General features: G+C 40.4%; 6 protein-coding genes across 8 annotated transcripts; 3 read left to right on the top strand and 3 right to left on the bottom strand.

The window, feature by feature from the left end:
* Nucleotides 1-58,646: 58,646 nt before the first annotated feature.
* On the bottom strand, nt 58,647-63,356 carry dsela (dermatan sulfate epimerase like a). Its single transcript, XM_058418759.1, has one exon. It carries the CDS (start codon nt 62,347-62,349, stop codon nt 58,714-58,716), a length of 3,636 nt encoding a protein of 1,211 aa, XP_058274742.1. The 5' UTR covers nt 62,350-63,356; the 3' UTR covers nt 58,647-58,713.
* A 522-nt stretch (nt 63,357-63,878) lies between these two features.
* tmx3a (thioredoxin related transmembrane protein 3a) lies at nt 63,879-77,429 on the bottom strand. The gene is made up of 16 exons (XM_058418064.1): nt 77,399-77,429; nt 77,207-77,261; nt 76,068-76,107; nt 75,845-75,968; nt 74,425-74,470; nt 73,227-73,307; nt 72,102-72,201; nt 70,490-70,567; nt 70,335-70,401; nt 68,092-68,190; nt 67,621-67,678; nt 67,470-67,523; nt 67,319-67,375; nt 65,529-65,658; nt 65,390-65,458; nt 63,879-65,278 (listed from the first exon to the last, which is right to left on the bottom strand). The coding sequence occupies exons 1-16, from the start codon at nt 77,427-77,429 to the stop codon at nt 65,084-65,086; spliced, it is 1,284 nt and encodes a 427-aa protein (XP_058274047.1). The 3' UTR covers nt 63,879-65,083.
* A 1,454-nt stretch (nt 77,430-78,883) lies between these two features.
* On the top strand, nt 78,884-104,105 carry tesk2 (testis associated actin remodelling kinase 2). The gene is made up of 11 exons (XM_058418187.1): nt 78,884-79,395; nt 85,097-85,404; nt 89,186-89,307; nt 92,562-92,610; nt 98,071-98,217; nt 99,019-99,101; nt 99,546-99,630; nt 99,715-99,798; nt 100,188-100,274; nt 100,764-100,902; nt 103,259-104,105. Exons 2-11 carry the CDS (start codon nt 85,180-85,182, stop codon nt 104,092-104,094), a joined length of 1,857 nt encoding a protein of 618 aa, XP_058274170.1. The 5' UTR covers nt 78,884-79,395; nt 85,097-85,179; the 3' UTR covers nt 104,095-104,105.
* On the bottom strand, nt 104,099-115,354 carry toe1 (target of EGR1, exonuclease). Its single transcript, XM_058418188.1, has 7 exons — nt 114,910-115,354; nt 114,776-114,816; nt 113,829-113,925; nt 113,578-113,736; nt 107,242-107,501; nt 106,567-106,729; nt 104,099-106,119 (listed from the first exon to the last, which is right to left on the bottom strand). The coding sequence occupies exons 1-7, from the start codon at nt 115,021-115,023 to the stop codon at nt 105,454-105,456; spliced, it is 1,500 nt and encodes a 499-aa protein (XP_058274171.1). The 5' UTR covers nt 115,024-115,354; the 3' UTR covers nt 104,099-105,453.
* Nucleotides 115,355-115,689: 335 nt separating this feature from the next.
* si:ch73-382f3.1 (uncharacterized protein LOC100151273 homolog) lies at nt 115,690-119,202 on the top strand. 2 transcript variants are annotated; one of them, XM_058418190.1, is made up of 4 exons: nt 115,690-116,266; nt 116,681-116,840; nt 117,027-117,196; nt 117,408-119,202. In XM_058418190.1, exons 1-4 carry the CDS (start codon nt 116,117-116,119, stop codon nt 117,780-117,782), a joined length of 855 nt encoding a protein of 284 aa, XP_058274173.1. In that variant the 5' UTR covers nt 115,690-116,116; the 3' UTR covers nt 117,783-119,202. The 2 variants fall into 2 exon arrangements, with proteins under 2 accessions (XP_058274173.1, XP_058274172.1); XM_058418189.1 differs by having other exon boundaries at nt 117,024-117,196.
* Nucleotides 119,203-131,485: 12,283 nt separating this feature from the next.
* selenop2 (selenoprotein P2) lies at nt 131,486-135,569 on the top strand. Of its 2 annotated transcripts, none has more exons than XM_058418192.1 (5): nt 131,486-131,625; nt 131,706-131,985; nt 132,963-133,088; nt 133,171-133,279; nt 133,357-135,569. In XM_058418192.1, the coding sequence occupies exons 2-5, from the start codon at nt 131,768-131,770 to the stop codon at nt 133,591-133,593; spliced, it is 690 nt and encodes a 229-aa protein (XP_058274175.1). In that variant the 5' UTR covers nt 131,486-131,625; nt 131,706-131,767; the 3' UTR covers nt 133,594-135,569. The 2 variants fall into 2 exon arrangements, with proteins under 2 accessions (XP_058274175.1, XP_058274174.1); XM_058418191.1 differs by having other exon boundaries at nt 132,876-133,088.
* The last annotated feature ends 8,610 nt before the right edge of the window (nt 135,570-144,179 follow it).

Raw genomic sequence — 144,179 nt, 5'->3', positions numbered from 1 at the left:
GTGGAATTAAAGAAATTGGATTAGAGAAAGTTAAGAAAGAGGGTGATCTGTTCCACCCTAAAAAAAAAATGTAATTCCAGGTTTAAGTGCCCTTGCTCGCCAAGGTCTTTCATCCCATTCTAACTTCATCCCCTGAGCTGCCTCCACTTTTGTCCCTCATGACAAAGTGAGGAGCAAGTCGTACCCATTCCAGACTCTGTCTACTCATCTGACAGGGTATTGCTCACACATTTAGTTCCTGGCAGCCCTGAAAGATTTATGATTCAGTCGACATCTTGCCTGACATAAAAGTGCTTGTGTTCACTTTTAATTATCAGGAGTCTTATTCCCCAGAGCCGAAAATCCGTGCCATTTGTTTAAGCTGAACATTACTGTTAATCACTGGACAACTGATTAATTTTCACAGCAAAGTTGTTCGCCGCCACTTGGATCCTGCTAAAAAAAAGCTCCTTGTAGCATTTATCTGAGCACTTTTGCGTCTGTACATGAAACTGTGTAGGCGTCTCAGGTGTTTACTGGGAAAAATTGGAGAGTGCGCCATGTAATGGCTTCTGAGAAGTATGGCCTAATCATGACGCGAACGTCCTGCTGGGCTACAAAGAGTGGGTTGACAACCTCAGCGGACCAAATGCTCGCCCCTGAGGGACGCCAGAAAGAATTTATAAATAGGCAGTCGGCACAGCATGGCTCTGTCTAACAAGTACTTCCGAGATGCTCTGACTGAATCACGGCCTGGAAAAAAAAAACATATACAGACCCGACATGGGGGACAATAAAAGCAATAAAATCAGCGTTAAATAATAGTGTTTCTGCTAGCATGAGGAATAGCATCGTGACTGCATTAGCGTGACAAGGGCACGGTGTACTTGATGCGAGTGTGTCGGTTTGCAATTAAGGTGGCTGAGCGGAACCTCAGCAAAAAGTTAGAGGAAATTATGCCCTAAAGAGGTTATGAATCATTCATACACACTGGCATCGCACTGAACCGCAATGACCCATCATGCTGCTGTCATTTTTGGCATTAAAAAAAAAAGAGGCCACAGGCAGAGTCTCAAGCTGATATGAACTGATAAGAACTAATAATAATACTTTTCCAAATGATATTCTGGAAATTAATGGATATGAGATTTAATCTTAAGGCGGCTAGATCCGTGTCACTGAGGCTTGAGGTCAGACGGATGGATTTCTTGTCCCCTCGCAGTTTTACATCAGACCATGTCTTTCCAATCTGATCTTTATCAGACAAGCAGTGATCACTCCACGTACCTCAGCTTTCCGGCAGCGTGTCACTGTTGAGCCGACAATGGAGTCGAGAGATACCGGGGAAATAAAGGAGAGAGAGCATTGTAGAGTGAGAATGAAGTGATTGATAGCTTTCTAAAGGACTGCCTGGAACCAATGCATGCTGCAGAACAGATTTCCAAAATCACACCACGCTCTCACGGCTATGACAGAAAGCACCCAGTGGTGATGTATTATTTTGCTGCAGGGGTTTTATGCGGAAACATATTCCGTGAATGTTCTTGTAATACACTACCCACTGTCAACTGACTGCCTAATGGTGTCAGGGCTCTTTCCTATAAAAATTAACCCCATCAGGCTGACATTGCTGTTGTAGTTAGTCTATCCCTGACTCTCTGTATGTTTCTGGGCAAATCTGGATATCTGGCTAGCAGGTTATTAATGTGGACCTCTGTTGCTTGCATAATCAAACCATCTTGTCATGCTGCCTGGTGGATTTGCCTATAGATCATGCCGATATCTCTCACCTGAAGTCTCTAGAAATTTGAAAACTCCAGATGTATATATTCTTTTGGCTCTCGTTGGGGACACACCATAAATCATAGGGTCATCTGTTTAGGCTGTTTGCGGCTTAAAAGCTTCAGAGCATAGCTAGAGATGGTTCCTGACAGTAGAGGTGCCCGTGAAACCGTTCAAATGTTTTAATTCTAAGGAGTCCAACCTTTTCACAAAACAATTCTGGCCGACCCACTCCTGGAGAAATTCTGACTAATCCTGCCCACTCGCACAGACGCACTTCATCATTTCAGCTTCTCCTGAAGGAAGAATCAATCCCGTAATCTCTCTAAAGAATTCTGCCCACTCCTGCCTGCTTCAGAACGAATTCCAACCAATTTTGCTCACTCCCTAACGAATTCTGACTAATCCCGCTAGCTTCTGCACACACTTATGACAAATCCCCCTGCTTTCTACAAACTAGTCATTCCAGTAGGAATTCTGACCAGTCTTGCTATTCCCCCAACACTTTTATCCAATCCTACCCACTTACAAAGAAATTCTGACCAATCCTGCCCACTCCTAAAGGAAACCCAAACAATGCATTGTGATCTTCAAGGAATTCCTATCACTCCCACCAACTTCCAAATGAATTCTAAATAAATCCTTCCTGCTCCTACAGGACCATTTTCACCTAATCCTAAATTAATTGTTTCCAAAGATGCCCAATCCCATTAACCTGAAGAAATTCAGAGTAATCCTGCTTGTTCCCATATGTATTCTGACCTAGCCAGATAGCGGTCACAAACACTCTTAATCCGGCTTGCATAAAAGATCGCTTAAAACATTTTTGATTGGTCCAGTGGGATTTCAGTCCCAGTGGACACCTATATCTCGCAACTAAGGCCTGATGAATTAATCATGTTTCACCCCTCTCCTTGTGGATTGCTGGTGGCTTGACCGTTCCCACTCTATCCGGAAGGAATTCTTACCAAAGCTTTCCATTTCCAAAGGAATTCTTACCATTGCTGCCTAAAGAAATTCAGACTAATCCAGAAGGAATTCCAACCAATACACCCCACTTCCGGTGGAATTCCAACCAATCCTGCTTGTTTCCAAATGAATTTGGACTAGCCCCATTGCTTACACTGCTGATACTTAACCAATCCTGCCTGCCCCTAGAAAAAAAACTGGCAGAATATTTTTGATTGGTCCTGTCAGATCCCCATCCCAATGGAAACCATTATCTCAGAGCTGCAGGATTCAGGGTTCGATCCTGAGGTCTGGTGACTGACTGTGTGGAATTATGTACATCTCCATTTGGGTTTCGTGTGGCTTGAGTGTATTCCAGTTTTCCACGGATAGGCTCTGGATCAGTTCCAATCAGTGAACCGGAAAAACAGTTACTGAAGAGCGATGAATAAATGCTTAATGTGGGGATGTAGAACAAAATAAACATCATTTAGACTTAATTTTGCACTATACTTAGGGGATAAACACTGATCTCGCCATTTTCACTTAACCAGTCTGGAGTTTGATGTAAATCATCTCCTTCAACTCAATTATTATAAAGGATTACCCGTGAAGTAGACACACCAAACTGGAAATGCTCTTCAGTCTAATTATCAGGTCATTGCATAGTAACACGGCTGATGAAACTCAAGCTCAGTGTCTCCGTAACGCAAGCTCAACGAAGTGACCTTTAATGGTTCTTGTTCAGATGCACATCATCAGCGAGCACTTTCACCACCAGACGGTTCCCGTCTGATGGCCGACGCCGAACGCCATCTCTGAGCTCGGACGGACGATTAAACAGTTTGCTAAACAATTCGAATTCATGGGCCATTAAAAATATGTGACCTACATACCCAAAGCCAAACTCACTCACAAGTCCTGATTATTATTTTATTTTCTTATGACTCTCAGCCAGTTTGTAAGAAACGCTTCATCTCTCTGCATGTTTAGATCTCTGATTCAACTATTCGCAGAGAAACTAAAGACTCTAGAGACACTTCCAGCCTTTTTTTCTCAGAGATGGTGAATATTTAGTGGCAACACTGGTTCATTTTTAATTAATGATCTGATCCAAGCTCCATAAATCACATGTGTGCCTTGCTAAATGGAACATATTCTTTATTAAATGTGGTTTAATGCATGCTGTGGTTTAATGTGTGGGACTGTAGTCATGCGTAGGATGGATTTCAGTACAGCGCATGGCCTTTTAATCACGTCTTAATCTGAATAGTAGTAAAGCTTTAGACTTGTTGGAGATGGAGTCAAATGTAGAAGTTTTATTCTATAAATAAGAGCGATAAAGGGTCTCTGTACTGTCTTTTGTTACTCTTTTTGAAATATTCCTTCTGTATTGAAAATGATGGTTGGAAAAAAGTTTTAAAGAGAGAACTCTAGGTTCGGTTTTCATTTGCCCCGCCCACTGACCAGGCCGGCTTGACACCTCCCTTAGCTCGTTAGGGCTTTTCACACTTTTCTTAACCCCTGGTAGAAGATCGTTTCATCCACACATGTAATTTAGAACCGAGGTTAGCGCTGGGTTTTTACCTGGGGTTGTGTAACAGGATCAGCACTGCTTTTTCAGTGCTAACCCCACATTATTATGGTGCCAAAACGTGTTCGCTGTGAAAAAATAAGGTGTTAGAATGTTACGGTTAGTTGCTTAGCAACAGACACACCATCAGAAACTCGACAGCGTGTGAAAACTTTATATCACATGAAAAACAGGACATTGCAACAAATACGGCTTGGTTGCTTGTGTCAAGCGGCAAATCACTGAACATCACGGACGTGCGTGCCGTAACAAGGGGGAAATATATGACAGGGAAAAACTGGATATCAACGAATGACCTTAGAAAGGCTAAAAAAGTTTTGTGTTTTTTCTATCACTGATGTGAAAGCATAAGACAAGCCTTTATTTAACACTTCAAGCACACTGGGTTTATCCAATCATGAATGTTGGTATGCAAATACGCGAATAAATTGAAGGCTATTCCGAGGTTTAGGAATGTATCGTGTGAAACATCAGATTAATTGTTAATCCCAGGTAAAGTATGAGCAGTGTGAAACCTCTAACAACACAACCCAGGATTCTGTCCATCCAGAGTTTACAATCACACAGGGAAATATATCAAGTGAGAACAGATTTACTGTGAGTGTGTATATATGAAGCTTTAATGTTAGCTACAATCTCTACAAACTAGCTAACTAGCCATGTAGCGGGTTAGTGTGTTAGTTTGTAATTGATGATTAATAATATTGTAGCTAGGGGGTTTTACTGTGTCTTTCGTCTTTTTATATATATTTTTATGGCCAAATATCTGACCATTATTCCCATCAATCTTGAATTTTGATGAAGAACCACGTGTGGGTGTAATGGTCAGATGTCCAAATGTTGTGTATCTCAGTCTGGAAATCCGTTTTATAAACTGCTTTGTGGTTTTCTGATTTATTTCCTCGCTTTTTTTTCCTCCTGTTACTGAAACTCCTTTCTCCATACACAGTATATTGCTAATAATATACAATCTCTAAAAATAGCACGCTAATAAACTAGAAACAGGGCATTTTTTTTTCTATAATCCTTCATCACCTGCATGAAAGTGATTTCCGAAGCTGTAGGAGGTAAAAGAAAAAAAAAGTTTCCAGTTCATATTTAATTTCCAAACACTTTTAAAGCATAACTATCACACGGCAGGGTTTTTAAAGTTTCTCAAGTGTAGGTGAGCTCATTCTCCTTCAGTGTTCAGACTTCACTGCTGCCATAGCAACAGGAAGCAATGTGCCCGGTGACGCCATTAACAGGTAACGGCTAATGCTTGATTAAAATTGATCATTTAAAGCCTATAATTTTGCAGAGGATGTAAATGACCGGCCATTTGCTCGTATCAAGATCCATTTCATGTAACATTATTGTTTTCTTTTTTCCCTCTTTTTGAAAACCAGCATGATTTTATGCTTGATTATTCACTTATTTGTCCAAATTCTTTAGTGATATACTGAAGATCTTGTCCGTAAGGACTATCTGGACCGAAATGGACGAAATCTGCTGTCTATTTTTGACACAGGTCATCATCTACTTTTAACTTCAGAGAAATCCTGGGATTTAGACGAAGAAAAAATTTTGTCCTGCACCTTTTGAATAGCACAATCAAGGAGGTTCACGTTTGTCTAACTCGTAACGAGCAAAATCAGAGACGGGCGGTAAAAAAAAACCCCTGAACCTTCTGAATAATATAATCAAGGGGATTCACACTCATCTGCATCCAACTGTCATGAGCACAGAGATGAATCTTCACGTTAATAAAACCAGAAAGGAGAAAAGTGGGGCCGAAAACAGAGCCTTGAGGGACACCGAGTGCAAAAATCTATATTTTTAATCAACAGGTGAGACAGTAAATTTCACTTTTAATAGAATCTTAAGCTTCATATTGCATCAGTGTGAGAAGTGTGTTTTGGGTTAGGGTTCATGTTTCTTTATAATTGACTAATAATTTTTTCCACACTGAACTGAAATTGTATGTGAAAACTATGAAATAAATGTGAGAAATATTCGGAAAATTGCCCACATAATTTCACAAAAAGTCATTATTTTAGTTCGAGCACTTCTTTTGGCAAAAAATTAATAAATACATTTATTTATTTATTTATTTATTTATACAGATTATGTTTGCATAATAATTTCTTTTTTTTTACATTAGAACAGACATTTTTGAGTGATAAATGTTTAGGTTTGTCAAAGTAGGAAATAATAAACACAATTAATAATAATAATAATAATAATAATAATAATAATAATAATAATAATAATAAATCTGTTTAAGCTTTTACATCCGAAAATGGGTGAAAATTAAAAAAAAATTCACATTTTTTATTTAAATTTTGCTTTAGCTATCACTGACTGACTCACATATAGATGTAAAAAAAAAAAAGTTCATTTTTTGTTTTGTAAAAATCTCATTGTTTGTCTCCTCATAATGGCTTTAAATCATTTTATGAAGCCATGAAGCAGCTTATTAAGGCCTCTTTTTATATATACACTGTGTTGAAGCTGTACTGGCATTTCTTCAAGCAGCTTTTGACGTTGGCTGCGAGAGCGACTGCGACGTCTGACTTAGACAAATCATCTAACAAGTAAGTTAGAAAGACGGCAAAAGAGTCTGCGCTGGAACAAGGGCTGAGAAATAAAGGAGACAGGCGTCGAGGGAAGTGTTATTCATCCCAAGTGAAAGGTATGCATAATTTACATAAATTTGCAATTTATAATTTATAAAGCCCAAAATTTCTGAAATAAAAATTCCTGCTCCATTGCTCACGAAAATGATCCTTAGTGCAGCGGGACGCATCTACAGGATCAGCAGCTTTACCAAGAAGCTTCACCGAAGTGCTGAAGATGTTTTTGTACACTGCAGTGGAAGATTGAAAATGGATGTGTTTAATGTTCGAGGAAAAAAAAAGAAAAGAGAAAATCACGTCTCCTCAGGTAGAGCTAGCGATTATTTCTCAGGCTGTGATCCCGTGCGGTGACGGCTGAGGGTGATATTAGACACGAGGCAAAAATCTAATATCTATCAATAGCTTGACGATGGAAGTATCAGAGTTAAGCAATTTGTTATATCACACACACACACACACGTCATCTACACAGCTGCATTCTTTGTTTTTGTTTTTCCATTTAATCTGTAACACTCCACCGTCTTCACGCTGTGTTTCCACAAACACACTCGTCTCACCTTTTGTGTAATTTGCGCTTTGTTTGGACAAATTTTGTGTGTTTCGTCTGTATTTAGTCTATTTTTAATTCCAAAGACAATTCAGATAAAAACAATAAGGGTGACAGATGAAAGAATCCACACCTGTGTCTGGCTTTCACATGGTGAGTGGTGGGCGTGTCCGTCTGTGTAATCACCTGATACTGAGACTGTCACTGTGTGAGTCTACAGTCTGTGCTGGAAAGAATTCAGCCTCACTTTATACTGTTCTGTGTGCTGGTGGTGATGTCAAGCTTGGTTTGAGAAAATAAACAATTTTCTGATTTTTGAGAGAAAATAATGTCATACAGATATAAGCTAAATATTGTACAAGTATGTCTTTTTATGGTGGGGCCACCATGTTTTTTTGGGTTGTCCATCCATCTGTCTGTCTATCCATCTATCTATCCGAGATTCTTGTTGTATATAAACAGGATGAAGGTCACAGTAAGGTTAAATCTATAATAGACATCCATCAATAACGTCCTTCCTGTTTGTCATACAGGGAGTGCAGTGAAGGCATTCATGTGTCCATCCATCCATCCATCCATCCATTCATCCATCCATACAAAGATACATATATGCATACATTCATCCAGCCATCTAACCATCCATCCATCCATCTAACCATCCATCCATCCGTCCTTTCATTCATATATGCATCCATCTCTCCTTTGATCCATCAATCAATCCATCCTTTCATCCATTCATTTATTCATCCATCTATCCAATCACTCACCGGTCCTTTCATGCATCCACACATCTATCTATCCATCTATGTGTCTGTCCGAGACTCATGATAGCACAATATCTTAACAACAAGTAACTTAACATCTGTAGAATTTCTACAGAATAATTCAGATGAACCAATTAGTTTATGAAGTTGGTCACTGCAAGGTTCCAGGAAATATCTGACCATCTTTTCTTCACTACCTTTCTTCCTGTATATTTCAGTATACTTTGTAGGGGTTTCTACCACACCGATTAGTAACAAGATGGACAAGCTAAGATGGCAGAGGCTAAACCTGTTGCAGGGGTTACTATGACTACGGCGATATACTACAATGGAGTAGAGACTTCTCTCGAAATGGAAATAATTACAAAAGATATCATTATAGTACAATAATTTTAGGCCACGCCCACATCTTAATACAGATACAGAATCAGATGTAGCTCTGATCTTAACAAACATGATTTGTAAAGATTTGCTAAGTGAATGTCTCGGCTACGCAGATGGTCATTAGCCTGCATCTTTCTCCAGAGTTTACTCATTATTAACGTCTCCATGTGTTCACACAATCCTCTGTCACGAGGGACAGATCATCTCTGAATAATTACAAAGGATTCGACAAACAAATGAGGGAATAATACGAAGCTGACAAGCGAATTTAAGGCACAACGGCCACACGCTTGCGTGCTACCTGTCTGTGGACAGTTTGATAATTGCAGTGGGAGGATGGATGATGAAAAGCACACTAAGGTTACGCCGTCCCTCTGGGCTTTAGGTAATTTGTGGCATTAATTAATGTTTTCTAGCGTTAATGTTAACTGTCAGAGAATTAATGGGAGACAGCTCTCTCGCTAATGAACGTCCGGGAAGAATGATGTCGCCCCTGGAAACACCTGCGAGGTTTTTGTTTTCGGCTGGGTTGCTGGACGGGGAAAATGGCGCCACGGTTTTTAAAGGAAGAGTATATCTGAGATACAGCTTTAATTAGCGTTTGGATTTTGCGAATGCATTTACGAAAGAAATTTATAATAGGTCATAAATATTTGGTATATTGTTAAGCAAACATTCATCAGCGAAACCAAACTTCTACGACAGTATTGTTTCCGGATCAGCAAGAAATGGAGTCTGGAGTCCACACCCACCTCCGACAGATTGCCTCAGGTTCGTGTGAGGCTTCAGCTTCACCTGGATTTAATTGCTCTTCCGCAGTCAGGTGGAGTTAAAGACAGCTCCGAGTTTGAAGCTCCAAGTGGGTCAGTGTGTGTTTTCTTCAGCGCCGAGCTGTAAATCACGCTACAGGCTCCACATCCGATAGCCCCATGAGCCCAGGCCTGTGATTTATTCGGATAATTCCAACTGAAGTAATAACAATAATAATAACACCGACATATTATTGGACGAAGACATTAAAGTGGGTCAGCTCTATAGGACCGATTCAAGCGCCAAACCCAGGAGAGCCTTCAGAGACCTCAGACAGAAGGAGCCTCATCCATCAAAACCGTCCTAATATATAAACCGCTGAAATTCAACACCTCCTCCCCCTGAATATTTTTTTAATAAATAAAGAATCTTTTGCTTTTAGATGATGGAATATTTATGATCAGCTTCATGAAACTTTATGTCTGTGAAAGGTTTTTATTTTTCCCACCACTTCTACCAGGACAATTAGGATTTTTTCCAGCAATTTAAAAATAAATAATAAAATAAAATAAAATAAAACATATTTTAAATGTTTATATATACATATATATAAAGATAGACATTATTATTATTATTATTATTATTATTGTTATTATTATTATTATTATTATTATTATTATTATTATTATTAAGTTATTATTATGCCTAAGAAAAAAAAATTAAAAGAAATAAAAATTAATTAAATAAATAAACAAAAAAGGAAAAGGAAATAAATGTTATATCAGTAAACAGTAAAGAACTATACAGTAAGTCAGGAAAAAAAAACTAAAACTAACTAAAAATAAAAACTTTAAAAATAAAAACGGAGAAAAAGAGAAAATTATGTATACGTGAATAATAATCATTGAAAAAATTACAGAGAGAAAAATTTCAAAAGAAAATCAGAAGAAAAAAATTTAATTAAAGATTAATTAAAATAAAAAAAGGAGAAGAAAAGAGAAATGTTATGCACATGGACTTAATACAATAAATTTGTTTAAGAGAATTTTTTTTATCTGAGAAAAATACGAAGAGAGAAAAACAATACAGGAAGTTGGGAAGGAAAAAATCAGTAGAATTTTTTTTAATTAAAAATAAAAACAAATGAAAACAGAGAAAATGAGAGGTAACAAGAAATTCTTTTCTTGTTTTAAAAAGAAAAAAAATCAAGAAAGGAAAGAAAATGATGAGAGAAAAAATAGAAATATATGACGTGTGTGTGTTACATGCTTTGTGCAAGCGTTCATATATATATATATATATATATATATATATATATATATATATATATATATATATATATAACTAATACACACTGACTTACTGAGACTGGAACGTGATATTTTTTAGGTGCAAAAAAAATTTTTTTAAAAATTTGATCATAAACAGGGCCGGAGTCAGATTTCAATTTTCCGCCAAGAACACTGAGACGTTCTGGACTCCTGCCGAACCATTTTTTTTTTTTTGCCCTTTACTGTACAAAACATCAGCATGGTTTTATATGCACATGAGATTACGCTGTGTCATCAATTATGGACGAGCGCTATTAGATTAACGTTCCCTTGATATGCGTTTTTTCTTCTATTATGAAGGTCAGAGTGGATGTGATGCTCTATTTGACAACTAGTGCAAGACATGCTTCCATCTGTGTGTGTGTGTGTGTGGATTCAAGCAGTGGAAGTAGGATAGCTCACAGGAGAGCGGTGTGTAAGAGACGACAAGCCCAGGAGAATTACAGGGTGCAACAAACAACTGACCCGAAGCGGCTAAATAAATGGAGGGAGAAATAAATGGAGCTCAAATCTCGGTGATCTCCGTCGAAAATATCGTCTCGAATCGTTTCTCTGTTCGGTCTCCGAGGTCCTCCGTTCACATCAAGGTCACGTATCGGAGCCGTATATGACTTTCCAGCATAGTTTTGTCTTTCACGTAGGTGTTAGGGACGGCTAATAAATCTCAGGGCCGTGAGGGAACAACAGTGAAGCGCTTCACAGATTTGACACGGAGCGTTCGCACAAACCGAATGATCAGTCACCTCCAGCCATGGCAAATCTCGAGAAAATGCAATTTCATAAGACAGTGATGAGGTGCACAATATAATATAATAAGGCACATACGCCGTTTTTCATTTTGTTCACCACCGCTTTTTTTTCTGTACAAAAGTCATTTGTGATGTGAATAAAGAAGGGAACGTTCATCTCTTTGCAGCTGTTTCCACATCAGGAGAGTAAAGCCGATAGATGGTTGACCCGTAACACAGTGATCATTAGAAACCGAATGAGGTCTCGGTGACTCCGCCATTCTGTCAAAAAGACGAGTGGAAAATTCGAGCGGGCGGGTCAGACCTGTCCCTTATGTCTCTCTGATATTATTTTATTTATTTATTTATTTATTTATTGTGGTAACGGTTTTAGCTTTTTGTTCGATTGTTTCATTTGATCGAGCTGTGAACCCGAATCATTGCTTTATTTCTGTATCATAAGAAATAAATAGGATGCTGCCCTGGAGTCGCCCTTTCTTTGAGTATCTATCTATCTATCTATCTATCTATCTATCTATCTATCTATCTATCTATCTATCTATCTATCTATCTATCTATCTATCTATCTTTACTCCAACTTGCCTTCTATACACCGATCAGGCATGACCATCTGCTTCATATTGTGTTGGTCCCCCTTTTGCTGCCAAAACAGCACTGACCCGTCGAGGCATGGACTCCACTAGATCCTGAAGATGTTAGCAGCAGATCCTTTAAGTCCTGTAAGTTGTGAGGTGAGGCCTCCATGGATCGGACTTGTTTGTCCAGCACATCCCACAGATGCTGGATTGGATTGAGATCTGGGGAATCTGGAGGCGGAGTCAACACCTCAAACTGGTTGTTGTGGTCATCAAACCATTCCTGAACCATTTCTGCTTTGTGGCACATTGCATTATCCTGCTGAAAGAGGCCACAGCCATCAGAGAATAACGTTTCCATGAAAGGGTGTAGATGGTCTGCAACAAAGCTTAGGTAGGTGGTACGTGTCAAAGTAACATCCACATGGATGGCAGGACACAAGGTTTCCCAGCAGAACATTGCCCAAAGCAGGACACTGCCTCCGCTGGCTCGCCATCTTCCCATAGTGCATCCTGGTGCCATGTGTTCCAAATCCGGTTCACCACTGTTCCTTCCTTGGACCACTTTTGATAGATACTGACCACTGCAGACCGGGAACACCCCACAAGAGCTGCAGTTTTGGAGATGCTCTGATCCAGTGGTCTAGCCATCACAATCTGGCCCTCGCTCAAAATCCTTACACTTGTCCATTTTTCCTGCTTCTAACATCAATTTTGAGGACCAAATGTTCACTTGCTGCCTAATATATCCCACCCACTAACCGGTGCCATGATGAGGAGATACTCAGTCTTATTCACTTCACCTGGCACTGGTCATAATGTTATGCCTGATTGGTGTAAGTAAATAATGAATAAAACAATAAAATCACATGCTGTAGTGTTTTATTCCTTTTATACCACTGCAACCTGGTAATGATGTAGCACAGTGGAAAGTCCGAAAACTTACTTCCTGTTCTAGCTTATGGTATAGCAGCTATAAACATTCTTTCTTTCGCCAGTATCTCTTTTTTCACTCTTGAAGTTAATAAACTGAAGAAATGCTGTGTGTCATGTTACTGAGAAATACCACAAGACTTTTATTTTATTTTATTTTGTTTTATTTTATTTTATTGTGCTAGAATCTCAAAACAAGTTCACGTGTTATAACACACATTCTCTCACAAAAATTGTTTTTAAAAAATGCAGGTTTTTACAGAGAAAGCTCGAAACACTGACACTGGAGACTCCTTCCATATGTTACATACAAATAAAAAATGTATAAAATATATTCTCTGCATTTCAGCCATGTTTATTTTAGGCATTATTATTATTATTATTATTATTATTATTATTATTATTATTATTATGTGTAAATTAAGTCAGACCTGATCAACAACCTCAGACCAATCAGAATCTAGCATAAAGAGCATGAAGAGCATCAGGTAAGGAGGATCATTTTTTATATTTAAAATGGAAACCCTGATTGAAGATGAAATGAATCGAGTGAATAAACTCCACCGAATTCACGAAATTAAACACAAAACGCAAATAAAAACCTGAAACAGGGACCAGCACTGACTCTGAGTCTGTTCCATGCTGATTGAAATTTTTAATTTTAAAGACGATATCAGAGCCGTGTTCCTCGTGCTGTAGCTCCAGTGGAACATAATTACCTTTTACACCCTACCTAGTGCACTTCAGTTCAGATCCAGCTATAGAAACAAACCTGGTGGAAAAACAAGACAAATTAAATACAGTAAAAGACCTTCTCTCTCTCTTGCTCTCTCTCTCTCTCTCAGTCTCTCTCCTGCTATCTCTCTCTTCCTCTCTTAGTCTCACTTTCTTTTCTCCCTCTCTCTCTCCTGCTCTCTCTCACTTTCGCCCTTACTCTCCTTCCCTCTCTTTCTGTCCATCCCTCTCTCTCTCTCTCTCTCTCTCTCTCTCAGTCTTGATTTGTCTCACTCTCACTTTCTTTTCTCTCTCTCCTGCTCTCTCTCTCTCTCTTTCTCTCTTACTCTCATTCCCTCTCTCTCTCTCTCTGTGTGTGTGTGTGTGTGTGTGTGTTTTACACTAAACTTGTGGATTGAGATGGATTTTGTTTACAGCTGAAAGGCAGATAGAGATGTGCCTCGGCTTTTTCAGTTCCGGTTCTCTCGCTCCTCGCTGTTGCATTTTTTTTCTCCAGAAAACTCGGGCAACAGCACGCATCGCTTTTGGTCTAACAGATAACGACAGCCTTTTTGCTGTTCAAGAGTTTGTTTTCGCTCTGCAGATCTGCTCTAATGATGTCACCTGCACTCACACACACACTCACACACCTTTACAGTGGGAGACAGTATGCCTTATATAGAGTTTCAGTGGGTTTTCAGAATTCAATACTTTACTCAAATTTATTTTGATATCGTTTTAAAATGATCAAGATCACTTTGTGAAATTCTTGGCAAATATTTACATCAATAATCAGTTTCTATTGTTTTAAAAGACAGAGGTAGAGTAACACCACTGCAAGGACATTAACTAGCATTAACTTCACTCTACAATTAGCCGCTAACATCGTTTACCTCTACATGAAACCATCAAGGAACTACAGGAACCAATTAAAGTATCTATTGAGTTAATGGTTTCTAGTTTTTTTTTCCCAATGAAAACTCCTTGGATGTTAAAGGTTCTTCATAGAAACATCTACATGACAAAGAACAACTAAGGACCCATTAAACCATTAAAACTTTAAACCATTAAACCATTAAAACTTTAAACCATTAAACCATTAAAACTTTTTATTTTTAAGAGAAAAAAATTCTGTCAAAAGAAGTGCTGAAATAATTAATAATTTATTCTTTTAAAAAAAAATATTTTTAAATATTTTATTATTGTATAATTTTATTTTTAAAATATTTTATTATTTTATTTTAATTCAATTTCTTCTTCTTTTTTAATTTTTAGAAATTCTCCATAATTGTTTCTCCAAGGGTTTTTCAAATCCCGAGGATGTCATCAATCACAGCGACGAAATTATTATCGACATGTCCACGATATCTTTCGCTTCATCCCTAGAAGCTCCACCCACTTAATACCACCTGACCCCTTTTCTACACTTTTCTGGAGACAAGCTTCACATCCTGAAGTGCTTATATTCATTGTAGTAGACTTTGTGTGATCTATGACACGATGTGAAAGATGTAGAGAGAGAAATGGGACTCGGCAAGTAAATTTGACTAGCAGAAAAAATAAATAAAATTTAAAAAGGCTGGTGAGGTGTGTGTGTGTGTGTGTGTGTGTGTGTGTAGAAGATATTTGCCTGTTAAAGCATTGTGAGAAGGAATATCACCCCAAAAATAATTCAAGACCGATTAGACATAGTGGAGAGCAGAAATAAATGATGTGTACAAACTGACTGAATAAACGTAGCGTAGCCTACATGCTGTCAGGACCGACAGCGAGGGGAAAGAGAACATGTCACCCAGATCAGATTATACACCCCTAATTACTCCTGTGAATTATAGAATTGTAACCGATTCGCAGTTTCTGACGAGCGGAGTTGTAAACTTTCCGAATGTTGTATGTAAGGTGACAGACATGGTCATGTGTTTGTCAGGTAAGGATGCGTATCTCTTTAAATTACAGCTCCACAGCTACTAAAACCCATCGATTTGATTTCGTATGTCGACCCACGCTGCTGTCAGGCGAAATGTAATTAACGTGGTTTTGTTGCTGCTGACTGCAGCCCATCCCTCTCGCAGTACAACTTTCACATTTATTTAATGAGCGTCCTCCTACATGACAGCTCGCCGTTGTGAGTTATGACCATGAGCTGCAGTCTTGTGGTTAAACTTTCACCGTGATATAATGACCACGCTCGCAAAAACATGACAGCTCTTGGCTCGTAATTAAAAGTCTGTGACTGGAGGAACGAGCAGGGCTGCAAACAATGCGAGGGGAAATGAGGCTGATGGAGCAGAGAGCCTGATCAGTGGAACCGTGTGGTACAGAGCGGGGTGTCGGGGGGTGATTATAATCAGGCACTTCTAGAGATTAGGAATTAGGAGTGGAGAGCTTTTTTCACTGATATGATGCAATACGAGTGTTGATACAGTGTGTAGTAATTGGTGTAATCAGTGAACTTGTGTTGTTACAGTAACCAGTGATTCTGCTCCATGGGATTCTAAATTGGACAAAATGTTCAATTTTAATCTGAAAAAGTCTTAGATCCTCTCCTTCTCTAGGATGTATGTATAGAGGACACACCTCATTTACTGGGATGTACAGGTAAAGAGGACACCCCTCCTTCACTGGGATGTACAGGTACAGAGGACACACCTCCTTTACTGGGATGTACAGGTACAGAGGACACCCCTCCTTCACTGGGATGTACAGGTACAGAGGACACACCTCCTTCACTGGGATGTACAGGTAAAGAGGACACGCATCCTTCACTGAGAGATACAGGTACAGAGGACACGCCTCCTTCACTGGGATGTACAGGTACAGAGGACACCCCTCCTTCACTGGGATGTACAGGTACAGAGGACACACCTCCTTTACTGCAATTAAATACAGATATAGAGGACATGCCTCCTTCATTGCAACCAAATATAGGTGTAGAGGACATGCCTCTTTTTACTGGGATGTACAGGTACAGAGGACACACCTCCTTCACTGGGATGTAAAGGTACAGAGGACACACCTCCTTCACTGCAACCAAATACAGGTATAGAGGACATGCCTCTTTTTGCTGGGATCTACAGTACAGAGGACACCCCTCCTTCACTGGGATGTACAGGTAAAGAGGACACACCTCCTTCACTGGGATGTACAGGTACAGAGGACCTACAGCCTTCAATGGGATGTATATGTATAAAGGACACACCTCCTTCACTAGGATGTATGGTACAGAGGACACCCCTCCTTCACTGGGATGTACAGGTACAGAGGACACACCTCCTTTACTGCAATTAAATACAGATATAGAGGACATGCCTCCTTCATTGCAACCAAATATAGGTGTAGAGGACATGCCTCTTTTTACTGGGATGTACAGTACAGAGGACAAGCCTCCTTCACTGGGATGTACAGGTAAAGAGGACACGCATCCTTCACTGGGATGTACAGGTAAAGAGGACACGCATCCTTCACTGGGATGTACAGGTAAAGAGGACACGCATCCTTCACTGGGATGTACAGGTAAAGAGGACACGCATCCTTCACTGGGATGTACAGGTAAAGAGGACACACCTCCTTCACTGGGATGTACAGGTAAAGAGGACACGCATCCTTCACTGAGAGATACAGGTACAGAGGACACGCCTCCTTCCCTGGAATGTAAAGGTACAGAGGACACGCCTCCTTCCCTGGAATATAAAGGTACAGAGGACACACCTCCTTCACTGGGATATAAAGGTACAGAGGACACACCTCCTTCACTGTGATGTAAAGGTACAGAGGACACACCTCCTTCACTGGGATATAAAGGTACAGAGGACACACCTCCTTCACTGGGATGTAAAGGTACAGAGGACACACCTCCTTCACTGGGATATAAAGGTACAGAGGACACATTTCCTTCACTTCAACCAAACACAGGTACAGAGAACACGCCTCCTTCACTGCAACTAATTACAAGTACAGAGTACACGCCTTCTTCACTGCAACTAATTACAAGTACAGAGTACACGCCTTCTTCACTGGGATGTACAGGTACAGAGGACACACCTCCTTCAGTAGGGCTCATGAGAACAAAGGCCAGAACTTCAAGAGGCCACGCCTTCTTTACTGGTTCTTACATGTACAGAGGACACACCTCCTTCACTGGGATATAAAGGTACAGAGGACACATTTCCTTCACTTCAGCCAAACACAGGTACAGAGAACACGCCTCCTTCACTGCAACTAATTACAAGTACAGAAGACATGCCTCCTTCACTGGGATGTACAGGTACAGAGGACACACCTTCTTTACTGGGACGTACAGGTACAGAGGACACGCCTCCTTCAATAGGGCTTATGAGAACAAAGACCACAACTTCAAGAGGCCACGCCCTCTTCTTTACTGGTTCTTACATGTACAGAAGACACACCTTCTTCACTGTAACCCTCACGTACAGAGGTCATGCCTCCTTCACTTCTTCTACACCATTACACACATCCTAAAATGCTAGAAGTAATTTCTTAAACAATTAAATTAAGACCACACCTCAAACTCCTCCTTAATCCCAGCCAACTCACTTTCCGCTCTCTGTGAAAAAGTTTTGGCACCTCCCCCTTACTCACCCTCAGTGCCGCTACAGCAAGTTTTCGATCATAAAAAAAGAAGCCACCCAGAACTCCAGCCCACGTTCTCAAAAGTTCTCCTCATATTTGCACAGTTCCACAGTCCCTCCACACACCGCTACTGAAGACATTATACACACTGTATATACCGGGTTTATTAGGTTTACAGCCGTGCCAACACTGCTAACAAGAAAATCCTAGCAGGCAGAGGAGAAAAAATAGAATTATACAGTAAAAAAAAAACACCTCAGCAATCTGGCTTTCTTTCAATAGCATGTAGACTAAGTGATCATGTGATACTAGCGCAGGATGTTTGCTCTGTTGGGTTGATTTCTGGGGGAATATGAGGGTAAATATGTTTTGCCAGATGCAGATGTGCATCAAGCAACAAGCAGAAAAAAAACTGATGAGATTTTGTTGGTGCCTCTGGGTTTAATGATCTAGAATCTATTAAAAAAATCCATTTTGAAGCAGAAGGACTTCAGACACTTCAGATCGACACTTTTCCTGCTTGAAAATGCATCTTATTAGACATATGGATCTTCACGATGAAATAACACGTGCTGTCAACATCTGTCACGTACGCACACGATGGAAACGTTAGCGCCGTTTCCCTGGTCTGGATATGCATTCCAATGAAAAAAATCCTGCAAAAGTAGCTGGTGTATTCCGGTCCTTTAAGCTGTCAGATCGCATAGATATGTCATTTTTCCATCTCTCCTTCAATCTGCCTTTTCTTTGTACCATGATAATCGAATCCAACTTTTGGGAGGCAGCCGTCATGTCGGTAATTACGCTGCAGTCTGGGTGTAATTAATTTTACTGGTCCAGTTAATCGATTCATGATGAAAAGGGAGATTAAGCAGATAATGTAAACCCCTCGCTCTTCCAGCCGCCTTCTCCTACGCTGTGGTATGTTAAATCTTTCTGGTCGATCAAAAAACACTGCAGTTTAAAAAAAGCCAGAAGCGAGATGACGGATGAATCAGGAGACGGTGCAAGAAACAGCTCAGGTACTCAGTCTAGTCTAAACATAAGTTGAAAAGTGTCAGCTTCAATACTGAGGTGTACAAGTGTGCAAAGGATACACTCCAGACCATCCAGGCTGAGATAAGAGGGGGAAAAAGAGGCAGGAACAAGGATAAAAGACATCAGGGGTGAACCTCAGGAGCTACAGGCCAAATTTCACATTGAGGGCTGAGTTGATGATTCAATCGTGTCTTTTTATCATATAAAATTTAAATGAATCCCATGTGTATATATATATATATATATATATATATATATATATATATATATATATATATATATATACACATGGGATTCATTTAAATTTTATATGATATAAGCCAAGCCAAGCATTCCATGTCAAGGGTCCTTACAGGAAGTTGCTAAACAAATACCTCTTTAGATAGAGTTTTGGGTCGAACCAATGTTTCATTTCTAAAAATTCTAGGGTTCTATAGAGGATACTTACGGTTAACTCAAATATATATATATATATATATATATATATATATATATTTGAGTTAACCGTAAGTATCCTCTATAGAACCCTAGAATTTTTAGAAATGAAACATTGGTTCGACCCAAAACTCTATCTAAAGAGGTATTTGTTTAGCAACTTCCTGTAAGGACCCTTGACATGGAATGCTTGGCTTGGGTCAATTCTTTGTAAGCAGCCGTACAGTTTACATAGCTTCGTATTGGGAATACTGGTAACATTTTTGGGAGCTGGAACGGATTACCTGCATCTACATTATTTCTTATGGGAACGTTCATTTCACAATACACAATTTCGCCTTAAGAACTCGCCTCCAGAATGAATTAAACTCATTTGCTGAGGTCCCACTATAATCAGTATTATACAACATGCAGGTTTGATCCATTCATATGATAAGACAAGAGCGCTTACAATTAGTAGAACTGCATCAAGAGTTTCACTCCTCATTTGGGATCGATTTATGAAGCCAAACTACAGAATTCATGATTTTTCTCCGATATTGGGTCTAAAGTGTCAGTAACAAGATATGAATTCATTTTACATGAGCAGTATCATACTAGCTATCATCAGCATTTCTCTGAACATCATGATATGTGATATTAAAGTTACCCCAGCTCTTGTATGATTTGTGTAATAATAGCTCTACACACCGTTTTTTTATAACAGCTACCATTATTAAGCTTCAGCTTGGTTTCTATCCGCCTGTGAATATAAATGTTCTTTATCCACCATGTGAAGGTCTCAATGCTTAGATGTTACTGCAAAACGAATCATAAATACACTCTGGTTTCTTTCATATCATGGTCTGAAAGCTTTTACTAACTGCCAAGTCCTTACTAATTGTCTCTAATATGATAAAATGGCAGTGAAACTTATCTCTGCCTCGGTGACACGGCACACTGAGCGGCGAGAAAGATAGCAGAATGGATCGAGCCGCAGCCTTTTATTGGCTTTTTATTAGGCTAGTAGAGGACAAGAAGAATCAGACGGGCTACAGTGTGTGTGTGTGTGTATGGGTGAATAAATCTACCCCGGTTCTAAAGATGAGAGGCAGCGTACCGAGTGCCTCCTGGCAGTTTTGTATTACCTGCTAAAATGAGCTGACATTTGCATTTGAAAACCTCCCCTCCTGCAAGGATACAATTAATTCTCGGACGCCTAATGCTATTTGCTCGCCAAATCTGTGACGCGTCGTGCTCAAGTTTCGGCCGCTCCGTCGAAGCACCTTTGGCAGGGGGAAAATATTTTGCTGCAAAAATATGTCAGGTTTCCTATTAAGTCAGTTTAGGTGAGAGCCGGAATGCGATATTGTCAGGCTCGTAGGACATGTCAAAGTCGCGGTGGATTCACGAGGAGGACGAGGATGAGGACGAGGAGGAGGAGGAGGAGGCGACGGCGGCGGCGGCGGCAGAGACGCTGGGCTCGATTTAGCCGCAGCAAAAATGTGATGAAATAGGAGTGACATGTCAGAAAGCTTGAGCGCTGTTGTAAACATCTGCTAGGAAACAATATAATGTCTTAACCAGCTTGTTTCCAGGAGCTCGGGAAAATAAAGTAAATAATATACGCAGGGCCGCACAGGGAGATGTTCCACTCTGATAAAGTGCAAACTCAGTCGAAAGGAAAGTTTTAAATGGTAACTAAAACCCGGGACAGGAAATGTAACACTGCGTTAAGGGTTTCGAAGCGACTGATTGCTGTCACACGTCAAACAAACAAACAAAAGTGTACGGATACTGTGTCAATAAATGCATGCATTTATCCAATCAGCCAATCACAACGCAGCAAAAAGAAAATTTCCGAAGTTTTTCCAATTTCAAAATTTCAGGAAAACTACAGTCTTTAAAAAGTTTGTTCAGGTTTACTGAGGGGTTTTTTTGTTTGTTTGTTTTTTTTTACCATATAACCATAAATATATTCTATAGAACCCTAGAAATTTTTTTTCACAAAAATCTAAAATATTACAAATAAATAATTTGTTCAAACCCAGAACTCTATCTGAAGAGATATTTGGTTGGTTCCTCTGGGAGAACCCTTCAGTGCTCCACTTTTAAAACCTTACAACAAAACCCTTTTCCTGCAAAAAGTAATCATCCAAACTGCAGTTTCGACCCTCTGGTATCCTTTTAGAACTCTGTAAGTCCAGCTCTATCTAAATGACCCTTAAGACAGAGTACACACCACTGAGAAACTCTATTCAAGAAAATCTATTCAAGGCTCTTCATCTGTAGAACATAAGATTTCAGTAACATAGTGTTCCTTATAGGACACTAAGAACCCTGATCTATCTAAAGAACTCATGGGGAACACACTTTTTATAAGAGTTTATATACATTATTAGAGAAAATAATTTCAGCTTAAAACTTTAAAGGGTTCTTTTTTTCCAGGGGAACACTTAAAGGTTCTACATCACAGGGTTTGAAAGCAATAAAAGGGTTCCTTATAGAACACTAGGAACCCTAATCTATGTGAAGAAATCTTAAAGAACACAATTTTTATGAGTGTACAAATATTATTAAAGGAAAATATGTTTAAGCTAGAACTCTTATCTGAGGAACGCTTAAAATTTCTATGTAGAACTTCAACAGAGGGATCTTGTATAAAAATGTGTTCCATTTAGATGCTAAGAACCCAACATATTTCCAGAACCCATATATTTTTTTCAATAAAAGTGGTGTATGTACATTATTAAAGAAAACAAAAGTTAAACCAAGAACTTAAAAGGGTCTGTTTTTTGGGGGAACCCTTAAATGTTCTATGTAAAACATTAACAATAAAATGTTCCTTATAGAAGGCTAATCTATCAAAATACCCCCTCCCTTTTTTTTTACATCTAAGCATATACACTATAGATAGGCAACCATTAGGGCAACCTAATGATGGACGGTTCTGCGAAGAACCTTTAAGATCCATGGAACGTTTTGATTGAACATGTTCTTTGTAGTAGAAAAATGTTCTTTAGACTATAAAAATTCTTTACACCACTAAGAAAAAACATCTTCATTTTTTTTAAAACCCTAAAATTTTACTGAAAGGTTCTTTCAGGAACCAAAAATGGTTCCTCTATGGCATCACTTCGAAACCCCTGTTTGGTTCTTCCTGGAACTTTTATTTTAAGAGAATGTGTGAAGAACCTTGTTAGAATCACTTTTGAAAGCTAGAAGCTGTTTAAATTCCAAGCATATACACTATAGATGGGCAAAAATTTTGGCACCCCTAACACTTGAAAGTTCTTTCACTGGTTCCTGAAGGAGAACTCGTCTTAAATATCCTTAAAACAAAGCTATCTGGTGAGATCCACTTTCGAAAGCATTGACCTTTATCCTGACCAACACACAAGTTAGAAGGAAAAATAAAAGTTCCGTTCCTTCGTTGCAGAACGTTATAAAGCAGGAACATCCCGCTGCTGGTTGTTTTTTGCTGCTTTACTGAATGAAAAACCAGGAACCTGCCTGAACCTCCAACTCCACCGAGATCAAACAGACGCGTTTTTTTTGTTCAAAGATCCAGCCGTCTGCTGGAGAAATATCGCTGATGCTTCATGTTCCTACGACGTCTTACGGAGGAAAAAAAAGGCCGGTGTCAGGGTGCTAAATAAAGTCGGCAGGAAGGGAACATGAAATTATGCGCCGTTTCTGATTTCGCAGCTGGCTGCATGTCAAAAACGTGTCAAGTCGATATTGATGCCCGCAACGGGAACCATAAATAGCGCTGAATATGAATTGCCTCCTGGCAGGATGAGGCTGCAAAAATCAAATCTACAGCAATCTGTGTGCTGGATTATGGACAGTAATACTGTGTGTGTGTGTGTGTGTGTGTGTGTGTGCACCATGTTGTCTGCTTCCATTAGACAGTATTCTATTATTGGCACGGTGTAGAGTAGAGCATCGATAAATCTCAGCGTCATCATCATGATGAAACAGCAGCATCATACTCCAGGTTAATCTTATGGGTTAGTGTTCTTCCTTTTGTGTGTGTGTGTGTGTGTGTGTGTGTGTGTGTTTGTGTGTGTTTTCCCGTTTGCTTTTTTTCTTTATCTTCTGCAGAACGGAGGAACACGTGGACCGAGAGCTAACAAGGCAGCAGACCCAGTAAACAACAGCGTCACGCACGAATAATTGAACTAATCCATTAAAATATGCAAATGACTTCGACCGGTTTTGCCCCAGCTGCTGGAAAAAGTCACGCACGTTTTCACACGTTTTCTGTTTTCCCTCGTCCTTCCGAGCGCTTATCCAAACAATACGTGACCTCGTGAAATTCACGTGAAAGTGTTTACGTTTTTAATAACCAGCAAAGTAAAAATACAACAATAAAAAGTGAAGAGAAAAAATATTGTTATATTTAAAGCAAAACAGATCCCAAAATCTAGAACCCTAATCTATCTAAAGAACCCTTAAGAAACCTGCTTTCTGATAGTGTTCACAGAAACCTGGAACTCAAGGTTCCAGGAACTCATCTAAAGGATTCTTTAATTAGTTCCTGTTGTCAGATGAATGTACCGTGTAGAACCCTGAAACAAGAAGTTCCTACCATGCACTCTTAAAAACAATGGTTCTTTATCACGGTGGATGATTCTATGAAGGACCTTTAACATCCGTAGAACGTTTCCATTGCACAAAAGGTTCTTTGTAGTAGAAAAAGGTTCTTTAGACTAAAAAATGTTCTTTATGGCACTAAGAAAAACAGGTTCTTTAAAAAACCATTTACTGTTTTGATTCTTGATTCTTGGCACCTTTATTTATAAGGGTGTAAAGGATCTAGTTAGAATCACTTTTGAAAGCTAGAACCCTAATCTATCCAAAGAACCCTTAAACCTTTGTATATACGCTAGCGAAAAAGTTTACACCTAAACCTGAAGTTTAAATTTCTCTTCGATTAGTACTTGTGATCAAATGACTGTTCTATATAGAACCCCAGAATGATTCCCTATAACTAGAACCATTTTAAAAAATCTAAAAACTTTATTTACCCGAAGAACCCTTGTGTATACAGTATTTAGGTTAAACCTGTTGAAAAAAAAAACTTTAATATGTTTTAAGTAATATGTAATAAGATTTGTTCATCTGGGTCAACCCTTAAAGGTTCTATGTAAGAACCCTTGTGTATACACAATGTTTAAAGTTACATCTTAATTTAAATATTAAAAGGTTCTTTGTTTGACACATCATGGATCTAGACTCCTCTGGGTTCTATATAGAACCCTACAACAGCTTGTTAAACTTTCCAGTTAGAACCACTTTAGAAAGCCAGACCTCTATAATTTTTTATTTGTTTAAACAGAACTAAAACAGTTTTTAAAGAAACTGGTTCTTTGGTTTGTATCTTCAGAACTAAAAGTTCTATGTGGAACCTTATATCAAAAGGGGTCCAGTTAGAACCACCTTTGAAAGCTGAGAACTCTTATCCATCCAAGAAACTTTGTGTAAGTTATATCTTAACATAAATATTAAAAGTTTCTTTGTTTGAGAAACATCATGGATCTAGACATTCCTGTGGGTGAGTGCTTGAGGGTTCTAACTTTAGGTTCCAGTTAAAACCACTTTAGAAAGCCAGATCTCTATCATTTTCTATTAGTTTTAACAGAACCAAAACATTTTTTAAAGGAACTAAATGGTTCTTTGGTTTGTTTCTTCAGCCTTAAAAGTTCTATGTAGAACCCTAAATCAAAAAGAGTCCAGTTAGAACCACCTTTGAAAGCTCAGAACTCTCATCTATCTAAAGAACCCTTGTGTAAGTTGAATCTTAACTTAAATATTAAAAGGTTCTTTGAGACACATCATGGATCTAGACATTCCTGTGGGCGAGTCCTTGAATGTTCTATATAGACCCCTACAACAGCTTGTTAAAGGTTCCAGTTAGAACCGCTTTAGAAAGCCAGTCATCTATAATTTTTTATTTATTTAAAGGAACTAAATGGTTCTTTGGTTTGTTTCTTCAGCCTTAAAGGTGCTATGCAGAAAGGTTCTATGTCAACCAGCGTGTTGACGACCAAAACGATCCTTTTTTTGTAAAAACTCACAACCTTTTGCTCCATTTTTTTCAGAAGCCATGTACTCTCAAGATAAGGCTTTTGTGTGGTTCTACTTTCCCACTCATATGTCTTACAGACATATAGATGCTGAAGAGAATGTAAAATATGCGCGCTGTCATCTCGCTTTGGTCTTCCTCGCTTTGAGAACCCGAGCTGCTATGCTGCTGCCTCTAATTCGGTTATCTCAGCTGGAGGCGATGACTCGGTGGTGGTAAAATATATGCACGGGTTCTCTCCCATATGCCGCTACGCTCACATCCCAGGGCCGTTTTGTACAATCCAGATTGACCGCTTTCACTTGTAGTCGCCGCTCGAGGCTCTGCGATTCTTTTCCCTTTCCTCTGATCGATGCTGAAGTGATGGGTTCCTTGTGCTGTTATTTTTTTTTTTAATCCGGCCACTGCTTCTCTTCTGCTCTTCTCTTTAAGATCAGATAATTTTCTCCCCCCTTCACGCTAGACTGCTGACTAGCTAACTTTCTGTCATGTAAATACTTTATACACTTCAAGGGGGACACGTCCTTATAATATAGAGCAGATGAAAGCTAATTGGAGAGATTAGCATGACCTCATTTGCATAATGCTAACTCACCCTTGCAGAATTTCATTAATTATTAGCGGTGTTAGCATTGCTACTAGGCTAACGTCCTTTGAGGGTGGACTGGGTGCAGAGATGCAGAGCCGGTTCTCACAAGAATTTTGTGGAACGATGGATAACTTTCATTTCATCCAAGTTATTTTTAGCCATTTCTGTTTACATGGTATGGGAGATCCCACCGCTTTTGCTGACAGAATTGTCACGACATATATTTTTTTGTGAAATAGATCTTTTGGTGCAAAACTTGCTCAAGAATAATAGTTATCTGTCCATGTTCGGTTTAGCAAGTTCTACAAAGTTCAGCAAGTTCCACAAGGTTTAGCAAGTTCTACAAGGCTCAACAAGTTCTGCAAGCTTTAGCAAGTTCCACAAGGTTTAGCAAGTTCTACAAGGTTCAACAAGTTCTGCAAGGTTTAGAAAGTTCTACAAAATTCAGCAAGTTCTACAAGGTCCAGCAAGTTCTACAAGGTACAGCAAGTTCTGCAAGGCTTAGCAAGTTCTACAAGGTTCAACAAGTTCTACAAAATTCAGCAAGTTCTACAAGGTCCAGCAAGTTCTACAAGGTACAGCAAGTTCTGCAAGGCTTAGCAAGTTCTACAAGGCTCAGCAAGATTCAGGAAGGTTCAGCAGGTTCTTTAAGGTGCAGCAAGTTCTGCAAGGTTCAGGAAGTTCTGCAAGGCTTAGCAGGTTCTACAAGGTTCAGCAAGTGATTCAAGGTTCAGCAAGTTCTGCAAGGTTCAGCAAGTTCCACAAGGTTTGGCAAGTTCTGAGATGCTTTTCTGCTCAGCCTGACTGTAAAGAGTCATTATTTGAGGTACTGTATCCTTCCTGATGGCTCAAAGGCTGTCCTCCTCTGAAGTTCTTCATCACACAAGACCACAGAACTGCCATTTGCTGGATGTTTTTTGTTTTCTGCACCAGACTGTTGATCAGGAGGTCATTGGTTCAAACTCCAGCACTACTAAGCTGCCACTGTTGGGGCCTTGAGCAACTCCCTCTACTCCAAGAAAGCTGTATCATGGCTGACCCTGTCCTCTGACCCTAACATCCTAGGAAAAGTATTTTACTATGATGTAATGTATACGTGACAATTAAAGGCTAGGTTTCGGTCTACTGACTGGAAGGTTGTGAGTTCAAATCCCAGTAGGGATAGGTCCTTAACCCTCATATGCTCAGTTGTATAAATGAGATCCATGTAAGTCACTCTGGATAAGGGCATCTGTCAAATACTGTAAATGTAAATCCAAGGAGCTTCTAAAATCTAAAAAAGACCCATCTCCTGCTATGTTATAGACAGGAAATCTATAACAACTTAAGACCTAGTGTTTAAGCTTAGACCCATCCTGTCAGACCCAGAACCTTTTTACAGCTCCTAATAAAGTTTGCAGCCATTGGTAGGTGGAGAGAAACACCATCCCCTGATGCTCCGACCCCACAGGTGCTCTGTTGGGTTAGAGGTCACTAAAGGACAGGCAGATATTGGAGGCTGATCTGTTCTGCAGCCTGTAAGCTCATTTACAGTCACTGCACAGTGGTGTAGTGTACTAACTCCAGAACATGTGACAACACTGGCACAGGACGGTCCAGCCTGCAGCATGCCAATGGCCTCTGCTTTGTTTTTAGTCTCACACGAGGAATTATGGGATGTGCAAAAAAAAAGTGTGGCTTTTGGCTTGCGGTGACCTTAATATTGACTGAGGGGCTTTTTAGAGGTGACTTTTTTAAAAAAACACAGGCTTCTATGATGATCCACTTCAACTGCTATCTCAAATCACATGCAGGTTTTATCAATCTTTATTATGGTATCTGAGATGTTTCAAGCTATTTATGTCAGAATATGGAACAGAATTCCTTCCAGAGCAGCCTAGTTTGGTCAGAACAAGCAGGAAGGGTAAGAATTCCTTAAAGAGTCAGCTGAGTTAGTCAGAATCTCTACTGGAGTATGTGGGATTGGTCAAAATTCCTTTTGAAGCATAGAGGATTCGTCAGAATGAGCTGGATTGGTCAGAACTTTTCTGAAAGTGATGTGGTAGGACAGGACTTTAGTAAAGTCAGAACTTTAGGAGTAAGTAGGATTATTCAGAATTTCCTTCGAAGCATAGAGGCTTGGTCAGAGCTCCTTGTGGAGGTAGCAGGATTGGTCAGAATTTATTTAGGAGCAGGTGGGATTGGAAAAAAAATTACTTCTGAAGCAAAATGTATTGGTCAGAGCTCCTTTTGGACCAGATGGAATTAGACAGAATTCCTTTTGGAGTTTCTCTCCAGAGAACTCCTTTTGGAGCAATTGGATTGGTCAGAATTTCTTTTGCAGCAGGCAAAATTGATAATAAATCCTTTCAGAGTAATTTGGATTTTTTTGTGGAGTGAGCAGGATTGGTCAGATTTTATTTATAGCTCCTTAATTGATCAGAATTCATTTAAGAGCCTGTGGGATTGGTCAGAAAGCAATTAGGAGTCAGTGGGATTGGTCAGAATTTATTTATGAGCCAGTGAGATTGGTCAGAATTCATTTAGAAGCCAGTGGGATTGGTCAGAATTCCTTTGGAGGTTTACAGGTTTCCTCAGAACTCCTTTTTGGGGCAAATAGGTCAAATAATTGGTCAGAACTACTTTGGTAGCAGACAAGATTTCTCAAAATTGGTATTTAAAAAAAAAACAGTCCTGCACTCACACCTAGTACAACATGGACACATGATTTGACACATATTCTGCTAACTACGCTAGCAGTCAGTCATGCAAGCAGCAGGCTAATAGAGCTTCATAACTAACCGCTTGTTTATAGCGAGAACTTTTTTCCAGCTAACTATTGGGCTGAACATGTATATTTCTGTTTGAAACATGGCAAATGATATCAGTAACAGCAGGCTAAAGTAAAAACTTTGAGGCCTTTGAGATAAAATGTTTGTGCTTCTCTGCAGGAGAGAAACAGGCCGTTTTTAGCAGAAGCTAGCGAACATGAACTGTTTGTGCATTTAAATCCACTGAATATCAAAAGTGTTTTATTCTGGAAAGACTGGAGTCTTGGGTTTTTGTATAGACATTTGCTTTAACACACACACACACACACACACACTTCATAACATTGTAAAGCACAAATAAAGCTGTTAAGATGTGACTGGTGTAGAATCGCAACCTAAATGGTGTATAATGATGCTGCCATTATGGTTACAGTTTCTACCGTTTTTCAGAGCATTTTTTACAAATTAGAGCAGCGACGCAGCACGAGTGCTGGACTTTTCGAACAATAAATCAGCGTTTCAGTGACACGCTGGCCGGTTACTTTGCCTTAATTACCGCGAGTGATTTATTGTAGGATCTGAATGCTATTTATAACGAAACTAAAAAGTGACTTTCTGTTTACCTTTAAAATCAGCATGCAGTCTTTTTCTGGGATGCTTAATTACACGTTACAGTAAAAACGGTAATCACAAACATGAAGTTGTCCATTTTACTTAATGAGCTCCTGGTACATTGTATGAATAATTCATAACGCCACTTTCTCTTTCTTTTTCTCCCTCTGAGGGATCTGTGGATAATTTAATTACTTTTTCGAAGACTCCAGACCCAAATAATGCAATTAGATTTCATAAAGCACTTGGAATGCTAAAACTGTCATGGAGTGTGTGTGTGTGTATGTGTGTGTGTGTCTAATACACGTCCAATCAGCATGATGGGAAACTTTGTTTCATTACATAATTAGAGAAATACACGGCGTACAATCGACTGACTTCCAGAGCAGGTGCGATAACGAGGTTCTTTAAGATAAAAGTACTGAAGAAAATAAAATTAAATCAAAATGAAAATTTATTGATGTCACTAATCCCAGTGGGTTTGTTAGCTATAGCACATTGTTACATCTACAGCTAATGAAATAATACATTATTTTTACCCCATAGATAAATAAACAAGATTCTGAATTAATTAAACACTTCCAGCTTCTCTGGTTTTCTCTCAGGAACATCTCAGGAGCTGGACTAGCTGCTCTAACTTGCCTCTAGCGGTGATGAGTGTCTGAATCACGTGTTACTCTGAGATGGTTTGGACATCCCTGACTGGGATAAAGTATTCACTATAAAATGGATTCCTTCATTATACTGACCACATAGTTCATAGAACATTTATGGAACCAAGAAATTCTTAGGAACTTTTCCAGGAACACAGGAACCTTCTCAAGAACCCAATGTTTTTTATTCTTTAGAAGACTCTTTTATCTAAAATACAATTAAAGCAAAGGAGAACAGTAAAAGTTGTGATACAATACAAGTCAGGGGATTAGTTAAGACTTTTCTGAAGTTGGATTCTGCTGTACGCAGTGAGATTGGACCTTACTTTGATGGCATTTGGTAGACATACTTATCCAGAGCAACTTACATTTTATCTCATTATATACGTAAGCGAATGAGAGTTAAGGGCCTTGCTCAGGTTCCCAGCAGTGGCAGCTTGGTGGACATGGAATTCATACCCACAACCTTCTTAACCACTAAGCTTCCACGTCCCTTCATTTGACCACTGAGAGACAAGCAGGTTGAAGGTTCTTGCTGAGTATGCACTTCCATGCGCCGGTTTGTTAACTGATCTCAGGCTGCGTCAAGCAAAATAAACCTCCAGGAGAGTGTTGAGGAAGTAAAGTGCTGTTCCAGATGAGGTCTTGTACTTGAGCATCAAGGCCTTCAATTTAATTGAAGCCAGTGACATGAAGAGGGGTGTGATGTGGGTTGAAAACAAGGTGTTCAGACGCTTTCTAGAATGTTCCAACAAACTGTAGGACGTGATTAACATTTCCAGGAGCTTTCTCAGGAACGCTGGCATGTTTTCAGCAAACCAAAATCCTGGAAGTCTGGGTCTGTATACCAATTAGATCATTTCAGAAACACTTTTATTTCCTGCTCCAAACTCAGCAAGTCATCAACAACAAGCTGACTAGCGTGTCATTTTTTAAATGCTTTTAGCTTTTTTATATCAGAGGTCCCACCTAAATGGAATCTACCAAGGATGCATTTGTACTTCTTCTGAAGAACCATGAACTTTCTCCTAACGCAGGAATCTTTCCTGAGGAACCACCGCTAATCATTTTTTTGCATCCTGACAGTTGGCTTTCCCTTGTTAGGATGTCCGTGCTAGCACACCGCACACCATTGTCCATGATGGATGTGTAGAATCGTAGGAGAAGACGAACTCTGAAGAATCTCAATTGTCTGAGGAAATAGAGTCTCTGATGTGCTTTCCTGATTCGATGGTCTGTGGTAATATGTCGTCGTAGTGAGCTACATTTCATTAGCCATGAGGACTAGCGCATCCTGGTTAACATAACGTGTTTACAGAAACAGGAGCAAAAGCAAAAGCGATGGTACGCTAGTGACACCATGCTAATGGATTCCACAGCAGATGGTCAGGACTGAAGTGAATACGTGTCGGCTAACTACGGCCTGTTATAATGTTCGCCGACGTGCTGCGGTATTATTAACACGATCACAGTGGCATCAGCTCGCACTGACTGACAGTAATGCAGGCTTTCAGCACCAGTTGTGACAGCCGTTTTTGACATGGGATAATTGTGTTAACTGCTGCTCAGAAATAAAATCAGGTGACGGACCGAATGTGAGCGAACGCGGTCAGTGAACCGTATTTAAAACGACAAGCGTTGTGTGTAAAGAACCGATCCTGAATATAGCTACAGCTCACCGGGTGTCAGCGGTACTCAGGTGTGAGTTTCAGATCATTAGCATATCCTTATAGGTGACAGTGGATGATCTTACTGGCTGAGGGGTCGAATAATGTTAAAAAGAGATGCAAAACAAATCAATCATCAATTTTTTTAAAAACTTGTGACACTGGCTTATGGTTCCGTTAAAGCTTTAATATTAACATAGCATGAGTATGTTTAAAATTGAATTATAAGTTACACGTATGAAGACTCAAGACAAAAAAGACAATAAAACTACATTTACCTAAATTAAAAATAAAAATAAATAGAACTAAAGTAGTTAAAAAATAACTAATAGATTAATGCTGTTTTTTTTGCACAAAAATGCTTGTTTTTTTTATTATTTTGCACCAAATAATAATAATAATAATAATAATAATAATAATAATAAATGGCAGTAATGGGATAAAATTAACAGAAACAACCCAAAAAAAATTATTAAATAAAGCCTTTCCATATGGAAAATTTTATTTAACATGATCTTAACATGAACAGTTTACAAAATGTACCATAACAAAGAAATTTGTATAATTGTTTTGTTTTCTTTCACATTTATTAAAGGAGTCTCCATTGTCAGTTTAAAAAAATAAATAAATAAATAAATAAAACTGAAAGGGAAAAATAATACTGAAAGAGGAAAAAAGCAAGCTAATAAATAAATTGTATTTTTGTTCCTTAGTTCTGATCCAGAAATAATCGGTTGCACCAAATGATCTAAGAATAATAATATTTATAAATGGGATTAAATTAACAGGAACAAAATTAATCCTTTCCAGGAGGAGAAGTTTATTTACATCCTCACGCTTATTGTTTCTACATTAACAGCTAATTCACAGCCCTGATGCTCCACATGAACAGATTACAAAACGTAGCATAACAAAGAAATGTGTATAATCGTTTCATTTTCTTTAAGGTTTATTGAAGGAGTCTCCAGTATCAGAGGTGTGTAACTATGAGTAGGATTTCCTCCAGTCTTTGAGAGAGAATAAAGAATAATGTAAATGGTCTTTTTCCTTCTGGTAAAGGAAAATGACTGTTTGTAGCTGCTATTACATCAGTGGAAACAGAAGCAAACTTTTGTTAGACAGCATTACATGTAACTGTAAATGGATAAAAAGTATAATGTGTTATATAATACATTTAATTGAGAAATTACTGTGGTGTAAAAAAAAAAAATAAAACCTTCCAGGTAACAGTAATCATGATTATTTTCCTATAAGAGAACAACAGAGTGTTTCTTCAGAATTCTTTATTCTGATTTGGAATAAAACTTCTTCCATCCTTTATTTATTTATTTATTTATTTCGAGCTCTTATTCCTCTTCCTGTGGTTTTGTTTATTTTTTTCCTTTCCTGCCTGTCTGCTTTAGCTGCGAGTCCGGATATCTGATGAGGACGTGGAGTTAAACCTGACTGTTCGCGCTCGATGTGAATTCGGCCTGCAGTTTTTTCGGATCAAGAAACCTGGACGAGTTTGCGTCCAACTGCCTCCGGCTCACGTTCTTTACATGACACTGGTCTTACGGCAGACTGAGAGAAGAAACGCTGATGCTTCAACAGCCTGCCAAGTTCACTTAAAAACTGCCCTGGATTCAGTACAGGGAAAAAAAACAAGTGAAGGCAGAAGTCTGAAGAGAAAGCGAAGAACTGCAGAGGAGTGGAGTAACGACGGAGAGGAAAAACAAGTGAGAGAGAGAGAAATGAGTGAGCAAGCCTCTGGCCGTATTGTAGCTCTTGCTGCCATCTCATGCTTCATTAGTTTTCAGCCATTATGAACAATATTTGTCATCCAGTTCGGCCCCCGGAGCTGTTAGTTTACAAGCCACCTGATAGGAATAAGTACACGACTTCACATGGAATTACACGTGTCTCATCCTCCGTTTTCACCAATTTTCCCATTCTCATTCCCGCCTTCTAACGCTTTGTTGGTTTTAGCGTTTTATCGACGTGTCCTGTGGCCATGATGCCGATTCGGAACGTTACAATGAACGACGTGAGCAGTTTCAAGAAGGAACTGCAGAGTGATTTCCTAAATGGAAAAGAAAGCGGAATTATCACTAATCACCATTTCATTTTCACTTAGGGTTACGAAGAGAGTCACGAGCGTCGAGGGGGCGTCGCCAGGATGACACGTGGGGGCGGGGTTTAAACAAGCAGTAAAAAACGACAGGATGTGAAGGTTAAGCTGTGATTGATTCATTTCCTGTAACGGTAACGCTCCTGTAGCTATACCTTTTAGATTACTTTGTACTTTTTATCTGTTTACGGTTACATTCAATGTTAAACCTTATCAATTACATCTCTTAATAATTCACACTCTGGATTTGTTTACATTTATATTTATGGTTAGTTACCACTACAGCACCTCATTCCTTATTCCATTTTCTTGTGTATTTTCTTTCACAGTTGGTGTTAAATTTACCTCAGCGCCAAAGCTAACAAATCGATAAAAAGCTAACAATGTAACTGTGTAAATCCATTAACACAAGATTTACATACAAGTTGTTTATCATGGAGTTTATCCTGAGTGTATATGTATATGAGAGAGGGATAAAAAAAACGCACACACAACAACAACACAGCCTCTCTTTACAAGACACACGTGTTCAGATATTTTTTATCCGTCACGGCTGCTGTAAGACGCCACGCCGCTCCTGTCAGGCCATCGCCACCGCCCTCCTGGAAGCCGTTCCATTTCATTTTCCTCCATCGAATGTGTAAAACAGAAGGAACTAAAAACAATTGATCAGCCTGAGCGTGATAACAGATGGTGGCCAACTGTTCTGCGTGAGTCTGATCAGTACGGGGCACGCAACAGATGATCAATAAGACAGAAAAGCTATTATTCCTTCAGATCGCAAGATTATCTACTTTCACGGTGTATATCTCGTCTCCTCTGCAAATTGATTGAGAAATCCAATTAAACCCGTCCCTTGGAGTTGTTTACGAGTTATGAAGATGTATCTGTTAGACTTTTTTTCCTTTCCCTCCTGGATTTATTCGCTTTTCCTCCGATACACCGACTCGCACACGGAGGTAACGTTATCAGCGGCAGCAGAAACGTCTTCCTGGAAAATAACATCCATGGTGGATCGATTCTGTTGAAGATGATTCTATAGGAAATGTAGCGTAATAACATCCTAACCTTGACACCGAGGAGTGTAACTGGATTTGGTTTATGAGGAGTTTTAAAAGGAGAAGGGAAATAAATTTATTTCTAAAAAGCATCGACACATGAATATTTGTAACCTTCAGGAGATATCGCCCAGGTCGGGGATCAAACCTGGAGCTGCGTGATAGGGTTAGAGTTAGTTTATCAGACCCACTTGCAAGATAAAAATATAAAAGCACTGCTTTATTAACAAAACTAAAACAGAACACTGCACAAACACGGCGTGAATAACGAAATAACACTGGAACCTGGAAACACAAGTGTCTAAACAAAAACAACAACAATGACTGACAGACAGATACACTTTATTGCCAAAAGTTTTGGGACGTCTGCCTTTACATGCACATGAATGTAATATGGAGTTGCCCTGCCCTTTGCAGCTATAACAGCTTCAACTCTTCTGGGAAGGCTTTCCACAAGGTTTAGGAGTGTGTTTATGGGAATTTTTGACCGATCCTCTAGAAGGACATTTGTGAGGTCAGGCACTGATGTTGGACGAGAAGGTCTGGCTCACAGTCTCCTCTCTAATTCATCCCAAAGGTGTCCTATGAGGTTGAGGTCAGGACTCAAATTTAGTATGAAATTGTCCAAAATGTCTAAAATTTTGTAAAATCTTGTCAGACGGAATTATCTTTTTTTTTTTTTGCTGTGTTCCATCTTTTTTACTCTGATCTAGTAATAAAAATACTTATTTCAATCTCACATGTGTTACCTTTATTTTGGTGCCAAAATTGTTCAAATACACCATGTAGTTTTTGAGTCTTAATCACATGAGGTCTAAATCAATTAAAAAAGTTTCACATTAAAGAGGGGGGGTGAATACTTATGCAATCACTTTTATTTAACTCTTTTTTTATTCGTTTTTCCAAACTGAACGTAAGAAGCCTACTGATGGCTTCTCCCATTCCGGTATTCCGTGTATATTTTGCGTAATCCCAGTTAAGCCCATTTCAGCTCCAGGTTGCACCACTGCGCGCCATGGGAAAAGGTCGAGGGGGTGAAAACTTATGCAAAGCACCGTATAGTGAATTTCCGCCCGTTTGCTGTAATCTCGTTCTCCGGCTAAGCTTCTCACACGTTCAAATTCCCGTCACAACCTTTTTGCAAATCGTAGCTCTGATTTTTCGGGTCTCGTAGGAAAGAAATTCGGCGTTTACAGGCTGCGAGAGATAAGAAACAATCCGAATTCCCAAACACGCTTTACAGATATAGAGGTTTAATATGCAGCGATGTTCTTTTTAATCCTCACACACACACACACACACACACACACAAACACACACGGCCGGTGCTCTCACCGTAGCACACTTTGAAACTCGATCAGCTCTGAATTTTCATCTCACTTTCTGAGTCATGACAGATTTTCACTCTGACGCTGAATTTAGCATTCGAGAGGTTATGCTACTTTGGAAGGAGATTAGCTTTTCCAATATACTCTTGGAAGATACATTTTGGAAATAAATATTAATAAAAAAAACAGACTTATGATATTTTGTGCTCATTTTAGCTTCGGTGTGTGAAAAGGGAAAAGCCTGGACTGGGATTTGCGTTGAACTGGAAAACTTCAGCATCAACACTGGACACTTTATATTCAGCTGAGAAACACAGTCTTTTAGACACTATTCCAAATCACACACCTAGATTAGCCAGCATTTAATATTTGCTACACTGATGTTTTCGTTTCCTTTGAGATTCGAAACCTGAAGAGAAATGAGACAGAAAACGACAGATAAATTTAATTATAGCTAATTCCCTTTAACCGTTATACCGCTTTCTACAACTTGGAGCGCTGCTGAGTTCTCTATATTAATTGGTTGATTCATGACATACAACAGCAGCTCCTTTTTGTTTCTACCGAAACAGCTAATTCACAAGGAGGCTTTTAAAAGTGCTGTTAGCAAAGAAAAAGCCTTTTACTGACTTCAGAACAGTCAGAGGTAAAGCCGGAATCTGAAGTTTTCCGTTGTCTTCAGGACAGAGCGGTTTACACTTTTTATTTAAGAAAGAAATAAACGAAAAGAAATAAGAGGCTGGTGATAGAGTGAGCTTTTTCTTTCACAAATGTTTCACAAGAATAAATGTAACTATAAACAAAAAGATTTTAAATTCTAAAAACAAGAAAATCATTGGCAAATTGGAAAAATGGAAAAAATAATAATAAATAATAATCTTTATAGATAGCAAATAATTAAATAGCTAACATATAAATGTCAAACAAACTCCAAAATACTTTTACCCTTTTGAGTTTGTGTATACTTTAAATTCACAAAAATCCTTGTGAATTAATAAAATAAATGCTAATGTTCCTCTGGTGGACAATCGCTAACAACAATGCTAACGCTAACTCTTCTTTACAAAGCATTCAATTTTAAATTAATTCCGAGAATTTACTGTCTCTTTAGTTTTAAAATAAAGTACATGTTCTTTCATGTTAACGACACAGGGTTAGGGTTAGCTTAGAATAGCATAACTGTTTTGCTGTGTTAGCATCCACCTTACTGTTGCTAGCTGGAGAAACATATGCTAAATAATATTAGCGGTTGATGTGAAATCTTGACATTCTGGTTGCTTTCTCATTCAAGGAAAGAAGAAAATGTTGGTGTTTTAACAAAAAGGCTCTAAACGGTATTTATGGACGGCTGGTATATTTAGCCGTGTAGCTTGTAGTTCGTTTAGCCTGAAGTAAAAATTGAAGCTAGGAGTAACTTGTAGCTTAGCTAACACTTTTAACTTTATTCTTTTCCCTGACCCCATCGACCGCAACCACAGATCCTGTTCTAAATCTCTGCGGTGTGTCAAGCTGCTGTAAGACGACACAACCTCTGTTTCCCAGACCTCCATGTCGAGCTGCGAGCTTCGGTGAGGAAATGGAGGAAAGAAGGGAAGCGCTTTATTCTCTCTGTTGCTGAGGAAAGTCACTGCGGGTGAGCGGGAGGAGACTTTGATCACGGAGAGAGTAGTTTAAAGCCATTAAACTACACCATTACTGCCCTGCTTTAGCAGAGTGGATGAAAAGTCCTGGCCGGATGGCCTGCAGGAGAGATCCTGGTGTTACCCAAAAAGCTTTCTAAGCTTTCAAAAGTGCTAAGCTTCATAATAACTGCTTCATGCGGCGAAAGAAACGGCGCCATACGGAGGCCTCGGCGTTGCATCTATATCGCAAAGAAGTTTTCAGTGACTTGTAACTTTTGTTATTGGAGCTTTAGGATGTTGTAACCGTCATACGTCGGAGCTGCAATGCATTCTGGGATCCTAACCATTCATCTATTTCTTTTTTTTTTCTGATGAAGCAGCATTGTTAGATTGCTAGCAATAACAACATCCTCCTCTGACATCCTCTGGTGCGACCCGTTTACTTCTTTCCTGCAGGAAGGATGAAAATACAGCCTCGCTTCAACACAACAGAAATATTTCAGCGGAATTGAATTGGCTTCAGGATAAACGCTCTCTTTAACGTTTACCGTGTAAAGATTTAGTGTTACGTCTCCGCAGTGTCCAATAAAAAGCAGAAAAATCTCAGCATTGTGGGTTTTCTCTCTCGTCTACGCTTGGCTAATGTTTATCGCTTGTCACGTTACAGACTCCTGCCACATGGCCCTCGTCCTGCAGACGTCTCACGCAAACCAGGAAAACGAGGAACACCGTGGACGTTTGGACAGATGCCGGAATCCGAGGAGACATTTTCAGCAAATCACCAGGGGAATATCAACGTTATGGCAGTGTGAAAGCGCTCTGTTATAACCAGCTGTAGGTTTGATGTGGCGGCAGAGCGGAATGCGACCGCTCGTACGCGTCGTCTCCCGTGATTGATGGCTAGCGGTGAGCAGAGCCAGTTATAAAGATTCCTCTTTCTTTCTTTTTGGAGCTGTTATTCTCTGGTGTTCTCTGTTTGCTCCCACTGATTTACCACCGCTGCTTCTTTCTCCTCGTTCATATCCAGCCGGCTCCAGCACAAACACTTATGATCCTGTCGAAATTACCCCGCGGTCGTCTTGCAAACAGTGCCACCTGTTACATCTTTGTCAAACGTCATTCTTTTCCCCCGAAACAGAGCCGTAATTTGCTTTCTCCGCACCCAATTTCTCCCTACTTGTGCTTAAATGCTATAATTTCACTTTTTCTTTTTACAAGTTTCAATTATTCACTCGTTCTCTCCAGGCATGGGCAAGAAGACTCTTTCAAAGAAAAGTTTCTCTCACAGATGTAGATGAGAGCGACGAGAGAGAGAGAGATGGATCAAAAGCACTGAACGTACAAATGTATTCATTAGGATGTTTAAAAGAGGGAAAAAAACGAATTCGATAAAGAGAGCGACTCTGGAATTAAATTCCTCTTGATTTTAAGCTGGGGAGAAATAAAACCTGATTGTACAAGAGCGCACCAGCTTTGAGACGTTTTGTGGATATTGGTGTAGAGCCTCTAGGCTGCAGCTCAGTGCTCAGCGAGTGTAAAATCCACAGCGAGACACTCGAACGCTGATCGGGAACATGGGTTCGAAGTTCGAAGGTTTTTGAGACCAGAAATGTGAGCTCAGTTTGAAGAAATTTCCCATTTCACTGCATTCAAAGTACTGTGAACTCGGATCGCGTGAAGACATGCAAGACCTTTTCAGAAAAAAAAACAAGATGGAGGAGTGTAGCGGTTTATATCACACAGTTTTGAAAGAAATTAAAATCAACACAGAAAGTGAAGCTACTGTCAGGAACTACTGGGACAATTCCCTGCCAGACCACTAGAGGGAGCACTGGCAGGTGTATTGCTATACCTTGTTGAATGTCATGTGTCTTGTCACCTGTTTTCAATTACTCTTAATGTGCTGGATTATTTCTACCTGCCCTTTGAAGTCTGTCTTTGTCAAGTCATCGTTCATCGTCACGTTCGGTTCCTTGGTTTTTATTTTCTGTATTCAGGTTGTGCCTTTGTTTTCAGTGATGCCTTCAGGTGTTTGTGTTTGGTTTATTTCATGTCATGTGGTTGTGTGTGACACAATCACATGATATTCACTAAGGTATAGCTATACACCTGCTAGCTCCCTCTGGTGGTCTAGCAGGGAATTGTCCCAATAATTCCTGACCGTGGTATCACTGCATGAGTTTCTAGTAGTGTTTTCTTCAGATCTATCAACACAGACTAAAACTGAAAAAGGCAAACAGAGAAAAATGAACAATCACTAAGTTAGCTGGTTACGTTCTTGCTAATAAGGATGAAATAAATTTTAAAAAACGTAAAACTTTGGCGTGTGATGTCGAATCTGGTTGCCTCCCATATTTGCAGCATTCTCTGAAGACATTTCTCTTTCAGACGTTCTCTCAGGTCAAGCACAGAGGTGTCAGTCGTGTATGCGGAAGAGGGTTGATTTCCTCCAGATGTGTTATGCAATCCTGTGAAGCAGCAGTTTGGAAGGATTTCAGAGGATGTAACATGCCTTTCAGTCTTCATAGGTCTCTACTGTTATATGATATATATGATATGAGCAGGCTGGTGGGTGGAAACCGACCAAACACGGGAGAAAATAGTCAGGACATGAAGTCTGGTTGCACCACATGACCTGTGAAGTGCGATGATTCAGAGAATAAAATGTAGGAAACAGTGTAAGAAAGCTGAGTGAATTTTAAACTGTAGTGTTAGCATGAGAAACCACCAATATGTCCTAAACAAATGTTTCACGTACTGAAGATTAAACTGCTGATTACTAAAAAACAATGATTAAACATATTAAATAAGTGAATTATGACTGCTCGCTAGGTCGCGCCACATGACAAACACAGCACATTTTTCATTCACAAGTTCCCCCCCACGATTGGCTACGAGTCCAAGAAAATCTCCAACAACAAGTAATTATTTATGCAGACTTTAATATCATTGGTTTTCTTTTAACGTTTTGAGGACACACTGAGCTCTTGGCACCCTGTTATGATTAAAGTTTTATAGCACATAGCGGATATTATCGCCGTTTTGGACTCTTGCGATAGTACCGATGTGCTAAAAGGCAGACAATGCGTTCACACACATCTGTTAGGAATTTAATAAGGATACAGGTTGTCCCAAAAAAATCCATCAAAGGATTGCGATCTCTAAAGTGGATTCAAAGATAAAAAATTATAATAATAATCCTAAATACTATGTAGAATTTAGAAATAATTTGACTTCATGGTTAAAACCTGTGTCACTTGTCGCCCTCACAGAGAGATCATGAGCTCAAAAGTTGAGGGTGCCAATATTTTTAACAACAATTCAGAAAAGTTTCACCACACAGGTTAAGTTATAAAAAATGAAATAAAACCCAAAATGAGTTGTCTGTTGTTCTATTGTTTATTTAGTGCACTAGGGCAAGGGTCCACCCTATGTATTGAGCAAATACAGTGAAGTGGCAGCCATCATGGATTTGACCCGAAGTTCAAGATGGCGGATTTTACATGAATCACAGGGAAGTATGAAATTGTGCTAAATATCAGTGACGAGAAAACATTACTGCAGCAAAGTAAATAAATAATATAAAACTTTAGATTTTTTTTTAAAAAGAGAAAAGAGGAACAAACTCAAGAAAAGCCATTTTAGCTGTTTTATATATTTTGTAAATCGTTAACTAGTAAAAATTTACAAAATTTCTAATGGGATCAGGATGAACGTATCGCTAAAGGGTATGACCAATCAATGACTTTTTCCAGCTCCGCCCACCAGGTACCTTTTGGTACATTAAAAAGAAAAAAAAGTAAAAAAATTTAATTTGGAAGTGTTAAAATTTAGCATAATGCTACCTTGCTGGCTAGCAGACGCTCGTTATTGACGTATCCTCTTGACACCAGCGTGAAACCTCTCCGAGGTCGATAGTGTCCGTGACAGGGGTCTTACTCGCTCCTTGTTTCTCTGTCGGCATTTCTGAGAGCCCTTTAAAAAAAAACGAAGAGTCTTCTCTCAGAGCAGGTAATCGTTACTAGATTGCAGAAGCCTGGTGCGAGTCTCAAGGGTCACGCCACTGCTATGGAGAGGGTGAAGGGAGGAAACCTTTGTCTGCTAGTTGATAGAAGCTCTGAAATGAGGTGAGGGATGAAGGGACCCTGATGAAAAATTAAAGAACAGCGAGCAGGCCGAGGAAACCGGAGATCATTTAAAGGGGCGATCGTCGTCTTAATTACAGCGCACTGCGGTTTCGGTTTCGTTTGGGGATAATTCTAGCGTGAGGTTGCATTCAATTTGTCTTCACTGTACTTGTGGAGTGGACTACGGCACCCCAGAGACACTGCTCGCCGCTTAATTAATGCTCAGGAGCACAACAACAATCATGCAAAACTGTAGCAAATATGTAATTCGTCATGTACAGTTCGAGTTTTAAGCTAACTAGCAACGTTTTTTTTTTGTGCTATGCCAAGATCAAGAGTCGGTATACTAAATGCTCCAGTAGTGCTCTTTTTTATTTTAGAGCATGATCTTCCAAAATGAAGTACCAATCCTTGTTTATCCACAAGCTCACACATCAGCCTTTAGCGAAATGACACACACACTGAAGTGTCCCTCTAGGCTCCTATTATGCTTTTAATAATTAATATTTACAGGATTGTTAATAATTAACAAGACCGCACTTTTTATCCCAGGATTAAAAACTTCTAGTGTTTCTTGGTGCATTTGGAGTCATTTCATACACAAAACCTCACAGAAACACTGGCTGGTTTTCCATTTCAAATAAAAACAATGCGTTGTCTCAGGTCCAGTCGTCCTCCCTGTCGAAACGTTAGCTTTAAAGTTGATTTAATACAAAGATTGGTCGATTTTGAGTCAAGTTACATGTACAACATTAAGCTGGAATGTACAACCAGCTCACAGCACAGATATTACGCAATAATTACACTGATTCCAGTCATAAAATCAAAATAAGTGTTTCAGAGGTATTTTGTACTTTTTAGACAACAAATTCTCTGGCAATCCTAAGCGAAATACTTTATATCTCAAGGAAAATGGTCCAAAGATTTTAATTAAATCCTCCCTAGAAATATGTGTCCTGGGTCTTGCTCTACAGTAGTAGCTTACAGTCAGTAGCAAACTCTGTGGTGTTATTTTGGCTTTCTTTCTTCTTGTACACATTATTCCATTTTTCTACCACTTGTTCGGGGAATAAAATGGTTTGTGTTTTGTTTACAAAGGAATTTGTACAAGTTGGGATTATTTTCTGAGGTAAAATTTCTTCATTTCAATGCTAGAATTTGTCACTTCCTCAGACAGATGAGGTTTAAAAATCAGTCTTTATTCTTCCTTGTTAATCTCTTCATATAAGTTCTTCATATTTAACTAGGTGGTTAAGCTACAGACTAGTTTGTTAAGATTTGGAGCTTATCTGGAGCTATATCTACACTAAATTGCCAAAAATTTTGGGACACACCTCCATATCATTGAGTTCAAGTGTTGTTTTTCAGGGGTTGGGCTCAGCCCCTTAGTTCCAGTGAAAGGAACTCTTAATGCTTCAGCTTCATACCAAAACATTTTGGACAATTACATGCTCCCAACTTTGTGGGAACAGTTTCTGGATGACCCCTTCCTGTTCCAACATGACTGCACACCAGTGTGGTTAGTTACCAAACAAACCAAAAAAGTGTGACTTTACCTCTTTACCACTTATACAATGTGCTCCGGTGTGAATTCAGAGCAGCAACTCGTACATTTTCTACACAACCTGAAAAAAAAACCCTCCATCATCTCCTGGTATATCGGTCCTTCAGATCCATGACTGAAAAAAAAACCCACCATCATTAAACATCATTAAAACTTCATCATCTATCAATATATCTATCTGTTTCTTATGTATTAAAATGATGATGTCATTAAAACTTCATCATCGTGTCTGGCTATCAAAGTTCCATCAAGGTTTTTGAGAAGGTCTTCAGAGGTGACCTTCCACTGATGGAGACATTGAAAGGATCCTGTTTTCAGGAAAGTTCCAGATCTTTCCATCCTGTCAAACATGAAAACGAATCTGAGATATTTTAAGTTACATTCATATGTTTCTCCAGGTACAAACCAGCGAAGTCCTGCTCTGAGGAAAGCACTGTCTGCCCTCTTCCACATACAGAGACCCGTGATTGGCTAGTGTCACTGTGATTGACAGGTAGAAAGAGAGAGATGGAGGGATTTCTCCTCCGACCTAGACAGCACATTTGATTGTGTACCCTGGGCTCCCGTTTACAGTTTGCTATGTCATTCTTTTATATCCGTTTATAGTTACGTTTAATGTTATAGAATGTGCGAAGTCTCCTTTAGCAGAAAATCACAGCATCAGGTCTAACTCTCTGACACTGGAGACTCCTTCCAAAGACACAAAATATAGCCTTCATGTTCAGATGTTGAACAATCAGCATAGAACTAAATGGTATTTAATTGGAGTTTGTTGCTATAGAAACAATAACCAATGAGAATGAATGTAAGACAAGAGCTGCTGTTCTAGAAACACCTTCCGACCAATCCGAATTGAGTTCCTGAGCTCTTAAGAGTTCTAAGCCAAATGAAGAGTAATTCTGAGTTATGGATGCTCTAACACTTTGCTTTGTGTAAGCTGTAAAACTGAGATTAACAGCTTTAGACAAAGTGGAACTGTTTTTGTTTTTTGTTTTTTCTCCAACTCCGCAAGCCCATCAAGGCGTAATCTAATAAGTAGCGGTTAGGCATGATTTGTATGGGACCCACTAAATGTCAGCATCCTAACAAAACCCCTCGTCTTCTCCGTCCCCGTGGACAGGTATCGAGGGAGGGATGGAGGGATGGATGGAGGGCGGTACAGAATCCGGCGTCGCTAAAGCAGCCTCTTTGCTGGAATTGATTAGCATTTAGATTGTATCGTCTCTGATTCGCAAGAGAGGAAGAGAGCAGCGATGGCACGAAAGCAAGCCGCTTTAGTAGCAAACGGTGGAAAATTGTACCTAAATGGATCCAATTGCCTGAAACCAGCTCTTGTTTTTCATCACATCAATTGTCCTTCGGCTATCGGAGAAGCGGCTGACGCCATTGTGAGAGGACCGATGAGAGATGAAAGGTCTCGCTGCCTCATTATGAGCTCCTTGATAAGACGTTTACATGCCCAGTCAGAGCACCTCGGATCTTTAATTCGGTCGCTAATTGTTATTAATTTCTCCGTCCTATTAAAGTGATAAAGCGGGGTCAGGCACTGATGCTAATTAGGATTAACCGGGGAATTTTCATTTAAAAAAAAAAAAAAGCTCCGGCATGTTCTTTGACTTTTAGAAGTCAGACATTTAAATAACGTTGAATATTAATGCTAGGTTGTGTTACAGTGTAAAAACTCCTCAAGGTTTCTGATTCGACATAACAGAGAATCTTTATACACAAACAAGAACAGATAAAAGTCCCCAAAATGACACATATTAGTGCTTGTGCAAAGTTTTTTGCTTTATTTTTGTTTAGAGAGCTGTGGAGAAGCCCTCCTGCCTGCTTCCTGCTCCATCCTGAGCTGTCTCCTCCATCATTTTTCCCGCCTGGAGCTCCGAGGTTCAGACGTTTTCTCTCATTGTTCGTTGTCTTTGTGTAGAATTACTCAGACTTTTATCCTGACCTCCTGAATAGTGGAATTTAGGGGAACTTCACTCTTATTAAAATACAACTGAAATGTACGTATCGTTTATTTCACACACACAACAGCATTGTTTAATTAACTTCTTGAATCCTCCATTCTGATTAGTCAGAAGTTTCAGCGTCTGTGCTTTCTGTTCCAGTCAGAGGGAAAGCTGTAACATGAATTTTTGTCATCAGGGGAAAGTATTCAGGTCTGAGGAAGACAAGCTTCTCTACAATGAAAAGAAAGAAAGACAGACAGACAGACAGAAAGAAAGAAAGAAAGAAAGACAGAGAGAAAGAAAGGAAGGAAGACAGACAGACATACATAGAGACAGACAGAAGAAATAAATAACGACAGACAGACAGAGAAAGAAAAAAGGAAGGACAGGCAGACAAAGAAAGAAAGAAAGACAGACAGACAGGCATACAGAAAGAAAGACAGACAGACAGACAGAAAGAAAGAAAGAAAGAAAGAAAGAAAGAAAGAAAGACAGACAGACAGACAGAAAGAAAGAAAGAAAGAAAGAAAGAAAGAAAGAAAGAAAGAAAGAAAGAAAGAAAGAAAGAAAGAAAGAAAGAAAGAAAGAAAGAAAGACAAAGAAGGAAGGAAAAAATGCAGAAAGAAAGCAAGAAAGAAAGACATGTTTTTAAAGCTTAGGTGCATTAAACTTTACAAGCACCACACTCCAGACCCTGAACGCCGCATCCCTCCATCCCTCCCTCCCTCCCTCCCTCCTCCATCAGACCTCAGTGGACTCCTTACTGTATTAAGCACAGCTCTCTCACGCTTCTATCAGCGTGCACTTTCCGAGGGCTTGACATTAAGAAGAATAAATGGCACCGGTCTCGCGACGCAACATAATTCATCAAAGTCTCCGCTACGAGTAAACTAATCACGCCGCCGACGTTTCGCACTCGGGGTGAATGTTCAAACACGAGCCCGGTTCCTCGCCCGCATTACAGGAACCTCCAGGGACGCAGGAGGTCTGGAACTAAACCAGGTTTAGATTCCCATCTGGACTGTCAAGATTAGGAAGAATTGGTGTAATAAAATTCAGAATGACTCATGCATATACAGAGCACAATTTACACACTGCAGGCCTGATACGGTTTATTTATTTTATTTTTTATTAAGATGGAAATCTCCATCTTGAGACACATGAAATATGTTTAGATTGAAATATCTGGGGTATTTGGTGCTAATTAAATAAGTAGTGTTAAATTTTTTTTTGTTGTTGTTCTCATGAGGTTGTGGGACTTCAGGTAGCTTTTTCCCTAACACTTACTTCATCATGGTGTTATAGAGAAATCCAACACAGAAGTCCCAGCTACATTATATTGCCAAAAGTTTTGGGACACCTCTCCAAATCACTGAATACAGGTGTTGTTTTTCAGGGGTTGGACTCGGCCCCTTGGTTCCAGTGAAAGGAACCTAAACCTTGTGGAAAGCCTTCCCAGAAGACTTGAAGCTGTTCTAGCTGCAAAGGGCAGGACAACCCCATCACTCACATAGACCAGATTCAGCTTTTCATGCTAATATCACTGTACTGTTTTTAACCGCTGGCTAGCTGAATCATAACCTGACTGTGCATGTAAAGGCAGATGTCCCAAAACTTTTGGCAATATAGTTTTTGCTATACAGGTTATGATTCAGCTAGTTAGCGGTTAAAACAGTACTGTGATATTAGCATGAAAAGCTGAATCTGGTCTATGTGGGTGATGTGTATAGATTAAAAGGACTAAAGCGCTGCTGCATCATTCTGTTTAGATAGAGAAGCAAAGGACTACATTGGACTAGCAGCTAATTGCAAGGCATTATGGGTGACGTAGAACACTGTTAAATGAAGTGAAAATAGAGAAATACGTTTAAACAACAAGAGAAGAAAGAAAACAAAATCAATCACAGACGCCATCGAAGATCACATGTTAAATTTAAAAAACAGCTTTCAGAAGACTTTATAATGCGCCGGCGTTAACACCTGAGGTGTAAAGTGATCTGAGGTGTGTGTGCTTCAGAGTCACACCTACTGTGTACCAGAAGGTGTTAATGTAACGCAGGTGAACTTACTGTGAACATTTGCACCAAAGAGCTTGATGAAGACATTAAAGAGCGCAGAAAGACAAATGTGCTCAAAACACAGCGTGGCAGACAGAAGGGACTGTTTTTGCACCAAAAAGAAGAAACATTGAAAATAATTTTTTTTATTGTATTTAAAAGATATATAAATAGTGAAGGTGGAAGGTGACAGGAAGGAGGCTAATGCTGTTAGTGATTAGCATGAAAAAACACGACATGACGAAATGTGGAAAAATGAATTTTATTTAAAATTTTTATTAATTTTATTTTAATTATTATTATTAATTTTTATTAATTATTATTATATTATTTTAATTTTTATTAAAAAAAAGTTTAATTTTATTAAACTTATATTATTATTAGAAAAGTCATAGACTAAAAAATGACTTAATATCGAAGTTATAGATATATAAAATATTTTATTTATAGGATAAACCGTGCTTCATGGAACGGTTGAAAAAAAATTCACACGCGATGTTAGAGCGCCCTCTGGTGGACACGAACTGTTTTAGCGGTTACAACTCAAAGTGAAGTAAATAATAATAATAATAATAATAATAATAATAATAATAATAATAATAAAATAAAATAAAATAACAAAGACAAAAAAAAGAATCCTGACCAAAAAAAAATTGTTTATATTTGTTTATACAAGAGACCAGGCTTTGTGTGTGTGTGTGTGTGTGTGTGTGTGTGTGTGTGCGCGCTTTGATGACACCTCATAACACCTCTCTTTAACCATATTCTCGTTATCGCAGCTTTAAATGCAAATGTCTGATCTTTCAGTAGGTTTTTTTTTAAACGGTTATATCCCAACTATAAACAAATCATCCCTTTGCAACCTGTTCGTCCATTTACTGACATATCTGCCGCCATTTTCTGTAGCACTTAAGCTAATTTATTGCAGGTGCAGCTATAGCTCTAGAGAAATATATTACAAAACCGCGCTGTCCTATAAACACACAAAGTACTGCAGCGTTCTGGAATAAACTCGAGCTGGAAATGCAAATGCAGATCACATCCTGCAGATGTACACAACTTCACTCAGTTCATTCAGTTGCACTGAACAACAGCTAGCGATCATCAGAATTTTAAATATATATATATGTGTGTGTGTGTGTGTGTGTGTGTGTATGTGTGGCCTTTCTGACTGTCAGGGTCCAGGGATAGAAATCACTACAGAATTATTGATAATTATTTATTATTTCTTACACCACAGCGTTCCGGTTGGTCAGAATGTGCTGAGTCACTTCTCTAACAGCGGACTAACATACATTACTGTTTCTATAGTAACGGCTCATTCACCTGGACTTGGACAGCAGACAGTACACATAAAAACTTCCTTCTTTTCTTTGTGGTCGCTCAAGTGGTTAAGGCTATGGGTTGTTGATCAGAAGGTCAAGGTTCCAGTCCCAGCACCACTAAGCTGCCACTGCTGTGCAATTGAGCAAGGCCCTTAACCTCTCTGCACCAGGGGGCGCTGTATCATAGCTGCCCCTGCGCTCTGACCCCAACTTCCTCAGCTGGGATATGTGAAGAAAAGAACTCCACTGTGCTATAATGTACATGTGATGATAATAAAGACTTATTCTTCATTCTTTAATTAAAAGTTTATACTAGAAACTATATTGCCAAAAGTTTTGGAACATCTGCCTTTCCATGCACATGAATGTAATATGGAGTTGTCCCGCCCCTTTGCAGCTATAACAGCTTCAACTCTTCTGGGAAGGCTTTCCACAAGGTTTAGGAGTGTGTTTATGGGAATTTTTGACCATTCCTCTAGAAGCATATTTGTGAGGTCAGGCACTGATGTTGGATGAGAAGGTCTGGCTCACAGTCTCCACTCTAATTCATCCCAAAGGTGTTCTATGGGGTTGAGGTCAGGACTCTGTGCAGGCCAGTCAAGTTCCTCCACACCAAACTCACTCATCCATGTCTTTATGGACCTTGCTTTGGTCACTGGTGTACAGTCATGTTGGAACAGGAAGGGGTCATCCCCAAACTGTTCCCACAAAGTTGGGAGCATGAAATTGTCCAAAATGTCTTGGTATGAAGCTGAAGCATTAAGAGTTCCTTTCACTGGAACTAAGGGGCCGAGCCCAACCCCTGAAAAACAACACCTGAATTTAATGATTTGGAGGGGTGTCCCAAAACTTTTGCCTATATAGCATAGTTGGGATTATTCACAGTAATTCGCTCCATCGTTGATTGTTTTCCTGTAACGTCTCGACACACACAGAGTTTTATTCCTTTTGTATCAACGTTAATATTTTATTCATACTACTTCAGATTTACTCAACGGTTATAAACTTTACCACAAATACCATTCCTTTATTTAACATTTACAGAAAAACATAAGGGCTGCTATAATATTCAGCATCAAAATAGTAAGCTAGTCATCAGCATGTTTTTAGGAATAATAATAATAATAATAATAACAATAATAACAATAATAATAAATATAGTTGCAAGCACCGATGATCGGGCCCAAGCAACGGCGCCATTGCCACCCAGGCGCACCAGACACAGTGAGCACAATGGGTACATGTATTTAAAGGGGAAATACCAAAAGGACAAGAGTGACAATTTGGGTCTAATGAAAGTGATCACAGCAATGTACACTGATGGCAAAAAGAAAACTGCCTCTCCGTCTAAACTACATAAGGGCAAAAGTGACAGTTTGGGTGTAATGAAACAGATCATAGCAATGTCCAGTGATGTCAAAAGGGACAATGACTCTCCCTCTAAACTATATTACTATATCAGTTTATATATATAGAGAGAGAGAGAGAGAGAGAGAGAGAGAGAGTCACCCAGAAAAAATGTCTACTTTTTCTTACATTTTCTTACAATACATTTGTTGGTTGACTCTGTATATATAAATTGTGAACATGAAGCCATATTTAAAAAAAAAATAAAAATAAAGGGGAAAGAGCCTCTAGTGGACATAGTCTAGTACTGCAGGAGTCAGGCCAAAACCATGTCTAGTCAGTGGACTGATAAATGTAAATTTTGTGGTGAGCCGTTTGAGCAACACAGAATCATGAAACTAGGCAAACTTACTCACAACCAGTTGTTCGTTTTATGTAAAATGTTTTGAAACATTAGGACTTTCCACTGTTAAGATATAAGAACATTAATTTTCTTCTATAATGTTCGTATTTAAATCCTCACCACAGCAACATCATTCACAATATCACAAATTCCTTCACAGTTTCACATCAGCCATGTCCTGACATTATTCTGACTGATTTTCATCCAAATCAGGTGAAAGGAAAGGGACAAAACATTAGATTTCTAAAAGTGACACACTTCCTGCTGCCAGTTGGTGGCGCTATGACTGAGACTCACAGTAGTCATGTCTGTGTGATCAGCTTTCTACTCTTAACATAAAGTTGTTGTTTGATGTACATCAGTCAATATACACCGAAGTTATTAGCCACTTCCTGTTTCCTTTTATTCGCCATAAGTTTAAGGGTTCCTATCAAGAATCCCTTCACAACTTTAGATCCTCAATGTCTTCAGATCATATTGGACCCTGTTTGATCAAAATCATATAAATCCCCTAGGAGGAGTATATCAAATTCCATTGGGTACGTTTTTCAAACATCCCAAAATAACTGACTTCCTGTTAAGCAGATCCCATGACAGGTGGATGAACATCATTTAGCTCAATGAGATCTAAATCTATACTGCGTGTCCTACATATACGTGCAAGTGAATATGAGCTCTGCAGCTATATTTCTGACAAAGTTCCAGGGGGCGCTGTGACAGCCCTGTGCCACGCCCGGGGACCAGCCACACTGGCCTCTCTCAGAAACATTTACACTCTATATGGGGAATATTTTGGAACATTAGGCCTCTCCACTCGTAAGATATGAGAAGATTCATTTTCTTCTATTATGTTCTCATGTATATCGTCACCATAGTAACACGATTCAAGATATCAAAAATTCCTTCACAGTTTCACATCAGCCATGTCCTGACATTATCCTGACTGATTTTGACCCAAATCAGGTGAAAGTAAGGGAGAAAATATTAGAGATTTCAAAAAGTGACACACTTCCTGCTGCCAGTTGGTGGCGCTATGACCAAGACTCACAGTTGTCATATCAGTGTGATCAGCTTTCAATGCTTAACATAATCCTAAGGTTTCATGTAGATCACTGAATGTATACAGAAGGTATTAGACACTTCCTGTTTTGTTTTATTCGCCATAAGTTTAAGGGTTTCTCACGGCTGAACCGTTTGAGATCAAAAATCCCTCATCAATTTACATTATCAGTGTCTTGAGATGATATTAGCCTGGGTTTGGTGGCGGTTGTATCAATGTCTTGAGATCATATTAGCCTGGGTTTGGTGGCGGTTGTATCAATGTCTTGAGATCATATTAGCCTGGGTTTGGTGGCGGTTGTATCAATGTCTTGAGATCATATTAGCCTGGGTTTGGTGGCGGTTGTATCAATGTCTTGAGATCATATTAGCCTGGGTTTGGTGGCGGTTGTATCAATGTCTTGAGATCATATTAGCCTGGGTTTGGTGGCGGTTGTACTAATTCCCTAGGAGGAGTATTTCAAATTCCATTGGGGCGTTTTGCAAACAACTCAAAATAACTGACTTCCTGTGGATTAGATTTAATGACATGCAGTGTGAAAGTTGTTCACCTCAATGAGATCTAAGTGTGTACCAAGTTTTACATGGATACGTGCAAGTGTGTATCAGCTATACAGCAAGATTTTCCAGGGGGCGCTGTGACGGGTGTGTGCCATGCCCAGGACCAAGCCACAGTGACCTCCTAATGGCCGCAGATTCCAACCTGTCTGACTTTCATGAGTTTTTGAGCATGTTAAGACCCCCCAAAAGTGCCCGGATGATTGAAAAAACAAAACAAAAAAAGAATAATCCTTAGAAGAACAAGGATTCACACTGCTAGTGCTTGGGCCCTAATAATGTGAAGTGTGCTGTGATGTGATGATTCCCATGGCATTGTAAAGATAATAAAATAAATAAATAAATAATTCTGTTATTTAATCATAATATATAAATTATTGTCACATCACTGAGCTCTAATAAAATCATCATTGATTTTCTGATTAAATATGAATTTTTTGAATATCAAAATGAATAGCATTTGTCAGAGATTTTCCATTTTTTTTCTCCTTGGTGCAGATCATTTTACTGAAGCTCGTGATTTCTCTCTGGATGATAATATTTTGTGGTTTATTAGAACCATGAAGATTTTTATTTTTGTTTTTTATAATACTATTATTTCTTATTCAACTTTTTATTATTTTGTTCATTTCTTAGATTCAAGAAACCAGTCATACAAACTAAAAACTAAAACAGCACACTAATAACTAGATATAATAATAATAATAATAATAATAATAATAATAATAATAATAATAAATAATAATAGTTTTGATAAAGCTACATTGTGATTTCCATCACTGTATCAATGTAAAAAAAATAAATAAAATAATATTATTTTATTAATTATTAATTCATTAATTATTATTATATAATAATATTAGTATTGTTATTGTTATTAACAATAATAATAATAATAATAATAATAATAATAGCGAAGTCTCAGGTCCAGCAGTGAGCAGCAGTGGGCTAAGAAGAGGGCTGAAACACGAGATTGTTAAAGGTCAGTGGAGAGAATGATGTGTGTGTGTGTGTGTGTGTGTGTGTGCAGTGTGTGTTAGCAGCAGTAATCTCAACATATTGAGATGTTCATCACAAAAAATAGCAAAACATCTCTTTATGCACATGATGATAGATTCAAAACGAATAGTGACCGATTCTCTCTGTAAACAAAAGCGCTTTCATCTTATTAGAGTACAATTTATTGCTTTAATAATCGTCTCAGAGGTTCTGCTGACGAACAACAAAAGTAGGTCATGGGATCGGTCTCTGAAGTGGCCGAGCTGAACACGTCGTGACTCGACGAGTCGCTCTCTCCTGACAAATAATCCTCTTATTCTAAAAGTACATTACTCTCTATCATTTCAGCGAAGAATAATGCCTTCTCTCCAGCTCAAAATGACACACAGCAAAATAGCACTCTCTACAGCTACAGCGGTGTCTTACACACACACAGAGAGGGAGAGAGAGAGAGAGAGAGAGGGAGAGAGGGAGGGAGGAAGAGAGAGAGAGAGGGAGGGAGTGAGAGAGAGAGAGAGAGAGAGGGAGGGAGGGAGAGAGGGAGAGAGGGAGGGAGGGAGAGAGAGAGAGAGAATAAGTGAGAGAGTGAGTGAGAGAGAGAAAGAGACACAGAGAGAGAGAGAGAGAGAGAGAGAGAGAGGAGTTGTTTTCTGCTCTGTTATATCCAGGCTTTTCCTCAGACAGCTGTTTCAATAAACACTCAGTGAAAACAGACGCACCAGAAATCGCTACATCTTGAAGTCCGGCCAGTTTTCTGCTCTCTGGCCAGTCGTTACAGCGGTTTGATTCTAAAACTGCTCCACAGAAATGTTTCTGAGTGCTTTACTTTCCACACAAACGACCACAATCCCTCACGTCAAGGCCGAGCTTCTTCTCTTTCTCCATTTTTCCCTCTCTGTAACGTGAGGCAGAACGAGCACAAAGGCAGTCGTGCAGCTGGAACACTTTGTCTCTGTTGGAACACTTTGTCTCTGTTGGAACACGTCGTCTCTGTCGGAACACTTCGTCTCTGTCGGAACACTTCGTCTCTGTCGGAACACGTCGTCTCTGTCGGAACACTTCGTCTCTGTCGGAACACGTCGTCTCTGTCGGAACACTTCGTCTCTGTCGGAACACGTCGTCTCTGTCGGAACACGTCGTCTCTGTCGGAACACGTCGTCTCTGTCGGAACACTTCGTCTCTGTCGGAACACTTCGTCTCTGTCGGAACACGTCGTCTCTGTCGGAACACTTCGTCCCTGTCGGAACACTTCGTCTCTGTCGGAACACTTCGTCTCTGTTGGAACACGTCGTCTCTGTCGGAACACTTCGTCTCTGTCGGAACACGTCGTCTCTGTCGGAACACTTCGTCCCTGTCGGAACACTTCGTCTCTGTCGGAACACTTCGTCTCTGTTGGAACACGTCGTCTCTGTCGGAACACGCCGATGGTTTTTTACTTACACAAATAGTTTTAAGTGAAAGTGCAGCAATTTGTTGAAATAAACCCTTAAGTAGATTAGATAGGTTTGCTGACCACGCGGCTAGTGTCCTTTTCTCAGACCAGGGTTTGAGAGTTAGCTATGTTAGTGCACTCGTTTCCATAGTAACAGTGATTATTTATTTGCAGGGAATTGCTTCATGTTATTTAATAAGGTTAATAAATGCCTTATTTTCGGCCAAATTTTCGGTAATACTTTTTTTTTTAGTCTCTGTTATACTTACTTGCAAGGGTTCCTTCAAACTTTATTTACTTTACCTGGGTTAAACACAATTTATTGATGTTGAATTAACCTTTTCTTCATGTTTAGTTTTACTTAATTTACACTATATTGCCAAAACTATTGGAACACCCAAAGTCATTGAGTTCAGGTGTTGTTTTTCAGGGGTTGGGCTCGGCCCCTTAGTTCCAGTGAAAGGAACTCTTAATGCTTCAGCTTCATACCAAGACATTTTGGACAATTTCATGCTCTTTGTGGGAACAGTTTGGGGATGACCCCTTCCTGTTCCAACATGACTGCACACCAGTGACCAAAGCAAGGTCCATAAAGACATGGATGAGTGAGTTTGGTGTGGAGGAACTTGACTGACCTGCACAGAATCCTGACCTCAACCCCATAAAACACCTTTGGGATGAATTATAGCAGAGACTGTGAGCCAGGCCTTCTCATCATTACAACATCGGTGTCTGACCTCACAAATGCACTTTTAGAGAGGAATGGTTAAAAATTCCCATAAATACATTGCCAATTCCACATGGAAATCCTTCCCAGAAGATTTGGGGCGGGACAATTCATGTGCAGGTAAGGCAGATGTCCCAGTTTTGGCCTGGCTTGCAGTCTCCTATCAAAAGTGATCCAAGGAAGGAACAGTGGTGAACCGGCGACAGGGTCACGGGTGGTCAAGGCTCACTGATGCATGTGGGGAGAGAAGGCTGGCCCGTGTGATCCGATCCAACAGACAAGCTACTGTTGCTCAAACTGCTGAAGAAGTTAATGCTGGTTCTGATAGAAAGGGGTCAGAATACACAGTGCACGACAAGTCAATGCTGTTTTGGCAGCAAAAGGGGGACCAACATAATATTAGGCAGGTGGTCATAATGTTATGCCTGATTGGTGCATACTGTAACAGCCACATAACTAGTATGCACTAACAAATAGTATATTCATATATTTGTTGACTATTCTAATTATAGCTACTATATTTCTGTTCAGCTTATTATATTTTTGTATATAGTTCAGCCTCTGTGTGTTGTTTTTCTTTTTGTATGTTTCCTTATATCAAGTCCTGTAAAACTTTCATTTCCTCTTTCCTTAAATCATTATGGATCTCATATTTTGGCTTTACAGCTGGAGAACTTTAAGTACTGTGTTATTTCAGAACAATCCGTCCCTTTTTTTTTATTAAAGTTCTGCCTTTCATAACAAGCAGAATCACTTGTGCGAGGGCTCTTCCTCTCCTGTTGAGCTGAGTGTGCAAGATTTATTTATGCCACGTGTGCAACAGTTAATGCTAATCTGATGACTGCCCTGTTATTAGCAAAACAACCAAAACACATATGTGGACATATTGGTTAATTAAACAAGTAAACTCATTATGCTACGGAATTTAGCTGCTAACATCATTACCCACAGTAAAGTCCACCATGCTAATCGTGAACGGTAATGAGCTAGCTTTCTTTTAACCTCAACGAACATTACATTACCTCGACTGACAACAAAAAACATTATGTTAGGTCGATTATCAAGAAAAAATAATAATGGCACAATGAGGACAAATGGTGGCATTGAGTTAAAAGTCATTTAGTTTGCATTTTTAAATCATTTCACAAGTGTACACTCTTACCTTTTCATAAGTGTGTGTTACATTACCTTTTTTGAGTGTGCTGTTAGAGGAAAATAATCACCTTGATGTAAACTGGAGCTCTGCTTCACCACAACACCACCATACAACTGATTACTGGCTTATAACATGACGTGAAGTGTTTTAATAATGATACTGATGATGCAGGAGCTTTATTACTAATCTCTGTTAATCAGCCAGCATGATAATAACTGTGACACAAGCCAGCTGATGCTAATAACTAGCCGTCTCGCTACAACCTGTCAGGATCGATACAGAGCATGCGTAGCAGCAGATTGATGTGATGACAGTGATGGGTGCGAGGCCTCGTTCTCGCCGTCAGGAGGAATTTAAATCGACTCCTGGAGGCTGTCTGATTCTGGAGTCATGTTACAGCTTATGTTAGAAAAATACAGCTATAGAGAAGTAGAACAGTGTGACGAGAACAGTGAGATAAAGTCTGAAGCACTTGCCTCATATTATTATTATTTTATTTATTTATTATTATTTATTATAATTAAATATTATTATAATTATTTTTTTATTTATTTATTATAGTTAAATATTATTATTATTAATATTATTATTATATTGTGAAGTCTGATGTGATGATACCCATAGTAAAGATAATAAAATTAATAAATGAATAAATATAAAAACATAAAATAAAAAATATAAATTAAGCTCATGATTTTCCTGTGTATGATCATATTTTGTGGTTTATTATTGTGCAATATTATATTATCTGTATAAAATATGTTTTAAATATGTTATGTAACATAAAATATGTTTTAGTTCCCTAGCCCCATTTTTGTACTTTAAATCTATATAGAACATTTTATTTATTTTTCATCTATATTTGATATTTTATTTATATTTTCAAATACATTTGTACTTATTTTTCATTTATATTTCATTTATGTTTGTGTTTCTTGTAATCTAAAGCAGTCTCTGGCAAAAGAATTTCCTTCAGTAATAATAAAGTTCTATCTTAACCACAAAGGTTTTTGTTCCTGTTTTTATTATTATTATTATTATTATTATTATTATTATTAATATTATCATTTTTTTTATTATTATTCCTGTTCACTTTTTTTATTTTGTTCATTTTTGAGATTGAAGTAACCAGTTAAATAGGCTAATAACTAAAACAACCTGCTAATATCAAGGTAATAATATCTAGATAATAATAATAATAATAATAATAATAATAATAATAGTTATGATAAGGCTAGGTTTTGATTTCCATCACTGTATCAATCAATGAATAAATGAATAATAATAATAATAATAATAATAATAATAATAATAATAATAATAATAATGGGCTAAGAAGATGACTGAGACGAGAGCAGTGAGAGATTGTTGTAAGTGAAAAAGTCTCATCGCTGTTCGGATATGTCCAAAACTCGGCTTTTTCCTCTCTAAATTCTTAAAATATCTTTCTGCATTTTAAAACTTTGTCCTGAACAAGAAATTTAATCTTAAAACAATTGTGCCTGAATTACTATCCTAAGGAAACTCAATAAGAGATTTCTCATAAACGGAGTGATGAAGCAACAAAAGGGTTTTTTCGCACAGTATTTCCTGGTACAGAACTTTTGTCCTCACTTGACCTGCTAAAAAGTTTGTTTTTAATCTCCAGTGGGGGGTCAAAGCTCCTACTGCTACGCTTATTTATATTAGTGAATGGAAAACAGTTTGCGAAATTAATCTTATTTGCACAAAAATGCCAAAAAGGATAAACACTTTTTCTTAAACATCCATTTTATAGAAACAATTCTGCATTTATACAAATAACAATTCCATTTATTTCATACAAACACATATCTGTTATACTCGAGTGTGTCCATGACAGTCCCACACACGTGTTCTATAAGTCTAATCTGATCAGGAGCCATATTTTCTTTCCACGCGTTAATTTTAGCAGGTGATATATCCCCTTCGTAGACGAGATGATACAGATTTGTGGATGTAGCGAACGCGAGCTGGTTTATAGCGGCCGGGGAGACGGGCACGCCGATAAACCTGTGTATCTTTTCTGCGGTTTCCTCAGGAAAGTTCACGATGTCCTCAAATTTCACCTGAAGGTAGGTGTGTGAGGGTAAGTCCATGCTCGCTTGGATGCTGGCAGAAGTGTGAGCGAGCCAGAGATGAGCTAGCAAGAGCACAGGGTTAGCATCTGGCTGAGCAAGGATCTCTCGCAGAGGCTGAAATGCAGCATGGAACTGTGTACAGGTCTGTCCAGCCCTGTCGCTACCCTGGTTCAGAATGTTCAGCAAGTGTTTTCTGATGTTTTTGCTGGCGTAAAGGCTCGGTTTGCTGTTATAGAGCATGAGATAGATCCACGCCCGGGGGTCACGCACTATTTGAACCGATCTTAAAGATCGCCCGATGACCTCTTGAACAAATGGGAGTTTTAAGGACCAGCTCCCGCTGCGAAGGTTCAGCACCGGGCAGGCGTTCGGAAAGTTCGACAAGTGTTGCCTTAACTCCTTGATGTACTCCACCTCCCTGGAGGTAGACCTCCTGTCTCCGATCTCGTTGGCCTCCATCAGGAGCTTCCGTCTCTTCCTCGTTCCCTGAGCGCTGGACTTTTTTCCCGCCTCGATACTGCTCTTGTAGATCTGAATGTTCTGCAGGTGCAGTTTGATGCTATGGACCATGGAATGGAACCATCCTTGAATGGCTCGAAACTTTCCATTTTGAGCATCCGCTCTGGACCACTCGCAAGCGTCCGCGAAAGAATCGGGTGCAAAGCTGGTCTCGGGAATGCGGAGGTACATGGAGGGAATGCTGAGATACACAAAGTCGGAACTGTTGTCAAAAAGGGGTTGAAGGATCTCGGCTCCGGAGCCGGGAAGGGAGGTGACGATTATGAACGGAAGGGTGTCCGGGGTGCGATCGAGAGGGAACGTGGATCGAGTGACCGCTTCCTCAGAGACACGGAGGTCCCTCCACATGATGCCGCACAGCACCTCCTGACAGCGATGTGACGTCACTAAGAGTTCCAGCACCCAGAAAAGCAGCACTGAAATGACGGTGCAGCGAATAAGTTTACGTGAAGAAATGTTAAACTTTCTTTTTATGGTCAAAACTGCGATGGCAAAACACAGAAACCACACTGCAACAACGTTGATCATGAAACCAAAGTTAAAGGTAGAGTCTTTTTTCACTTGGCTGGGTAAAATCTGAACTCCCTGACCAAAATGAATGATCCTGTGTTTATTTTCTGCTTTGGCGAACCCTGCAAAGCCTAAGTAGCTGTGTCTGGCACCGATATCTTTGTAGTTTGTTGCTATGGATACTGTTGTCTCAGTGTCATTAAGGGTAACTGACAGTTTCACTCCGTTTTTGCTATTGTCAACGAACCTGCAGTCCGATACTTTGACAAAAGGGCCATGCATTAGGTAAGCCACCCTGCTGAATACGCCTTCCATGGGAAAAGTAACGTTTATGAACTGTGTCCATCTCTTTTTGAACTCTGCGACCTGTTCTACTTCTTGTATCCTGCCGACGGGACTGACTCCCTGATTGTCAAACCAAAACATTTCATAATGAGCGTCCCATACGTCCATCAGAGCTCCACTGTACTTATTCAAAGACCTGTGGGGAACGTATCTCAGGTCGATGTCGAGATTGTGGAAAAAGGCACTAAATGACGTCAGAGGAGACTTTTCGTGCTTTTCAATGTGATCTAACACTAATAAAGTTTGGGAGTTGAGCAGAATCAGGGCTCGATAAACACTCTTCAGCATCATAGCAGACGAATAAGCTGACGAGGCTTCACCGCTAACAAACATAGTGTCCTGGTGTGAGGATGCGGCGATCACCTCACCAGCACTGTCTCCTACTTCCTTTTCTCCCCATTTTAGCCATTTGGAACATTCCCCTAGCTGCCCCTCCCATGGTGCGTTGCACTGGCTAGTCGGGGAAGGTGCAAATACCAGAACATTGTTAAGATAGCTGTATTTTGGTCCGTACAAAGCTTCGGAGACAAACACTTGTCCGTTTGGCGCAAAAGTGAATGAGTTTTGATCCGGGTGCTCGTGACCCGGGTTGAAGTTAGTCCAGCCGTCGATCCAGGAATAAGGCTTAGCATGAACAATGTCGTACACTGCTCGTCCACCTAACTTTCCAGATTTAAAAGACACAAAAGTATTGTCCTGCCCCGAGGGTAACCCTGCACCGTAGGTCACTACACCCCAGTTTGAAAAAACATGCATGTCCGGCTTCCCAAAATCAGGCGGTGGCTGAGGAGTGAGCTCAGCGTCATACCAGATAAACTCGGTGTGTAAAGTAGCCCAGCGCTGCGCCACAGACGGCATCATGGGTCCGTCCTTGGGCCGGGACTTCCTGATCTGCAGCGCCAGCCAGTTTCCAGAGCCGTTCCTGAGCACGAACGCATCCAGGAACACTAGCTGACTCTCCGGCCCATAGAACCAGTTGTAGTTGGAATCTGCGATGCCTACAGTTCTTTGAAAGCCAGGGAGCACGGTGGCATAGTAGAACATGAAGTGAGCTCTCAGCCAGTTGTTATTCTTGTTGTCAATTTCAAAATGACGTGACGCTAAGAAGACGTATTGAGTGATGGATTTGGCCGTGTAGCTTCCGTATGCCACGCCTTCATCCAGGGAACCGTCGACGATGTGGTTCAAGAGGAACATGGTCTTTTCCATGTAGTTCACTGCTACCTGCTTCCACATCATTGTCTCACGGTCTTTGTGGACACCGGTTACAATAGCTCCCGTAAGGATGGCTAGTATGTTTGTAGTCTGGTGGTTTTGTAGAAACTGACGGCCCCAGCCTCTATGTTTGGACAGTTCATAAAGTTCCGCCGTGACGGCACGTATCTTTTTAAGGTACCGAACTTTTCGCTGAGTGTCCAGATAGGTGTAGATAAAGTCATAAGCTGTAGCAAAGCCAGTAAGGGAATGGGATATTGGAACTTCATCATTTGGAGCGCTAGTCACCATCCAATTGGGATAATCAGCCATACGATCCATGTACTTAATTAAAAACTGGAACACGGCACTGTCTTCAGGTTGGAGTAGACAGTACAGCGCGAGCGGTGGAAGGTTGTTACCGTAAATCTCGTTCCATTTCTTTGCAAATTCCTCATGGTTCATGGGTGGCAGGTAGAGCGTCGGGCTTTCCAGCATGGTCATCACGGCATTCCGTATGACTTTAAATATGTGTCCATGTGTACTGGCAGCTTTCTTTTTTAGCCTTCGCACTTCTGTGAGGTCGAAATAAAGGTTGGGGTGGACGTTTGATGGCATGTGAAACCCTCGCTCTGTGGTGGCGTTGGTGCCCGTATGGAAATCCGCTCGCTCGTCGTGCTCGCTGACTGTGCCATATTTGCCTGAAGGGTCAAATATCCCAGAGAAGGAAAATCCCAGATTCACAAGACACAGCAGAAGCGCAGACTTCACTATGCATACGGCCATGATCTAAAAGACAGATGTGTTTGTTTTTTTTCTTTCTTTCTTTCTTTCTTTCTCTTTGAAAAACTCTCCTCCTTAACAAAAAAAAAACGTGCTTCTAAATTCTACTCACGTCTACAGCGGTTCTGAGAAATGAATCATGTGGAATTTCACATGGAGTGTCTGGGTTCTTGCCAAGTTCTTGATGCATTCCGTTTTTCTGAAGGAGGAAAAAGTTTTTTGTGGTCAAAAGACGACATGTCTAGGTAGACCGCCACCGAACCACGAGGTTTATGAAGATTTCCTTCATCGCAGATAATGAAATCATGACACAGTCCTGAACATTGTTTCTGAGAAGAGAGCTTCTGCAATACATGCATCATCCATGACTAAACATCCCCATGTTCTTTGCCTATCTCTCTTGTTGAATCCTTTTCGTCTGACACCACAAGTCTTTCACTTTCATTTGGCAATCTCTTCCACACCTTGCCTCCATGGAGTCCATCAAAACCTTGTTATTTCCCGTGCAAAGGATAAATAGACGCCGGTAAAGTTCCTTCTGAGAGATTTCACGTTGCTGTTTTGCGTCCACGGCTCTGTTGCCTAACACAGCTCTCTCTCTCTCTCTCTCTGATCACATCAGATGTCGGTTCTGCGCATGCGCGGCAACAAGTCCCTTTATTTCTGCGTAAAAACAAGCCGAGACAAATCTCTTTACCTCGATTTCCTGAGCCGCATTTTACACTCGTAACGTGCCAGGACACGATTATCAGCCTCAGGCGACAAAACAAGGGCAAACTCGCTCAATATGCGCCCTGACAGCAGAAAAGACGAACGATGGCGAGTTATGCCGAGCGATATCCGGAAGTTACGTACAGCCTAACTGTAGTACAATGCATCTATTATTAAAGGCGCGATTCCGGAAAAAAACAGCTTTTTATCAAATAAAATCGTTTGTTTAGTTTCTTGCCATTTTTAATATCAATTCCTTCTCCCGATATGGATTCTTTCTCCAAACTGTGCAGCTAATTTCCTGTCAATAGGTGGCGCGTGGATACCGGAAATGCAAAACACAAGTCCTCTTGACCTATACTATTCCTGATCGATTTTTTTATTCTTATATTTTAATAATTATAAATAACATCACACAAAATTGCAGCAGCATTTTTATTCATATCCAGGACAAGGAAGGTTTTTTTTTTGGTTATTTATTGATGCACTTGCTTGTTTATTTATCACAGTAGCTAATAGCCAATCAATGTAATAATCAATATTTTTGAATAAAATCTAAAGGTCATTTAAAGTTGACTTGACACACAGATTGACAAAAAAGATCATTTCACTATAAATTGTACATTACTAAGCTGAGTGCAAGGGATTGCACGAAATTAAAGAAGCCAAAGAAATGAAATGCGGTACGGTTTAGAGGCAGTGTCACTGAGGAAGAGACGGGAGTCAGAGCTGGAGGTAGCAGACCTGAAGATGTTGAGGTTCTCTTTGGGAGTGACACGGTTGGACAGGATTAGGAACAAGTACATCAGAGGGACAGCTCATGTTGGACGTTTGAGGGACAAAGTTAAGGAGGAGAGATTAAGATGGTTTGGACATGTTCAGAGGAGGGAGAGTGAGTATATTGGTAGGAGAATGTTGGACATGGAGCTGCCAGGCAGGAGGCAAAGAGGAAGGCCAAAGAGGAGGTATATGGATGGAATAAATGAGGATATGAAGCTAGTGGGTGCAAGTGTTGAGGATGCAGAAGATAGGGATAGGTGGAGAGAGATGATTCACTGTGGAGACCCCTGAAGGGAAAAGCCGAAAAGAAATTAAAGCAGTATTACTGAGTGTGTTTTCAGGCTTTACGAACAATTCTTCATTGTTACCAGCAACAGAATGCCATCGAATTAGATATTAAGAGAAAAAAAAATCAGTAATCGGAAATAAATTTGAAGCGCTTTAAATTCACGTGTTTCCATCCTCCTCAGACTGCAGTGTGTTTCGTACACTCTGTAATAATACGGTAGTTTGCGACACATACTATTTGTGTGCGTTATAAACAGTATAATAATACACTGTTTTTTTACAAGCCACATCAGAAAGTACAAATAATAACGTTACCCTCTAAAGTGGCTAGGAAATTAACCAGAGTTGTGACCAAAAAAAAAAAAAAAAGCACGACGGAACAGGAACCGAGTCATTTTGTGGTTTTTCTCCACGACATTAAGATGCAACTAAAAATGGATTTAAAAAAATGCATGACGCTTCATTCTGAAATAAAATATGCTAGCATTTGGCAAATTGCAGTGTTTTAGAGGAATAGAACATTTCAGTCTGTGCTGTAACAACAGAGGGATAGAAGTGATTCTGGGTCACTGCAGCAACCTTTCGTTCCTCGATTGTTTTCCCGTAGAGTCACGATGTTTTATTCCTTCAAGCATTAGAATTAAAAACTGAGACTTCCCTGAGAACCCTAGCATTCGTGCTGTTAGTCAGAACAGTGCTAGAAAATGCATTACGAATAATAAATTATGTGAGATTTTTTGTTTATTTATAAGTGGAACGTCTGAGTTTCCATGAATGATTAATTAATTTTCTCATAACGCAGTGCAGAGTGCAGAGTTGTCTGCTTTAACATGGTTAATGAGAGCAATTTGTCAGTTTGAGTTAATGTGTGTGTGTGTGTGTGTGTGTTAGAGCAGAAAAAAACAGTTAAAGTAATGGCAGTCGAGGACCAGGGCTAGGAGCCATGTTTGTGGTGGTGTTAATCTTTTTTCTTGGCTTCAGAGTGTTTCAGCGCTGCTCTTTTCCTGCGAGTGACCGCAGGACCAGCGCCATCGTCTGCTTTTTCATCATCCACTCGCTCAGCAGTACAGATTCCCACGACGATGAATCCAATCACCACCAGCGGCAAGGAAATAAGGAAACACGTACCGAAGGGAGCTGAGGCGAAACTCGTCTGAGTGAGAAAGAGATGACAAAAAAAAAAATATTTCTTCGATATTTGTTCAAGATGAGATGCTTCTTCACTTCACTTTACTTCACCTTCCCTGATCATGCAGCGCCTCACCTTTACAGCAGACGTCGCACGATAATAAAGCCTCTTTATCTGCCGCAGGAATCCGTTCCCTCCGAGTAACTGAAATGTAAACACACGGTTAAATACGAAGCCCAGAAACGATTTAAGGGAAGAGTGGATGTGATCTGACCTCAGATCTTCCAGTCAGGATGCTATCGAGGACCTGGACGAGATCTTCAATGGTCTCGATTGTAGATCCGGGTAGATAATATCCGTCGATGGACATGTTCATGACGATGAAAGAAGGCATTGGTAACTCGCTGAGGAAAGAAATAGATTGAACTGATATTGAAACAATTCTATTTTGAAAGGAAGATGAAACCTCAGCTACACAAAATCTAAAGAAAAAGGTTCACTTCCTTGCAATATGCTTCATGTGAGGAGAGACAGAGTCACCAGCCTGCTCATTGTCCTCCAAGATCATATCCTAAGTATTCAGAGAGTCTATGAGAAGGACAAGACCATCAACGTCTGATGGTCACCTCAGAAGCCATTAGCACCGATTTTGTTCTAAAAGCTCTCATTCCCCAAGGCCACCATCACATCCATGTGAGATATCGAGCAACCATCTGCTCTGAGAGAGACTGGCAGGTAAAGGTAGAGCTCAAGCTTCAAATAAACTTCTTTAGCCTCAGGAGCTACTACCTTGAGACCAGACATTATCCTGCTGTCTGCATCCACCAAACATGTGGAGCTTCAGCCTCTGAAAGAAAGCTTGCCAAGTACAGAGGTCTGCTCAGCGACTGCCAGTGGGCCGGCTGGAGGACGAGGTGCTTGCCAATAGAGGTTTGATGCCAGGGTTTTAGCCATTCGGACTCTGTCCAGAGCTCTCAGCGAGGGAGAAGCTAAGACACATCCATTGAGACAGTAGCTAAATAACCACCTGGAATCAAGCTGGAGTCTCAGCTTCAGCTGGGTCGCTCAGAGGAGGATGTATGACGACGTTGAAAGAGCTGAGGATTCTAGGAATGTCATGGATGATGTCCAGAAGCATCAGTGGATAAGATTTTTTGCACCATGTGTTCAGGACAGGACCAGGACCAGGGTCATTTCCTTATAAATATCTTTCATTCCCTTTCATTCAATGTTTTAGGAAATCACCCTCACTTCTGCACACATTTCAAAGTCAAAGTCAAGTCAAAAGTCAAAATTCATTGCTTCTTGTTAAAATACACTATATTACCAAAAGTTTTGGGACGTCTGCCTTTACATGCACATGAATGTAATATGGAGTTGTCCCACCCCTTTGCAGCTAAACCCCTTTGCAGCTTCAACTCTTCTGGGAAGGCTTTCCACAAGGTTTAGGGGTGTGTTTATGGGAATTTTTGACCGTTCCTCTAGAAGCGCATTTGTGAGGTCAGGCACTGATGTTGGACAAGAAGGCCTGGCTCACAGTCTCCGCTCTAATTCATCCCAAAGGTGTTCTATGGGGTTGAGGTCAGGACTCTGTGCAGGCCAGTCAAGTTCCTCCACACCAAACTCACTCATCCATGTCTTTATGGACCTTGTCACTGGTGTGCAGTCATGTTGGTACAGGAAGGGGTCATCCCCAAACTGTTCCCACAAAGATGGGAGCATGAAATTATCCAAAATGTCTTGGTATGAAGCTGAAGCATTAAGAGTTGCTTTCACTGGAACTAAGGGGCTGAGCCCAACCCCTGAAAAACAACACTGATTTGGAGGGGTGTCCCAAAACTTTTGGCAATATAGTGTACCTAGCTAATTATATTAAACATTAAATTATTATTATATTGATTTCAAACAACCTTCTGTTTAGCAATGTGTGTTGGGTAAATACTAAATTCTACACAAAAAATATCATTTCTTCTCTAATATCTAAAGTCACTCATATAAATTGCAGAATTCGCTACAGATCACAAAAAAGTCGTATTAATCCGCAGAGTAACTCGTCCTGCTCACTCCATTATGACGCCGTTGATGTAGTCGTTTCCATCCACGTAGCCAAACTGAAAGCTCCTGTAACACACACAGACGGACTATTTTAAATTACGGATTTTATATCCAAATCTTCCATTATCTCGGACATGAATTATTTTTCAGGGCTACTCACGTGCCGTACTGGTCTCTGTATTCCGTGGCCACCTTTTCCACAAGGTTCTTATACCTAAAGAGAGAAATAAACAGAGAATACGAGCAGGGTTTCAACACAGAGCGGGTCATGTATAATAGCGGAGGAATGTGGTCTGAGGTCAGAGTTTTACCGAATACTTTCTGCAGATGGGTTTTTCTCATCCACCACAGCAACAGCTATGAGTTTAGCTGTGAAGAACGATGAGACACAATAATGAAGAAGGTTAGAACTTTTAGTGTAGTGTATAAATGTAGTGTATAAATGAAGTAAAATTCCTGTGAGATACAGCTGACTGGATTCATACATCCAGATAACTGTAAATAACCAATGTCATGTTCACAGCAGAGCTAATTTGCAATTAGTACCGCCCACAAAACTAACTAAAAAGCTAACACTGACAAAATGACAACTAAACATTGACGTTAACTAACTCCTCCTTTTATTGGGTGCCATTACTTTTGCTTTGTCTTGTTTGTCGTACCAGTTTTGTCATTTTTCAGTCAGAGACTTTGTGTGCTTCGTTATGGATATTAAATATCCGCTGTTTCTCTTGTGAACACTGTGTCAGCATGCTGTTAGCTAAGTTAGCTTGGAATCATACCTCGCTCACCCATCTGATACAACGAGAAGCTGTCCATCAGGAAGTAACCAGGAAAACGCTCTCGGTCCACCCAGGAGGAAAGATTACCGTCACGAACCTCTGGATGAAAAAAAACCCGAATTCAGTATTGATCTAAATTTATAAACATGTCTGAACAATTTCAGCAACCTGAAAGGAGGCAAAAGTATAAAAAAAAAACCTGATATAATAACAGAAGACATTTGCATTCTGAAATTTAATTGGTTTAATTGATTTCTTTCAATAAAAATAATTAAAGCTAATTACTCCAAATTTTCCAACTCCACCATACAAAATATTTTTTGTACCTTTAATTCAAAAGTCAAAGTTTTATTATAAAGTTATTCAGTAACTCCCTGCTGTTTTTTCCATGATTATTATTATTATTTTTAGCTGATATCATGGCAGTAAATTCATCACAACTCCATCACTATAAACCGGTTGCCACATGTCGTGTCTGAAGATATCGCCGAGCAGGTCATCGGATACAATCTGCATCTTATCACACTCTCTTTTATTAGCAGCACTGCTGAAACTGCCATGGATTACGGCGGTGTGTTGAGTAAACAGCGTCTGGTGACTTTAACCGCACGCAAGCAGGATACTTCGCCAAAGTCAGTTGACCAAGAGGGTGGATGGTGGATCAGGACAGAAGCAACATTCATGAGGTTGAAGAGAGAAGAGCAACGTTTTGTATGTTTATTTTGACCTCTGTGGGAAAATAAACACTTCGGATGTTCCTCATATGGCAGTGAGTGGACATATATTTTTTAAAAATAAGAAATGAATCACTTCCTGGATAGAAATTTTCCAAAGCTTTAAAGGTAAGTATGTTTACATTTCTGGCATATGATAGTCTCTATTCTGAGTAACTTACAATTTATCTCGTTTCATACAATCGAGGGTTAAGGGCCTTGCTCAGGAGCCCAGTGGTGCCAGCTTGGTGAACCTGGGATTTAAACTCTCAACCTTCGGATCAGTCGTCTAACACTTTAACCACTAAACTACCACCTCCACCATTAAAAGAAAAACAGATAAATAAAATTTACACATGGATTTTTTAGTCGATTAACATGTTTTGCTGATTTATTTTATACAAGGAGTGAGCATTTCATGTCATTATTTGTTTATTTATTTTTATTTATTTATTTTATTTTGTATTTATATTTTTATCATTTTATTTATTTAATTTATCTTTTATTTTATTTATTTTAATTTTTTTTTTTACCCATTTTCACATTAGGCACATTCTGTGTGATTTTGTTTCACAATTTTTATTTACATGTTCATTTTATATTATTTTGGGTTTTTTCCTGATTTATGTTTTCTTGTTAATTTTTATTTTATTTTATTTTATTTTATTATTTTTAAATATTTTAAAATTTATTTCATGTATTTTTAGATTCACATCCGAATTTTTTTGGCATAAAGTTTCACAAATATTTCATGTTTACTTTCCTCTCCTGTAAACACTGTGATCACAGGATCGTCAGAATTTCATTTTGTAAATCACGTCTCACCTCACGTCGCGTGATCAGACGTGATGGACTGAGAGATCTATAAAGTGATTGTGTTTATGGGATAAAACGTGCGACAGATTGCTTAGGGACAAATTGTTGTTCTTGGATTAACATTAGAACGTTTGAAGCTAAAAAAATAATGATGTCAAATAAGTCCAACCGGTTCTTCAGGGCGTTCTTCTGCTTCTCTCTCCTGACTGCTGAAGTATTTGCTCTGCTAACATTCCTCAGTAAACACGAAGCGGCTGATAAATAATGTTGTGTCTCCGTAGAAAAGGCAAGTTAAATCTGACGCCGGCGATGGACGTCCTGACCATCCACGTAGTGACCAACTCGTCTGACACAACCGTGTTCCGCGTCCAGGTGCGGTGCTCCGATCACTTCCTGCTCAACTTCTGGCTCCACAAGATGTTCTATGATAACGGTGAGGTGCAGCAGACCAGCGTGGTGATGCAGGAGGACAGCGCCGGCATAGAGTTCGTCCTCAGGGTGCTCCATCGCTCCTCGCGTCTCCTGAACGACTACTACCTCAGCCCTTTCCTGGTGACCCTCTGCTTGGACGCTCTGGTTTTTCACTACCAGCTCCCTCCACAGCCGAACTGGGACGGAACCATCCGAGAGGCGCTGAGAGGAAACCGGTTACATCTGACACGTGACCACACGCTTCATTAAAACCTGTCTGTGACCATTTAAAGGAGTTCTCACCGTCGTAGATGTCATACGATCCGTCTTTAAACACCGCGATGGAGGGAACATCTTGCAGAGTGACCGCCTGAAATTAGAACATTTTCATTTCACTGGAACTCGACTCGGACTAAGAGCTTTATTTGGGATGGAAATGTGATGTTTTCATTTTTTACCTGAGGTAAAACGTCCACGGTGGCAGAGAAAAAATAGTTATAGATGATAAACTCAGATGCCACTTTATAAAACTGGCCCTGAAAAGGACAAAGAACAAACAAAATAAAAATTTCACCTTTTTTTGTTCAACTTTGACAGACAACCCATTGTTTTGTTTGTGTGTGTTTTCAAGTTTATTCTAATAATAAGCTAGAAATTGACACATATGGTCCTTATCTGTATCTATTAGCCTTTAACTTGACCCTGAATTCCAAATATGGTGCTTTATAAACATATTAATTATAATGTTCTAAACATTCCCGATGCTGTACAGTCATTTTTACGTCATTCTGTATTGTTGCTGAATATTACTAACATTAAATATTGTTAATATTATATAAGGCATGTTATTTGAAATCGTGAAGAATTTCTTACAAATAATTAAAATTGTTATTATTCTTACAATAATTAAATAGTTATAGAGAACCAGCAGCATCATGTAATATATATTACACCGATCAGCCATAACATTATAACCAGTGCCAGGTGAAGTGAATAAGACTGATGATCTCCTCATCATGGCACCTGTTAGTGGGTGGGATATATTAGGCAGCAAGTCAACATTTTGGCCTCAGAGTTGATGTGTTAGAAGCAGGAAAAATGGACAAGTGTAAGGATTTGAGCGAGTTTGACCAAGGGCCAAATTGTGATGGCTAGACCACTGGATCAGAGCATCTCCAAAACTGCAGCTCTTGTGGGGTGTTCCCGGTCTGCAGTGGTCAGTATCTATCAAAAGTGGTCCAAAGAAGGAACAGTGGTGAACTGGAGACAGGGTCATGGGCGGTCAAGGCTCACTGATGCACGTGGGGCGCGAAGGCTGACTCGTGTGATCCGATCCAACAGACAAGCTACTGTTGCTCAAATTACTAAACAACTTACTGCTGGTTCTGATAGAAAGGGGTCACAGTGCACGACTGGTCAGGGCTGTTTTGGCAGTAAAAAGGGGGACCAACACAATATTAGGCCAGTGGTCATAATGTTTTGCCTGATCGGTGTGTATTTGTATATATACACAATATTCAGTAAATGTTCCTCAGTGACTAAACAAACAGCATGTAAACGACTCAACTATGTGATGATGAAGCTACAACTCATATGAAGTTGAGTATTTTTCCATAGTGTTTAGTTTCTATACCACAGCAATTTCCCATCACTTCCAATTATACATTTACTCTAGAGAACAGAGATCCAGCAGCAGAAAGTGACTGTTACTTCTCCAGCCTCTCCTCTTTCTCTATTGTGTTATTTTTATACATAAATAAATAAATAAACCAGCGTTTATTATAAAGGTGCTCTACAAAATGACTCAGCAGTCCATTAAAGGCTTAATGAGGGATGAGGGACTCGTTCTGAAATCATTACTTACATCCAGTAACAACAATTATGCATTTTACTCAATTTAATCGCTTCCAACCGAATAATCAGGGCCGCTTTATGAGCTGGAGCTAATGGACACTTACATTTTTATTTCTTTAATATTGTTTGCTAAAGTCATTGTGACAGTTTTAGAAAGTCTAGATTATTTCTGGCATAATGTTTTTGTTTATTATAGACAAAAAACCATTTGCAGACCTTAAGCGGCGACCTCCCGCCGACATACAGAAAGAAAAGCTCATGGCGGCTCAGGGCATGCTGGAAGAGCCGGACGCTGCTCAGAGCCCGCACGAACGGACTGAATTGACCAGAAGCAGAGAAAGGACATACGTCAGTGTGTGTTACATTACACACATCAACCACAGACATCAATCTGAAAGAAATAATCTCAGAAGAAATATCAGAAGAAGTATAAGATTCTCCATGTCACTTCGTTACAGAAAAATAATCAAAGATTAAGCTTGAGATACTGATGATATTCTCCATTTCTATATTTCTAGCCATACGTCAGTGTTTAATCTTTTTACCTTACTTCTTGTCCTTGCTCACATTATAGCAGCTATAAACAGACTTTCCCTGGCCAGTGTCACTGTTTTTCTCTCATGAATAGAAAAAAAAAATCACAAAGCTTTACCTATGACACCAGAGACATACACAGATCAGGCATAACATTATGACCATTGAGAGGTGCCGTGAATAAGGTTGATGATCTCCTCATCATGGCACCTGTTAGTGGGTGGGATATATTAGGCAGCAAGTCAACATTTTGTCCTCAAAGTTGATGTTAGAAAAATGGACAAGCGTAAGGATTTGAGCGAGTTTGATGAAGGGCCAAATTGTGATGGCTAGACCACTGGATCAGAGCATCTCCAAAACTGCAGCTCTTGTGGGGTGTTCCCGGTCTGCAGTGGTCAGTATCTATCAAAACTGGTCCAAGGAAGGAACAGTGGTGAACCGGCGACAGGGTCATGGGCGGTCAAGGCTCACTGATGCACGTGGGGAGCGAAGTCTGGCCCGTGTGATCCGATCCAACAGACGAGCTACTGTTGCTGGTTCTGATAGAAAGGGGTCAGAATACACAGTGCAGGACGGGTCAGGGCTGTTTTTGCAGCAAAAGGGGGACCAACACAATATTAGGCCGGTGGTCATAATGTTATACCTGGTTGGTGTATTATTAGAGTTACTATCATAACTACTCTGGTGTCAGAGCTGCTGTTTAACAGGATGCCCCAAAATGTCTGGAAATAATCCTAATAAATAATAAAAGTACTACTACGATTTTTTTATTTATTTATTATTATGTTCATAGGTGTATAAATTTACCCAGATACTCTCTCGGTGAATTCAAGGATGGCGTCTTTTGTCCTCTGACCATTGTAGTGAAAATACTTATCACCTTTTATACTTGTGAAGAGAAAAAACAAACAGAAACACAAATATCTAACACAGTGGTGGAGAGATTACAGCATGTAATATTATCCTGCTACAGAAATAGCGTGCTCTGATTTGTAAATGATTTCTGCAATAACTGTGTAATGCGGATATTGCAGGAGGGTTCGGTATGCAAATGAGCCTGGGAGCGATCTGTAAACACGTTTCAACAATATTAAAAAAAGAAAAAAAAAAACACAGATAAGAGCTTCTGTGCTTTGGGACGAATTCAGCAGCTAATCGTTTCGCTCCAGATAACAAGCTGATGTTCTGCTTTTATTTATTAATTACAGGAGCAACACGCTGACTGTTTTCTCCGTTTCACAGCCCTGTACCGGAGGATTAGTTAACAATTTTCTGCTTTATATACATTTTTCCCCTCTAAAATACACTATATTGCCAAATGTTTTGGGACACCCCTTCAAATCATTGAATTCAGGTGTTTCAGGTTTTTCAGAGGTTGGACTCGGCCCCTTAGTTCCAGTGAAAGGAACTCTTAATGCTTCAGCTTCATACCAAGACATTTTGGACAATTTCATGCTTTGTGGGAACAGTTTGGGGATGACCCCTTCCTGTTCCAACATGACTGCACACCAGTGACCAAAGCAAGGTCCATAAAGACATGGATGAGTGAGTTTGGTGTGGAGGAACTTGACTGGCCTGCACAGAGTCCTGACCTCAACCCCACAGAACACCTTTGGGATTCCTCCACACCAAACTCACTCATCCATGTCTTTATGGACCTTGCTTTGGTCTCTGGTGTATATATCTCCAAACTGTTCCCACAAGGAGCATGAAATTGTCCAAAATGTCTTGGTATGAAGCTGAAGCATTAAGAGTTCCTTTCACTGGAACTAAGGGGCCGAGCCCAACCCCTGAAAAACAACACCTGAACTCAGTGATTTGGAGGGGTGTCCCAAAACTTTTGGCAATGTAGTGTATCTGCTGTTGAGAGTCTGGTGGTGAAAATACACAATGCAGTAATTATATGGAAATGACTCTCTGACAGATAGATATCTAAAGGATATCTGATCAGCTTTCAGGTGTCGATCATATCCTGGGTTATAATGAAGATTTTTCAGGCACTTACAAGATGATTGAAGGATATCCACGAATATTAAACTCAGTGACTGCATCTAAGAAAGAAAGACAGAAAGAAAGAAAGAAAGAAAGAAAGAAAGAAAGAAAGAAAGAAAGAAAGAAAGAAAGAAAGAAAGAAAGAAAGAAAGAAAGAAAGAAAGAAAGAAAGAAATTATGTTCAATCCGATCTAAAATGAGTCTGTCGGCTTTCAGTGTGTTTTAGTCGTGTGTTTTTCCCTCTGTTGGAGAACCTTACAGAGAATTTTACTGCTTGAAGATGAAATTTGAGCTGATTTTTAGATGAACAAGCACTTGGAGAACATCTCAGAGAGCAGAAATGGGTTTAATATCAACATTTACTTTGAAGATACAAACATTTCTGTGGGAAACAATTTCCATTTTTTGTTTTTTTGGGGGGAACTTTTCTATGAATATATCACCTATAGTAGGCTAAAAAACCAGAAATCCTTCTGAAACACTACAAATTCTTAAAGCCCCGAGTTTTTACTTTCATATGAGCTTCATATTAACCTCCACTGTGGAGTGGAACATGACAAAAACACTCAATCATCAACATGGACACGGAAGATTGCATGGAATTATTCTTCAGAGAATAAAACACTAGAAATGTACAAGAAAAAAATACAGATAGTTTCTAGTTGCTTTAATATCAAAATGTAATAATATAATATAATAATATTTAATCATATAATATTAATTAATAGGTTTAAATGTTAACTAATAAACGCAAAATAATATTTATTCATCCATTTATAAAAATACATTAAAGTCTAATAGCACTAAATGCACATATTATTCATTTCAGGGCCAGAAAACCGCAAATAGAAGCCTTTTATTGTAGATAAGAATTTCTTTTCTCAGTTATCTTTCTTCTTCTTTTTCTTCTTCTTCTTCCTATTATATTATATTATATTATATTATATTATATTATATTATATTATATTATATTATATTATATTATATTATATTATATTATATTATGTTATGTTATATTATATTATATTATATTATATTATATTATATTATATTATATTATATTATATTATATTATATTATATTATATTATATTATATTATCGTTTAAAGCTTCGAAATATCTTCTCAACGTTACACACAACAGACCGCAGCTTTAAAACAACCTCCAGGCCAGGATTTCAGCGTAAAGGAATAATTTAGTAAAATGCTGACCGTCCATCTGGCGCTTAATCAGAAGGAGCTTAGCGTGGAGCTGGAGGTTCAGACTTTTTTAATTTAGACTAATCTAATTATAGAGTACTCCATAGACTGGTGTGGAACAACGTGATTGGTCGGTTTAGACTGTGATGCGTCTGATGATGAGAAATAAGATCCCCTCATTAGCATATTATTGAGATGAAATGCTTTGATATTGATTTTTTTTGTTGTTCTCACCGGTGTAGACAGTGCTGTCCATTTTGCCCATGTTGACGTGAGAGCCTTGACTCTTCAGCTCGGACGCGACGTCGTACCATATCAGATCGAATGTCTTACAGTATTCACACCATGGAGCGTAAAACTGGAACACAGATCGAATCACATCGGATCAGATGATGTACATGCTGCATGTTATTGCATCAAGATATAAAGAGACAGAATTCGAAATGCTCTCACTCACTTGCACCATCCAGGGCTCGCTCTTACGCATCTCATTAAATCTGTAGAAAAAATAAAGAAGAGTAGAAAGATTTAGAAACATCCCAAAATATAGCCAAATGAGTTGGACGCACCTAGGTTCCAACAGGCAGGGGCCTTTCTGTGTGGAGTTTGCATGTTCTCCCCGTGCCTGTGTGGGTTTACTCCGGGTACTCTGGTTTCCTCCCACAGTCCAGAAACATGTACATTAGGTTGATTGGTGATTCTAAATTGCCCATAGGAGTGAGTGTGAGTGTGTGTGGATGTCTGTCTATATATGTGACCCTGTGATGGACTGGTGTCCTGTCCAGGGTGTACCCTTGCCTTTCGCCCAGTGTGTGCTGGGATAGGGTCCAGCAGACCCCCGTGACCCTAATTAGGAATAAAGCGGGTATAGAAGATGGATGGATGGAGTTGGACGCAGATTTTTTTCCAAAATAAAAGTTTTGTGTGAAAAATCAGACTCTGAGTTTCTCTTTCTTAGAGAGAGTATATTTTTCAGATTTCATTTTCATGAATTAAAATAATTAATTATTTACAGCACCAAGAGAAATGAGCACTGAAAGTTAAAATACAATAATAATAATAATAATAATAATAATAATAATAATAATAATGTTTGTATTATTATTATTATTATTATTATTATTATTATTATTATTATTATTTAAGTGTTCGTTTTAATTCATTTTAAATATTTCAAAATATAATAATACTCATCATAATTATGATACATTTTTATATCTGATGAATAAATATGATTATTATTAATATTATTATTTATGTACAATTATTATTTGCTATACATATGCATATATAATATAATTTGTAATATTAATAATGTAAATTAACTGTTTACTGGATAGATAAATACTGATTAATATAGATTTTATTTATTTACATATTACTTTTATTTATTTATTTTATTTATATTTATTTTTTATTTCTTTATACTATGTTGTATATGATATAGTAAGTGTTGTATTTGATGCTGCATTAATGTCCATGTGTGCCATTATTAATAATAATAAAAAGAAGAAGAAGAAGAAGAAGAAGAAGAAGAAGAGAGCTGCCATTCTCTAAAGAGTGATCTTTGTAGAAATGAGACAGATTTCAGCTCACCTGTCATCCAGCTCTTCAACATAAGCTGCTGCCAGAGTTATGCTCACCACCAGCACTGCAGGATCAATAAATCAAAATAAAGCAGCTGTCATTCCACAGTAAACACAACTGCAGTGATGGATTGAGACAGGTCGTGATAAACGGCTCTACACGGCTGCACAGCAATCCAATTCTGATTTAGATTTAGCCTACCTGAGAAGATGAAGTGTCTCGCCATCGCCATGATGATGAAATGTGGAGAAGAAGAAAGACGGAGTGAAGACGTGGACGTCTGGATTATTGGGCAGCACACTAGTGACCCAGTGACCAGATTATACCGGGGGATTAGAGACTGACCGGGAGGATGAGGCCTTGCTGGAAGCCTGTGTGTGTGTGTGTGTGTGTGTGTGCACTTTATCATAAATACTTTGAGACACTTTAAAAGCTGGGATGCTCATTTATTTTTTTGTTTGTCTGTATATTTATTATTATTATTATCATTGAAAGTTTATTAATTTATTAGTTAGTTATATTTTTTCTTTTTTATTCCTAATAACATATACTATATTCATATAAATTGATTGTTGGTTATTTACAATGTGTAATAATAATTATTTATTTGTTCAGTGTGTGTGAGTGTGTGTGTGTGAGAGAGAGAGAGAGACAGAGAGAGAGACAGAGAGAGAGAGAGACAGAGAGAAGGGGAAGGGGGAGAAAGAGACAGAGAGAGGGGAAGAGAAAGAGAGAGAGGTGGGACAGAGAGGGGGGCAGAGAGTGAGAAGGGAAGAGAGAAAGAGACGGGGGGGACAGAGAGAGAGAGAGAGAGAGAGAGAGAGAGAGAGAGAGAGAGATTTATATGTATAACTTTTTGTCCTCTTTCTTCAAATATTTCGTTCAGTTAAATAATGTTTTTTCACCAATAGATGGCGCTAACAACAAATTTTCACTATTTTCACTGTTCATCACTTGATAAAGTCAAAATGGCGTCCTAGTGCACTACATAGGGTGTAAACGCCGTTATTTAAAAAAACAAAGAAACCAGGTTTGTAGTGCAGTTCTGTAGGGTTCAGGGAGATATTTGGGATGTGGCCTTAATGTAGTGAATGTAGTCAAATCCCGCTTTAACTGTTACTGAAACACCAGACGTCCAACATATACACGTCTTAACCTCCTGTCACGTTGTGTTAATAACAAACCCGTTATAAATATTTTTTACTTTCTAATTCCACTATTTGCAGTTGTTCTAGCTGTCGGAATACGTACACGCATTACTATGTAAAATAAAAAAATTAAACATTTTGAAACCTAAAGATTTTTTAGTTTTAAACCTATTTAATATGCTAGTTTTGTGAGCTGTTTGCTAACGTTTAGCGAGGGGGGGATAAAAACTATGTAGGCATTTAATTGGTCAGATACAAAGGCAGGAAGCGTTTGATTGGCGGAAAACCTTTTATAAGGTAAACATCTTATTGACTATTGAATGAAGAATACGTCAATCAAAATTGCATCTTAGCTCTGATTGGTCTCACTGACTGTCAATCTGGACCTTGACGAAAACGCGAGTTCGTGTCGAGGGGGAGAGGCTGGGCGCATGTCAAACCCAGGTTCACGCGCTATTTAAGTACACTACTTAGGGTACGAAATAAAAGCTACGGCGGCGTACGTAGTGCACTTCATTTGAAATGTTTTAGCTATTTCGGACACAGCTAACGGAGAGCAGAGTGGTTGAAGTCTGGAATATACTTCGCTTGTGTTTTGACGCAGCTCAACTCGACAAACGGTTTTGGACGGTGGGATTTTAAGCGAGTTCTACGACGGATTTTTTTTTGGAAGATATAAACTATTATTAAAAAAGGAGGATTTGATTAGAAACGAACGGAACGCTCTGGGGAAAAGACACGTCGCGCCTTGTTTACTTTCTTGCTTCTACATTTAAAGTGTTTCTCCCATTGCCCCCCATTATTATTTATTTTTTTCCCCAAAATAGTAACGTTATGAGTCTATAAACGCCTTGAAAATATATTTTTTTTGCGTCTTTTAGTCCTGATGTTTTGAGGATGAGTGCTTGAAAACTTTCTAGCCCCTCGAAACTATATGAATATTTCGCTGTTTATGGATTTTTGGAGCTTTTATAATGTCGTCCCCTGAAGTGCAATGGCATTAAAGGAGTTGTTTGGATCGAGAACTTCTACTTCAACATAAACAACCAGGTAAGAGGAAAAGAGCTTTTGTTTTTTACGCAAAACGCGAGAAGAAAATAAAACAAAACACAATTATTAGCTTGAATTTGAGCATAGCGCGTGCCAGTAAATACGTGCGCGTGCAAGATGCCTCTGTGCTTGGACCATGAAGCTGCTGGACAAGCTGCACGCTGCTGGACTTTAGGTGTATGATTTAAAGCGTTATTTCTTTGCTTTGTTCGCTTGTTGCATGGCTCTGGTTGTCAGGGCTTGTTATTTGCAAACCTGTGTGCATTTGTCATGTGCACTTTGCATGCTCTGCAGACTGTGCGCGTGCATGCACCTGATGTCAGCCAGCTCTGCATCTTCTGCTCAGTGTCAGTGCCTCTGATAAAAGTAAAGCATACACGTTTAGATGTAATGTATCTACTGCTGAGGGTCATGTCTGTCATGTATAATGTTAGATCCTAAATTGGATCAGTCCCTGAATGGGTTGAGTGACGTGGAGATTTGATTTCGCTTGTCCAGTTCCCTCTGTGCACTGCTGGCTTGTTGAGTGTGTTGACTTGACTTGACTTTCAGAGGGACATATTGGACCTTTTTGCTCATTTGAGTTGGTCCTTTACTTGTTTGCTCTGGCCCTTTGAGGGTTCTCCTGGCTGTTTGTGTTGCAGGATGTTGATTGGCCTTGCAGAGTGTTGAGTTAGTAAGGGTTGAGTTAGCTTTGTGTGGGTTCCAGTGTTGTGGTTTTTTTGGTCTTCGCAATGTTAAGAGCTTCCTATTTTATTTGAGTTTGCTTTGTGTCAGCTTTTATAGGGTTTGGTTCAGTCTAGCTAGGTTAAGTTGGTTAAGTTCTTGGTGGGTTGAGTTAGGTTTCTTGGGTTGAGCTGAACTGATTCGAGTTGTCCTCTTGCGGGTTGAGTTGGCTTCTTGGGGGTTGAGCTGATTCTGAGAGGTCTTATTTGGTCTTTTGTGGCTTTTGTTGAATTTGAGTTGGCTTTGTGTCAGCTCTTATAGTGTTGAGTTGAAGTGTTTGGTTCAGTCTAGCTAGGTTAAGTTGGTTAAGCTCTTGGGGGGTTGAGTTTTTTGATGGTTGAGCTGGCCCTTGAAACAGAGTTGAGTTGTCCTCTTGCAGGTTCATTGGCTTCTTGGGGGATTAGTTGGCCATCTGTGTGTTGAGTTGACATATTTATCATAAGTTGACCCTTTGATACTTGAGTTGGTGCCGAGAGGGTTTAGTCGGCCACTTAGGGTTTAATTGGCATTTTTAAATGAACCCTTTAAGAGTTGAGTTGATTCTGAGAGGCCTTATTTGGTCTTTTGTGGCTTTTTTGCATATGACTTGGCTTTGTGTTAGCTTTTATAGTGTTGAGTTATGGTGGTTTAATCTAGGTACTGGTCGGTTTTGTTCTTGGTGGGTTGAGTTAGTTTTCTGAGGGTTGAGCTGGCCTTGAGACAGAGAGTTGAGTTAACTCTTTACTGTCCACGGTTTGCACTGTACATTGTTGAATTCGCCCTTTGAGGGGTTAGTTGGACTTTTGTGAATTGATATGGGGTATGTTAGTCCTGGAAGGGTTGATTTAACCATTTTAAAAGTTGACCTGAGTTTGTGCTTTGAGGGTTTAGTTGGCTTCTTATGTATTGAGGTGGCTCCTTAGGGGTTGATTTGGCTTCTTTAAGGTTGAGTTTGCTTCTTGGGGGTTTGGTTGGTTTCTTGAGGGTTCAGTTGGCTTTTTGGAGGTTTATTTGACTTTTGAAGTTAACTCTTCATGGGGTTAGTCTGTGCTGAGAGGGCTTAGTTGGCCATTTGTGTGTTGAGTTGAGATATTTATTATAAGTTAACCCTTCGATGGTTGAGTTGGTGCAGAGAGGGTTTAGTTGGCCACTTTGGGTTTAGTTAACATTTTAAAATTAACCCTTGTAGAGATGAGTTGATTCTGAGAGGCCTTATTTGGTCTTTTGTGGGTTAGGTTGGCTTTCTAAGTGATGAATTAGTCGTACATTGAGTTGGCCCTTTTACAGTGGTTGAATCTTTATCAGTTGTTTGAGTGTAAGGCTTTCTGTGTGTAGTGCTGAGTTAGCCCTCGTCATGTGGCATGTCCTTTAGAGTGATAAGTCCACTGTTAGTGTTGAGGTAGCCCTTAAAGTGTTAAGTGAAGAGATGTTACAGCCCAGGATCAGAGTGCCTGCTCGGCCCTTTCCATCCATCACCCGGGTTTTAGAATGTTGGGGTGGATTAAGCAGTGATGAATTGACCCATGATGTGTTGAGTTTGCTCATCAGTGTTAAATTTAGCTTTCATGTCTTTGGACTAGTTCAATAGTGTACACTGGGCTTGTGAGGGGTTGAGTGGGTTCGCTGTAGCGTGGAGCTGTTTCAGCGTTGTTGAGTCAGGTTATATAAGTCCAGCAAGACAGAAATGAACACAAAGAGTTATTTTATCGCCATAGGTGTTGATTTAACACCTCCAGTGATAATCCAGCTGGGATGCTTTTCAGTTCCTCAGCCACACGATGTGTGAACTCGCTCTGATTGTCATTTTCTTTCACTGACTCCTGCTAGCACTTGCACCGTAGCTGCCATTGTGTTCCTGTGAGCTTTAGCCTGCAGTGGGAGATTCATCATCGGGTCCCTGCATGCAAAATACACACTTCTTTATCTTATAAGCTGACTCTTGGACAGTTTTAAATGAAAACATCTAAAATGTTTCGCAAAGCATTTGTTTGAGCAGCTGATTCAGTTTCGAAAGTGACCCTGAGCTTATCTGAGATCTCACTTCAGACCTGGAATGTCAGGTATGTTATTGTTCACCTCAGTGTAGAAAAACACCTGCAGTCTTCAGCAAGCGTCTGAGAACACCACGGAGCCATGTGGAAACCTTTAGAGGACCTTCGTCTGCGGTGTCTGTGCTATTGTTTTAATGCTGATTAGTACAGCAATAGTCAAATCTGGTTCCTTAAAGTGATTCGAACGAGTCGCTTGCTACCAACTGATTCAAATCAGTGAATCGACTCAGTGGAGCGACGATAGATATTTATCTACTGTTAATACGAACGAATTCAGAAGGAATGATATTTATACATAATGAAGTCAGATCACACATACGTTCTCTAAAAAGAAATTACGAATGACAAACTAGCCGCTTGTTCAGAATTTGTGATAAAAGAAGCCGTAACGCATTCATTCATTCATTCAAGGCACACCTTAAACATTACAATAAAATAAAAATAAACAACTAAACGGAGAGTGTTGTATTATTGATAAACCTTCCAGCTTCATTTCAACTACGGGCTTTTATTCCAATCATGATGCTTTTACTGAATATTGGGAAATATCAGGAAAATTGTCAGAGTGGTAGGAAATGCATGGAGGAAATTTTTACATTTTACATTTTTACAGGTTTAATGCTAATTTGGGCTCTAAAAGTTTTTACAGCACTTTTATATCTATTAGTCCATTTAAACGATTCTGAGTCAAATCTGAAATGATTCTTTTGATTCATTTGCTGTTTGCTTTGGTTTGATTTGAGCAGGTTTAAAAATACCCAGATGTGAAAAATAAAGAATTTGGATTAAATAAATAATTCAATTATTTAAACACGCTAGAATTTAAAATGTTGTTTATCGCATACAGTGTTTGTTGTTTATTTTCATTTGTTTTATTTGCACAATTCCATAACAGGTTGCATTTCTGAAGCTCTGTGTCTCTAGTGTCAAAACACACGGCATGTTCAATTCACTTTCTGAGTCGAATCACGTTCTCGAATCGATTCTTTCTCCGAAGTGAATGATGTCGCTGTGTTCTCTCTGTCTAAAAGAACTGCTTGAGAACTGAAACATCTACATGGAAGTTTGCTCAGTGTTGCTGTTTAACACCTGCACTGGGCCTGGACTCGATCCCTGAGGAACGCCAGCCGTTTTTCAGCAGTTTTGCGTATATTTAAGAGTTTGATTTAAGTCAAGTTGATCTCGTACATCAGGTTACATAACATTTTGTCTTGTGGAAACACGGGCCAGTTCTTCAAAATCCTAACCGACCGGAGAACTGAACCCGTGCTGGCTCTGGCACTAAAGCTGGTGAAAAATAGGAGTGAGATAGATGCCTGATTAAATATAGACTTTAGAGTGTTGTTCCAGCTGCACCGTCTCTCTCTCTCTCTCTCTCTCTCTCTCTCTCTCTCTCTCTCTCTCTCTCTCTCACACACACATATATATCCACGTCAGATGCACCATCGGTTTAACTAGTGTCTGAGACGAGCAGCTGGAGGAATGTTGGCCACCTTCACGTTTCTGGCCCTAAATTGAGGCCTGAGAGAGAGACTAGTGTTTAGGTTTTGGCTAAGCTGCACATTATGTCCTTTTTTTCTCTTTTTCATTTAGAAATAAAATGTTATGGAGCCGCAGTTTATCCGTCTGCTGGGTTTTTTGAGATGAATGAGGGGAAATGAGAGTGCTTGTATTTTGAGGAATGCAGGTTTGTTCTGGACGTGAGGAAATCGGAGGCAGGAACCGTCCTCTTCACAGGCTTTGAGATTCTGAACGATGAGAAAGCGGGAGTTTAAGGGTTTAGCGACTGCGCAAACAAGTTTTTTTTGTTGTTGTTTTTTAAAAAAAAAATCTGCAAACCTTATAATTTTACGCATAATACCAAACAACATAATACTGATGTCATGATAGACTGTTATAATTTGATATAATATAATTTAAATATAAATTTTTATTATTATTATTATTTTTTATTGCTCGCAGTTAATTACCACACTTTTATATCGTCAAACTGTTTTTATTTTTATTTAATCATGATTAACATAATCATTTGCACCGACTGAGAATTAAATATTATACACATTGTAACATTTTCTTCAAAACAGGTAGCAGAAATTCACTGATATTGATTCAGATCATGAAATGAGAAACCAGCTCATATCACAGAAGTGTGCTAGTTAGTTAGTTAACTATGCTAGTTAGCGCAAATCGAGTAGGCTGTATCAGATCCACTCAGAGAACATCATCATCATCAAGAACTGTTTATTTCCGCTTAGCACAGTTTGTAGATATTTATTCTCACCTAGCTAGCAGGGATCGAGTCGAGGTCCGGCACAGTTACATATTTCTCATGTTTCAGTCGTCCTGCTCTGCTGAAGAGACACCCGTGATGTTTTATTTGTTTATCAGTAGCACAGAAAAGGCGAGAGGGAGTCAGTCAAGCCGCCTTCTCCAGGGCGTAATTGGTACGTGACAGATAAATGATTGCCACCGTGATAGAAGAGTCTCAAGGACGATTAGAATAAATATTTATCTGAGCTCAAAGCCACGTGGAGACGTCCCTGTTTCGAACGTCCAGGCGCTCATGGAGAACTCAAGATGGCTGTAATCAAGCCGTAAACACAGAGAGAGCAAAGTTTACATTTTCAAGCCCAGAAATGAGCTCTTTGTGCTCTCAGTTTGTTTTTCAGATCAGCTGCCCCATGCTTCAATCCTTCTTACAATTGAAAGAAACTCCAGGGTTCTTTCCAAATATTTTTACATAATTTGGATTATATTATATAAAAGGATTCAATTGTAAAACCTGTATTTTTGGTAGATAAGCTGTTTTTTTTCCTCCTCATGTTTTTCTGTGTAGAAATTCATCAAGCTTTGATTGCTTTCACGTTTAAATGAAATAAGACGAAGAGACATTTCCTCAAATTGTGTGAAGGTAACATTGGTTTCTGTCTCTTCGGATTCGAAAGGTCTGCGGAGGACAGTCACGCCCTGGAAAATGTGAAAGCCTGATTAAAGAGACGTCCACCACATCAGTCGTGCAGCAATAGCAATGGAGAGGAGCAAGCGGAACTCCATTGCCGGGTTCCCCAGGCGGCCCGATCGGCTGGAGGACCTGGACGGAGGTGTGTTCGAAGCAGAGACAGGCCCCGCCCAACTGGACAGGTTGTGTCCTTCTTCCTACCGTGCCCTCATCAGTGCCTTCTCCTGCCTGACACGCCTCGACGATTTCATATGCGAACGCATCGGCTCCGGCTTCTTCTCAGAGGTCTACAAGGTAACGTGTTTGTTTTATTTATGCGCTTAGGCAAGTTGTGTCCTGTAAATGCTTTCCGTGCTTCTTAAAGGTCCAGTTTTATAACTGCCCATGTACTGATCCTTGAGGTACACCTACAGTAAGATTGTGTGTTTTATTCTAACTTATAAAGTTATACAGGTGTATGAGACAGAGTTCTCGATGCTGATTGGTCAGAACGTGTTGATTCATTTTCTATCACAGCAGATAAGCTAGCCGTTCTGGCTAGGTTATGGTTTCTATGATAACAGCTGATACAGGGACATATACAGCAGTCCATGTAATCGTTTTAAAATCTTTGATTTCTGTAAAGTGAGGTTTATTTAACGCTTATGGAAGGAGTCTCCAGTGTCAATGGTCAGCGGTAAAATGCTGTAACTGTTTCAAAAGTGAGGAGTTTACACTGCAGTTTCTCTGTCACGTGACAAATCACACGTTTTTGTGTCAAATCTATTTCGGAGGCTGGTGAGGAAATGAGGAAATGAGTACATTTGTTTTGTGGATGATTCATAACCTGACCTTTTAAATACGATGTGTTGTTTCTTAATATGGAATTTTCATGCTTTAGAAACTGGTGTAAATGGCATCCCAACATCCCATCATTGATTATTTTCTTCTGACAGCATGTCATGTCCTGGATTTTTTTTAAAAATGGTGTGTTGAAGGTAGGAAGAACTTCATGCTATGCAGGACAGGTGGTCCTGAGGTCAGGAGTTGGTCTAGATGACCGCTTTTTCATGTTATCAGTCTGCCTTTGGACTGTTTGCACGATCTGGTCATCCTGTATGGTTTGGAAAAGGAGTTCTGGACACGCAGAGCTGCTCGTCTGCTCACATCAAGCCCACGGTGGAGATCAGTCCCTGTGTTGGTGCAAATGAACCAGGGACTGTTGGGATGGTGGTGTTTCCTGGAAGCCACTGATTAGAACTTAGGACAGAGATGGATTGCAGAGACCCAGTCAAGCCCCATGAGGTTTCATCGCATGTGAAAAACTGGTTTTGGTCACAGCAACCCATAAGCTTGTTTAAATCCTTCACTCCACAGTGGTTACATGTCTGCGTTTGTAACAATGGCATGATGACCAGGTGGCTGCACACGAGTAATCTCCTAGGAACAAGTCTCTTAACCTTTAAAACAGACAGAAAACAATGGGACATAGGTTGAATTCTTTCATGTCACATGGCGCAAAACTCGAAATTCGATCAGACCGTTTCGTAGCAGATCCGGACAGATAACCATGCTGGAACGGGTTTAATTACAGATCCCAGCAGATAGCAGGATTCTTTCAAATAAGCTATGAAACCACCGGTCACGGTTGAATGGTTTCAGAAAACACATGAATGGACGTCCAAAGGCAAGCTAGAAAGGTTTTACAGGAGATTCAAACAGACAGCCAGGCAAGACAGGTTTGGACAGATATCCATGCTAAAACATCTGAAAATTTGCATGGTAGGAAGGCTTTGTTGTTAGTTAGCTGGGTCATGTGCCAGGATAAGGAAACAGCTCGGAACTAACACTAGAGGTGTACATTGGGACCAAAATGTCACAGGATTGGACAGGTAAGGTATAAAGGAAAAGAAAACGAACTGAAAAAAAGTTGAGGCTTTACTGATACAGATTCGCATGATAGAAAAGTTTTGTTGCAGGTCACACCGATCCCTCTGTGAAGAGGAAAGAAGTTAGAATATCTTAATCAGGCATTCTTGGAATGGTGGGAAGGGCTAGAGGCGGGAACATCTTACTCAAAGTCACTTTACCATCATCATAACGAGTGTCATCCCTCGCAAACAAAAAAATTGTCTGTCTTCAGAAACATGGACTCATCACACCAGGACTCATACCCCGATTTCACTTGACCCCAGCAAAGAAATTCCCAACATGGTAACCCGTGGTGTGACCAATGCTTCGAACAGATGGATATAATGGCTTGTATGTGAAGCGTAATGCCAGCAGATAGCTCTTCCCCACGGGCAGAATGGCTGTGGAGCAGGTTGTCTGGACTGGTGCGTACGCTTATAGAGGCATTGTCTGGGCTTGTGCTTCAACCAGTCTGCTCGCTCTGTAGGTGGGCTGTACATCAGCATGAGGAGATTATACATGACCATCTGACTCCTCATATCCTAGCATCAGATCCAGACATTTCCATTAACACCTGCCAAATTCGGGGGTTTACAAACCTGTACTGGATACACGCGAGGGGTTCGGCAAACCAGATGCTAAAATATAAGAGCAATTAACGAATCAGGGTTACTGATACCACCCAGAAGATGCTTATTTTCCTTCAGCATCACGTCCCAAGTGTTTTATTTCCTCTTACGAAGCTTAATGATTCCATCAACCACAAGGTGTATTTAATCTGACTCCTTCTATAGACCAAATTTGCAGAAAACGTCTTACGTTTACAGATCTCTGTGACTGAATTGTTGCCATAGAAACAAGAACGGGCGCTACAAATAAATCCGCACCCTCTGACCAATCAGATTCAAGAATTCAACACCGATAGGCCGTGATCCAAAGAACCTGGTGAACCTGAAAGACTCAAACGCCAACGGATTTACGAGGCGTTTTACGAATATTTTCACTGAAATGTTGTGGGTTTTTATTTTACACAATACAATGATGTGAGTGTGTGTGTGTGTGTGTTCATTGGGGAACTCCTGCCTCAATTTCCCCTGTGTCTTGTATTGGCATGGGTCCAATGTTTCACTGAAATACAGCCAATCCAACACCCACCAGCGTGGCTGTGCTTTTTGTGAAACCGTGCTCCGCCTGAAATAGCACTCCGTAACGTTAATGGCTCCATTACGTTAGAATCGATAATCCGTAGTAACACTCCACACTGTTTATTCGTTTCCACTCTTCATCTCGTCTAGTTCAGCTTTAGGAAGTTTGTCCGGCCAACACTGAAGGCAGCTTCTTTCTTTTTTTTTCACACTTGTCATCGAAGCTTCCTGTGGTTTTTCACTCTTGACATATTTTAGTCCATCAGTGAAACGCAGACGTGGAGAGGAAGCAAAGAAACGGGTCTGCTGTCGCGAGAGTGGATTATCTGATTGTCATCCGAGAGAGACGTTCATATCACTCGTATCAGTCTGTAAACACCATGAAGAGCGTTAGAGGTCTAGGATCTTCTCACCCTGCTGGTGAACTCAGCAAACTTTTATTTCATTTCATTTCATTCAGAATTAGTGTTTCAGTACACTGAGCTTTAGCATTTTATGGTTCCAGGCGACCAATCACTGATTACTATTTATTTATTTATTTATTTGTTTGTTTGTTTGTTTGTTTGTTTTTTGCACAACTCCTCTTGAACTAGGCTTTTATTCATACAATAAAATACTCTGCAGAATGTATATGCCCCACCCCCTAGGGGGTGTGTTTTGTTTCTTCCCGCAGACAATTAACTTTCCAGCTACTTTCATCCAACCAATTTAATTTCATCCACAATTCTCAATTCTGATTGGTTCGTGAGGCATTGATTAGTTTTTTACAACAGCAGCTCACATCATTCTTCACATCACATCTTTATATTTATGCACGCATCTCAATCCGTTATCGTTTCTGTAGTAAAGGGTAATATGAGGAAAAAAACACTTCAGGATGTGCCGTTGAAGGAAAATAATCAGCCTCTCTTCATGACACCGTTCTGTTGGGGATTAATTTCCTGTAACAGAATGACATGGGAGTGTTTAATTCCTTACTTTTTGTGATGTTCCACTTAAGATACTTTGAATATAGTGAATATATTATGGTGTGTGTGTAGGTGCGTCACAGAGCCTCAGACCAGGTGATGGCTCTGAAGATGAACAAGCTGAGCAGTAACCGAGCCAACATGCTGCGAGAAGTGCAACTTATGAACAGACTCTCGCATCCCAACATCCTCAGGTCAGACACACACACACACACACACACACACACACACATTGCTGACAGGAAACGTAGCCCGTTGTTAGTTCTGCTGATTGATGGTGTGTGATAGATATACATTTCTGCAAATATCTCAGCATGATGTTACCACCACCATGTTTCACCATGTTCAGTGATTCACTTAACAGCAGGAGAAAGTATCAAACGTCTCGTTTCCATCTCCATCAGGATCATGTCGGTCTCCAACATTAGTTTAGTTGAAACTAGCTGGCTAGTTGGCTTACTTAGCTGGCTAGTTTAGCGTACACAAGTTATTCATGTAATCTGTGCTGTTCAACAGACTGGGCTCGTACCAAACTCCACCCCCAGAGGAGTTTATTATCTTAACAGTCATTAAATTTCTTTCTTTCTGGTCTTAATGAATCTTATTCGTGATTGGTCACAATAATTAGAATCCTTGTAGGAAAGGATCTAAGTAAAAGATCTGTGAAATTTCAGAAATAATATATAATACAGATCCAGTTTGTGATGTCACAAAATAGCCGCACAGCTCTGAACCAATCACATCTGATATGCAAATTACCAAGTGACTAGAGGATGATACGGTGTCTATTACCTACCTTTCATCCTACATGCTAACTGTGCTAATGTTAGAGTCGACTACAGTCATGGCTGTTAATAAATGTGAACGTAAACCCGCTGTAAATATGAGACCTGTATCAGTCAGTGACCGTGCGGTTGGTGAGTGTTCGTGGTTGCGATGGTACATTAGCACCGATTCATCGGCTCAATTCTTCAGCACTCGAGCCGCTTAACTGACCAAAGTACGTATTTGTGGACAGGATTGTTGGCACTCAGCGATTATTGGACGTGACAAAGCTTCAGGGACGAGATGTAGCGTAAAGCTGCGATTCTCATTCCTCTGCCGTTTATTCCGTTCGTGTTCCAGCATCCGAGTGGCCGCTTGTGGAAAACTACGGTCTCGTAAAAAGACTTGATGTGCGCATTTGTCTATAAATGGAACTGCAGTTCAGGCGGCTCGCTTCGGCCTCGCTCTATTTCCGTGCTTGGTGTTTGTACAGCAGAATGTGTGCTCGAGCTACAGGCCGAGAGAGAGAGAGAGAGAGCGAGAGAGGGAGGGAGAGAGGGAGGGAGGGCTGGATGAGGGGAGGCCCTGTGTGTGTTTTTCACAATCACGTCATTGTTGTGTCCTGATGAACGGGGGCGGAAGGCCCTGAGCGCTGACTAAGGGGGTCTTTGTTATTTGGAAAAAGACCCAACAAACAGCAGCAATAAATGTCAGACCTGAAGTTTATTATGCCGTCAGACCCCAGAGTCACTCCTGAACCGCTGTGGTGTGGAACTGTCCCGGGTAGTGGGGGAACGGGGGACTTGGAGGGTAGAAGACACACACGCGCGCACACACACTCAGTGCTGCCAACTCAGCTCGACTAGATTTACCAACTTTTTAAAACTGTATATTTTCCTTTGACCAATCACTGACCTCCATTTTTCTTTTGACCAATCACTAATCTCCATTGTTATTAAAGACCAATCACTTATCTCCTCTATTTCTAAAGACCAATCACTGAACTGTTCTGTTTCTTATCCAATCATTGAACACCTCTTTTCCCAAAGACCAATTACTGATCTCCATTGTTCTTTTGACCAATCACTGATTTCCATTGTTTCCAAACACCAACCACTGAACTCTTCTGTTCCTCGTCCAATCACTGATGTCCATTGTTCCCAAAGACTAATCACTGATCTCCATTGTTCCCATCGCCTTCGTCTCAGATCACCAAGCAACATGGCACCAAATCAATGATCACTGTTATATAGTTACTAACCACTGATACCCTTATTCCCCAGGACCAATCAGTGATTAGCATTTTTCCCAACAACCATGTCAACCAAGTCATGTATCACCATTGATCTTAATGACAAATCATTGCTCACCATTGTTTCCAAAACTTGATCACCATAGTTTGTGTTTTGTTTCATTTTCAGACTGTGTTCTCGGTGAGATTTACAGTCGTAAGAGTGAGACGTATCCACATTCCTGTGTGTTCATTTCCAAACTTCTCTGTAATACTGTTCCATAATAAATGATGAAATAGTTCGTAGATGATGACACGAGTGAATAATTTTCTCTCTAGATAAAAATGAGTTACAAAGTCTTCTAGCAATTTCAAGGAATTTCTCTCCACACAGTCCAGAGCATTTCTACAGCTGGAACGTGACTCTGAGCTCACGTGGGAGTTGAGAGGCCACGCTAACGCGCGGCACAATAACCCCGTCTCAGACACGGAGCCATTCATAAGCCGCCATGCGACGTGTAAGACGAAGTGAGGACGAAAGAGGGGGCAGGGCGGCGTGTTTTAGCGAAGTGCCAGTGTTATCCATCAGCCCTGTGTGTCCTCGCTGTCCGTCACCGATCGTCTAGACGTCTCACTCGGACTGTGTGTGTGTGTGCGCCTGGCTGTATTCAGTTGAAGCACCAAATGTTCTCTCATCACCTACATAGCTAACTAACATGCTAGCCCAGGGGTTACGCGGTATCACACCTCAAAATTTTTATATATTACAAAATATTTATTTTAGAGTGTCAGGAAGCGAGGTTACTGTTGATTATTTTCCTGTTACAGCATGTCCCGAAGTGTTCTGCTGTTCCTTTTGAAAGGCTTCAGAGTACAGGGACACATCAGGGTGTGTGTGGGTGTGTGTACGTGATTAACAAAATGATTACTAATAGACATTTCTAGTGTCTACTTGTTAAGTAAAACATTACAAGTTTTATTCCCAACCAAACATTGTGAAATTTCCGTAAAACCCTGTACACACACGCGCGCACACACGCACACACTCCAGGCTCTAGTGGAGATTTGTGGCTTGTGAAAGCACTATTTTTGAAAAAGTCCAGCGTTCTTAACCCCTTACACACTACACATGAGTTCCCCTTGGGGTCTGGTGCGGTGTTGAAACACCAGGTTCATTCCCCGAAGCATCTCCCTTCTCTCCGCTGTCGAGCGCGTAATCCTCAGTGACAAATTACAGGATGTTCTGTGTCTGGAGCAGATCATTCCAAACTTGTTGAAAGGACATCAATTAGAGCCTGGAAGCTTCAGCTGTCACTCCCCCAGCTTTGCTAAACGATCCACGAAACAGGACTGCTAACCGGAACGGGACATCCTGCTTCTTTAAGACGTAACGGCGCTAAACGGGACGGAGCGCAGACGCACGCTAATATTCTCTCTGCTCTGTTTTCGCAGGTTCATGGGGGTTTGCGTGCAGGAAGGTCAGCTTCATGCCCTCACAGAGGTAAGAGGAGCCTCCAGGCAGGCTCAGACACGCTGCCACACTCACCTACAGCAGAACAAATCCATCACTGACCTCTCAGCGATACTGATTTTACAAAGCTGGATGTAAATCATGTATAACATAAGCAAAGTGCAGCTTTTAGAGAGACCCAGCTCTCTGGATCTTCACTTTAAACTAAAGTATAATAATTACCATATCTGATCAGTCACTGAAGTTTAACATCTCGTGCTTAAAACATCATTTTTTCACGAGTCGTCCATTACAGGTTATGAAAAATGTACATTTTATTTCATACACACCTTCAAGGAAATATTTGGAATATTCCACACATATAAAATCTAGACGTTTCCTGACGAGGGCATGAATCGAGAAGAAAAGTGCATTCGTGCTTGTATATACAGAAATACATATTTATAAAAAAATAAATAAATAATAAGTATGTATATAAAATATATAAAGAATATTAATAATAAAATAATTTTTTTTTATATTTTTATAATAAAAATATTATAAAGAATAAATATATTATAAATTTTAATATTTTGTTTAATTAAATAAATATAATTGAATAATTCATTACTTTTATTTTATTTTCCTTAATGATACTATGATACTGACTAACATGCACTACAAACATGCAACACTATTATTACATATATTATTATATTACTAATTTGTAAAAAATAATAATAATAAAATAAGTAAATAATTTGAGCGTCTTTAACATCCTTAGTTGACATTGTGTGTATTTGCTAATTATTTATGTGTTTTTAAAAAAAAAAAAAAAAAAAAAACTTTAACCCTGTTACTCATGTAAGAGCGAAATGCAGCCTAGAAAATCTGAGGTTGTCATCCGAGACGTTTAAGCACGTGTTCGGTTCGTTTCGGTGTTGAGACATTACCAAAATAACGTATTAAAAGTTATTTGTTGTTTATTGTTTATTCCTCGCTCCTAAACGTCACTTCAATCATTGACTCACTCCGCCTAAACTGTAGTAAGCTTACAGTGTGTAGTAAATAAATGTGTGTGTGTCTAAGTGTGTGTAATCAGGCTGTGATTGGCAGCTAAACATAAAAGCAGCTGTAGGAGCCGGTATAATTAAAAGATAGCCGTGTGTGTGTGTGTAGGAGTGTGAGGTGGGGGTGTTAGACACTTAAACTCTAAAGGAATGCGACTTTCAAAACACACACTCGAGGCAGCTTTCCTTCCAAAAGCAGGACTTTGGGATTTCAACACATTGTAGAAATTCCATGATTTCAGAATTTCTTCCAAATCATAATATTTACATCGTCAATCTAGTGAAGTGTCTTTAACTTCAGCTGTGAAGAGTTCTGTGGACGTTCGGGTACAAACGATGAAACGATGATTAGTTTTCCGTAGAATAACAAAAGGAAGAGACGTGATCCGATGCCATGTGCCACTGTAATCCTCACGCGTTACCATCATCGCCTCCGGCGTTTTCTACACAATCAGGACTCTGTCATCGGCGCAACGAGCCCACGTCCTCACTCGTCTTCTTTTCATTTCCCACCCAGAGAGCACAGACGTCTCGACACCGAAAACATAAAAATTACCTCAGACAGAGAGAATGAACACAATTTTACCACAGACACCACATGAGCATAAATAGTGTAAATATTGCTCAGCAAGACACTTCATGCTGTAAAGAAAGTATTTCCCACGCTAAAGCAATCATAAACGCAGTAATAGTGTTCTTATACAGTACATTTATACATTTATACATTAATGAAGCAAATCGAGTCACATTTCAAACCTAAAACCTGCAGGTGTTCCTCAGGGATGGAGTCTAGGACCAGTTATAAAACCAGATCATTAAAATGAATTGCAGCCAAACACCTGATAGCATTATGAGGGGGAAAACTGTGAGGTTTTACTTTGTACTTGTACTAACACGGCTACCAAGAAACTGTAGAAACCTGTAGCATTCAGCGGCTAATTAACTGCAGAAATGTATAACGGTTATTACCAGATGAATGAGTTTAGTTTTCTGTCTGTTAGATGTGATCCCATTGGGAGATTATTATTTTTATTCCTAGTACTCATTACTGTGTAGCATACCTTCTGATTCAGAGTGATCTGTATAATATTATAATTATTCCAGCTCTGTGGAATCTACATGTTAAATATATTCAGTTTTGGATTAGAAATTATCCTGAGGGTTAAGAGGGAGTTTCCTCAGGGAACATGTCTTGGCCTGCTGCTGTTTTTAAAAATTTTTTAAAGAAAATGATGATATTAGTGGGAAATATGTTGATTTCTTTTAATGCTAGTTATATTAATTAATAAAGAATACAGTATTTTACCACAAAAATCATATCGTAGTGGAAGAGACAACTGTTTTCCAGAAAACATCCAGTATATATCATTTCTCAAAGCCTCCATTTTGTTTCTTAGGCACCGAGTGAACACAAGTTTAAATTTTCTTTATATTGATTTAAATACAGGATGAGATTTTCTAGGACACTAAACACAGGTAGGAAGTAAAGACTGTGGAACTGATGCAACGTCTGAACACGCCATCATTCGAGCCAAACATTTGGATTTTTTCTTCACGAGCACTGAGAAAATCCAGATTCCTGCACAGCTTGGCGCGAAATCGCGGCTCCGTGTCACACGTACACAGGAAACCGACGTCTGTCTCTCGCTTTGTCACTCTGCACTGCGAACATAGGGTTACCATTCGAACCCCATCACCTTCAAGCCAACTGCAGGAAGGAAACCCAGCATGCTGCTTCTTTCTCAGCGTCCTCGATTTGCATTTTTACCATCAAGGTTAAAATAGGTTCATTTTCAAGTGAATTTAATACGAAGCACAGTTCGTGCGGCGTGGCCACTAAATTGCGGTTCCAGCTAAAAAGTTTCATTTCATCACGACGTTTCCACGTGATATCGTGACAATACGGATTATTGTCTTCCACGCTGGTGGAAAAAACAAGCCAGGCTTTATTCAACACAGCCTCGGGAGAATTTCTATTACAGAATAAATAGTTTATCCCCCAGGCTTGTGTGTGTGTGTGTGTGTGTTTGTGTGATTAGTATCGATCAGGAGGGTTGAAGGGCACATGGGACTGATTAGGTGAATGATTGACAGGTTGATTTACGGATGGCGCGTGTTATCAGGCCTCGTTCCAGCACGAACCGGATCTTCAGGTAAACACGATGAGTAACAGACGAGCTCCGGTGCCATGCACCGCGTTAACACACGCCCACCACCGCAGCCTCCGGTGTGTTATATACAAACACAAGTCTGTCATCGGTGTAACGCTGAACAATCCACGCCGCACGTCTGCCACCTGGCACGTCCCTGAGCGGGCACCGTGACGGAGGCTGAAATAATCATCACTCATATTCAGTAATTAATTCTAAAATGCATTCTCACGTTGTTATTTGACACTTTTTATGGAAAAACATATCAACTTCATATCAGTCTTAATGCTGAAATATTTATGATGTTTTTAGTGATTCTGTGGCCGTGTTTTTGATCCTGTAAGAGGTTAGAGGTCGTGTTCTACACCGATGTTGCAATATATGTAATCATACAAATGTCCAGTTTGGATTAACTGGTTATTACATACAGCCACAAAACACCTTCCAGGTCATCTGCATTTGGGTCAAATGAAGTAAACAGGGCAGAAATAGCCAAGCCCAGAGTAGACTGTATATATAGCCTCAAATGCATGAGCTGTCTGTCTGCTATGAGAGAGCGAGAATGCTATGGTGCACCAGAACCTTCGCTTAAATATAGCCTTCACATCACCGCCTTCATCTCTCTCAGAACTCCGATTGATACGTCTCGACCAGACACCCGCTTCGTTTCAAAGTTGTCCAATTCGCCACACACCGGCAACGGTGCCACGATGACCACAGGCTCCGGTTCCAGAGCGGACACCGGAGGCATTATTTGCATTCGAGCGCTCGGTTTAAACAGGAAGCTGATACCTTTAATCAAAACAGGGACACTCAGAACCACAGGACGGGTGTAAAACACCGCGCTCTGATCAGAAAACATGGTAGAGTTTTCTAATAACGGCAAATCCTGAAGCTTTGTATTCTTCTTCTACCACAGTGTAGATGTAGGTATTATTTATTTCAGACTGAAACATTACTTCTGTTTTATCTGATAATGTTACATAAACCCCTGTTTACAGGAAGCATCACCAGATCAACAAGCACACAACCCCGATAATTCTCTACCGTTACTATAGAAACTAACAAGTGCATTAACACAAACCTGCTTTACCGCCAGAGCCGCTGTTCTAGAAAACGCATCGATGTCATCCGACCAATCAGAGTCCAGGATTCACCCCTGTGTGCTGCTGTCAGGTTCTGGCGTAAAAGACGTTGTGTAACGTTGTGTAATGTTGTGTAATGTTGTGTAAGTTGTATATTTCGCGCTTTTCTGTGGTATGATACAAAAGAGGAATCTTCCTCCTTGCACACATTTTTTACTGTACTAGGCGATGATGTCATGGCTGCCCTCGTCTTCACCCTGCCTGTCAGCGTGAGTGTAAACGACGCCTCCCATGTGTCAGTGCATGAACTTTAGCTCCCTTCAGTAAGTCCATTAGTGCAGATTAAACAGCGAAAGATAAAGCAGATGAACAGATAGAGGTCTCGGAGAACGGTTGTATTTAAGGTCAGTGACAGCAAACCGAGGAGGAAGAGGAAGCATCGCTGATTTTAAAAAATCTTCACTTCACGGCAGTTTGATTTTCTCTGAAGTTCAGAAAAACGGGAAAGTAGGACAAAGAGGGACACTGAGACTTTTTGTCTCACGGTTAGGTCACACCACAGGAGGCTGAGAAAGAACGGATTAATAGAGCAGCCGAGTCGAGACGTACACGAACACAGAGAGTTAAACCACTTCAGATTTAAAAACCAATAAAATGTGGGATTTGGTGCTGGGATTTGTTTGTTTGTTTGTTTGTTTTTCTTTTTCTTTGACCAGCCCCACTGAGAGCCAGGTGGATTTTCACCTACTGATGTACTGACCCTCAGGATTGTCAATTTTACCTCAGGATATTTAGAATTTAGGCAGCATAGAAACCTTGTGGAAGTACAAAGAAAACTGGCAACCCAAGAAATTTTCTAATAACATCGTGTTGAATATTGTGTTTTATTTGTTAATAAATATAAGGAATAAATGTGCATTTTAATTGTGTAAAAATGAATTGTTTAATATTAAAAGAAATAATAATGTTTTAAAATGTAAAGTAGAATAGTGTGGGCAAGTAATATGCTGTATAATATCCAAAAACATTTATTAAAAATAGGAAAAAAAGAATAAAAATTAAAATGCCACTGTAGACCATATAATGTTTTTATTTATTTATTTATTAAATAATAAATGTTTGTTGAGGGAAAAATAATTTCTTGTAAGCAAGATTCCTAATATCCAGAGTCTCATAGTCATGTAACTGACCGGTGCTTTCCTGCAGTACATCAATGGTGGGAACTTGGAGCAGCTGCTGGACAGCAACAAGTACCTGAGCTGGACCACACGGGTCAAACTGGCGTCAGACATCGCCATGGGTCTGGCCTACCTGCACTCCAAGGGCATCTTTCACAGAGACCTCACCTCCAAGGTAACACACAGAGACACTCTCGCTTCCTTCAAGACGCATCTCATGTTTATCAAAACATGAGTATGGCTAGGCTGTGATTGACAGATGAGATGAAGCGATGCTTGATGCTCCGCCCACTCAGAAAGCACGGCTAATTTCGTCTGTTATTATGCTTAAAACAACAAACATGAATTCCTTTCTGAAGCTAGGCATCTTGCACTATCTTTATTTCCTGTAATGTCTGGAATTGGAAAAAACTGTTTGTCTAGATAGATTAATGCATGCTGCAGAACCACATACTTTCCAGAAGAATCCAGTACGAGATCACAGGCAGCACTCGATTTTGTAGACACGTGACTTTCTGACGTCAGGAATCACCGTGAGAACCTGGAGTGTAAACACTGAGGATCGTTTCTCTGCAGCTTGTCAGCGGGTGCACTTACTTTTGCACTTAATAAGGGTCTGACTAATTTAACTGGACGCATCGCTCGCAAGAAAGAAACACTTGCATTTAATCGTCTTTTCTGCTCTAAATAAATAAATAAATATAGATATATATATATACATATATATATATATATATATATATATATATATATATATATATATATATATATATATATATATAAAAATAAATAAATAATTATAAGTAGTTATGTAATAATATTTGTGAAGGGTGCTAAAACTTTTGCCCAGCTTCCTCCCAACAATTTAATAGGGTTTGTGTGTGTGTGTGTTGGGGGTTTACTGGGGATGAATCGGTGTAACCTATTAATATTGCCAGTGCATCAGTATACAGGGTGTGTGTGTGTGTTTTTACAGAACTGCCTGATAAAATCAGATGAAAACGGTTACACCGCCATCGTCGGAGATTTCGGCCTCGCAGAAAAAATCCCCAGTCATGAGTAAGTGACCCTACAGTGACCCTTTTGTGTGTGTGTGTTCATCCTCCAGGACTTGCACCTTTAGTTCAACACCAGGCTAATTTGGGATTTGTGTTCTGCTCAGTGGCAACGATAACAAGCAAGCAACTTTAATGTGTTCAATGAATAAAGATAAAGCGAGTGTTCATCTGGAGGTGTGTGTGTGTGTGTGTCTGGTTTGTAAGGGCATCTGATCTGGCAGAACATAGTGTTCAGAAGTGAACTAATATGAGAGCTAATAATACCAAAGCAACTAAAGAAGTTCTCTAAATCTCTCTCTCTCTCTCTCTCTCTCTCTCTCTCACTCTCACTCATGCATTTCTTCACTGACATTAACATGATCGAAGACTTCCCCTTCACCTCGGGGGGGTTCTTTGTAGAACATGCATGAACTTGTTTAAGAATCTCTCGCTCTTGTGTGTGCAGGGTCGACGGTGAGAAGCTGGCGGTTGTGGGTTCTCCGTTCTGGATGGCTCCGGAGGTTCTGCGAGACGAACCATACAACGAGAAGGTGAGACGACAAGATCCAGAACAGTTCAGTTCACGAGTCACAGACGCACTCGATTATAATACATAACTCAAACTTCTTCTCCAGGCCGACGTCTTCTCCTACGGCATCATCCTGTGTGAGATCATCGCCAGGATACAGGCCGATCCCGACTACCTGCCTCGCACCGAGGTCAGTGCTGTGCTTCTCACAGATAAATCGCTCTGACCTGAGAGATACCTGTCAATCAAAACAAGTAACTCTGTGTGATGCAAGGAAATGTGGCACAAACAGACTCCTGTTTAACTTCCTGAACACAGAGAACTCATCCTGCAGGCAGTCCAATGATGAATAGATAATCATTTAGAAAGTCCAGATCCAAGAGGTGTTCATGCATGCAAATGAGGTTGAGGTTAGGACAGTAATTTGTGTGTGTGTGTGTGTGTGTGTGTGTGTAAGAGAGATTCAGCTGATGAATGCCTGCTGTATATATTTCACTTCTTGTGCAGTTTTTAGGCCTGTGTTTATAATCAATGATGTCATACATGTTGTTCATGGTGTGTGTGTGTTTGCTCTGGCAGAACTTCGGCTTGGATTATCATGCGTTCCAGCACATGGTTGGAGACTGTCCTCCTGACTTCCTGCAGCTCGCCTTCAACTGCTGCAACGTAAGTGTTGTGACTTTAAAGCTTCATCTTCGTCTTCATCACACCCCGAGCCTCTCTCCTCACTGTCTGCTGGATAGAGAATCGATCCTGAGTCAAATTATGTACATCGTATACATCCTTTTCTATAATTCTGTAAATGAAAACCGTTGCTAATCCACCGCCTCAGAGCGGATCAATCTGAACGTGACATTTTTCCTGTTCGTGACCTTTGTGTGATCTCTATAAGCTTTCCACAGATGTTTTATTTATTGGTTTGTGTTCTATTTTCACCTTAGCTTTGTCGTGTGCTGTGTTTAAGCAGTTTTTATTTCAAAACAATAAACAGAAACACTGTAAAAGTAACATGTCGGACACCTGGGTGTGTAAACCTCACGCTCTCGTGTTTCCTAACAGGGATCGACTGTATTACTATATTTGGAATAAAGGGAAAACATTTTGGCCTGACATGCAGCTTTAAAGAATTTTCATCATTAGCATTTTGCCTTGCAGATGGACCCAAAACTCAGGCCGTCATTCCCGGATATCGTTAAGAGGCTGGAGGACATCCAGCGGCGGCTGAAGGCTGAAGATGGAGAAAGGGAGAGGATCCATATACCAGCCGAGATTGAGAAAAAGAGCATCCCTAAAGGTGTGTAACCAACACACACACTCACACTATACATAATAATGATAATAATAATAAAGTGCAACATTAGGATCCTTACAGCTGGACGTGTTTGTTAGCTCATTAACAAGCTTTGCCAGAATGAATGATTCATCAGAAGTCAGGATATAACCAAATATAAACAAAACAGACGGCCAGCGATCCACTATTCCACACCAGAGTTCCTTCGAACAGCTCGTCATACTTTGGACGTTTCCTTGGAAGCTGTAAAACACACACGACCTGGTCCTCCACCTGACACACCTCCTCGAGCGTTGCAGCCTGCCGTCTTTTCGCTGAAGCGCTCCGTCTGCTCGCACACCAGCTCCGGTTACACTCTCGTTTTTACAACCCTGCTCTCTAATTTCCTTTGGCAGCTAATCCAGGAAGCGAGGGAGGGCCAGCTCTCTCACCGGGCATCCCATCAATCATTCAGCATCCCTTCACTCCTCTTCTATTTCTGGACGGGAACATTTTGCCACCTGAGCAGCAGCAGCCTGTGCAGTTTTGTTTTGTTTTGTTTGTTTTGGTTCTGTTCTTCCGCTAAGCTTTCAGCCGAGAACATCTGCTCGGCTTTTTAGCATTATCCCAAACAAGGCTGAGCGACGGTGCTGTGTTTGTAATGCGTGCAATTCCACACATACCACGATTTCAGCCTAGAGCTTCACACAATCCCCTGGTGCACGATTTACCTTTAGTTCTGGCCTCAAGCAGGCTCGGATTAGTTGTGTTGCGTGGCGCCCCCTGGTGGAGAGAGATGTTAAAATCACCCGGAAAAAAAGTAACATGTTTTACTCAGTAACATGCTAGGACACCTCTGGTTCAGGAAAAACATAAATATACATTATATTGCCAAAAGTATTGGGACACCCCTCCAAATCATTGAGTTCAGGTGTTGTTTTTCAGGGGTTGGGCTCGGCCCCTTAGTTCCAGTGAAAGGAACTCTTAATGCTTCAGCTTCATACCAAGACATTTTGGACAATTTCATGTTCCCGACTTTGTGGGAACAGTTTGGGGATGACCCCTTCCTGTTCCAACATGACTGCACACCAGTGACCAAAGCAAGGTCCATAAAGACATGGATGAGTGAGTTTGGTGTGGAGGAACTTGACTGGCCTGCACAGAGTCCTGACCTCAACTCCATAGAACACCTTTGGGATGAATTAGAGCGGAGACTGTGAGCCAGACCTTCTCGTCCAACATCAGTGCCTGTCCTCACAAATGTGATTCTAGAGGAACGGTCAAAAATTCCCATAAACACACTCCTAAACCTTGTGGAAAGCCTTCCCAGAAGAGTTGAAGCTGTTATAGCTGTAAAGGGCGGGACAACTCCATATTACATTCATGTGCATGTAAAGGCAGATGTCCTAGTTTTGGCAATATAGTGCAATTTATCATGATGATGGAAATGTTTTTTATTGAGATTAAGACAATTTTCCAGTGAATTAATTAGGTTATCAATGTTGATTTAGTCATGTAATTGAAATGAAATTTTTAAATGCGATTTTCTTCCCTTTCACTTCTGAGGGACTTCTAGAACTTTTCCTTTTCTGGTTGAAATGCATGTAAAAAGTAACGCATTTCAATCTAAGGACCATATATATATATATATATATATACACATTACCAGTCAAAAGTTTGGACACACCTTTTAATTCAATGTTTTTTGTTTAGAACAATACTGAATTCTAGAACAATACTGGAGATTTCAAAACTATGAAATAACACCCATGGACTTCAGTAATCCATATGTAACAACAAAAAACAGTCAGTTGTTATTTTAAGACATGAAGGTCAGGTGTTCTGGAATAGTTCTTGCAAGAACAGTATTGTCAAGTGCATTTGCAAAACCCATCAAGCACCATGATGAAACTGGCTCACATGAAGACCATCCCAGTAAAGCAAGACCAAAACTGACCTCTGCTGCAGAGGAGAAGTTCATTTAGAGTGACCAGCCTCAGAAATCACCAATTAACAGCACCTCAGATTAGAGGCGTTATGAAGGCTTTACAGAGCATCAGTAGCAGACATATCTCAATATCAACTGTTCAAACGACATTATTGTGGATTTCGGCCGCCTTCAGCATTGTTTTACAATGTAGAAAGAAATAAACATCAGGAAAGACCATGGAATTAGAAGGTGTGTCCAAACTGTGTGTGTGTGTATGTATATATGTATGTATGTATATACATACACATATATACATATACATATACATACATATATATATATATATATATATGAGAGAGAGAGAGAGAGAGAGAGAGAGAGAGAGAGAGAGAGAGAAAATGTAGAAATAATTCAGCATGTGAATGGTCTGATGTTCTTCTCTGTGTCTAGGTGAAAAATTCCAGGGTATAAAGCGGCTGAACCCTCTGGGTTTACAGGATGATAAGATCCCGCCCAAGTCTCCTCGTCCACGACGCAACATCTGGCTCTCTCGCAGCCAGTCGGATATCTTTTCGCGCAAACCAGGCCGCAAGGTCAACGTCCAGGACCCTTACTACAACCCCGGACCACGAGGAATCCCCAAGGTCAACCCTTTCAGTGCCCGCGAGGACCTCAAGGGCGGTAAGATTAAGTTCTTTGACATGCCCAGCAAGTCGGTGTTCTCGCTCATGTTCGACTTGCACTCGCCGCGAGGCAGCATGAGCTCGTACCAGCCTCAGAGCAACGCCGGCAGCTCGTGGCCCGAACTGTGGCAGCTGCCAGGACGGCAGTGCCACTCTCTGCCCGTGTCTCCGCAGCAGGCGCTGTCCGAAGCCTTTGGCGCGGCCAGAAGCGAGGGCGGAGACGTCCGGCCAAAAGCGCTCAGCGGCTGGGCGAAGAAATACGCCGTGCCCGAGATCCCGCCATACAGACCCCGAGAACCTTCCACAGTGAAGGCGGAGTCGGACGAGAGCTCGGCCGAGACCGACGAAGCCATGGACTGCTCGAATAGCAGAGGCAGCTTCATAAACGACGACGACGACAAGGAGCGGAACCAGCTGCCTAACGGAAACGGAGAGGACATGGAAGCCGAGGATGAAGAGAACGCGTCCAGTTTGTTCTCCCTAACCGGCAGGAACCCGCTCCCTCTGAGCGCGCCTGCCGAACCCCAGGAACTGCGTTCCATCGTTCTGGCACCCTGCCGCGCGTCCGCGTCACCCGACCTCCTGTCCCGATGCGACATCTGAGGAGTTATAGCGCGACATCATCGCGTTATCTAACACTTCACACAGCGCGAAAATAATAACCATCCAGCGCTCACACAGGCGGAGATCAAATGAATGTATTTTTACGAGCACTATGTTTATCTTAATCGGACAAAACACTTTCTGTGACTCGAGATCGTTTTTTTTTTTTTTTTAGGGAATCGTAAAAGCTAGAATTAACAGAATTGTGATTTTGTTGGGTTTTTTGTTTTGTTTTTCAGGTATTTAAACGTTATTACAGATATTCACTCGTAATTTTGCACTGTATGCATCTCCTCTTAATTAGCACACCTGATCGCTGGAAGAGAAACATTCCGTACGCGCGGTTCGCCTGGGTTCGAGCGAGTGTTACTCCCGCAGAGATAAAACGCTTACCCTAATAAACAGCGTCCATGTCTGTAACTACTTAAAAATGTGTAACTTGCACTTGAATCGAGGAACTTGAGTTAATAATCTTTTTAATATCGTTGTTTTGTTGGAGTCGTCACTACATTTCTATGCAATAAATCTAACCGAAGCAGACTAGTTTTATAGTAATATAGAGAGAAGCTCTATTTTGATATTTATGAGGATGGGAGAAAAAAAAAGAGTTTTACTATGTCTTATTTTCCCTGCTGGTCAACTGTGTGTAAAGCGTATTATTAATACAGTTGGATGAGCACAAACGTATAAAAATATGTTGTAAATATGTGTTCTGGCGTCTCGACGTGTTTCGTCCTGGCTGTTTTTCTCATCCTACAGGTTTGTAATTGATGTTCAGAGATGTATAATTTCTACCAAAGACAGATCAGGACCTTCTTTTTTGTTGTTCATATGGCTTCTTTTTTTTTTTTTTTTTTTTTTAATGTGCATGTATGTATATTCAGTCGTTTAAAAAGAATAATAAATGATTTGCTTTTGTGTCGTTTAAACCCGAGGGAATCATTCAGAATGAAATGTGAGTTTTTTCTCTTTGTGATCAATTTCTGTTGTCTTTCTGTATGAAACTAAGATAAAAGCGCACTATTTTGCAGCGCTGCGCCGGGCCACACCCCTTCCATACATCACAGTAAAAGGGGAGGGGCTAAATTGAAACGTACCCGTTTTTCTTCTAAACGTCCGAAAATGTGCAAGCAGGTGGATTAGTGAGGCTGAATTGTTCCGAGTTGTGACCGTGTGTGTTCCTGCCTCACCCCCGGTGTTCCCGGGATAGACTCTGGATCCACCTTCACCCTGACCTGAAGCGGTGTGTGAAACCTGTGTAGATTAAGTGCTGCATGAAAGGGTAAGCAGTAAATTGTTCACACTTTTTTATATAAAATCACAATGTTTTATTACTGAAACAAATTTATTACAAAACAGTCACGCGTTCCCGTCCGCTTTGGGAAAGCGTTTTCTCCAGATGTGCTCCATCTTGGTGACGTGAGCTCTGGAAGACTTGGAGAAGGTGCTCTTGGTGACGTGAAGCGGCACGCTCTTGCCGCTCAGATACAGCTTGTTGGCACAGGCAGGAATCCAGGAGTCGGATTCTCCGGCATTCCGGATGGTCGCGAAGGCGAAAATGTATCCGGTCATGAATGCGTCGAAGCCGGCTCTGTGCGTTCCTCCTTCCGCCTTCCTCTCACTGGCTTTAGGACCCTGATTTCTCTCGTCGGGCGTCGCTTCTTGCGTTTGAGTAGCGTTGCTTTCGATCTTCTGAGGTTCAGTCTGAAGTTCAGTCTGAGGTTCTGCAGCCGAAGCTTCTCCGCTTAGCATCTCTTCGTGAGGCGCCAATTTCTCCTGAACCTTTTCGTCGTCTTTCCGCTCTTCTTTCTCTTCGCCATCCTTATCCTCATCCTCCATGTGAGCTTTCTTATCCCGCGGCGTCTCGTCATCCTCCTCTTCTCCCTCCTGCTTCGCGGCTTTCTTCTTCTTCCTGCGCTTCCTTTTTTGCCGTTTGTCATCTTTGCTTTTCTCGTCTTGCCGGATGATAAGGTCCGTGTCGTGGGACATGGGGCAGCTAGAGCCGCTGGGGCACCACCCATAAGCCTGCAGTAACAAACATAACCACTTCAGGAAATACACAGAGGAGCATTTAGAGGAGATTTATTGTCCTAATGCGCATGAACAAGAGTTTTGAAAACTTATTAGTATAAGACGACACACTAAATCAATTATTTGTTTCTCACCAGCTTTAAAAACAATTTTTGAATCATAACTACTACTTCTTTCAGTTTTTAAAGATGTGCGTTACTGTAAACGGTGAAAATGGCGACATCTAGCGGCGGCTGAAATCCTAGCAGCCAATACAAGCTCTGAATTTTTGTATTTTCCAAGAGAAAGGGAAAAAAAGATCTTGTTTTGTAGATCTTTCACAACATGAAATGTAACTATAAACAGAAAAAAAACTGATAGATTCGTTCTAAAATAAATAAATAAAGGCCACTAATCAGCATTTTATGAAGAATCAAATATGAACTCCTGAGAGGAACTTACCGAGAACTGAATGCAGATGTTCAGAGGTCCGTCACGGCCGAGGCTGTCAGTGCAAGGCCTGTAGTCCACGTAGCTCTGCATTCGGCCCGTGTAATTACAAAACTCCAGGAAGACGTGAGGTCCATCCTGAGCGGCCGTGATGGACCTGCTGTTGTCCAGTTTACTGAAAACACAACAAGCAAACGGCTGAAACTCCACAAACCTGCTGCAGCTCCAGCGGAACATCTCCATCCTCCATAACCAGAAACATCATTCCTCCGAGTTCTGCTGCGTTAGTGACTTAGAATGAAATAAAAAAATATTGCTTTTGTCTTAAAAATAATAAAAATGATAAAGAAAAATGTAAATATTAGTTTATTAATTTATTCTTTTTTTTCTCTCTCAATTTTTGAAATTTTTCCAAGTACAATAATGCAAAACTAACTAACTAAATAAATATTGATTTGATTTGATGAGTGTTTTTAGAATTATTTTTATTTTTAAAGATTTTTTTCAGTTGCTCATGAATTCATTTTAATTTAATTACAATTAATTTATCATATTTGTTTTATTGCTAGTAATTAATTATTTTTATTGTTTTTTGTTTTACTTTAAATGCACCTGGGATTTTATGTGAAACTTTTTTTAGTGTGTGTTTATTTATTTATTTATTTAATTTTATTTTATTTTACATACCACTTCTTATAAGCGTACTCCAGGTAGGAAGCGGTGAAGCGCAGCTCGTACTCGGTGGTGTATTTGGTGTCGTAGACGCCGGCGGGGAACATCTCGGACAGGTCAGCTGTGAAGGTTCCCAGTTTTTCGGGCAGCTGAGTGTAGAAGCACTGGTACAGGAAGATCAGGTCGATCAGGCCGTTATGGAGCACCAGAGGCTTGTTGGCCCTCAGGAGCTCCACAAACAACGTACGCATGGTCACACCCTGAGGTTCTCCACCCTAACACACACACACACACACACACACACACACACACACACACGTTCAGTTTGTTCAGTATTTCAGACTAAATATTGGGAATGTCCTCTTTCCCATTTGTTATATTTCCCTTCTCAAATGACAAACTGGAAAAAATCTGAGTTACACTCATTCTCTCTCTCTCTGTCTCCATAGCTCTCCATCTCTATCTCTCTCTGTCTCCATCTCTCTCTCTCTCTCTCTCTGTCTCCATAGCTCTCCATCTCGATTTCTCTCTCTGTCTCCATAGCTCTCCATCTCCATCTCTCTCTCTCTCTCTGTCTCCATAGCTCTCCATCTCTATCTCTCTCTCTGTCTCCATAGCTCTCCATCTCTATCTCTCTCTCTGTCTCCATAGCTCTCCATCTCTATCTCTCTCTCTGTCTCCATAGCTCTCCATCTCTATCTCTCTCTCTGTCTCCATAGCTCTCCATCTCTATCTCTCTCTCTGTCTCCATAGCTCTCCATCTCTATCTCTCTCTCTCTCTGTCTCCATAGCTCTCCATCTCTATCTCTCTCTCTGTCTCCATAGCTCTCCATCTCTATCTCTCTCTCTGTCTCCATAGCTCTCCATCTCGATTTCTCTGTCTCCATAGCTCTCCATCTCTATCTCTCTCTGTCTCCATCTCTCTCTCTCTCTCTCTCTCTGTCTCCATAGCTCTCCATCTCTCTCTGTCTTCATAGCTCTCCATCTCGAGTTCTCTCTGTCTCCATAGCTCTCCATCTCGATTTCTCTCTGTCTCCATCTCTCTCTCTCTCTCTCTGTCTAAATCTCTCTCTCTCTCTCTCTCTGTCTCCATAGCTCTCCATCTCGATTTCTCTCTCTGTCTCCATAGCTCTCCATCTCGATTTCTGTCTCCATAGCTCTCCATCTCTCTCTCTCTCTCTGTATCCATAGCTCTCCATCTCTATCTCTCTCTGTCTCCATCTCTCTCTGTCTCCATAGCTCTCCATCTCTCTCTCTGTCTCCATAGCTCTCCATCTCTCTCTCTCTGTCTCCATAGCTCTCCATCTCTCTCTCTCTGTCTCCATAGCTCTCCATCTCTCTCTCTCTGTCTCCATAGCTCTCCATCTCTCTCTCTCTGTCTCCATAGCTCTCCATCTCTATCTCTCTCTGTCTCCATCTCTCTGTCTCCATCTCTCTCTGTCTCCATAGCTCTCCATCTCGAGTTCTCTCTGTCTCCATCTCTCTCTGTCTCCATAGCTCTCCATCTCTATCTCTCTCTGTCTCCATCTCTCTCTCTCTCTGTCTCCATCTCTCTCTCTCTCTCTGTCTCCATAGCTCTCCATCTCTATCTCTCTCTGTCTCCATAGCTCTCCATCTCTCTCTGTCTCCATAGCTCTCCATCTCGAGTTCTCTCTGTCTCCATAGCTCTCCATCTCGATTTCTCTCTGTCTCCATCTCTCTCTCTCTCTCTGTCTAAATCTCTCTCTCTCTCTGTCTCCATAGCTCTCCATCTCTATCTCTCTCTGTCTCCATCTCTCTCTCTCTCTCTCTGTCTCCATAGCTCTCCATCTCTCTCTGTCTCCATAGCTCTCCATCTCGAGTTCTCTCTGTCTCCATAGCTCTCCATCTCGATTTCTCTCTGTCTCCATCTCTCTCTCTCTGTCTAAATCTCTCTCTCTCTCTCTCTCTGTCTCCATAGCTCTCCATCTCGATTTCTCTCTGTCTCCATAGCTCTCCATCTCGATTTCTCTGTCTCCATAGCTCTCCATCTCTCTCTCTCTCTCTGTATCCATAGCTCTCCATCTCTATCTCTCTCTGTCTCCATAGCTCTCCATCTCTCTCTCTCTGTCTCCATAGCTCTCCATCTCTCTCTCTGTCTCCATAGCTCTCCATCTCTCTCTCTCTGTCTCCATAGCTCTCCATCTCTCTCTCTCTGTCTCCATAGCTCTCCATCTCTCTCTCTCTGTCTCCATAGCTCTCCATCTCTATCTCTCTCTGTCTCCATCTCTCTGTCTCCATAGCTCTCCATCTCGAGTTCTCTCTGTCTCCATCTCCCTCTGTCTCCATAGCTCTCCATCTCGAGTTCTGTCTCCATCTCTCTCTGTCTCCATAGCTCTCCATCTCTATCTCTCTCTGTCTCCATAGCTCTCCATCTCTATCTCTCTGTCTCCATCTCGATTTCTCTCTCTGTCTCCATAGCTCTCCATCTCGATTTCTCTCTGTCTCCATAGCTCTCCATCTCTCTCTCTCTCTCCATAGCTCTCCATCTCGATTTCTCTCTCTGTCTCCATAGCTCTCCATCTCGATTTCTCTCTCTGTCTCCATAGCTCTCTCTCTCTGTCTCCATAGCTCTCCATCTCGATTTCTCTCTGTCTCCATCTCTATCTGCATCGCTCATGCTCTCTCTCCATCTCTCTCTCTCTCTCTCTCTCTGTCTCCATAGCTCTCCATCTCGATTTCTCTCTCTGTCTCCATAGCTCTCCATCTCGATTTCTCTGTCTCCATAGCTCTCCATCTCTATCTCTCTGTCTCCATCTCTCTGTCTCCATAGCTCTCCATCTCTCTCTCTCTGTCTCCATAGCTCTCCATCTCTCTCTCTCTGTCTCCATAGCTCTCCATCTCTATCTCTCTCTGTCTCCATCTCTCTGTCTCCATAGCTCTCCATCTCTATCTCTCTGTCTCCATCTCTCTCTGTCTCCATAGCTCTCCATCTCGAGTTCTCTCTGTCTCCATCTCTCTCTCTCTCTCTGTCTCCATCTCTCTCTCTCTCTGTCTCCATAGCTCTCCATCTCGATTTCTCTCTCTGTCTCCATAGCTCTCCATCTCGATTTCTCTCTCTGTCTCCATAGGTCTCCATCTCTCTCTGTCTCCATAGCTCTCCATCTCTATCTCTCTCTGTCTCCATCTCTCTCCATCTCTATCTCTCTCTGTCTCCATAGCTCTCCATCTCGAGTTCTCTCTCTGTCTCCATAGCTCTCCATCTCGAGTTCTCTCTGTCTCCATAGCTCTCCATCTCTATCTCTCTCTGTCTCCATCTCTCTCTGTCTCCATAGCTCTCCATCTCGAGTTCTCTGTCTCCATAGCTCTCCATCTCGAGTTCTCTGTCTCCATAGCTCTCCATCTCTATCTCTCTCTGTCTCCATAGCTCTCCATCTCGATTTCTCTCTCTGTCTCCATCTCTCTCTCTGTCTCCATAGCTCTCCATCTCGATTTCTCTCTCTGTCTCCATCTCTCTCTCCATAGCTCTCCATCTCGATTTCTCTCTGTCTCCATAGCTCTCCATCTCTATCTCTCTCTCTGTCTCCATAGCTCTCCATCTCGATTTCTCTCTCTGTCTCCATAGCTCTCTCTCTCTGTCTCCATAGCTCTCCATCTCGATTTCTCTCTGTCTCCATCTCTCTCTCTGTCTCCATAGCTCTCCATCTCGATTTCTCTCTCTGTCTCCATCTCTCTCTGTCTCCATAGCTCTCCATCTCGATTTCTCTCTGTCTCCATAGCTCTCCATCTCTATCTCTCTGTCTCCATAGCTCTCCATCTCGATTTCTCTCTCTGTCTCCATCACTCTCTGTCTCCATCTCTATCTGCATCGCTCATGCTCTCTCTCCATCTCTCTCTCTCTGTCTCCATAGCTCTCCATCTCGATTTCTCTCTCTGTCTCCATAGCTCTCCATCTCGATTTCTCTCTCTGTCTCCATAGCTCTCCATCTCGATTTCTCTCTGTCTCCATAGCTCTCCATCTCTCTCTCTCTCTCCATAGCTCTCCATCTCGATTTCTCTCTGTCTCCATCTCTCTCTGTCTCCATAGCTCTCCATCTCTCTCTCTCTGTCTCCATAGCTCTCCATCTCTCTCTGTCTCCATAGCTCTCCATCGCGAGTTCTCTCTGTCTCCATCTCTCTGTCTCCATAGCTCTCCATCTCTCTCTCTGTCTCCATCTCTCTCTCTGTCTCCATAGCTCTCCATCTCTATCTCTCTGTCTCCATCTCTCTCTGTCTCCATAGCTCTCCATCTCGAGTTCTCTCTGTCTCCATAGCTCTCCATCTCTATCTCTCTCTGTCTCCATCTCTCTCTGTCTCCATAGCTCTCCATCTCGAGTTCTCTCTGTCTCCATAGCTCTCCATCTCGAGTTCTCTGTCTCCATCTCTCTCTGTCTCCATAGCTCTCTATCTCTGTCTCCATCTCTCTCTGTCTCCATAGCTCTCCATCTCGAGTTCTCTCTGTCTCCATCTCTCTCTGTCTCCATAGCTCTCCATCTCTCTCTCTGTCTCCATCTCTCTCTCTCTCTCTGTCTCCATAGCTCTCCATCTCTATCTCTGTCTCCATCTCTCTCTGTCTCCATAGCTCTCCATCTCGAGTTCTCTCTGTCTCCATAGCTCTCCATCTCTATCTCTCTCTGTCTCCATCTCTCTCTGTCTCCATAGCTCTCCATCTCGAGTTCTCTCTGTCTCCATAGCTCTCCATCTCGAGTTCTCTGTCTCCATCTCTCTCTGTCTCCATAGCTCTCTATCTCTGTCTCCATCTCTCTCTGTCTCCATAGCTCTCCATCTCGAGTTCTCTCTGTCTCCATCTCTCTCTGTCTCCATAGCTCTCCATCTCTATCTCTCTGTCTCCATCTCTCTCTGTCTCCATAGCTCTCCATCTCGAGTTCTCTCTGTCTCCATAGCTCTCCATCTCGAGTTCTCTCTGTCTCCATAGCTCTCCATCTCTATCTCTCTCTGTCTCCATCTCTCTGTCTCCATAGCTCTCCATCTCGAGTTCTCTCTGTCTCCATAGCTCTCCATCTCTATCTCTCTCTGTCTCCATAGCTCTCCATCTCTATCTCTCTCTGTCTCCATAGCTCTCCATCTCCATCTCTCTCTGTCTCCATAGCTCTCCATCTCTATCTCTCTGTCTCCATAGCTCTCCATCTCTCTCTCTCTGTCTCCATAGCTCTCCATCTCGAGTTCTCTCTGTCTCCATAGCTCTCCATCTCTATCTCTCTCTGTCTCCATCTCTCTCTGTCTCCATAGCTCTCCATCTCGAGTTCTCTCTGTCTCCATAGCTCTCCATCTCTATCTCTCTCTGTCTCCATAGCTCTCCATCTCTATCTCTCTCTGTCTCCATAGCTCTCCATCTCTATCTCTCTCTGTCTCCATAGCTCTCCATCTCTATCTCTCTCTGTCTCCATAGCTCTCCATCTCGAGTTCTCTCTGTCTCCATAGCTCTCCATCTCTATCTCTCTCTGTCTCCATCTCTCTCTGTCTCCATAGCTCTCCATCTCTATCTCTCTCTGTCTCCATAGCTCTCCATCTCGATTTCTCTCTCTGTCTCCATAGCTCTCCATCTCGATTTCTCTCTCTGTCTCCATCTCTCTCTCTGTCTCCATAGCTCTCCATCTCGATTTCTCTCTCTGTCTCCATCTCTCTCTCTGTCTCCATAGCTCTCCATCTCGATTTCTCTCTCTGTCTCCATCACTCTCTGTCTCCATCTCTATCTGCATCGCTCATGCTCTCTCTCCATCTCGATCTATCTCTCTTTCTCTCTCTCTGCACCACTCTCTCTCTCTATCTATTTCTCTCTCTCCATCTCTGTCTGCATCACTCTCTCTCTATATAAATATCTTTGTCTCTCCACCTCTCTCTCTCTCTCTCTCCCCATCTCTTTCTGTCTCTCCATCTCTCTCTGTCTGCATCACTCTCTCTATATATCTTTCTGTCTCTCCGCATCTCTTTATCTCTCTCTGTCCCCATCTCTATCTCTCCATCCCTTTCCATCTCTCTACCTGTCTCCATCACTCTCATCTGTTTCCATTTCTCTCTCTCTCTGACTCCATCTCTCTCTCAATCTTTGTCTCTCTCTCCCAGTTTCACTTTCCATCTATCTGTCTCTCTCTGTCTTTTAATCTGTTCCTCTTTCTTGCTGTCTATTTCACTCTCTTTCTCGATTTGTTTCTCTCTGTCATATAAATGATATAATTGATAAGACCGAACTTGTTATGCAAACGTTCCACAACGTTAAATGGATTCTCCTATTCTTATTTATTCTTTAATAAATAAGATCAGACTCAATAACAAATCACTGTTGATACAAAGAGATACAAAGAGGACACCAGCGTCTGTCTGCCACGCACTCACCTTATCATTGCCCTTGTCGTAGGGAACGCCCTGAGCGTACTGCTTGTTGAAGTCGAACCCGTGCTGAACGAGGAACTGCACCGACTGCGGCTCGATCACGTATTCCTCCGCACACAGCAGTGTCAGATTGTACACCTGAACCAGGTACGTCCTGTCCGCCTGCAGACACAGAGTCCAGACATATTGGGGGAGGGGGTTACGCAGGAAAGGAAAGAGGCAGCTGAACAGGGTTTAAAGATAAAAACACTCACTTTATCGTCGAGTTTCTTGTAACAGGCAAGTCCCAGAGACAGAACAGAGCGGGTCCTGGCTGCGTGGCATATCGCTTTATAACGATCCTCAATCGACCTAGAGAGGAGGAGAGGAAAAAAAACAATTCTTATATCATCTAACAGAATTCAGACTCACAATACAGAAATCTTTATATATTAGTATCCGTTTTTCCTTTACATGAATGTAATATGGAGTTGCAGCTATAACAGCTTCAACTCTTCTGGGAAGGCTTTCCACAAGGTTTAGGAGTGTGTTTACGGGAATTTTTGACCGTTCCTCTAGAAGCACATTTGTGAGGACAGGCAGTGATGTTGGATGAGAAGGTCTGTCTCACAGTCTCCGCTCTAATTCATCCCAAAGGTGTTCTATGGAGTTGAGGTCAGGACTCTGTGCAGGCCAGTCAAGTTCCTCCACACCAAACTCACTCATCCTTTGTCTTTATGGACCTTGCTTTGTGCACTGGTGTGCAGTCATGTTGGAACAGGAAGGGGTCATCCCCAAACTGTTCCCACAAAGAGCATGAAATTGTCCAAAATGTCTTGGTATGAAGCTGAAGCATTAAGAGTTCCTTTCACTGGAACTAAGGGGCCGAGCCCAACCCCTGAATTCAATGATTTGGAGGGGTGTCCCAAAACATTTGGCAATATAATCAATCAATTTATCTATCATTTACGCTGTATTTGGAGCCTTTAAAAGCGTTTATTAATTCACTTCTATGACTATTATAAGTTATATCTTAGACAGGGGGCGGGGCCATAGTTCCGCATCGGAAAAAAAAAACTGTAAACAGAAGCCTAAACCAAAAAGTCTAGCCATATTTATCGGACAGCAAAAATTCCCAATTACGTTTAACAAATGTGTCTTAAATATCAGAGGCTTGTTTTAGGTTTACTGAGGATTTACAGACTGCACCTTTAATACTCACTCCGCTAGAAGAGCTTTCCTCGCTCCAAGACCGCTGAGTTCCTGAAAGAAAAGGACAGAGAGAGAGAATCAGTGGCCAGTGAAAGGAAAAAGATAAAAGTGTGAATGATTTAATGAGTGTTTAATAAGGCTCACCGTGTCCAGGGCGATAAATGAGGAGGTTTTAAAAGCGAGCACCATTGCAGGCCATAACTCTTTAAAGTTATTACTCTGGACATCTATAACAGGAACCACCACTGAAGAGTTCATTATTTACTGCTTAATAATTTAAAATAAAATAAACTAATACAGTAGACCCACTGTGGTGGGTTTGATTTCTTTTTGAAATGAAACCTGTATAAAATATATTTTTAACCTAAATATTTTCTAAAATAACAATATAAATGATTACATGCAAGCCTCTGACGCGTGTTTGTTGTGTCTACATTTTTCTAAACACGCGTTTTAAAGATTAGATTTAATTCTTTTTACTTAATTGTTGTTCCGTGTTTTAATACAAAATAAATAATAACCACTTCCACGCGTGACTTTTCCACCATGTGAGTGTCCTTTGTTTGGTCGTTCTCAAATCTCAAACCACACTTTAACCACGGAGTGCCCTACCTAGGGCGTAAAAACACATTATTTTTGTACTATATAAGCGCACTTATGTAGGGGATATTACGCCATTTGAGTTTTGTCCTGAGGGTCCTTAAAAAAAGGTGACCGCGTTAGCTGCCTTTTGTTTTTTAAAGCGCACAATTTTTTTATTTTATTTAATTTTTTTTATTTTTTAGAAGTAAATGTGAATGGTATGATGATAATAAAACGATAATGAAGACTCGTTTGGTGACGTTGCATTATTATGTACGATTATATCTTCAGTCATTTAAAAAATTTCTCCGGGCAATAATATGAACAACTAACAGTAAGATGTTATTAACGTTGGCTGTGGAGAAAAACACAGGCGCCATTTTGGCTCAAAGAAACTCAGTTTTGCACTTCTTTGCCAAGGAATATTTGTCTTGTTTAGGAATATATATGATCTGACATGTGCTTGTAATGCGTGTTATGAACGGCAACAATTTTTAAGTTGTTTTATTTAAACGATTATATGACTGACAGGCAGAATATAGTTATCTAACGACGTGCCAGGTTGTTAATAGCTAATTGTTGCTAATCTTTATTTTTTTCCCTGACCGTTTTTGGGACGTTCGATGTGATTGGCTAGAATTCATTTACATAGAACGTCCGCCAATCAGATCACGGTTCACAGTACTGCCTTCCAATCCTAGCGCACTAGGGGTGGGATTTGCATGAAAACGGGTAGAGAGAATATCGCTAAGATAATTTGGCTAAAACAATGGGTGGATGTTCTGCTCCGAATTGCTCCAATTCGACAACCATCGGAAAGCAACTTTTCCGTTTTCCAAAAGATCCGATTCGGATGAGAAAGTGGCTGATAAACTGTCGAAGGGACTTCGTGCCAACCCCGTGCTCCAGACTCTGCCAGGCAAGTGGAACCATAAACGAGAGGAAATGTTTTCCAGTCGAGAGCAAAAACAGTAAATGTGCAATACGTCAACTAGTCCGCCATATTGGAAAGGTCCAGATTAGCTCAGAAACTAATGCATGTCTATGAAAAGGATGGGTGTCTACTTTGATTAAGCGACTGCAACTAGAGTTATATTTAACGTTTATTCCCGAAATATGTGTTCAGTCATATAAACTTCAGCTATAAATCTAGATTAAAGTTCACCCTGAATAAATCTTAACATTTCTCAGAAACTCAATGCAAGTCGACCCTCCAAGATGGCTGCGCTGGTCACGTGTTTAGCCTAATATTACTCTAATATTGTATCTAGCTTTCATAATCATGCTTACTCTGTCCTTGTTTTAGAATAAATCTTTTCTTGATTGTTTGCAGGATCATTTCGAGGAAAGTCAGTTCGAAGAAATCGCCAGGTCACCGACAGGAGGAAGGAAATTGAAACCCAACGCAGTTCCCACACTGTTCAACGTCCCGAACCCGCCGTCGCCCATCGCCCAGCACACACACTCCACCCTGCCTCTGAAACCTGAGCCAGGTAAAGGGCTCGCTTTTACACCTGGGTGTATGAAGGAATAAAAACTGATATAAATGTAATGTATAAATCTGATATATCCTAGCATCTGATTCCAATATTAAAACCAGGTATTAGATGCTAGTATGGCTTTCTCAGCTGTAATGTGAACTGTAATGCTGTCGAAAAAACTGATATTGTATTCAGCAGAGAAAGAATTAAAGTTTGGCGATCATGGTTACGCTCGCCGGCAGCCGAGAGCGGAGTTCGAGGAAGACGAGCTGCAGAGAGCAGAGGAAGAGCGGCCGTGTTCTCTGTGTCAACATTATAAAACACAGCTGGAGCAGCAGCAGCAGCACACAGCCAGGCTGCAGAGAGAGGTCAGCTCAAATACAGTCACCTTCTAACAAAAACCATGAACATGTCAAAAAACTGCATAAATATACATCATAGACCTGCTCAGAAGTCTGACTACACTGTGAGCGGCAGGAGCGACAGCCAATCAGACGAGAGAGTGAGATCGTATAACGATTTGCATACACACTGATGACCTGACAGTGTAGTAAACGCTCCTGGTTTTGTTTTTCACAGGTGGAGGAGATGAAGAAGCGCTTGCACAGGCTCAGCAGGATGGAGAAAGGACTGCAGATGTTCCTGTTCGAGGACCAGATCCGAGCTCTGACGCTGACCAAGCGATCACGCCGTGCTGTCTGGTCCCACGACACTGTCCTGACCGCCCGGAAGATCCGCTGTGCCGTCGGCGTCAAAGGATATGAGTTCCTGAGAGAGCTCGGCTACCCGCTGCCCTCGTACCGGACCCTGTGTAACCGACTCGAACCCAAAATGATGATGAGCGCGAGCATGCAGGAGGACCTGGCAGAACTCGGGCTGGGGATCATCACCGCCTGCGACAGTCCTGACGAAAATGCGACCAGTGACGAAGGACTGATCGGAATGATGACATAAGACTGGCTTGTTTTGTTTGTTTGTGTGTGTGTTTTTATTTTTGACTGAATAAACTACTACGACTTCGCATATAAGCACACAGGCTTTAGCATTTTATTTTTTTTCTCATCATGTAAATGTTTATTTATTGCACGACAGCGGACTCTGATCGGTCAGAATTGTGGACTCTGATCGGTCAGAATTGTGGACTCTGATCGGTCAGAATTGTGGACTCTGATCGCTCAGAATTGCGGACTCTGATCGCTCAGAATTGCGGACTGTGATCGGTCAGAATTGCGGACTCTGATCGCTCAGAATTGCGGACTGTGATCGGTCAGAATTGCGGACGGTGATCGGTCAGAATTGCGGACTCTGATCGCTCAGAATTGCGGACTGTGATCGCTCAGAATTGCGGACTGTGATCGGTCAGAATTGCGGACGGTGATCGGTCAGAATTGCGGACTCTGATCGCTCAGAATTGCAGACGGTGATCGGTCAGAATTGCGGACTCTGATCGCTCAGAATTGCGGACTGTGATCGGTCAGAATTGCGGACGGTGATCGGTCAGAATTGCGGACTCTGATCGCTCAGAATTGCAGACGGTGATCGGTCAGAATTGCGGACTCTGATCGGTCAGAATTGCGGACTGTGATCGGTCAGAATTGCGGACTGTGATCGGTCAGAATTGCAGACGGTGATCGGTCAGAATTGCGGACTCTGATCGCTCAGAATTGCAGACGGTGATCGGTCAGAATTGCGGACTGTGATCGGTCAGAATTGCGGACTGTGATCGGTCAGAATTGCAGACGGTGATCGGTCAGAATTGCGGACTGTGATCGGTCAGAATTGCGGACTCTGCTTAGTCAGAAGATGTTGATTAATTTTCTAGAACAGCAGCTCTGCCAGCCATAAATCATAGCTTTATTTATCATTAATATGTGCGTTCTCATTGTTTCTATAGTAACGGCTCACTCATTGGGACTGAAGCTCCACATGATCCTGTGAGGAGATGTTTATTGGTCGTTTATGGAAGGAGTCTCCAGTGTCAGATCTTTGGAACGGTCAGAAATAAAAGCAGGAACATCATCAGGACAGAGATTACACTTTATGAGAAGAGAACAAAGAAACGTCTACTTTTTCATTAAATGTAACTATAAGTGGATAAAAACTATGATGCCTTTTTTAATTAAAATCCCGGATCTTTCTGACATCTCACAGTCGTTACGTACGGCACTGTTTCTGTTTCTAGCTGAAGGAGCATGATGGTGTGTATTAGTACAGAGGACTAAAGAAAAGAAAATAACAACACCGAAATGGCGGAGCAGGAGCTCGAATAATCGTGTAGGAGAAATTTTATTTCAAATATAAAACTGCAAAATGTATGAAAACGTCCAAAACATGGTTCATCACAACGAGGTTACACAGAATAAAAAATTATAAATAAAAGTACAGAACATTTACTTGCTCTTTACTTTTTACTGATCACTGAACTAATCACACTGAACTGATCTCTCTGTACTGATCTCACTACTGGTCTTACTGAAATGATCACACTACTGTACTGATCACACTACTGGTCACACTGTACTGATCACACTGAGCTGATAACACTGTACTGATCACACTACTGTACTGATCTCACTGTACTGATCTCACTGTACTGATCTCACTACTGTACTGACAACACTGTACTGATCTCACTGTACTGATCTCACTACTGTACTGATCACACTACTGTACTGACAACACTGTACTGATCTCACTGTATTGATCTCACTACTGATCTTACTGTACTGATCTCACTACTGATCTTACTGTACCGATCCCACTACTGATCTTACTGTACTGATCTCACTACTGATCTTACTGTACTGACAACACTGTACTGATCTCACTGTACCGATCCCACTACTGATCTTACTGTACCGATCCCACTACTGATCTTACTGTACTGATCTCACTACTGATCTTACTGTACCGATCCCACTACTGATCTTACTGTACTGATCTCACTACTGATCTTACTGTACTGATCCCACTACTGATCTTACTGTACCGATCCCACTACTGATCTTACTGTTCTGATCTCAATACTGATCTTACTGTACCGATCTCACTACTGATCTTACTGTACTGATCTCACTACTGATCTTACTGTACCGATCTCACTACTGATCTTACTGTACCGATCCCACTACTGATCTTACTGTACTGATCTCACTACTGATCTTACTGTACTGATCTCACTACTGATCTTACTGTACTGATCCCACTACTGATCTTACTGTACCGATCTCACTACTGATCTTACTGTACCGATCCCACTACTGATCTTACTGTACTGATCTCACTACTGATTTTACTGTACTGATCTCACTACTGATCTTACTGTACTGATCCCACTACTGATCTTACTGTACCGATCTCACTACTGATCTTACTGTACCGATCCCACTACTGATCTTACTGTACTGATCTCACTACTGATCTTACTGTACTGATCCCACTACTGATCTTACTGTTCTGATCTCACTACTGATCTTACTGTACTGATCTCACTACTGATCTTACTGTACTGATCTCACTACTGATCTTACTGTACCGATCTCACTACTGATCTTACTGTTCTGATCTCACTACTGATCTTACTGTACTGATCTCACTACTGATCTTACTGTACTGATCTCACTACTGATCTCACTACTGATCTCACTGTGCCGATCCCACTACTGATCTTACTGTACTGATCCCACTACTGATCTTACTGTACCGATCCCACTACTGATCTTACTGTACTGATCTCACTACTGATCTTACTGTACCGATCCCACTACTGATCTTACTGTACTGATCTCACTACTGATCTTACTGTACTGACAACACTGTACTGATCTCACTGTACCGATCCCACTACTGATCTTACTGTACCGATCCCACTACTGATCTTACTGTTCTGATCTCACTACTGATCTTACTGTACTGATCTCACTACTGATCTTACTGTACTGATCTCACTACTGATCTCACTGTACCGATCCCACTACTGATCTTACTGTACCGATCCCACTACTGATCTTACTGTACCGATCTCACTACTGATCTTACTGTTCTGATCTCACTACTGATCTTACTGTACCGATCTCACTACTGATCTTACTGTACCGATCTCACTACTGATCTTACTGTTCTGATCTCACTACTGATCTTACTGTTCTGATCTCACTACTGATCTTACTGTTCTGATCTCACTACTGATCTTACTGTACTGATCTTACTGTACCGATCCCACTACTGATCTTACTGTACCAATCCCACTACTGATCTTACTGTACTGATCTCACTACTGATCTTACTGTACCGATCTCACTACTGATCTTACTGTACCGATCCCACTACTGATCTTACTGTACTGATCTCACTACTGATCTTACTGTACTGATCTCACTACTGATCTTACTGTACTGATCTCACTACTGATCTTACTGTACTGATCTCACTACTGATCTCACTACTGATCTTACTGTACCGATCTCACTACTGATCTTACTGTACCGATCTCACTACTGATCTTACTGTACCGATCTCACTACTGATCTTACTGTACCGATCTCACTACTGATCTTACTGTACCGATCCCACTAATGATCTTACTGTTCTGATCTCACTACTGATCTCACTACTGATCTTACTGTTCTGATCTCACTACTGATCTTACTGTACTGATCTCACTACTGATCTCACTACTGATCTTACTGTACCGATCTCACTACTGATCTTACTGAACTGATCTCACTACTGATCTTACTGTACTGATCTCACTACTGATCTTACTGTACTGATCTCACTACTGATCTTACTGTACCGATCTCACTACTGATCTTACTGAACTGATCTCACTACTGATCTTACTGTACTGATCTCACTACTGATCTCACTACTGATCTTACTGTACCGATCTCACTACTGATCTTACTGTACTGATCTCACTACTGATCTTACTGTACTGATCTCACTACTGATCTTACTGTACCGATCTCACTACTGATCTTACTGTACCGATCTCACTACTGATCTTACTGTACCGATCCCACTAATGATCTTACTGTTCTGATCTCACTACTGATCTTACTGTACTGATCTCACTACTGATCTCACTACTGATCTTACTGTACCGATCTCACTACTGATCTTACTGTTCTGATCTCACTACTGATCTTACTGTACTGATCTCACTACTGATCTCACTACTGATCTTACTGTACCGATCCCACTACTGATTTTACTGTACCGATCTCACTACTGATTTTACTGTACCGATCTCACTACTGATCTTACTGTACTGATCCCACTACTGATCTTACTGTACCGATCCCACTACTGATCTTACTGTACCAATCCCACTACTGATCGTACTGTTCTGATCTCACTACTGATCTTACTGTACTGATCCCACTACTGATCTTACTGTTCTGATCTCACTACTGATCTTACTGTACTGATCTCACTACTGATCTTACTGTACTGATCTCACTACTGATCTTACTGTACCGATCTCACTACTGATCTTACTGTTCTGATCTCACTACTGATCTTACTGTACTGATCTCACTACTGATCTTACTGTACTGATCTCACTACTGATCTCACTACTGATCTCACTGTGCCGATCCCACTACTGATCTTACTGTACTGATCCCACTACTGATCTTACTGTACCGATCCCACTACTGATCTTACTGTACTGATCTCACTACTGATCTTACTGTACCGATCCCACTACTGATCTTACTGTACTGATCTCACTACTGATCTTACTGTACTGACAACACTGTACTGATCTCACTGTACCGATCCCACTACTGATCTTACTGTACCGATCCCACTACTGATCTTACTGTTCTGATCTCACTACTGATCTTACTGTACTGATCTCACTACTGATCTTACTGTACTGATCTCACTACTGATCTCACTGTACCGATCCCACTACTGATCTTACTGTACCGATCCCACTACTGATCTTACTGTACCGATCTCACTACTGATCTTACTGTTCTGATCTCACTACTGATCTTACTGTACCGATCTCACTACTGATCTTACTGTACCGATCTCACTACTGATCTTACTGTTCTGATCTCACTACTGATCTTACTGTTCTGATCTCACTACTGATCTTACTGTTCTGATCTCACTACTGATCTTACTGTACTGATCTTACTGTACCGATCCCACTACTGATCTTACTGTACCAATCCCACTACTGATCTTACTGTACTGATCTCACTACTGATCTTACTGTACCGATCTCACTACTGATCTTACTGTACCGATCCCACTACTGATCTTACTGTACTGATCTCACTACTGATCTTACTGTACCGATCTCACTACTGATCTTACTGTACTGATCTCACTACTGATCTTACTGTACTGATCTCACTACTGATCTTACTGTACTGATCTCACTACTGATCTCACTACTGATCTCACTGTGCCGATCCCACTACTGATCTTACTGTACTGATCCCACTACTGATCTTACTGTACCGATCCCACTACTGATCTTACTGTACTGATCCCACTACTGATCTTACTGTACCGATCCCACTACTGATCTTACTGTACTGATCTCACTACTGATCTTACTGTACCGATCCCACTACTGATCTTACTGTACTGATCTCACTACTGATCTTACTGTACTGACAACACTGTACTGATCTCACTGTACCGATCCCACTACTGATCTTACTGTTCTGATCTCACTACTGATCTTACTGTACTGATCTCACTACTGATCTTACTGTACTGATCTCACTACTGATCTTACTGTACTGATCTCACTACTGATCTTACTGTACCGATCCCACTACTGATCTTACTGTACCGATCCCACTACTGATCTTACTGTACCGATCTCACTACTGATCTTACTGTTCTGATCTCACTACTGATCTTACTGTACCGATCTCACTACTGATCTTACTGTACCGATCTCACTACTGATCTTACTGTTCTGATCTCACTACTGATCTTACTGTTCTGATCTCACTACTGATCTTACTGTTCTGATCTCACTACTGATCTTACTGTACTGATCTCACTACTGATCTTACTGTACCGATCTCACTACTGATCTTACTGTACCGATCCCACTACTGATCTTACTGTACTGATCTCACTACTGATCTTACTGTACTGATCTCACTACTGATCTTACTGTACTGATCTCACTACTGATCTTACTGTACCGATCTCACTACTGATCTTACTGTACCGATCCCACTACTGATCTTACTGTACCGATCTCACTACTGATCTCACTACTGATCTCACTGTACCGATCCCACTACTGATCTCACTGTACCGATCCCACTACTGATCTTACTGTACCGATCCCACTACTGATCTTACTGTACTGATCTCACTACTGATCTTACTGTACTGATCTCACTACTGATCTTACTGTACTGATCTCACTACTGATCTTACTGTTCTGATCTCACTACTGATCTTACTGTACTGATCTCACTACTGATCTTACTGTTCTGATCTCACTACTGATCTTACTGTACCGATCTCACTACTGATCTGGATCTCACTACTGATCTTACTGTACTGATCTCACTACTGATCTTACTGTACTGATCTCACTACTGATCTTACTGTACTGATCTCACTACTGATCTTACTGTACCGATCCCACTACTGATTTTACTGTACTGATCTCACTACTGATCTTACTGTACTGATCTCACTACTGATCTTACTGTTCTGATCTCACTACTGATCTTACTGTACTGATCTCACTACTGATCTTACTGTACCGATCTCACTACTGATCTTACTGTACCGATCTCACTACTGATCTTACTGTACTGATCTCACTACTGATCTTACTGTACTGATCTCACTACTGATCTTACTGTACTGATCTCACTACTGATCTCACTACTGATCTTACTGTACCGATCTCACTACTGATCTTACTGTACTGATCTCACTACTGATCTTACTGTACCGATCTCACTACTGATCTTACTGTACCGATCTCACTACTGATCTTACTGTACCGATCCCACTAATGATCTTACTGTTCTGATCTCACTACTGATCTTACTGTACTGATCTTACGACTGATCTCACTACTGATCTTACTGTACCGATCTCACTACTGATCTTACTGTTCTGATCTCACTACTGATCTCACTACTGATCTTACTGTACCGATCTCACTACTGATCTTACTGTACTGATCTCACTACTGATCTCACTACTGATCTTACTGTACCGATCTCACTACTGATCTTACTGTACTGATCTCACTACTGATCTTACTGTACTGATCTCACTACTGATCTCACTACTGATCTTACTGTACCGATCTCACTACTGATCTTACTGTACTGATCTCACTACTGATCTTACTGTACCGATCTCACTACTGATCTTACTGTACCGATCTCACTACTGATCTTACTGTACCGATCCCACTAATGATCTTACTGTTCTGATCTCACTACTGATCTTACTGTACTGATCTCACTACTGATCTTACTGTACCGATCTCACTACTGATCTTACTGTACCGATCCCACTACTGATCTTACTGTACTGATCTCACTACTGATCTTACTGTACTGATCTCACTACTGATCTTACTGTACTGATCTCACTACTGATCTTACTGTACTGATCTCACTACTGATCTTACTGTACCGATCTCACTACTGATCTTACTGTACTGATCTCACTACTGATCTTACTGTACCGATCTCACTACTGATCTTACTGTACCGATCTCACTACTGATCTTACTGTTCTGATCTCACTACTGATCTTACTGTACTGATCTCACTAATGATCTCACTACTGATCTTACTGTACCGATCCCACTACTGATCTTACTGTACTGATCTCACTACTGATCTTACTGTACTGATCTCACTACTGATCTTACTGTACCGATCCCACTACTGATCTTACTGTTCTGATCTCACTACTGATCTTACTGTACTGATCTCACTACTGATCTTACTGTACTGATCTCACTACTGATCTTACTGTTCTGATCTCACTACTGATCTTACTGTACTGATCTCACTACTGATCTTACTGTACTGATCTCACTACTGATCTTACTGTTCTGATCTCACTACTGATCTTACTGTACTGATCTCACTACTGATCTTACTGTACTGATCTCACTACTGATCTTACTGTACCGATCTCACTACTGATCTTACTGTACTGATCTCACTACTGATCTTACTGTACCGATCTCACTACTGATCTTACTGTACCGATCCCACTAATGATCTTACTGTTCTGATCTCACTACTGATCTTACTGTACCGATCTCACTACTGATCTTACTGTACTGATCTCACTACTGATCTCACTACTGATCTTACTGTACCGATCTCACTACTGATCTTACTGTACTGATCTCACTACTGATCTTACTGTACTGATCTCACTACTGATCTTACTGTACCGATCTCACTACTGATCTTACTGTACTGATCTCACTACTGATCTTACTGTACTGATCTCACTACTGATCTTACTGTACCGATCTCACTACTGATCTTACTGTACCGATCTCACTACTGATCTTACTGTACCGATCCCACTAATGATCTTACTGTTCTGATCTCACTACTGATCTTACTGCCCTGATCTCACTACTGATCTTACTGTACTGATCTCACTAATGATCTCACTACTGATCTTACTGTACCGATCCCACTACTGATTTTACTGTACTGATCTCACTACTGATCTTACTGTACTGATCTCACTACTGATCTTACTGTTCTGATCTCACTACTGATCTTACTGTACTGATCTCACTACTGATCTTACTGTACCGATCTCACTACTGATCTTACTGTTCTGATCTCACTACTGATCTTACTGTACTGATCTCACTACTGATCTCACTACTGATCTTACTGTACCGATCTCACTACTGATCTTACTGTACTGATCTCACTACTGATCTTACTGTACCGATCCCACTACTGATCTTACTGTACCAATCCCACTACTGATCTACTGTACCGATCCCACTACTGATCTTACTGTACCAATCCCACTACTGATTTTACTGTACTGATCTCACTACTGATCTTACTGTACCGATCTCACTACTGATCTTACTGTACTGATCTCACTACTGATCTTACTGTACCGATCTCACTACTGATCTTACTGTACCGATCTCACTACTGATCTTACTGTACTGATCTCACTACTGATCTTACTGTACCGATCTCACTACTGATCTTACTGTACTGATCCCACTAATGATCTTACTGTTCTGATCTCACTACTGATCTCACTACTGATCTTACTGTACCGATCTCACTACTGATCTTACTGTACCGATCCCACTAATGATCTTACTGTTCTGATCTCACTACTGATCTCACTACTGATCTTACTGTACCGATCTCACTACTGATCTTACTGTACTGATCTCACTACTGATCTCACTACTGATCTTACTGTACCGATCTCACTACTGATCTTACTGTACTGATCTCACTACTGATCTTACTGTACTGATCTCACTACTGATCTTACTGTACCGATCTCACTACTGATCTTACTGTACTGATCTCACTACTGATCTTACTGTACTGATCTCACTACTGATCTTACTGTACTGATCTCACTACTGATCTTACTGTACCGATCTCACTACTGATCTTACTGTACCGATCCCACTAATGATCTTACTGTTCTGATCTCACTACTGATCTTACTGCACTGATCTCACTACTGATCTTACTGTACTGATCTCACTAATGATCTCACTACTGATCTTACTGTACCGATCCCACTACTGATTTTACTGTACTGATCTCACTACTGATCTTACTGTACTGATCTCACTACTGATCTTACTGTTCTGATCTCACTACTGATCTTACTGTACTGATCTCACTACTGATCTTACTGTACCGATCTCACTACTGATCTTACTGTTCTGATCTCACTACTGATCTTACTGTACTGATCTCACTAATGATCTCACTACTGATCTTACTGTACCGATCCCACTACTGATTTTACTGTACTGATCTCACTACTGATCTTACTGTACTGATCTCACTACTGATCTTACTGTACCGATCCCACTACTGATCGTACTGTTCTGATCTCACTACTGATCTTACTGTACTGATCTCACTACTGATCTTACTGTACCGATCTCACTACTGATTTTACTGTACCGATCTCACTACTGATCTTACTGTACTGATCCCACTACTGATCTTACTGTATCGATCCCACTACTGATCTTACTGTACCGATCCCACTACTGATCTTACTGTACTGATCTCACTACTGATCTTACTGTACTGATCTCACTACTGATCTCACTACTGATCTTACTGTACCGATCTCACTACTGATCTTACTGTACTGATCTCACTACTGATCTTACTGTACCGATCTCACTACTGATCTTACTGTACCGATCTCACTACTGATCTTACTGTACCGATCCCACTAATGATCTTACTGTTCTGATCTCACTACTGATCTCACTACTGATCTTACTGTACTGATCTCACTACTGATCTTACTGTACTGATCTCACTACTGATCTCACTGTACTGATCCCACTACTGATCTTACTGTACCGATCTCACTACTGAATTTACTGTACCGATCTCACTACTGATCTTACTGTACTGATCCCACTACTGATCTTACTGTATCGATCCCACTACTGATCTTACTGTACCGATCCCACTACTGATCTTACTGTACTGATCTCACTACTGATCTTACTGTACTGATCTCACTACTGATCTCACTACTGATCTTACTGTACCGATCTCACTACTGATCTTACTGTACCGATCTCACTACTGATCTTACTGTACCGATCCCACTAATGATCTTACTGTTCTGATCTCACTACTGATCTCACTACTGATCTTACTGTACCGATCTCACTACTGATCTTACTGTACTGATCTCACTACTGATCTCACTACTGATCTTACTGTACCGATCTCACTACTGATCTTACTGTACTGATCTCACTACTGATCTTACTGTACCGATCTCACTACTGATCTTACTGTACTGATCTCACTACTGATCTTACTGTACCGATCTCACTACTGATCTTACTGTTCTGATCTCACTACTGATCTTACTGTACTGATCTCACTAATGATCCCACTACTGATCTTACTGTACCGATCCCACTACTGATTTTACTGTACCGATCTCACTACTGATCTTACTGTACTGATCTCACTACTGATCTTACTGTACCGATCTCACTACTGATTTTACTGTACCGATCTCACTACTGATCTTACTGTACTGATCTCACTACTGATCTTACTGTACCGATCCCACTACTGATCTTACTGTTCTGATCTCACTACTGATCTTACTGTACTGATCTCACTACTGATCTTACTGTACTGATCTCACTACTGATCTTACTGTACTGATCTCACTACTGATCTTACTGTTCTGATCTCACTACTGATCTAACTGTACTGATCTCACTACTGATCTTACTGTACCGATCTCACTACTGATTTTACTGTACCGATCTCACTACTGATCTTACTGTACTGATCCCACTACTGATCTTACTGTACCGATCCCACTACTGATCTTACTGTACCAATCGCACTACTGATCGTACTGTTCTGCTCTCACTACTGATCTTACTGTACCGATCTCACTACTGATCTTACTGTACCGATCTCACTACTGATCTTACTGTACCGATCCCACTACTGATTTTACTGTACCGATCTCACTACTGATCTTACTGTACTGATCCCACTACTGATCTTACTGTACCGATCCCACTACTGATCTTACTGTACCGATCCCACTACTGATCTTACTGTACCGATCCCACTACTGATCGTACTGTTCTGATCTCACTACTGATCTTACTGTACCGATCTCACTACTGATCTTACTGTACCGATCTCACTACTGATCTTACTGTACCGATCCCACTACTGATCTTACTGTACCGATCCCACTACTGATCTTACTGTACCGATCTCACTACTGATCTTACTGTACCGATCCCACTACTGATTTTACTGTACTGATCTCACTACTGATCTTACTGTACTGATCTCACTACTGATCTTACTGTTCTGATCTCACTACTGATCTTACTGTACTGATCTCACTACTGATCTTACTGTACCGATCTCACTGCTGATCTTACTGTACCGATCTCACTACTGATCTTACTGTACCGATCTCACTACTGATCTTACTGTTCTGATCTCACTACTGATCTTACTGTACTGATCTCACTACTGATCTCACTACTGATCTTACTGTACCGATCCCACTACTGATTTTACTGTACCGATCTCACTACTGATCTTACTGTACTGATCCCACTACTGATCTTACTGTACCGATCCCACTACTGATCTTACTGTACCAATCCCACTACTGATCGTACTGTTCTGATCTCACTACTGATCTTACTGTACTGATCTCACTACTGATCTTACTGTACCGATCTCACTACTGATCTTACTGTACCGATCCCACTACTGATCTTACTGTACTGATCTCACTACTGATCTTACTGTACTGATCTCACTACTGATCTTACTGTACTGATCTCACTACTGATCTCACTACTGATCTTACTGTACCGATCTCACTACTGATCTTACTGTACCGATCTCACTACTGATCTTACTGTACCGATCTCACTACTGATCTTACTGTACCGATCCCACTAATGATCTTACTGTTCTGATCTCACTACTGATCTTACTACTGATCTTACTGTACCAAGCTCACTACTGATCTTACTGTACTGATCTCACTACTGATCTTACTGTACCGATCTCACTACTGATCTTACTGTACTGATCTCACTACTGATCTTACTGTACTGATCTCACTACTGATCTCACTACTGATCTTACTGTACCGATCTCACTACTGATCTTACTGTACTGATCTCACTACTGATCTTACTGTACCGATCTCACTACTGATCTTACTGTACCGATCTCACTACTGATCTTACTGTACCGATCCCACTACTGATCTTACTGTACTGATCTCACTACTGATCTTACTGTACTGATCTCACTAATGATCTCACTACTGATCTTACTGTACCGATCCCACTACTGATTTTACTGTACTGATCTCACTACTGATCTTACTGTACTGATCTCACTACTGATCTTACTGTACTGATCTCACTACTGATCTTACTGTTCTGATCTCACTACTGATCTTACTGTACCGATCTCACTACTGATCTTACTGTACCGATCTCACTACTGATCTTACTGTACTGATCTCACTACTGATCTTACTGTACCGATCCCACTACTGATCTGTGATATGAATTGAATGGTAACTGTGTGGCTCCTGTGTGGGATCTTGTGAAGGCGGTTGTTTTTCACAACCTTCCACCTGATGGGATTAGCAAATGTTTAGCTCACACAAACAGTGACAAGTGGTCAACTGTCCCCCTAAACAAACGTTCAAGACGAATCTGCTTCTCTCTCCAATCTTTAACACTAACATTTTCATCACGTTTGATATGACGAACCATACGAGGTTTAATCTTTAAGCTTTTAATCTTTTCTTTTGCTTTTGCAACTCTCACCAGATCAATGATCATGATGAAGTATTGAAAAGAGATCCGCTCTGATCCCGGATCCTGGTGTCGTAACGATACGAGGCCCCTGAACTCCTCCTCTATTGGTTCGCTGTGTTTGTTTGGGGGAGTTGGGCTTCTCTTGGACGAGGCTTTAAACAGACAGACGCCACTTGTTTTTCTTCCAAACGCAGAGCTAGTAAGATAAGCGAGGTATGTGCTCAACTCAAAATGGCCGATTGCACTCATTTTTTATCTCTGGTGCAGATGCTTTCACTGTGCCTGTTTTGTAGGGTAGACGTCGAGGGATTCGAGCTCACATCCTTTCTGAAGGGAAGGGACAGCCACGTGAGCTATGCGAGCGCTGTTAGCTTTGTGCTTGGCCTCGCTCCCGGGCCTGCTCTGGGCTTCACCGTTATTAGTGGAGAGAAACAGCAGCCAGTCGGCCATCTGTAAGCTCGCACCGCGCTGGGAGATTGAAGGACACTCTCCGATGGATGAGCTGCAGGGATACGTGGTGGTGGTAGCGCTGCTGAAAGCCAGCTGACAGTTCTGCCTCATGCAGGCTGCTAAGTAAGTTTAAGATAGATGATAAATCTGCACACTATTATTTTTAATCCATAGACCACATTTATGTTTATACATATGTTATAACATGGCTTTAACTGATAAATTAATTTAATGACACATTTTGGATGCGTACAAATACAGCAAAACAGTCATGTTGAAAATTTAAATCATGTTTTCTGGAAGAAATGATTGTTGTTATTGGGGATAAATATTATACACTATCATATATTTTTACTTCTCAATTCTCTTATAAAGGCATTTATTAACTTTAATAACTTTTTGCTAAAAAATAATCAAATACTATTATTATTATTTTTATTTATTTTATTTTATTTATTTTAAATTAGTGCATATTAAATGAAGTGTTTTCCCTTTCAGATTATCCACAATATCATTCATTCATCCATCCAAAGGAGTTCTAGGAACAGGGTCCTCTCATATGCACTAATTTTATTCAAAAAATTATTCTTAAATAATTTAGTAGCCATAGTCTGAGTAAAAAAAAAAAAAAAGGATTGGCACTTTTGCACTTTAACGCACTTAAACACACAAGGACTTCGTCACTGTTATGTAATCGTTTAGGAATTTTGGTTCAGATCGCGTCAAATGTATGATCACAGATGAGATATTTTTGTCTGGATGATAAATGAGCACTCTGCACAGGCTCTGTGAGTTTATTTATTTATTCACTGTTATTACATGTGTATATATATATATATATATATATATATATATATATATATATATATATATATATATATATATATATATATATATCGACTATTATTACATATATATATATTCACTGATCACTGATCTAAACATGACGAGTAATTATCTTTTAATTGACATAACTGATTTCTGGGCTTGTGTTAATTGACTCGTGACCACAGGATGGGAGTCCTGCGTGATAAGCTGGCACGGGGAAACCTGACCAGCGTTGCGTTTCTGATCGTGAACGAACAGGATGCTCTTTCCAGGGCCATGTACTGGCAGCTGAAGAGACGAGCAGCAGAGGGAATCCCTGTGTACCAGCAGAGCCCGCTGCAGGACGACATCTGGGACACTCTACAGGGAGACAAGGACGACTTCTTGGTTTACGATCGGTACATGAGTCAGACATAGCGTACGAGAGTGGTCACAGTCGTCACACCTCTTCCTGAATACTCCCACCTCTGTCCTCTGTAGATGCGGCTATCTGACGTTTCACATTGGGCTACCGTACAGCTTCCTGCACCTCCGCTATGTAGAGGCGGCCATCCAAGCCACGTACTTAGGAAACATCTGTAACTGCACGGTGAGCACGAGACCATCTCAACGTCCGGCATGGGTCATTATTAAAATGCTAATCATGTTTTGTTTTTTCTTAAATAGCTAAACTCTACTCAGCTAACTAGCAGCAACGTGACCACAGAAAGAAGTTCTGAGCAGAATACGACTGCAATAGAACCGCAGAACACAAATCTTCATCATCATCACCATCATCACCATCACCATCATTACCATCATCATGACTACAGCCAGATTCGCTCCACCCAAAATCCAGCCATCACACAGATCACCAGCACCACCACAGAGCAGGAACACACTCACCATGACTCAGAACACTAACATTCGCATTGGAAATAGAAGCCTGACTCTTTAACGGAGAGAAGCAAGGCTTTATCGTACGATATCGTACGCCTCACCATCGAACAGATGATGTATTTTAATCCTGTTTCTTTACTATTCTACTGGAGCTACAGTGCTAGATCAGCTAACTAGTCATAGAAGCATATAGACACCATTTTGGCATTGTACACAGTTGTGGGTGTGGCTAAATGTCTAAAGATTGCATGTGTGTGGCTAAATGTCTTAACATTGTGTGTGTGTGGCTAAATGTCTTAACATTGTGTATGTGTGGCTAAATGTCTTAACAATGTGTATGTGTGGCTAAATGTCTTAACATTGTGTGTGTGTGGCTAAATGTCTTAACATTGTGTGTGTGTGGCTAAATGTCTTAACATTGTGTGTGTGTGGCTAAATGTCTTAACATTGTGTGTGTGTGGCTAAATGTCTTAACATTGTGTATGTGTGGCTAAATGTCTTAACATTGTGTGTGTGTGGCTAAATGTCTTAACATTGTGTGTGTGTGGCTAAATGTCTTAACATTGTGTGTGTGTGGCTAAATGTCTTAACATTGTGTATGTGTGGCTAAATGTCTTAACATTGTGTGTGTGTGGCTAAATGTCTTAACATTGTGTGTGTGTGGCTAAATGTCTTAACATTGTGTGTGTGTGGCTAAATGTCTTAACATCGTGTGTGTGTGGCTAAATGTCTTAACATTGTGTGTGTGTGGCTAAATGTCTTAACATTGTGTGTGTGTGGCTAAATGTCTTAACATTGTGTGTGTGTGGCTAAATGTCTAAATGTTGTATGATTGTGGCTTAATGTCAAAACGCTGTGTGGGTGTGGCTAAATGTTGAAACATGTGGCTAAATGTCTAAACGTTGTATGGTTGTGACTAAATGTCTAAACATGTTTCTAAATGTCTAAACGTTGTGTGGGTGTGGCTAAATGTCGAAACGTTGCATGGGTGTGGCTAAATGTCTAAACATGTGGCTAAATGTCTAATTGTTGTGTGGGTGTGGCTAAATGTCTAAACATTGTGTGGGTGTGGCTAAATGTCTAAAGACTGTATGGGTGTGGCTAAATGTCTTAACATTGTATATGTGTGGCTAAAGGTCTAAACGTTGTGTGGGTGTGGCTTAATGTCTAAACATTGTGTGGATGTGGCTAAATGTCTAAACGTTGTGTGAGTTTGGCTAAATGTCTAAACGTTGTGTGGGTGTGGCTAAATGTTTAAAAGTTGTATGGGTGTGGCTAAATGTCTAAAAGTTGTATGGGTGTGGCTTAATGTCTAAATGTTGTGTGGGTGTGGCTAAACATCTAAATGTTGTGTGATTGTGGCTAAATGTCTAAACAGTTTGTGGGTGTGGCTAAATGTCACATTGTGTGGATGTAAATGTTGAGTGGGTGTGTCTAAATGTCTAAACATTGTGTGGGTGTGGCTAAACGCACTTTATACAACACTGAACTGGTAGCTAAGTTAGTTACCTTTGCCTTGCAGCTCCAGTATAATGTAAAAGCGTACTCTGACACAAAAAAAATCTCAGTTGATTAATTACATTTGTGGAAGAGAATTTTGGGGAATTTTAGAGTTTTTTTTTGACCCAGTGACGTTTCTCAGTAAGTCTATAATCAGCTTTCATGTGGAGAAACATCTCTGATGGATGGTTGTGAAGAGTCGCTCCTCTTGGGTTCCTCGTCATTGCTCTTAATGAAGCCTGCGCATCAAACCCGCGCCGGGGGCGTGCACGTGGATGTGGAGCTGAGGAGGAATCACGTGGAGCATCAACACTTCTGTCCAAGATGGCTGCCTCTGAGAGCTGAGGTTTACTGCAGAAATCATCATCAACTACATCCCGTTATCTGTTGTCTTATATGTGTTACAGCGCTTTAATAGGATCAGGAATGATCTTCCTAATAAGCCCAATTTAATGTCCAAATTTAATCATGTATTGATGTATTAATGCTGAGAATAGTTTCTCCTTAATAAAAAAAAATATCCCACCAAAATGTAGACTATGTCTGTCTGTGTATTTGCCTTTTAAAAAAAATTTATTTCATGGTTTTTTATTTACACCACAGCGCTGCTGAATCAAATTCACATTTTATTTATCACATACGAAATCATACACAGTACGACGTGTAGTGGAAAGCTTTTTATGACTACTTTATGACTACATTTGACTATGACTACAAGAAAGAAGAAGAGTAAATTTAAAGAGTGTGTGGACATGAAAAATATAGAGATATATACTTAAAATATTTAGAGTCACTAAAAACTAACATAGCAGTTAGTAAATAAATTAAAGACATGATAAATTATTAAAATCCAATAGTTATCGGATACATATATATGTATAAACATATATAATATATAGAAAAATACAATATGTACATATATGTAGATATAAAATGGCAAAATAAATATTGTTATGACAATAAATACAGTGTGCATACGTAAGATAAATATATAGATATAAAAGGCAAATATAGATATCCAGTTGTAACAGGAATATCAGGAGTAAAGTGACGGTGCACACAAAGATGTACAGTGAGTGTGGTTATTGTGTGTGCAGAGTAGTGCAGAGTATGCAAAGTAGTGCAGTTATCGTGTGTGCGACAATCAGCTGAGGGAGAATGTCATGTGTGGGGGAAGTCCAGAAGTCCAGGTTCTAGGTGTTCTGGTTGAGGGCCTGAATAGCCTGCAGGAAGAAGTTCCTCCTCATTCTCTCTGTGTTTTCCTTCAAGGAATGCCCTACTCTGACTGATATTGATTCATCTGTGCTGCGTGTACAAAAACGCAGCAAAAAAAATCACAGGATTATTTTAATTAATTCGTTTCTATAGTAACAGATCGCTCACAGGAACGTGTACTGTATGGTGGGTGAGTCACATACACTATATTGCCAAAAGTTTTGGGACACTCCTCCAAATCATTAAATTCAGGTGTTGTTTTTCAGGGGTTGGGCTCGACCCCTTAGTTCCAATGAAATGAACTCTTAATGCTTCAGCTTCATACCAAGACATTTTGGACAATTTCATACTACCAACTTTGTGGGAACAGTTTGGGGATGACCCCTTCCTGTTCCAACATGACTGCACACCAGTGACCAAAGCAAGGTCCATAAAGACATGGATGAGTGAGTTTGGTGTGGAGGAACTTGACTGACCTGCACAGAGTCCTGACCTCAACCCCATAGAACACCTTTGGGATGAATTAGAGTGGAGACTGTGAGCCAGACCTTCTCGTCCAACATCAGTGCCTGACCTCACAAATGCGCTTCTAGAGGAATGGTCAAAAATCCCCATAAACACACTCCTAAACCTTGTGCCTTCCCAGAAGAGTTGAAGCTGTTACAGGACAACTCCATATTACATTAATGTGCATGTAAAGGTAGACATCCCAAAACCTTTGGCAATATAGTGTAATTATAGACTAATCATAAAGAAATAACTTATTTAGTAAAAGTCGTATAATCATTGAACCGGTGAAGTTTCTTGCAAGGAAATGTTTGCTTAATATTGACTGAAGGAGTCTCCAGTGTCAAAAATCCTTCTTTGCAATTTTTTAATTCCTTTAACCTGACGAGTTTGAAGATAAAATGAAGAAACAGTTGTTTATAGCTACTGTAACATAAATAATAAGAGGAACAAACTCGTTTTTGGGAACTTTCCTTATAACTATACACAGAAAGAAAAAAAAGTGTGACGTCATACTTTCATTAAAAATGATAAACAATAACAACAATGACTGGCACGCTAAATGCTAACATGCCGGAATATTTGCACACTAACGATCTCTGTTCTGTTTTTCTTTAGCTCTGTTTCTCGGTGCTACACATCCCTGTGTATCTCCTGCTCTAACGCACGTGCTTTCACCTCATCACCGGATTAATGAGGCACCGATTCGGGTGTGATAGAACAGTAAATAAAAGCTCGGTCCAGAGACACAACAGAACTGTTCTTCCTGTAGTGCATGCAGTTCTGCTTCTCACCACCAGGTGGTGTCTTGCGCCAAATATCCACCACTGACCTCATTAATACACAGAGCCTCTCTCTCTCTCTCTCTTTCTCTCACACACACACACACACACACACACACTAGATAACAGTAAGAAGTAAACATTAAACATACATTAGCGTACTCACTACTACACTATTATGATGTTGCTGTTCTAGTACACACCACGGCTCCATTTCACCTGCTTGTTAGTATGCAAGTATGCTAGTATGCTCTTTTTACAAGAAAGTTCTATAGTGTGTTAGAATATGAGTATGCAAGCTAGTGTTGAAGTGTGTTAGTATGCAAGTACGCAAACATCTTAGTGTACTAGAGTTCAAGTCTTTTAGTATGCAAGTATGCAAACATCTTACTCTGCTAGTGTTTAAGTGTTAGTATGCAAGCATCTTAATGTACTAGTGTTTAAGTGTGTTAGTATGAAAGTGTGTTAGTATGCAAGTATGCAAATATCTCAGTGTGCTAGTGTTCAAGTGTGCAAGTATGCAAACATTTTAGTGTGGTAGTGCTCAAGTATGTTAATATGAAAGTGTATTAGTATGCAAGTATACTAGCGTCTAAGCGTGCAAGTAGGCAAGTGTTCTTGTATTCTAGTGATACCGATGTTCTGCCCACGCTCTGTAGCTCTGCTCTAATGTCCCTGACTTCATCGTCTCTCTTCAGGACCTTTTCTTTCTCCCACAGCAGTGAAGGTGTTGTGTTGACCAGGGAAAAAAAATACACATCTCTACAACTCATGAAAATAAGAATTAGAGATTTTATTGAAACGATTCTGCACTTGTCAGAGACAGGAGTGTGTGGCGTAGTGCACTTGCCTTTCACATGAAGTGAAAGTGTGAATAACGCTCCAAACACTTAAAGAGCTTGAAGGCAGAGGGATTTTTGTTTTGTTTTGTTTATTTTATTTTTCCTCCTGAGCTGTAACCTTGCTCTGTAACACACTGTACAAATCCTTTTAGCACTAATATTATACTGTACACACACACACACACACACACACACACAGCAACTGCTATTATTTACAGTCAAGTGCACTTACTCTTGCTGTTCAATACAATCAGGGCTCGAGTTCCTGTGCATCCTGTGAAATATGCACATATATTTTATACTGTTTATACACACTGCGTCAACAAAAGCAGAGATTCTTAAATATTACTTATTTATTTGAATCTATTTTTCTCACTCTCACATTTTCCTGTAACCCCTGAATCGGCTAGGAGTAGGTTAGCATATAACTGATCTTTATGGGCAAAATGTTTAAAGTAAAAATCCATCATATAACACAAGAATGCTAGTATGCAGGAGTGTTGTGTACAGTATACTTGTACGCAGGTTTTCTAAGGTTGCTAGTATGTTACGGTAGCATGTGCTAATACGTAAGTATGGAAGTATACTGTTGTGCTAGTGTTGTATTATGCTAATAAGTCTGCTAGTACGCATGTGCACTAACTAACTAACGAGTGGAGGTGTCCTAATGAGCAAATACAATTGAGTAAGCTCTAGTACCCTAAACGCTAGTATGCTAGTTGTGCTAGCAAATATGCACTTTAGTATTCAAGGCTGCTAGTATTCTAGTACGTTTGTCAAAGTCAAAGAAGCTTTATTGTCACTTCAACCATATATAGCTGATGCAGTACACATTGTGTGAAGTGAAACAACGTTCCTCCAAGACCGAAGGTGCTACACAGAACACAAAGTACAGTGACGCAGACAAACATAGAGCTAAACATAGAGATAAAGTTAAACTATACTTAAGGTGCAATCTTTAGTAAAAACTAGACATACAACATATAGACCGAATCTGTGCAAAAGAATAGTGTTGACAGTGAGTGCAAATATTAAAGTTAACATGTAAACAGGATCAAAATAAAGTGTAATGTAAAGTGACATATGCATGCAAACAGGACCGTTTTTGTGTGTGTGTGTCTGTGTCCAGCACAGTATAGTTCTCTTTTGAGAGCAGTTCTCAGTTGTGTGTGTGTGTGTCTGTGTCCAGCACAGTTCAGTTCTCGTTGGGAATACAGTTCTCCGTTTTTGTGCGTGTGTGTGTGTTGTGTGTGTCCGTGTCCAGCACAGTTCAGCTTCTCTGTTGAGATCAGATCTCGGTTGCATGTGTGTGTGTGTGCGTGTGTGTGTGTCCAGCTCAGTTCAGTTCTCTGTTGAGATACCTGATTGCTTGAGGGAAGAAGCTGTTCAACAGTCTGGTTGTGCGGGTTTGTGTACAAGTGGGTGAGAATGTATGACTGCTAACATGCAAGTCCTCATGTGAAAGCAGGCTGCTCTGCTGGTATTTTGGTATGAAAGTGTCCAAGCATGCTAGTATGCATGTACGATATTGTACTGGTGAGTAAGTGCAAGCATGTGAGTTAAATACGATGCGCTAATCAGGTACAGCAAGCAAAGATGTACCTATGCTAGCTTGGATTTATGAATAGTATTTTTCTCTCTAGAAGAACGTGCTAGCATAGAACCTGAAGCTTTGAATCATTTTGTCGGTGGTTATAGAAAGTAGCCAGGTTGTGAGACCGTGAGAAGTGACATGTTTTGAGGTGATTTAGTTTGCCACTAGTTCACAATGCTAAACTGGTTAGTTTTAAGCTTCCTGTATTTGTTAGCGAGATTAGTCTTAGCCATCATGCAAGTGTGAGGGAAGAACCTCCTGTTCTCTCTCTGTGTCTCTCTCTCTCTCTCTCTCTCTCTCACTCTCTCTAACCCCTCACCCTCGCCCATCCCCCCACCCCTGCATCATTAGGGACCTCGGTAACGCTCTAGCGATCAGACTAAATTGAAATAAACCCGAGTGGACTTTACTTATCTAATCTCCTCACCAGCCGTGACACTTCATCTGTCTCGCAAGTCCTGGGATCAGCAGCATCCAATCACAGATTAGTGAAGGGTTCTAGCCCGCCCACATCACCACTGCCTTTTACACAACCTCTGTGTGTGTGTGTGTGTGTGTGTAAGTGTAAGATGTGAAGCACTTACAGCCTTCTAGCTGTCGAAATAATCAGCATCATTAGTATGAAAGGGTGCTAGTGTGTAATATACTACAATATTAGTGTAGTATAGTATGGAAGTGTGGAAGTATACAAGTGCATGCTAATATTTTAATACATTAGCCTGTTACCATGTGCTAGCGTGCTTTTATGCTAGTATATAAGCATACTGGTGAGTTTGTTCATTAATACTCAAGCATGCTTGTGTGATTATATTCTTGTATGGAAGTATATAGTACACTAATATGCAAGTATACATATGGGCTAGTGTGCAACTCGAAGTATGCCGCTCTGGAAGTGTAAACCATGCTAGTGTGATAATATGCTAGAATGCTAATTCACTCGTCCATCTGCATGCATGCATGCTAGTGTTTACGTATTAATATTATAAGTATGCTAGTATGAAAGTGTGCTAATATGCAAAGGTAGAATGCTAGTAGGCAAGTGTGCTAGTATGCATATATGCTAGAATGCTGTTCAAATAGTAATGTAGCGTGCTTAGAAACAGTGGATGTGTGCTAGAAGAATATATTAGTATGCAAGTATGCACACTATATATGGTCATATGAAAATCATATTCTAATAGGCAAGTAGCCCATTATGCTAGTACTCACTATGCTATGCTAATGCAATTATTTTAGTATGCATGCCTGCTAGTGTCTAGTGTGCAAGTATACACTAGAAAACGAAGGGAAAAATGCTTCACTTGCACACAAGTGTAGATTTAAGACATTCATATGAAACATACTACTGAATTTTTACACTTTTGTCGACTTCTGAATGACGAACGTGAAATAAAGAACAATTTTTTCAGAAGATAAAAAAACAAACAAAAAAAAAACGGCTGGATAATGAACCTGGTGTCAATCACGCATCCGCTGACTGACAAGCCGAGTACCTTGCTTATCTTTTCCAGTGTGTGTGCCGCTGTATGGAGGAGGATAGTTGGAGAAAATAACCTAGTTATTATGTTGAAGAACCCTGCAGCTGTGCTTGAAAAATGCAGCTCTAGCACCTGAGTGGCATGTGTCACAGCAGGGCTGAGCTTCTTTTCCGGAGGAGGAAGGTAATGATACGGAATTGCTGGCAGCTAGCTGCTGGAATATTTCATCGACTTTGTCCGAAATGATGCAGGCTCTAAATGTCAAGTGCAAACTTGTGTTTCTGATGAACTCTTTCTGTTTTCCGCTTGAAGAGACGGCGCAGTGCGTGTCCCTTGTATATTGTTGTGTATTAAATCTCTCCGTCGATGCAATATAAAGAATTCCTCGCACGCTGGAACGAGCTGAAAGTCGGAGAGACCTCTCCTGTCTGTCGAGTTAACGAAGGAGACAGGAGTCTCTCTCCGTCCTGTCACGCCGCTGACAGAAGGTGCCTGAGGAGTTTTTTTTTTTTGTTTTTTTTACGCCTGCCTAAATGTGAGTGTCCCACAATGCCGTCGGCGGTGATTTACAATAGGCCGCCCGTCCGCATGAGTCCCGGAGTCGCGCGCGGTAAATAGCTGACAGTTCTCTGGGTGTGCCGCTAAATGTCACTTTCCCCCAGAGATGCCACATGAAGACCGTTCCTCAATGCGGCTGTCACTTTAAGTGCGGGCCATCCTTTGTAGCCGAACCCCTTTGTCAGGGTGTGTAGCGAATGTCCTTCTCAAAGAAGCGCTCTCAAAGAAGAAGAAGAAGAACAGCACAGGATGAATGTCTGCCAACCTTCCGACCTCCATCCCTCGCTCATTCCTACTTAGTCATGATTGTATTTGACTTATTGTTTAGATTTGTCCGTGTACCGGAAAAAAAATCATCAGCAAATCATCCAGTTAGCGATCACGACGATCTCAGAACATAACGGAGCTCGGAATTCCGTACACAGTTTTTGTGTAATAATAAAATAACCCTTATTGAGTTCTAAGAGGTTGTAGAGATTGGAATACTGAATTGGACAGAGAGTATTGTATACAGAATGCTGAATTATATATAGGGTACTATAGTGTACATAATACTGAATTTACGGAATACTGAATTTCATATAATACAGCAGTGTAGGGATTACTGAATTGTATAAAATAGTGAAGTGTACTGAAGTTTATGAAATACTCATGTGTTGGAATACTGAAGAGTAAGGAATACTAAACTGTATGGAATATTGAAGTGTACAGAATACTGAAGTGTAAGGATTACTGCAGTGTAAGGAATATTGAAGTGTATGGAATACTGCAGAGTAGGGATTACTGAAATTTGTGGAATATTGAAGTGTTCGGAACATTTAAGTGTACAGTATACTAAAGTGTTTAGAATACAGAACTGTAAGGAATATTAAATTGTATAAAATACTGAATTGTACAGAATACTGAAATGTTTAAAATACAGAAGTGTAGGGAATATTGAAGTGTACAGAGTATTAAAGTGTGTGGAATACAGAAATGTAAGGAATATTGAAGTGTACGGAATACCAAAGTTTTTAAAATACAGCAGTGTCAGGAATATTGAAGTGTGTGGAATACTGAAGTGTAAGGATTATTAAAATGTGAGGAATACAGAAGTGTACAGAATACTAAAGTGTGTGTTACACCGAAATGTCCGGAATATCGAAGAGAGCAGAATACTGAAGTACACGTGACACTGAAATGTTTGGAATATTGAAGTGTACGGAATACAGAAGTATGTGGAATATTAAAATACTGAAGCTGTTTATATTTTATGTAAATTATTCCTGTCTTCACATTCTGCCAGCTGCCGGTTTTGCTGATGGAGCAAATCCATGGAAGTAGAACACATTTTATTCTCCTGTTGTTTTTTTTGCAGAGTTCTTCATTCCCTGCACTAACCTGAATCCTAAATGTTTCCCTATTAGACACATAGTGCACTACCTAGGCCATACAATCATTATTTCATACCGTGTAGTGTGGTGCACTGATCTGGGAAGTAGGGCACTGGCTCCCAAATGGTTCCCTAATGCACATATAGTGCCCTAGGCATTTTCTCTTACTCAGTGAAGTGCAGTTATATAGGGAGCAGCGAGCCATTTGGGATTCAACCATCCTCAACACTGCAAAGCCTGGAGTTTCAAGTTATTTCCCCCAGTTTCCCTGGAGAATCCCGGACTCTCGCTTGAAGCTGCAATTACGAATCACTCAGAGGGCCTGGGTCATCTCACACTGGTGCTGGTCAGTAATCACACACACACACACACACACACACATACACACTTATACACTCGAATCGTCAAATGGGATTTAGTTGAGAGGCAGCTTTCAGACAAAGACCGAGTCCAAATTCAACCCTTAGTGCATAGTGAATTTCTCTCTATAGACTTAAAGTCAGAGACCTGATTTGACCATAAACAGGATTGGATTTAACTTCGAGTTACACTTATAACATAGCAGATAGTTGTATATTTATGGACACGCTAAAAGAAAACTCGAGGTTGCAGCCATTTCTCAAATAATCATCAGAATGGAATCTAAATAAGAGTAAGACATGCGGCTTTCCTTGGCTATATTTATTTATTTAATTATTTAAAAAATTATATATATATATATATATATATATATATATATATATATATATATATATATATAT

The sequence above is a fragment of the Hemibagrus wyckioides genome, linkage group LG20, assembly GCF_019097595.1.
Source record: "Hemibagrus wyckioides isolate EC202008001 linkage group LG20, SWU_Hwy_1.0, whole genome shotgun sequence".
NCBI classification, from domain to species: domain Eukaryota; kingdom Metazoa; phylum Chordata; class Actinopteri; order Siluriformes; family Bagridae; genus Hemibagrus; species Hemibagrus wyckioides.
Note: the sequence above shows the minus strand (reverse complement) of the source record. Positions and strands in the feature narration are given on the sequence as shown.

Coding starts and splice junctions, on each gene's coding strand:
- dsela (XM_058418759.1), bottom strand. CDS start 62,349: ATGGCCGTATGCATAGTGAAGTCTGCGCTTCTGCTGTGTCTTGTGAAT.
- tmx3a (XM_058418064.1), bottom strand. CDS start 77,429: ATGGCGATGGCGAGACACTTCATCTTCTCAG. Junction 70,568..72,101: donor GCGGGAGGTCGCCGCTTAAG/GTCTGCAAATGG, acceptor TGTCCTTTTCAG/GGCCAGTTTTATAAAGTGGC. Junction 65,659..67,318: donor ATCAACGGCGTCATAATGGA/GTGAGCAGGACG, acceptor TTCTTTCCTCAG/CGAGTTACCAATGCCTTCTT.
- tesk2 (XM_058418187.1), top strand. CDS start 85,180: ATGGAGAGGAGCAAGCGGAACTCCATTGCCGGGTTCCCCAGGCGGCCC. Junction 98,218..99,018: donor ACAGAGACCTCACCTCCAAG/GTAACACACAGA, acceptor GTGTTTTTACAG/AACTGCCTGATAAAATCAGA. Junction 99,799..100,187: donor ACTACCTGCCTCGCACCGAG/GTCAGTGCTGTG, acceptor TTGCTCTGGCAG/AACTTCGGCTTGGATTATCA.
- toe1 (XM_058418188.1), bottom strand. CDS start 115,023: ATGAACTCTTCAGTGGTGGTTCCTGTTATAGATGTCCAGAGTAATAAC. Junction 114,817..114,909: donor CATTTATCGCCCTGGACACG/GTGAGCCTTATT, acceptor CTTTTCTTTCAG/GAACTCAGCGGTCTTGGAGC. Junction 107,502..113,577: donor ACGACAAGGGCAATGATAAG/GTGAGTGCGTGG, acceptor TGTGTGTGTTAG/GGTGGAGAACCTCAGGGTGT.
- si:ch73-382f3.1 (XM_058418189.1), top strand. CDS start 116,117: ATGGGTGGATGTTCTGCTCCGAATTGCTCCAATTCGACAACCATCGGA. Junction 116,267..116,680: donor CGTGCTCCAGACTCTGCCAG/GCAAGTGGAACC, acceptor GATTGTTTGCAG/GATCATTTCGAGGAAAGTCA. Junction 117,197..117,407: donor CAGCCAGGCTGCAGAGAGAG/GTCAGCTCAAAT, acceptor TGTTTTTCACAG/GTGGAGGAGATGAAGAAGCG.